This window comes from Pantherophis guttatus, chromosome 18 (assembly GCF_059756535.1).
Source record: "Pantherophis guttatus breed Tessera chromosome 18, ASM5975653v1, whole genome shotgun sequence".
NCBI lineage: Eukaryota > Metazoa > Chordata > Lepidosauria > Squamata > Colubridae > Pantherophis > Pantherophis guttatus.
The window spans coordinates 1,348,753-1,467,500 of NC_142080.1; the positions used below are offsets into that span (position 1 = coordinate 1,348,753).

Consider the following 118,748-nt stretch of genomic DNA (forward strand, 5'->3'; position numbering starts at 1 on the left):
GCCTAATATATTTTGTTAAAATAATCTGCTACCTATTCATTGACCACAAGATGGTGCACGAAGATCATCAGATGTTGTTTCTCTAACTAAAGCCATGTAACTGTTCTGAGTTTATAGGTAAAGGTAAAGGTTCGCCTCGCACATATGTACTAGTTATTCCCGACTCTAGGGGGCGGTGTTCATCTCTGTTTCAAAGCCATAGAGCCAGCGCTGTCCGAAAACGTCTCCGTGGTCATGTAGCCGCCATGATTCAACGTCAAAGGCACACGGAATGCTGTTCCCTTCCCACCAAAGGTGGTCCCTATTTTTCTTCTTGCATTTTTTACCTGCTTTCGAACTGTTAGGTTGGCAGAAGCTGGGACAAGGAATGGGAGCTCTCTCCGTTACGCGGCACTAGGGATTCGAACCACTGAACTGCCGACCTTTTGAACGTCAAGCTCAGCATCTTAGCCACTGAGCCACTGATGATTAAAGGCCTAGAGACTAAAACATATGAAGAACGGCTGCAGGATCTGGGTTTGGCCAGTCTAGAGAAAAGAAGGGGAACATGATAGTAGTGTTCCAGTATTTCGGGGGCTACCACAAAGAAGACGGGGGTCAATCTATTCTCCAAAGCATCTGAAGGAAGACAAGAAGCAACGGATGGAAACTAATCAATGAGAGAAGCAATCTGGAATTAAGGAGAAACTTCCTGATTGTGAGAACAATTAACCAGTAGGACAGAAGTTGTCTTCAGAAGTTATGGGTGCTCCATCACTGGAGGATTTTAAGAAGAGACCGGACAGTCACTTGTCTGAAATGGTCTAGGGCCGTGATGGTGAACATATAGCACGTATGCCACAGGTGACACGCAGCGCCCTCTCTGTGGGCACACAAGCCGTCACCCCAATTCAGCTCCACTGTGCATGCACATGCACCTCCCGCCAGCCAGCTGGTCGTTGGGTCTCTGCCGCACATGCCCGGGGAGTGGGGCATGTGTGGGAGGCTGCGTGCGCATCCGTGGGGTGTGTGCTGGGGGTTGCATGCAGAGGAGTGGGGTGCATATGCAGTGGCTGTGCGTGCATTGCATTTTGGGGTTTGGGGAGCATTTTGGGCACTCGGTCTGGAAAAGGTTTGCCATCTTGGGTCTAGGGTCTCCTGCTTGAGCAGACTAGAAGACCTCCAAGGCCCCTTCCAGCTCTATTCTGATTCAAACCAAAGCGGATTCTACTTCAGCATTGCCGAGAGTAAACCAACTCTGATCTATTTGATTTCATTTTAATTGTACAAAACCAACAGGGTTAGGCCAAAATGTAGACTGGATTAAACTGAATCCAAATGAAGGACAGTGGATGGAGTGATATCTAATATCTCCTGGAGTGGGATTTGGGGGTTCACCAAACTGCATGGAATCTTAGCTAGAGGTTCTCCCAAACACTGCCGAACCCCCAGCAGCCCAGCCCTGGTATTAGCCTCCAGCCCCCTAATCATCTTGGTTGCTCTTCTCTGCATTTTTTCTAGAGTTTTTTTTATAGTGTGGTGACCAAAACTGGATGCAGTACTCTTACATGTAGTCTTACTAAAGTTTGGATGGACAACCAAAGAAGTCCATGAGTAGATACATTCCCCCCGCAAATCCAGAACTCCCAGCTGAAGTATTTTCAGTCTCAAGGGTCCAAGACTTCAGCCTGAAGTCCTCTAAGCCCAAGTATAGACCTTAACAATTTATTCTCATGAGTAGGACATGACTCTTGAGTCAACCAACTCAGGAAGAGTCCTACTTCATAGGTGGAGACCATCAGACAACGGTTAGATGGTTTTTCTCGATCTTGACCTTGTAGTCTATGATTGAAAGGCCAACCCAATCTTGAAAAGGGTCAGTTTGGGTGATTGCTACTTCTTTTCAAGCACAAAATCATTGTGTCGTAAAAAGGAAGCGTGCCACATGTGCTTGCAAATATTCTTTTATTGTATTACAGAAAGAAGCAGAAGTTTAGAAAGAACAATTTAGATTGGTTAAAATACACAAGGAATCCATTTGATGCTTAGCGATGCATTTTTGACCCTTTACAGTTGATTGTCTACATCACACTTTTAGGTTGGGACACGGTTGAGCTGGACCGTTCATTCTACAGTACAATATGGTGGACATCTTAAGGCAGTGTGGCTCAACTTGGACCACTTGAAGATGAGTGGACTTCAACTCCCAGAACTTTTCAGCCATTCATGTGGCTGGGGATTTGTGGAAGTTGAAGTCCACCCATCTTAAAGTAGCCAAAATGGAGAAACACAGACCTAAGAAGATCTGGAACATCTATAGTATGAACAGAAACTCAACCATTTCATGAACAATTTTGTTATACAATTCTGATATTCATTGGATCATGGACCTAAGAAGATCTGGAACATCTATAGTATGAACAGAAACTCAACCATTTCATGAACAATTTTGTTATACAATTCTGATATTCATTGGATCATGGGGACATTCACTCAATGCAAAGCTGGATCCTTTATTGCGTTATGGAACGATTGGTGATAAGTATTATTGATTTGGTATAAAAGATAGCTGGAGATGGAGGCTATATCCAATAAACCACCCATCCTGAACTTCACATGGTCCTTCTTGTGATACCAAGGCTAGGTGGGCCTATCGGGAGACAGAGACGAGAGAGAGAACATGGCTACGAAGTTCTCAGGATTCTTCTCAAAGATTCCTTGCATGTAGACATGTTTGAAGCAAGGATCCTGGTTGTTCATAAAGAAGCAAAGCAAGATCTAAACTACTTGAGATCCACCAATCTTAATGCAGCTCACACATGGCATTTACTGCAACTGGCTGTAGGCTGTGCTTCTCCACTCACATTTTGTAAGATGTAGTTGGTGAGCAAACCCAGGAAAGTTTTCTCCAAAGCTGCCACAAGTCCTGGGTGACTTGGATTGATCTTGGTGGATCATCTGTGTTTCCATGGTTTTGTGGAGAATTTCTTGGCTTTCTAGGAAGTGTTTACTGCTTTGTAGACCAGGGAGGAGGGAACTGTAATGGCCTCTGTTTCAGCTGGAACTGGGCAGGTTGGAATGGGCGTCTGGGAGAAGAACCTTGGGAAAATTGGACAATTGTGATCTCTCCAGGCTCACCACGTGGGTATCTCTCAGCTACTTGAGGCCTGGTCAATTCTTGAGACACAGCTCTCTGCTCTGATGGACCATGTTGGCATTGTCCTAATGTTGTGGGATTCCTTTCCTTTTCTTGATGAGGTCGGTAGACTGGCATTTGAGGTTCTTGACGTCTACTTATGACCTGCCCTGGAGCTTCAACTTCTTGGTCCTGTTGGACAACTGAATGCTGCTCAACTCCTTGAGATTGACGTCTGTGTTGGTCATTCTGATGCTGTCCGAGTGTGACAGAACGGGATTCTTGGTCAGAAATCTGGACCACCTGGGGATTCCTGAGGTGGCCAGATGCTGATCTTCTTTCTTCAACCTCCACTTGCTGGTTCCTTCCTCCAGAAGGCCTTTGATGAGTTTCTCGCAATGGTTCACGGGGGACTTCCCCAGCTGAGATTTGTTCCATCTCTACAGCTGATTGTTGACTTCTTTCCTGCACTGATATTTGGGAGGTCACATCCTTCTGACGTGTGCTGCTCTGCTCTTCCATCAGACGTTGTTGGGATGATTGCTGGGGAACACTCTGAAGAACATCTTGACTTGCTTCTTCATCTGGGCTGAGGGGTTCCTGAAGACAGCGACGCCTGGGGGGAAGAGCACTTGGATGCCCCTGGGCATCCCCCTGCTCGGTTCTCATTTCTGCTGAAGAAGTTTGGCAGGTAAGATTTCCCCTTATCATGTCCTCAATTGTTCTCTGAACTGATTGCACCCTGGGTGTTTGTGTTCTTGGGCGAGTAGAAGCCGCTTCCTGTTGGGACTGCTCCTTATTGTCATAACTGGTCTCTACTCTGGTCCTCTCCCTCTTCTGTTCCTGAGTCAGTTCCTCTGCGTCTAACATTTTCTTAGGGGGCACAAGTTTTTGGCAAGGACGAGGAGACACTTGTGAGGTTTGGGTCTCTTGCTGCTGTGTGCTGATGTTATCTCTCTGGGATGGTCCATCTCTGGACACTTGTCGAGATGGGATGTCTCGCTGTTGTGTACTGGAGATATCTCTCTGGGATGGTCCATCTCTGGACACTTGTCGAGATGGGATGTCTCGCTGTTGTGTACTGGAGATATCTCTCTGGAATGGTCCATCTCTGGACACTTGTTGAGGTGGGATGTCCTGCTGTTGAGTGCTGGTGACATCTCGCTTGGATGGTCCATCTCTGGACACTTGTTGAGGTGGGATGTCCTGCTGCTGTGTACTGGAGGTATCTCTCTGGAATGGTCCATCTCTGGACACTTGTTGAGGTGGGATGTCCTGCTGCTGAGTGCTGGTGACATCTTGCTTGGATGGTCCATCTCTGGACACTTGTTGAGGTGGGATGTCCCGCTGCTGAGTGCTGGTGACATCTCGCTTGGATGGTCCATCTCTGGACACTTGTTGAGGTGGGATGTCCCACTGCTGTGTACTGGAGGTATCTCTCTGGAATAGTCCATCTCTGGACACTTGTTGAGGTGGGATGTCCTGCTGCTGAGTGCTGGTGACATCTCGCTTGGATGGTCCATCTCTGGACACTTGTTGAGGTGGGATGTCCCGCTGCTGTGTACTGGAGGTATCTCTCTGGAATGGTCCATCTCTGGACACTTGTTGAGGTGGGATGTCCTGCTGCTGAGTGCTGGTGACATCTCGCTTGGATGGTCCATCTCTGGACACTTGTTGAGGTGGGATGTCCCGCTGCTGTGTACTGGAGGTACCTCTTTGGGATGGTCCATCTCTGGATACTTGTTGAGGTTGGAAGTCCTGCTGTTGTGTGCTGGAGGTATCTCTTTGGGATGGTCCATCTCTGGACACTTGTTGAGGTGGGATGTCCCGCTGTTGTATACTGGAGATATCTCTCTGGGATGGTCCATCTCTGGACATTTGTTGAAGTGGGATGTCCCGCTGCTGTGTACTGGAGGTATCTCTTTGGGATGGTCCATCTCTGGACGCTTGTTGAGGTGGGATCTCCCATTGCTGAGTGCTGGTGATATCTCGCTTGGATGGTCCACCTTTGGACACTTGTTGTGGTGGGATGTCCCGCTGCTGAGCGCTGGGGTTACCTCGCTGGGATGGCCCACCTGTTGGACCCTGGCATTCTTGGACTTTTTTATAACAGGCTTTTACCACCTTGAAGACCAGGACTGTAAATTCTTCAAAGCCCACTTTGCCGTCACAGTCAGTGTCTAACAGATGTAGCACTGTCTCAATTGTCTTGGAATCGTATGGATCCTGCAAAGAAGAAATCCCAAAAAGATTATAAGAAGATCCATTTGTTTCATCTCAGCTCCTCTCAATTATGCCCTGATACCCAGGAATGGCTTCGCTCGTGTGCTCTATTCTGATGGACATCTAATGGGGTTATCTTTGCAGGGTTTTTTTGAGCCCCTCTCATAATCCCATAAATAAATGAGGAAACAAGTTGAAGAATAAAACCAATTTATAAAAAAGATCCAAAAATATTTCTAGGGAATAAACTGCGGATCTGTTGCTCTTCCTGCATTCAACTACTAAGTTCTTAGGAGGACATAACTAGTAACTGGTGCAAACCCTTAGAAAGTTTCTTAAAAAATAATTGTGTAGGTTTAAGATAATAGGTAGAGAGACCGATTCATAGATTCTGTGCATCTGGCTGGGAGCACTAAAAGTTGAAGGATCATTTAGGATGCAAATTTCCTCTTTGATTGGGTTGACTTGCCGCCCCAGAACATAACATGGTGGTTTGGTTTAGAACTCAGTTGTGGTTCTCCAACATATTTGGAGGCACTGAATGCCAACAAACCACAATCACGTCTAATCATAATCCGCAGCCCAGATTTTGTCCCTTCCTACTTTACGCTTCCAATTCTCTACCATTTCTTCTACTAGACAATCCATCTTGGTCTCCTCCTTCCTTTTGGCCCAAGTTCTCAGCACTCACCACAATGACGTCAGCAAACTCTGTTTGGATCAGCTGTTTCAGCTCTCCTTTGCTCAAGGTACTACAGTCCCCATCATCCTTGGCATACTTCTCAAAAATGCAGATGATGCTGCGAATGTTGCGCAGAAGGTGAGACATCTCTTCACACATTTTAAGGGTCCTGCAATGAAAGAGCAGAGAAAGGACAATGTTGACTTGTGATGGCCATTTTCCATCTTGGTAGTCAAGACTGATTGACGGTCTACCAGGCAGGATTTATTACCACTCCCTAGGCTCCAGCTGCATCTAAGCATTCAAAGCTGGTGCTTTTTCAAGAAGTTTTCCTCCCTAGAACAAAGATCCTAGTCCTCATGGACCTCAAGAAACCCCAAGATTGAACTTGGAACAGAGGAAGCTGCAGTCAGTGTCTGCCTACCTTCTTCTGAAGCAATGTGAAGTTTGTCTCAGCCCTGGTCCTTCCACTACATTCCTTCCTTGCTCAGATTTGTGAACAACTTCTATGAGTCCCTCATCCCACCCCATTTCCCCAGGTTCTATATCCAAGGAGCATCAATACATTTTCTCAGCCTCTTCCTCCAGATCTCCTCCTCTTTCATTCCCTCCTCCTTCTCTTCCTTCTCCATTCCCTTCTCCATCTCTTTCTTCATCCCCTTCTCTTTTTCCTCCATCATCATCTTCTTCATCATCTCCTTCAACTCCTTTTCTTCATCCCCCTTTCCTTCTTCATCTCCTTTCCTCCTTTATCCCTTTCTCCATTTCTTTCTCCTTCAACCTCTTCTCCGCCATCCTCCCTTCTCTTTTACCTCTTATCCTCTTCTTCATCTCCTTCAACTTCCTTTTCTTCATCCCCCTTTCCTTCTTCTCCATCTCCTTTCCTTTCCTTTCCTCCTTCATCCCCTTCTCCTTCCTTTCCTCCACCATCCTCTTCTTCATCATCTCCTTCAACCTCCTTTTCTTCATCCCCCTTTCCTCCTTCATCTCCTCCTCCTCCTCCTCCCTACAATACTCAGGGCTTCCATTGCTCCAAAAGGCCCACGATTTCACCTCTTCTCCTTCCATCCATCCCTTGACCCATCTCGACCTCCCGCTCCACTCACCTGTTCGCCGAGTTCCAGCCTTGCAGAAAAATCACACGGTTCGGTTGGAGAGCCAGCTGGCAACCTATAGCTTTTTATACCAAGCCCTCTTAATCATGGCTCGGTGACGGGAACCTCCCCCCTTCCACATTGCCCCTCTGATTCAGCCCCCAGCTATGCCCAACGTGGCTCCTTCACTCACCAAGCCCGGCTTGTCCAAACCCCCAACCTCAACCTCTCACTCGGCCTTCCACACCCCACCCCACCCGCCCAGGGTGAAAAAAAGATTTCCGACACTTCTGTCATTTTTAACGGGGCATCACACCTCACCCAGCCTGTTGCGCAAGGGCGAGACGGATATAACCAGCATTTTTTTTAAACAAAAAAAGTTTACGTTTCAAAGTTGTCATATTTGATGTTTTTCTTTCCCCGTGGCTGCTAAAAAAACCCATTAAGGAAGGGGAAAAAAAAACACACACACAACATTTTACACACCCTTCCACACCTTCTTTTGTTTTCACTGGACCCGCACGTGATTTTTCTAAGATCGTTCGTCACCCTGTAATGCCTGCATGTGGCCAAATTGTCCAACACCTTCTCTTTCTTTGCAGAAATAGTGCTCTAAGGTAGACTGCGTCCGGACCAGGAGGTTCTATTCTTCTTTCTCCGACCTCAGAAAACGAGAAGCCAGACTGGCCCAGGTGCCAAATACATTCCAAAGATATCTAGGGCTAATATCACTTTGTGATATTTTATTTTTTTTTGTTTTTTAATATAGATATTTCTAGTCCAAACATTAAGAATCAGAGATGGAATACAGATGGTCCTCGACTTAGAACAGTTTGTTTAGTAACCGTTCAAAGGTACAATGGCTCTGATTTAGGACCGTTTTTCATACTTTTCACACACGCCCACTGCAGCCTTCCCACGGTCACATGACCAAAATTTCAGATGCTTGGCCATTGGCTCATATTTATGATGATCGTAGTTCCCGGGCTCGCCTGATCTCCTTTTGCCTGATCTTCTGGCAATGGGGAAACCACATTCACTTAACAACCAGGTTGCTAACTTAACAACTGCAGTGGCCGACTTAACAACTGTGGCAAGAAAGGTCGTAAAATTCGGAAAAATTCACTTAACAACTTGTCTCGTTAAGCAACAGAAATTTTGGGGCTCAATTGTGATCATAAGTTGAGGACTACCTATAGAGTGGAGAAGCAAGCCACCTGTATCTCTAAGACAACATAACAGAAGAACAAGAGTTGGAAGGGACCTCGGAGGTCTAGTCCAACCCCTTGCTCAAGCAGAAGACCCTATACCATTTCAGACAAGTGGCTCTTCTTAAAATCCTCCAATGATAGAGCAACCACAGCCTCTGGTGGCAAGGTGCTCCACTGATTTTAATCCACTGATTTTTTTTTAAAAAAAGCATCTTTTTCCCCCCTCTTGTTTCTCACTTCATATTTTTAGGATTGCGCGATGTTAAAAAGAGCCAGTTTCCTCGAAAGCGGGTGAGAGTCACATTGCTTCTGTTGTTGTTTACATTGGCTTTTGCTAGGGGAACACAAGGACACCGGAGTTGGGAATTTGACCTTGGGCGACGCAATGAATCGGAGGAGAAAAATGCATTGCCTTCCTGGCAGAGCAGAGATAGGAAGAAGATTTCCTGTGTCAAAATGAATGATGCAGCCAAGTTCTGCCCCACCCCTCCCCCAAGGAAAGATCTCCAAACTCCACTTAACAAGGAAACAAGTGACGTGATAATCTCAGGTGTCAACTGGGCAGGTCAAAACGTTGCCGGGTTAATCCACCTGTCAAGTTTCGAGGTCGTCTCAAATAAATTGCATTTCAAACAAAGTCTTTGAAGGAAAACTCCTATTTATTAAGCACGACATTTTAGACCTGACTCCATCGAAGCCAACACTGACTTCCAGACCCAAAACCCTCCCTTTCCGTTCCCCACTCCCCTTCACTCATTGGCCATCTTCCAAGTCATTCTACCCCTAATCTACTGCTCCAGCTCAAAGGAATTTCCCCCCTCCCATCCCATCTCCTAGGGGATATTATCTCCAGGGAAAATAAGTAGGTGAAAAGTCAAACGTCCCTTTCCAGACGCCTCCGCTTCTCCTTCTTATGTCAGCACTAGAGTAAATGCAGCTTGAAGTGCTGACACCACAAGCATAACTACTCTGAGTAATCATAGCTCTTGGGTTTTTTTTAATTTATCTAAACCTTCCTAATTTCAACCAAGTTGAGAAACATGAGGACTAGAGCCTTTGCTTTGCTTTATCAGAGGGAAGTAGATCTTTATACCTCCTTCCTAATTGCAACCAAGTCTTCTCTCTTGAGAATCATGAGGGCTAGCGTCTTGGTTTTGCTTCATCCATTTTGTTCCCTCGATCAGAAGAAAGGGGTGTACTCTAAATACCTTCTTCTCAATTTCAACAGGTTTTCCTCTCCTGAGAAGCACAAGGACTAGAAACTTGCTTTGTTTCACCAATTTTGTTTAATCAAACAGGGGAAAGCGGGCGTTTCTGGGCATTGTTCCTGGCACAGATGAAAAAGAAGCTTCTATGCTTGGAAAATATTATAAAATATTTCTGGCATAAGCCTTCGCACCTCTCCAGAAGGCCCACATCAATTCTATCAGCAGCTGGTCACTCAAATGGGGACCAACCAGTTGGGTGAGTTTGTTGTTCTCCTGAAGGATTTTCCCACAATGCATCGGGCCGTCCATCCCTCGGAGCTAAACACCTGGAGAAGCAGCTGGACAGATTTTGCCAGATGGGCCTGAGAAATCACTAAGAAAAGAGGACACATTTTTAAAAAACATCTGCTCCATGATCCATTTCACCCCCTCCTTTAATTCCCAAGCCTCCTGTCTCATGTTATTATTATATATTTTTTGGGGGGGGGGGGGTTCTGCCAATCCAAATCCACGGCCTGCCTCATCCTTGGAAAACCTGTAATTCTGAAAGATAATTCTCCTTTGGGGATTCATTTGAATGGCCTCAGATGACAAGAGCAGAGAAGAGTAGAAGAATGTAGCGTATTGGGATTAGACAATCCCAAACATGGAAACGATCTTGGCAGTAAATAATGTATTTGGTATCCTCGGCAAGGAACAGATATTTCTCCACTGTGGACTGTGATTTCATTTCCATAAAAACAATATGTTAGGAAAGAAGGAAGGAAGGAAGGAAGGAAGGAAGGAAGGAAGGAAGGAAGGAAGGAAGGAAACTGGAAGGGAAGGAGGGAAGTAAGGAAGGGAGGAAGGAAGAAAGGAAAGATCAAGGAGGAAACTTCACATTTGCAGGTTTTCAAATCACACAATGAGAAAAGTGTGATTTTCATAATGGAGAAAGTCCAACAGAGGGAGCTCATTACACAAAGTCCTAGCATATAAAGGAGAACATTTGCTTTAATTCATATTAATTTGTTCTGGGATGGGAGATACCAAAGCACAACCTATAATCTTCTCTCTCAAACAGGCCACAATGCCGCATTTTGGAATTATTATTATTTTTTTTTGCAAGGAAGGCCTTCCAAACTCCAAATAACTACCCCATCCGAGCACTTAAGTTTCTCCGAAGTTCAAAAACTCCAGGAAATTCTTTTGGATCTAGAAACCAGGTTTTTAATTAGATTTGGGACAAGCCCAGTCACGCTTGTAGAAATCAGCTCACTCTTTTGATGGCTTGGAAGATGTTGAAGTTTTTTTAAAAAGATAATTTACATAGATTTTACGATCACTTGCCAATGCCAAAAAAATAAATAAATAAAAGACAATAAAAGACAAAAAATAAAACGCGAAACAGTCGAAACATTAAAAAAGAAAAAAGCGCATTAAAAAAAGACACACAGAAACACATATTAATCCCCTAGTATAATCTTGATCAATACATTACCATGATATTAGTGATATTCATTTTTTTAAAAAACAAACAAACAAATTACAATTAATATTTTAAAAAGGGGAAGGAACGGAAAACCCATTTTCACAAAACATCATTTTATCCAACTCATCTCCAGATTTCCTAAATGTAGACAATAAATCTGGTTGTGGAGAAGTGTTTGGATTGCACCGGGTGGAAAATATTTGAATTACGCCACTGATATTTTAAGATAGACTGTACCACGCCAGGGAAGTTTTGTTTGCTGGCTACAAGCCACATGTCGCAAATCATTCGCAGAAATATTCCATTCCTGGCCATCCGGGCGAAGGGCCAAATTTAAGTAGTTATAAAGTCATTGGACAAGCATCTCCTAATGGATGGAGAATCGGGGAGGGGCTGATTAAAAGTTCAATTAGTCAATTAACACCCGCACCCAACGGATTTAATCTGGCGGTCACAGGAAGTGACACTATTCAGGAACACGAATAAAAAGGCGGATGGCAGCTTTGGGCCCCTCAATCCGTCCCTTGGTGACTTTTCTCGACATCTCTGTCTCTTCTCGCAAACTTTAGGTGAGTCCTTTTGTCGTATTATCCGCAGCACGGTAAAACTTGGATCTTTCCTGTCCTCTCTCTTCCCTTCCTTCTGCAAGGGTGGTGACATCTTACCCTTGCAAATCTTTTTTTGCAGCTTCTGAGTTTGGCTTGGTCAGCAACAAACATGGTTGCAGGAACTGGGCCCAGCTAGTCTAGTGAAGAGAAGGACCAGGGGAGACAGGATAGCAGTCTTCCAATATTTAAGGGGCTGCCCCAGAGGAGGGGGTCAAACTATTTTCCAAAGCAGAAGAAAGAAAGAAAGAAAGAAAGAAAGAAAGAAAGAAAGAAAGAAAGAAAGAAAGAAAGAAAGAAAGATGTCTGAGTGAACCATGGATGGACAGAAGACATGGCTAGTCTACTGAAGAGAAGGATCAGGGAAGGACCATGATAGCATCTTCCAATATTTGAAGATATTGCCACAGAGAGGAGGGGGTTAAGCTATTGTCCAAGGCACCTGAAGGCCAGACAAGGAAACTGAACAAGGAGAGATTCAACCTAGAAATAAGGAGAAATTTTCTGACAATGAGAACAATCAACCCATAGAACAGAAGTTGCCTTCAGAAGTTGTGGGAGCTTCATCACTGGAAGCTTTCAAGAGGAGACTAGACTGCCATCTGTCAGAAATGGTGTAGGGACTCCTGCTTGGGCGGGGAGTTGGACTAGATGACCTACAAGGTTCCTTCCAACTCTGTTAATCTGCATCTGTAACTTGAGTTTGGAAGAAGGTAGGGAGGATGGTCCTCTTAAGACGAAGACTACCTATAGACTGGAGAAGCAAGCTTGCTGTATCTCTAAGACAGCATCACAGAATAACAGAGTTGGAAGGGATCTTGGAGGCCTTCTAGTCCAACCTTCTGCTCAAGCAGGAGTCTCTATACCATTCTGGACAAATGGTTGTCCAGTCTCTTCTTAAAAAAAAACTCCAGTGATGGAGCACCCACAACTTCTGAAAGCAACATGGTCCTCTGATTGATTGATTGATTGATCTCACTGTCAAGAAATCTCTCCTTAGTTCTAGGTGGCTTCTCTTCCTTGATTAGTTGCCATCCATTATTTCTTCTTCTGCCTTCTGATGTTTTAGAGAATAGGTTGATTCTCTCTCTCTTTCTGCGAGAGGGATCTTGGAGTCCTAGTGGACAACCATTTAAATAGGAGCCAGCCGTGTGCAGCAGCTGCCAAAAAAGCCAACACAGTTCTAGGCTGCATCAACAGTGGGAGAGAATCAAGATCACATGAAGTGTTAATACCACTTTATAATGCCTTGGTAAGGCCACACTTGGAATCCTGTCTCCAATTTTGGTTGCCATGATGTAAAAAAGATGTGGAGACTCTAGAAAGAATGTAGAGAAGAGCAATACAGATGATTAAGGGACTGGAGGCTAAAACATATGAAAAACAGTTCAGGAACTGGGTATGTCTAATTTAATGAAAAGAAGGACTAGAGGAGACATGATAGCAGTCTTCCAATATCTCAGGGGCTGCCCCAAAGAAGAGGGAGTCAACTTATTCTCCAAAGCCCCTGAAGGCAGGACAAGAAGGATGGAAACTAATCAAGGAGAGAAGCAACTTAGAACTAAGGAGAAATTTCCAGACAGTTAGAACAATTAATCAGTGGAACAACTTGCCTCCAGAAGTTGTGAAGGCTCCAACACTGGAAGTTTTTAAGAAGATGTTGGATAACCATTTGTCTGCAGTGGTGTAGGGCTTCCTAACTAAGCAAGGGGCTGGACTAGAAGACCTCCAAGGTCCCTTCCAACTCTGTTATTTTGTTCTATTTTATTTTCCTGAATATGCCCCTGGATTTCTGCAAAAAAAGTCCAAAGTAGATTTAGGGATTTTTTTTTTGCTCTTGTGAAACAAGGAAACAGCTGAGGCACGGGGAGTCGTAACAGTGAGGACTCAACACAAGACACTCGTGTTCAATATGTTTCTTAATTTCCCCCTTCTCTTTGCAGGCTTCTTCACCCTTTGGAGAACCATGAATCAGCAAAAACAAGGTTGTAAGGTCCCTCCCTGCCCAGGACCTTGCGGTCCCCCCAAATGTCCCCCCAAGTCTTGTTGCTCACATTCCTACAAGGGGTTGCCCCAAAAGGGGCCCTGCTGCCCTCCGTCCAAAAATGTGCAGTGTCCTCCACAGAAGGCCCAACACCCTCCTAAACAGTGTTGATGGTTGCCATGCCCCACGGATAAAGGGGAAGGGGCTGAGAAAGAACTTCAACCCACCCTCCTCCGGTGCTGCTTCCAAGCCTTCCCACCCAGCGTTCTCCATCGTGTCCTCAGGAGGTCTCAACTGACGTCTTCTGGAAATGGTCCTGGCGATTGTTAGATCTTCTCAAGAACATCCAAATTTTGTTTGATTTCCCACGGAGCAACTCTGTCACTCTCGAAGACATAACAGCAAAGTTTTAATAAAAATACTCGCTCCTCCACCGAACAAGTTGAGTGTTGGGTTTTGGTTTTTCTGTTGGACGAGACACCTCTGGAGAATATCTGGGGATCAGGGTGGGATCTGAGTTCAAATGCAGTCAAGGATGCCACAAATCTGGGCAGGCTGATATTGTCAAAGATGGGCAGGCTGGGGACCCCCTAATACTTTGATAGACCTCTCAAGTCTTTGGCTGACACTTATTAAGGGAAGATCTTTTTGATGATTCTTCTACAGCACGAGATGTTGAAATGATCAAATGTTGGGGCCCTTCAGAAAATTAGTTTTCCCACTGGGATTCATTTTGTCTGTCTGTCTGTTTGTCTGTCTTGATCTCTCTCTTTTATCCATCCATCCATCCATTATTTCTCACTCTTTTGCTGTCTCTCTGTCTCTCTCTCTCCATCTATCTATCTATCCATCCATCCATTTATCCATTTCTCTCTCTCTTGCTCTTTTGCTCTCTCTCTCTCTCTCCATCCATTCATCCATCAATCCAGAGACAAACAGACAGACAAGCTAAGACCAGATTGGGAAGGCAGCCCTGGAACTGAGCAAGAATAGGGAAGGATAAAAAAGGATAGGGAAGAAGGGAAGGGAGGGAGGAAGGAAGGAAAGAAGGAAAGGGAGGAAGAATAGGGAAGGAAGGATAGGAAAGGATAGGGAAAGAAAAAGAAGGAAAGAAGGAGAGGGAGGGAGGAAGGGAGGGAGGGAGGGAGAAGAAGGAAGGAAAAAAATTACAAGATAAAACTGGGTGAATATACAAGGATTCAAAGCCAGCATTGGGAATTAAAACTTCCAAACTTTTGGCCCAGTTGGATAAACCAGTAAAGTCCGTTTTCTCCTGCATCTCAATTTCTCAACTCCTCAATTCCTCCCCAGCCTGTTGTGAAATATCCGGAGATATTTCCGAAGCATTGCTTAAAAAAACCCAGACAAAAACGCCCCCCCCCTCCCCAAGGGACATTCTAAGCTGAACGGAATAGCGATCTTTACAAGTCTTGGCGAATCCAAAACTTTCTTGCGATTTGATCCGCGGATCAATTCATTGCGTCTTCTGCTTGAGCACAGTCTGTTGTGGTCTGCCAGCAGCTTTGGAGCTAGCAGTGGAGTCGGACAGCGATGAGGCTGAGGAAGAACATGGGCCAGTCCTGGAGGCTGGGGAAGGCCCAGACGAGGGCTCTGCGTTAGAGGCAGAGATGGGGCCAGGGCCATCGGGGAGTGATGCGCGGACTTCGGAGCCTCCAGAGGCTGACAATAGAGAGGCAGAGGAACAGGAGGAGCCTGTTCCTAGTGCACGTATGAGAAGAGGTGCCAGAAGGCAACAGCAGTTAAAGCAAAAGGGACGACTCGGAAGAAAGGCCAGGAGATGGTTGCCCCCCTCCCCCAATAAGGCTTAAAAGAGCAGCAACGGCTCTTGGGCTCTTTGCCAGAAAACAACCGTTGAGAGATTTGCTTCGTGTTTGGATGTTTTTCTTTCTTGTCAGCGTCTTCTGTTCCTGACCTGTTGCCAAGAAAAGCCTTTGGCAGTTTGCCTAATTATCCCAAGGTCAGAGATAAACTGAATAATGGTGTTTTGAGGACTTTGCTTTCATTTAATCAGAAATACTGACAATGAGTTAATTCTCAGCAGTTTTAATAAAATCTGTTCGTTTTTTGGAACTGTTTTGCATTTAATATTAACCACATGGGCCTGGGCCACAACACAGCCGAACAAGAAATCACTTCCAAAGATATATGCAGGAATAACCCAGCATTTTATTGCAACGTCATAGAGACAGAGAAAAATATCCAGCAAAGAGAATTTTCTGCTTGAACGAGAAGGACAAACACAACCAAATGATATCTGCATGGGGAGACCAAACCAGAGATGGTGTTTCTGGGCTTTGATGCTTTTTTTTTTTTTAATAATTTACCTGGCTGCAACAGGTGATAGAGATAATGTCCAGTTGCTGGTAAGAAGATGCTTGAAGGAAAACAGGTGTTGGAAATGGTTTACCCTGAAATTTCTCGCTTAAATGAAGGCGAAAACAGAAATGAGAAGGACGAGATGAAAGCTCCAGGTTGCTCCAGGGTATCCTGGTCTTTAGGACGGGAGGACCTCCCTAAACAAACCCTGAATGCAGGCAGAGAGAATTTTGTTTTTTTCATAAACTTGTTTATGAAAATTCAGGTGAGCAGCCACACCATCCAGGTATTTGCGGATTGTTTCGAAAGCAGGGATTGGGGATGGGTCTTCTCCAAATCACTTGGAATATTTGGCATGCCCCCACCCCCATCCCAAAACTAGACACTGATACAACTAAAACTTTGAAACCCCTTCCCCCCAGTGGGAAAGGACACCCAGAAACAAGGATGGATATTGCAAGATTTTTCTTCTTTTGGGCAAACCAATTTCCTTTTTGGCACTATACCAGAAGTCCTAAACCGGAGTGACTTCAAATCAGCCTGGGCCCAAACAAAGTTAAGTATAGGTAGTCCTCGACGTGTGACCACAACGGAGCCCCAAATTTCTGTTGTTAAGTGAGACATTTGTTGAGTGAATTTTGTCTCCGTTTTTCGCCCCAAATTTTTAAGTGAATCGCTGTATTGTTAAATTAGTGGCACAGTCGTTAAGCGAATCCGGCCTCCCCCGTGGACTTTGCTCATCAGAAGGTCGCAAAAGGGGATCATGTGACCTCGGGATGCTGTGACTGTCATAAATACGAGTCAGTTGTTGAGCGTCTGAATTTTAATCACGTGGCCACGGAGGTGCCGCAATAGTCATAAAGTGTGAAAAACGGTCACTTTTTTCCCCAGTGCCGTTTGACTGTTCACTAAGTGAATGGTTGTAAATCGAGGATTACCTGTAATTCGGCATGACCAGAAAGGGGAAAAAAAATGTGATGCATGGGTGCAATTTTGCATTCCAGTTCCACAAAGTTAATAAGAACTGAGACGGTCTTTCATCTAATCCTTTTCAGTACAATAGTCCTCGACTTACAACAGTTCATTTAGTGACCATTCAAAGTTACAACGGCACTGAAAAAAGTGACTTAGGACTGATTTACACACTTATGACCATTGGAGCATCCTCATGGTCACAACTCAGATGCTTGGCACCTGATTCGTATTTATGACGGTCGCAGCATCTCCGGGGGTCACATGATTTTCCCCTTTGCGACCTTTCCGACGAGCAAAGTCCAGGGGGAAAGCAGATTCGCTTAACGACTGTACCACGAACTAAACAACTGAAGCGACTCCCTTAACCACGGCGGCCAGAAAAGTCACAAAACGGACGGCAAAACCCACTTAACAAATGTTTTCCTTAGCGACATAAATTGTGGTCTAACTCGAGAACTACCCGAACAGGTTTTGCGCAAAGATACACATTTAAATCCAGCTTTAAATACCCCTGGGAACCCCCCCCCCCCGTGAACGAGCCTGTCAATTTCAGAGGGCCGCAAAGGAGGAATTGACTCCTGTGGTCAGGAAGCAGGGTGAGGTTTCCTGTCAAATAAATAACAGGGACAAAGTCCCAGGGACAAAAGAACCAGACAGGAGTTTTCAAAAGTGTCCACGCCCCGTTGGTCCGTCCCTGCCTTTCATTAACACCAATTAAAGAGAATATTTATTTTTTTCCCCCACAATCAAAGGCCTTTGTTAGACGAGAATTACTCATCCCAGAATCTGGCAAAACACCCCGTCTTCTTTTACATGAAGTGAGGTTTGTAAGATGCCAGAAAAAGCGTACCGCCCTCCAGTTCCGGAGAACCAACACCGGGCTTCACCGAAACGGACCCGGATGGTTCTAAGCACACGGTGGAGCCTGGAAACACATAAAACAGCCCCCCATCGCCTTGTGGGCCTGAACAGTTGTCTGAACAGCTGGATCCACCTGTGGGAGGAGATGGTGGGGCGCAGGCCTCTGCCGTCCCCGAGGAGCAAGGTTGGGGTTTCTCTGCGCAGGGGGAACAAGGATGCAACGTCGTGGACCCACACGGGACGGAAGGAGTTTCTGCACATGTTTCGGTGTGCAGGGATAGGCAAGGCACCGCACAGGGGACAAAGGTGGCCGTGGGGCACGGCACAACCCCAAAGGAAGGGGCCGTGCACGGCTGCTTGGCTTGGTACGAGAGGCTGTCGGGTGCGCTGCAGGCTTGCAAAGGGGGACAATCACAAGTTTGGATACACTGCGCCATGTCGGTGAAGTTGCACGAATCCTGGGCGTCCACCGAACACTGGGCGATGTCGGTGGGTGGAGGAAGGCAAGGCTCTTTGCATTGGTAAGCCATGCTGTAGGTCTAGAAAGGAAAAAAAGAAAACAACCACATAATGCAATTGTTTGCATCGGTAAAGTGGGAGCAATTTTGTGAAACAAGGCTTCTCTTCCAGGGCAGACGGAAGGAGCCCAGCTGCATCAATGGGGCAGAATAACAGAATCACAGAGTTGGAAGGGGCCTCAGAGGTCTTCTAGTCCAACCCCCTGCGCAGAATACAGAATATCAGAGTTCGAAGGGACCTCGGAGGTCTTCCAGTCCAACCCTCTGCTCAGGCAGGAAACCTTATCCCATTTCAGACAAATGGCTGTCCAGTTTCTTCCTAAAAACCTCCAGTGATGGAGAAGGAAGGAAGGAAAGGAAGGAAGGAAAGAAGGAAAGAAGGAAAGGGAAGGAAGGAAGGAAGGAAGGAAGGAAGGAAGGAAACTATGAAGAAAGAGAAGAAAGCCAAGGAAGGATGAAGGAAAGCAAGAAAGGCAGAGGAAGGAAGGAAGGAAGAAAAAGAAAGAAGGGAGAAAGAAAAGACAAGCAGAAGAAAGGAAGAAGGAGGGAAGAAAGAAAAGGAAGAAAGGAGGAAAGAAAAAGCAGAGAAAGGAAGGCAGGGAGGCAGAAAAAAGAAAAGCAATGAAGGAAGAAAGAAGGAAAAAAAGCAGAGAAAGGAAGGAAAGAGAAAAGAAAGAAAGGCAGAAAAAAAGAAAAGCAATGAAGGAAGAAAGAAAGAAGGAAAGAAGGAGAGAAGAAAAAAAGAAAGAAGGAAAAAAAAAGCAGAGAAGGGAAGAAAGACAGGACAAAAGGAAGAAAAGAAGAGCAAAGAAAAGCAAGCAAGGGGACGAAGGGACCGAGGAAGAGGACGAGAAAAAAGGCAGGCAGGCAGGCAGGTACCCCACCCCACTCCTCTAAACCACCTCACTGTCTCTGTCTGATCTGTCTCTGTAAAGACTAACCCAGGCATGGAGGGCATCCAACTCTACCCAGAAATCCACAAGAGTGTTATCTTCCCACAACCCAGCAGCGAAAGGGACCAAAAATGACCCAGAATCGTGCTTAAAATGCAAAAAGAGCAAAGAAAGAAAAATACAATATATAACCCCCCCCCCCCGCCCCACCAAGAGGTGAGTCCAACTTCCCAAGTCGAGACGAGACTTACTCAACTCTTGCAACTGCCTGGAGAGACGCAGGAGCCACAAAAGGCTTTGTCGAGAGGTGTGGTGAGAGCCAAAAGCTCTCTTTTATACACAGATAGCAATTTTTTCCGCCGATCCATCCTCTTTGCCCCACCCACGCCTTTCATTCATGAATTAGACCAGCTATTAAAACCATGCATAATAATACAGGACTTGGAAGGACTTAGCATCGGATGTTATTCCCCGTGCAAATCCTTTCAATCAATCCCCAGCTGTCACTCAAAAGTAGTAGAGGCGGTCCTTTCAGAAAAAGCTTATTTTTGACACTCGTATGGGACACGTCCCGGAGGCCAGGAGGATGGGTGGCAACGCCCATCGGATCTTCCCCGGATTGATGGACCCGAATGGCTTAAGCTGACGCTTTGTCCCAACCTCAACTCTTGATTTTTGGAATCCATCCAAAAGACACAGCATCAGAGGAAAGATGGACAAGGAGGGCAGAGGAAAAAATAACTTCAACCCACATTCCCAGTTTAATCCCATTCTCTAAATCGGCTTTCTAGTGCGAGCAAAGAAAGATGTACGAGAATCTCTTTTGAATTTCTCTCGGTGGGGTTTTCAACACGCATCGTTTCCTTCCAACATGGGGGAAAGATTTTCCAGCTGCTGTTGAGAAAAAAAGATATCTTGATCCTGGGTTGGAAAAGAAAACCCACGGAATGTAGATTTCCACCCATATTTTATCCTTGATTCAGGATTATAAAGCTACGAGCTGATTTCTTACTTCCTAAGGGCGCCAGTAGGAAAAACCTGCTTGGTTTTCTCATACCTCCTAAAATCTCTGCAGGAGATGCTCGCTGTCTTTTAAAGCATATCCCCCTACCCATAATTCCCCCCCCTTCCAGATGGAATTTCACCTCTTGGTTGAGAAACGGACTCTGCAGAAGTCCTTTGGTAGCATTCGCTGCTACCGAAAATTACTTTCCAACATCACACAAAGAGCAACTTTAAACTCTTTTCGAAGAGTTGAAAAGTTTTCTCAAAAACCGTCGGCTTCATATAGATAAGTACGGTGTTTCCCCGAAAATACGACTTACCCTGAAAGCTTGATTTCTACCAGGGGTGGGTTCAACTTACCTTTACTACCGCTTTGCTCACACATGAGCATGCACTTCTGCACATGTGCAGTACACCCATGATGATGTCATGGCGGGTGGGCGGAGCCTCCCACTGGTTTTACTACTGGTTCTATAGAACCGGACTGAACTGGGAGCAACCCACTGCCGATTTCTACACGTACGCCCAATATAAGCAATACCCCCAATATAAGCCCTAATTAAAAGTGTACTCCAGGGTGCACTGCATGGGTAAAAATTAAGCTAGGGTGAGGATGAGGGTGGATGGAGCTGCCCTACTACTGGAGCTGCCCTACTACTTACCTTCAGTTGCAGCCAGGCCTCGCACACTCCGACACCTGCCTTACTGGCCCATTTCTTCTGCAGCTGGCAAGGCTTTCCTGAAGGGCTCTGTAGCCGATAACAGAGCTCTGGATCGATTCAGTTATCGATCTGCAGAGGCCTTCAGGAAAGCCAGGCCGGCCACAAAAAAAGTTACTGAAGGCTTCTGATAGCGAAAAGGAGGCCAGGGTTGATGCGCGCAAGTGAGATGAGTCAGTGGACGACATCCTCCCCCCAAAATAAGACCTGGTGCCTTTTTTGGTGGCAAATATATATATAAGACAGGGTCTTATTTTCGGGAAAACATGGGTATTATGAAGCCAAATGTCTACAGCAGCGTTTCTCAACCTTGGTAGCTTGAAGATGGTTGGACTTCAACTCCCAGAATCCCCCAGCCAGCAGTGCTGGCTGGGGGATTCTGGGAGTTGAAGTCCAACCATCTTCAAGCTTCCAAGGTTGAGAAACACTGGTCCAGAGACAGAGGAATTCGCTTCAAAAATGATCTACGACCGTGCGAAAATTGGATCTGGCTAGGATGTCGATACAAATCTTCCCTGTTCCGAAACAGTCTACCAGACTGTTGCTAGAGGAAAGAAACTGGCAAGAAGGGAATTTCCCCCAAGGAGCTACATCTGTGAAATCTTTCTTCCTTCTTAACGATCCACCCAGGAAGAAGTTTTAAATATTCATCGGTTGTCTTTCTCGCAAGGAAACGTGGTTGACCTGATGACTGAACTCAGTCATTTTCTGAATTTACATAATGCACGGATTTCAAATGAACTTAGTTTGCATAATAGGCATGTTAAGCAGGCTGGTCTTTCACAAACTTGATTTATTTATATATCAAATTTAGCAACCTCCTGTCTCAACCACAGACCGATTAAATTAAACATGTTGTATAAAAGCCTTCCTTCCTTCCTTCCTTCCTTCCTTCCTTCCTTCCTTCCTTCCTTCCTTCCTTCCTTCCTTCATTTCTTTCCTTTCCTCCCTCCTATATTCCTTCCTTCGTCCCTCCCTCCTTCCCTCCTTCCCTCCTATCCTATCCTATCCTATCCTATCCTATCCTATCCTATCCTATCCTATCCTATCCTATCTTATCCCTCCTCCCTCCCTCCTCCCCTTTCCCTCTAATCCTTCCTTCCTATCCTTCATCCCTCCCTCCCTTCTCCCCTTCCCCCTAATCCTTCCTCCCTCCATCCCTCCCATCTTCCCTTCTAATCCTTCCTTCCTTTCTCCCTCCCTCCCTCCCATCTTCCCTCCCCTCAAAATAAATCTATCATCTATATCTTCCATCTATCTATCTATCTATCTATCTATCTATCTATCTATCTATCTATCTTTGTGTCTGGTTGTCTGTCATCTGTGTTTTCCTTCTATCTAGCTATTATCTATCTGTCTGTCTGACTTGATGTCTCTTCTGTCCATCCATCCATCCATCCATCCATCCATCCATCCATCCATCCATCCATCCACCCATCCCTTCATTTCCTTTTGGACACAGAGATACGTGCCAGTCCCTTGAAGAATTTCAGAACACACCAGAGAGATTCTTTCATTTGCTTTTATTTGCTCTGGATGAGCAGGGAAGTGATAGGAAGAGGAGAGAAGTCTGTCCGTCCACTAGCAATTAAAAAAAGGACCCCTCCCCCACAATGAAAGGGGATCCTTCAGAAGACCCGGATGCAGAAATCGCAATCCCAGGATACGGCAGAAGTGGCGAGCAGAGAAACTGTAAATGTGTACGGAAAAAAAATTTCTCTTGTATGGGGCTCAAAAGAAGAAACTCGGACAAAAATTCACCGAAGAAGGAATTCAACGTGTGTCAACGTGGTTGGCTTTGAAGTTGGGGTGCGTCTGTGCATGTTCAGCATTTCTTCACGTTGCACTGGTTCACGCTTACCGACTGGCACCCCTTCATGCAGGCCGTGTCGTCGCAATTTTTCACACACTTCACGCCCTCGCAGGGATCCACGCAAACCACGGTTCCGGGAGCGGCGCATTTTGTGGCGCACTTGGTGGGCCCCCTGGGGGCAACGCAGACATTGCCGCAGGGGTCCTGGCAGACCACCGCGGCAGGGGCCAGCGGCACCGCGACAGGGGACATGCACACAGGGGAAGCGCAGATGGGGGCACAGGGACCTTGGCTCTGGATGGTGGCCACGGATCCACGGCAGGTCACGCACTGGCAACCCTGGGGTTCTGGGATGCAAACATTGCTGTTTTGGCCCTGGTTCTGGCTCACGGTGATGGTGGCACAGGGAGGGTAGCTTTGGGCCTGCACCGGACTCACTACCACGGATCCGCAACAATCATGGCAGATTTTGGCACACTGGCCCGAACTTTGGCCTTGGGTCACGCAGATGGCACCGGTGGGAGAGGCGCAGACTTCGATGCTCTGTCCCTGCGTTGGGGAGACGCAGACGGTGGTGCCAGGGCCCACGCAAACCGTGGCGCCTTTCAGGCAGGGGGGAGGGAGGCAAGGTTGTTTGCACTGGTAAGACATCGGGGAAGGAAGTCGGCTTGTTCTGCAAAAAGGAAAACCAGACATTTCAGAATAGTTTGTTTGGGAAAGAGGTTAGTTTATTCAACAATCCAGCAATCTCTCTGGTGCAACCTTGTGAGATAACAACAAAAGCACAGGACTTGAACCACAGTTCTTCAAGAGACTCTCCAGATGTTTCTTTGTCTACCCTAAGTTTCTATTGTTGGAGAATCAGTGAGGGAGGATGGAGCCCAGTCAAAAGTTATTCAGAACAGAATAACAGCTTTGGAAGGGACCTTGGAGGCCTTCTAGTCCAACCCCGCTGCTCAACCCTATACTATTTCGGACAAATGGCCAATCTCTTCTTAAAAACCTCTGGTGGCAAGCTGTTCCACCGACTAATTATTCTCACTATCAGGAAGTTTCTCCTTAATTCCAGGTTGCTTCTCTCCTTGGTTAGTTTCCACCCATTGTTTCTTCTCCTGCCTTCTGGTGCTTTGGAAAATAAGCTGATCCCTTCTTTTTTGGGGCCGCCCCCCAAATATTAGAACCCTGCTATCATGTCACTCCCAGTCTTTCTTTTCCATTAAACTAGACACACCTAATTCAATTAACAGCCTCATCCTAGACAGATTTTTTTTCCCTCCAGAAATAAGCTGCACTGAATTCCATTAAACTTGCTCCTGGAAAAATAGAGATATTATACCACTACAGCTTATAGCACGATCATAAATTGATTGTAACAGTCTGTGAGAATGGCCTTGGGAGACCGGAAGGAGACTGGACAACCGGTGTGTAAAAGGTATCTCAGCCCATAGAAGAGGGAGAGCATGGAATATGTCTTGGAAGGGACCCTCCCAGGTGTGGGCTTCAGCAGCCCACCCTCTGGACCCTCCCTAATTTACCTGAGAGTAAAAGGAAAGGATCGGAGCAACCCTTTCCCTCTTGCAAAATTCTATTCATGGAACTCTACAATATAAAAAATAAATTTAGTTCTTCTGGTTGCTGCTTCTTCTCTGAAGCAACTTACAAGACCAAATTTGATTGACTCAGGGATAATCCTATTGGATCAAAGAGGCCTCCCATCGCCAGAGAAGAGCTGAATTCGCAAAACGCATTTTATCCCCGGATTAATGAATTATTTCCAGCCGCTGGGAGAGGCTTTTTGCAATCCGCTAACATTCCCGGAAGAAAACCGAAACGAAGATTAAAACGAGGGAAGCAAAACCGGTTCACTGGGCCTGATTAAATCTCTGCTATGAATATTGTATGATAAATATATTTTGGGGAAACTCCTTATGGGAGCACGGCTGATGTTCCTACCATCCGTTCTGAAAATGCGTTCCATTTTAGTGAGTTTTTGGCTGAAGGGTTTTGGTGGGAAGTTTCAACGATACTTTTCTTAATTGCCTTCTTTGTATTTATACACAAAGATTGGCTAGGAAACAGCCAGGAAAAGCTTCCAGAACTATCTAATCCAATGATAGGAACACACATCATCTAAAAAAAAGCAACAAAATTATCATCATTTTTGACACCTTTCTACAAGGGAGACCAAATTCATCCTTCCTTTTCTAGTCTTCAAGGAGAACCATGTTGGAGGTATCTCCGCCATCAGATGTTTTCCTTGTTGCTTGTTTTATGCCAACTCTTTACTTCAAATCATGCACAAAAGGTGGCCACCTCACATTCAAAGGAGCCACTTAGGTTTCCATCGAGGTGAGTGTGAAGATTTCTTCACAATCAGATTGCCTCACTCTACTTTTCTACCCATCTTTGATGGGACACAGTGGCTCAGTGGCTAAGATGCTGAGCTTGTCAATCGAAAGGTCGGCAGTTCAGTGGTTTGAATCCCCAGTGCCGCGTAACGGGGTGAGCTCCTGTGACTTGTCCCAGCTTCTGCCAACCTAGCAGTTCGAAAGCACGTAAAAAAAAAATGCAAGTAGAAAAACAGGGAACCCCTTTGGTGGGAAGGGAACAGCGTTCTGTGCGCCTTTGGCATTGAGTCATGCCGGCCACATGACCACAGAGACATCTTCGGACAGCGCTGGCTCTTCGGCTTTGAAACAGAGATGAGTACTGCCCCTCTAGAGTCAGGAACAACTAGCACATATGTGTGAGGGGAAGCTTTATCTTTACTTTTCTACACCCTGGTTATCCTCTCTCCATCTTTCTTCAATCTTTACTTCCCTCCCCTCTGGGAATGTCTGCTCCAACTAAATTCACCTCCCTTGCGTGTCTTCACTCTGTTTCAGTCCTTTCTTTGCTCCCTGTAATTCTCCATCACCATTCATTTAAGAGATTGCTTTCTCCGGCATCTTGAAAGGTTGGGTTGATCCTTCATTCTTTTGTTTCTAAGCACCATAAACTGCCCTGAAGACATTGGTGGAGATTGCTACCTTGACTCTTCCCAACCATGTTCTGCCCCCCACTTGATGGCCAAATCCAAGGAATGTTGCCACAGAAAGGTTCTTGGTTGCTAAAGATGTCTCCAGATCCTTCTGAGATGGACATCTTCTTCAGAGATGGAGAACAAGAAGGAGACACTTACCACAGTGGTTGGCGAGCGGCAGGAGTTTCCAGGAATCTGATGTTCTCTTGAAGGACACCTTCTGATCTGGTCTCTTATATATGGCTTGGAGCAGACTGGCCTCCAGAAAGTTGCCCCAGGCAAGAGAGAAACCTATGGTTAGGAGAACCCCAATGAATTCCACCTAGTGCTCTTCAAATTGCTGACTGACCAGCCTCATTAATTTTGGGTGAGCGGAAGTCCTAATGAGACGGTTCATACATGTGGAGTGGGACACATGGAGGCCTGATCTTCTAAGATGAGGTGGAAGTGGTTCAGGCACGTGGAAGCAACGAAGGGCCTAGGCTAGCTAAGAAACACCCAGAACAAGTTACGTTTTTGAAGAGCCTCATCTATGGGCTCCTGTTGCTCTTATCCTCAACCAGAAAGACCAAGATCTTCTGTTGGAAATGTTGGTGACTCCCATTGCTGGGAAGTTTTGAAACTTTTGGGGGCTTGATTGGGAATGGTGGTCAGTTAGAAGATAACTGTGGGGCCCAATCCATCTTACAACTTGATTCTGGAAGGAAACCCAGCCTACCAGCACCATAAATCAGTTCCTTGCTGATATCTTATGTATACAGAGTCAAATAAGTTGACTGCGGACATTAGGAAATGCACATATATGCATGAGACTGCCAGCATCTCATTGCTCAAATTGAGCCAACGCGGATGTGTGTTATAAATGATTAAAATTTAGCACACCACCTGCAAAGGGACTCACATTTCCACAAGGGCCATTGGTCACTTAGGAATGTTACCACGGGGGAAAACTTGCCGGTGGAGCTTTGATCCTCTCATCCTGGTTTTGTTACTTGTAGTTTTATTCTTTGTAAAAGAAGGCAGGAAAGGGAGCAGATCAGATGGGAAAACATAATCACAGGATCTAACTGCACGTTAATTGGAAAGCTATCTTTCCAATAAAGTAGAATTTCCACTAGAAAAAATTGAAAGGATCACGTACCTCGGTTCGAATTTACACGAAAGCTGGGACATGACCAGGGAAATAAAGACAAGGATAGAGAAAGTTTGAACAGCATTCTTCAAATGAAAAAGGTCTTCTGGAGTCACGACATAAGATTGAAAATCAGGCTTGTCAGATCTTTTCTATCCTGCTCTACGGAGTGGAGAGTTGGTCTCTGACAGAAAGCCATTTGAAGAGACTGGAAGCGATTGAAATGTGGATTTACAGACAACTGTTACATATAAGTTGGGTTGACAAAATCAGAAATGAGGAGGGGATAAGCCACCTGGGAAAGCCAAGGGAAATCATCAAAGCCATTAAAAAGTGAAAGTCGGACATGTGATGCGACACCCGGAAAAATACGGCATCCTTCACTTCATCCTCCAGGAAAAGATTGAAGGCAAATGAGGTCCAGACAGAAGAAGAACATCAGGGCTTCAAAATCTAAGGGATCGGTTTGGACAGAACTCAGTAGCACTTTTTCGTGCGGCTGTTGATAAAAATAGGATCGCCAATGTCCGATGATGGAAGAAGGAAGAAGGAAGAAGACGAGGAAGAGGAAGAGGAAGAAGAAGAAGAAGAAGAAGAAGAAGAAGAAGAAGAAGAAGAAGAAGAAGAAGAAGAAGAAGAAGAAGAAGAAGAAGAAGAAGAAGAAGAAGAAGAAGAAGAAGAAGAAGAAGAAGAAGAAGAAGAAGAAAGGCAGGTCTGAAAGTACAAATCTCCCATTGCCTCTTTTATAGTCTGAGAAGTTACAGGAGATCCTTTCTTTCTTCCCTGTCCTTTATATAGCTGTGGGCTATGTTGTCTCTTATCTGATTGTTCCCCAGGCAGCATCTCTTACATCCATCTCTCAAGGTTTTCTCCACATACCATTATCGAAGAGAAGGTTACCAAACCTTTCACTCAGAGACTGACAGGACTTGCTGGATCCAGTTTCAGACCCGGCTGTAGAGCCAGTCCCAATTTTCTTTTGCTGCAGTGGTGAAGTTTTGTGCAAAACAACAGGATTCGATTGTGTTGAAAATTGTATAACACATTTGGCAGAGGGAGCATTTACTCGATTCCCTAAAAGGAATTCTGTGCAATTAAAAATTGGGGTTTATTTCAATGACAAGAAGGCTGGGATCAATTAGTATTTCACAGAATAACAGAGTTGGAAGGGACCTTGTAGATCATTTAGTCCAACCCTCCCAATTATATTTAACTGACTATAATCATCTTCTGGGCCTTAAGATAACCACCTTCCCACAAAGTTGCTTTAAAATCATCATCATCATCATCATCATCATCATCATCATCATCACAACAACAACAACAACAACAACAATAATAATAATTTATAATTAAATAATTATTATATATAAAAGTACAATTTATTGATATCATGGTACCAGGAGATTCCAGAGTTGAAGAAAAAGAACTGGAAAAAAAAATCACAAAATATCGCAACCTGGCCATCGAAACTACATGGCTATGGATGAAATATGTGAGAGTGATACCCACTGTCGTCGGGGCATTTGGTACCATGTCCAAGAATTTTATAAGATGCATCAACAAATTGCAGCTTCCTGCAATAACACCAGCGGAACTGCAAAAAACTGTGCTACTTGGAACATTGTACATCTTAAGAAGGTACTTGGTTGATACTTAGGACGCTGGCACCAACCCCTATCAACCATTAGCACCAGTCAATGGTATTTGTGATGCATTTTTGAATGTTCAGTTGACTGAGTTTCATGTTTAATGAATAATAATAATAATACCCAAAGGGCTACCCCGCTATTTAGAAATTCTAAATTTGCCGGACTTCAACATTTTGACTCTACAAAAAAACCACCTTACTCGGAACAGCTTACATCCTCCGACGATACCTTAACAGTTCCTACGTCCTTGGTTAGGACTCGAGCTGCTGAGCTATTAACCAGCCCCAAAGGCTGTGAATCTCACTAAAGATTAACCAATAATAATAATAATAATAGTTCAAAGGACTTATGGATGGATAGAATACGCTCAATTCATGCATCTTTCTCTTTGACTAAACCTAATTGAAAGAACATCTAATTGAAAGAATAGCCTGTCAAGTGTGTTCTTAGATCTAGAAAAATAACAATTATAATAATTTTACAAAGTTGAGTGTTGGTTTTGTATTGGGTAACAATGTCATCTGTTTCATGTTCTCTTTTGATCAGATTCCGACTTTTGCCTATAGCAGAAGTCAAACACAACGAAAAAACAACAACAACAAAAAACCAGGAGAGGAAGAAAAAAAAACCAGTCTGTAATTAAATAGCATTTTTTTTTTTTTACAGTTCAATGCTTTACCTCAGAAAACCATTAAAACGCTGTTCCCGAGGGCATGCATTTACTTATTCACCCCGGAACAATAAACCAGATATTTAACACAGATATACGTGTCATGGCAATTTAAATGCTGGGTAAATTTTCTGAGTCTGCAAACAGCGTTTTGGATTTTGATTGCTTGGCATAAAAACCTAGGCGAGACCTGCTTGAAAAGAAAAGAAGAGAAGAGAAGAGAGAAGAGAAAAGAAACAGGTTTGGCTGAAGTTTAAATCGCATCGAATTAAATCTGCATGCAGATCTCTTTAAAAGCAAAGTCAAGGAAATGCATGACTGTCTCAGTGCTAAATCACTCCCTTAGCTGTCACCTTAAAAATTGCAAATTTGACAGCAATGTTTGACAGCAGAGTTTGGCGCCACTCCCAAATTTTGGAAGAGCTGCATTTTGTGGCCACAGATCTGAAATAGCAGGTCACATTTTAATAGTTTTGGGTAGCGGAGGGAGCTTGAAACATAAGTGCGCAGGAGAGGAACTACTTAGAGTTTAAGCTTAGGCCCTTTCAAATACAGAGGAGGGATTTGCCATTAAGTATTGAGTTTGATGTTAGAGCCACATACAGTTGGTCCTTGTCTTACAACGGTTTGTTTAGTGACTGTTCAAAGTTTCAACGGCGCTGAAAAAGATGACTTATGGCCATTTTTCACGCTTACGGAAGGTTGCAGCGTCTCTGTGATTCCATGATCAAAATTCATCTGCTTGGCAAGTGACTCATATTTATGACGGTTTCATGGCCCTGGGGTCGCGTGATCTCCTTTTGTGACTTTCTGACAAGCAAAGTCAAGGGGAAAGCCAGGTCCACTTAGTGGTGGACTGTAGTGATTCACTCAACAATGGCGACAAGACAAATATCTCACTTAGCAAACAGAAATTTTGGGCTCCATTGTGGCTGTAATTCGAGGACTACTTGTATAAACCTTTCTGAGAGTTGTTGAGGCCGCTTGGAGGTTTATCTGTGGCCTCCGAGCGGCCTCAATGACTCTCAGAAAGAACGCTAATGAACAGATGACTGCTAAGCAATATAAGCCCATCCATCTGCCACCATTCAGTCAGAACGGAAGAAGCTTCTTGGATGAGAAGTGAAACATCTTCAAGGAAAAACTATGTTGTCTTTTGAAAAAAAAAAGCACATTTGGGACAAAATTAATCCAATAAATTGCACAATCAACTAAGAATCCTCATCCAGATGAAACATTGAAATAATTAATTGATTTGGAGATTAACGTTTTGATTTTGATGTTCTAACTTGGACATTAAGAGCTTCCTTCTATATTTGTGATCTAAGGTAGCCATTATTAGGACTAGTCAAACCATCAATCAAATTGTTTCTTACAGCCATAAAACCAGATACGGTAAACTATTTAATAATAGAACTGTCACAGTCATCTGCATATATAAAACAGTCATCTATGTATATGCAATAGTCATCTAGGTATGTAAAACAGAAAAACAATTAATGTAAGATTTAAAGATAATGAGCTGTATAATAAAATAATATTGTATGAAAATATTATAAAAGTGATGAATAAATAGATGGAGAGCTTAATAAAACAGAAGAAATTTGCTTGGAGTTGGTTAAACAATCACCCTCACAACTTCGTTTTCTGGCTTTAGCTATGAATTTTAGGGTTTGCTAATTTCCCCCCCCCTTTTAATAAATGACCAAGGCCTGCTTCTAACTTGAGAGCATGTGATGAAGTACATCAGAAAAATAAAGGAGGTGTCCGATGATCAAACGGAATAAAGCAAATTCACTGAGTCATTCTTTTCGGGAAATAAAAATTAAGAGAATTAAGTGGCGTGACCCATCAATTCACGAGTCTCCTACAATGGAATTCGCTCTGTCATCCAATGGGTGGATCAACAGCAAAGTTCTCAAGAACGTATGTCATTCTTCTGTCCTTCAAAACACTTAATGGATTCAGAAAACCTATTAGGTTTCCCCATTGGAATTGCAAATGGCAGCAAGCATCGTTGCCCCAAGAAATCAACTTTGAAGAGCCTTTGATGACTTTGCCCCAAGTGAGAAAGCTAGGATGGTTGTTGCATGATTGTGTCAGGTGCCACAACATTAGGGTGATGTTGCATTCTTCGCACAATGACGCCTAATGTAGATATATCAGAAGCAACGCCTTCATATCTTTCTTGGCTGAGGACAAATTTCCAAGATTTCATGTTCGAGGCAGAGAGGGGGGCCAGGATCATATGCCAGTTATGAGCTGCCTTCGGAGTCAGACATCAGTGGGGCAGAAGAACAGCTGGAGCCTGTTCCCAATGTGCGCGTGCATAGAGTTTTTAGATGAAGGGAACAGCTAAGGAACAAGGGTTGACTCAGGAGTAAAGCCACAGGTGGACAATGAACGGCCCCTCCCAGAGGGAATAAAAGAGGAGCGAAAGGGGAGTGGAGTTTGCAGGAGACCATTTAGTTCATTCCTGCATTCTTGCCAAGTCTTGCGGCATCTGAAAGATATCGGCCTGGCCCCTCTCCAAGCCTGATAAAGGTTGGTAATTGTGAACTATCTTGAAAGACTGTGGGAGAGGAAAGACTTTCCTGGAGAGGAAGTCACTGTAAATTAAATAAAAGGGGTTTATTGGGAGAGGACTTGGCTTCGTGCTGCTGGGGGGAAGCCTAGGTCAGAACAGATATTTCCTACAACATTCCATCAGGTCTTCTCCTCATTGGCCTAAACATTCCCTGCTCCTTCCAACGTCCCACATTAGATTTCCCTTTCCACAACTTCCTGATCATCTCCAATGTTTTCCTGTGAAATCATTTCTCTAAGATCCAGCCTTCCTTCCTTCCTTCCTTTGAGTTCAAGTTGACCAAACACAACACACAGTAAGTTTTTTTGTTTTTTTTTACAGCCTTTTATTTGCTTCAGGAAATATTTTAGGCAAAGCTCAGATAAGAAGGAGACAATTATGTTTCAAGAAGAATAATATGATCCCATGTGGCACAGTGCAGTGGAGAACGAGGACTCACTTCTGATAATGTCCTGGGGCTCAGGACACAACTTATGCACTCGCAGCTGACATTGTTCCAAAAATGAGCAGAGGGGGCACGACAATGTCATCACATCCATGTCATCATTCTGACAAAGTCACTCACACAACGGGCTGCGATTCGGACGTCGTTATGGCTTCTTAGGGACACTGTGGCCAAAGTGAATGAAAGCGAACAGAGCTTAACCCTTCCCTCCTTCCTTAAAATGGACCCCGATCGGTTGTCAGGACAATATGGGGGGGGGTTAAGATAATTGGTGGGCATGTGACCAAGGAAAGGGGTCCTTGAAATGAGAAGCGAAAAGAGAAGAAAAAACGCAGAGCAAAGAGAAAGAATATTCTGTGTTGAGTCGGGATGGTTCGTTCCTGAGCTCGTCTTACGAACAGTTACAGGCCCTGCAACACACGCACGACGAGGTGGGAGCGCTTGCGGCTTGCACAAGATGTAGAGTTACAGGCACGCACGAGGTGGGCGCAGGGGCCGGGGCAGGGACAGCACAGATAGTCAACGTTTGGGCAGGGGCAGTCTTAGTGGCCTGCACGGGGATCCCGCAGCAAGAGACAGACTGGCATTGCGATTGAGCTGCAGCCTGCGCCGGGACGCAGATGGTAAAAGTTTGCGGAGGTGGCGAGGCAGATTTGCTCTGCAAGGGGAACCCGCAGCAAGTAATCGATTGACTTTGAGCTGGGGCTGAGGCCGGGACAGCACAGATCGACACCGTTTGAGGAGGGGGAGAGCTGGTGGACTGTACAGGGATCCCACAGCAAGTAACAGACTGAGATGGGGCCTGGGCCGGGACAGCGCAGATCGACACTGTTTGAGGAGGGGGAGAGCTGGTGGACTGTACGGGGATCCCACAGCAAGTAACAGACTGAGTCAGAGCAGGGGCCGGGGCTGGGATGGCACAAACGGTCACCGTTTGAGGAGGAGGAGAGGGAGGTGCGGTCGACACAGGTATCCCGCAACAACAGGCACAGGTGGACTGGGGTGCTGAGCTGCTCGCCGATTTGGTCTGCGAGCTTGATTTTGTGCCAATCTTCAGGCATGCTGGGAGCTCAGGAGGGAGTTTGCACTGGTGAGTCATCCTCAAATTTCAGGGAGACGACGGCTGCCTGAAAAAAAGACAGAGGTGGGAGTTTATTCAGCTTTTTTCTTTTGTTAGTGACACTCTTTTTTTTTTTCAGTTGTCCCAAATCATCAGCACTGTTTTGTCCTAATTCTATCAGGTCTGGAGGAGGAATCAAACCAGGGGACACCATGAAGCCATAAAGTCAGCCGATTGTACCCCAACCATCTGGGTCCTCATTTCACCAAGCTTGGAAGGATGGAAGGCTGAGTCAAACTTGAGCTGGTCAAAATTGAACTGCTGGTAGTAGGAATACAGAGTTAATCTGCAATGAGGGAGGGATGGTGGTACTCATATACCAGTACTTTCCAGCCCTCTCTAAGCAATTTACAGAGTCAGCCTATTGTCCCCCAACCATCTGGGTCCTCATTTTACCGACCTTGGAAGGATGGAAGGCTGAGTCAACCTTGAGTCGATCAAAATCAAACTTTTGGCAATAGGAATGCAGAGTTAGCCTGCAATACTGCATTCTAACCACTGCGCCACCATGGCTCTTAGTGAGAACTCATTGCCCGCTGCCCACCTTCTCACCATAACCAAATCCATGAGTCTGGACCATTAAGAAGAAGACTTGGAAGAGAGCCCAGAGTCCAACAAATCAACCCTGCAACAGCCCAGAGGGCTCATCCTTACAGCTGACCAACATGTAGGCAACTGACCAAGGAGAATTAGTTTGTTCCTCCATCCATTGTCCCACCCTCTCTTCTTCTTTCCTTTTATCACAGAGGGAATCAATGGTAGTAGAGCAATCTTGAGGCACAGGAGAAAGATAAGGGAAGCTGGAGTCCAGACCAGAACTGTAACCAATTGTTGCTGTAAGTTGAAGACTACCTTGGTTGTAGAGCAGGAAGTCAGGTGCCCAAACCAGAACACCTTCAGATAACTTGTCCTAGAGTAACTTCCAAATTAACAGGAACGAGGGCCAAAGCAATTTATCCCGACTTTCATCTCGCAAGCTATAGTTAAGGACCTCGAATGAACTGCTCCAGGGGAATCATAATTCCAAGAAAAGCTAATATAGATCTCCAGATTCATTTAGAGGAAACATCTACCATTCTTCTGTGCCTCTCTGGAAACTCTCGTTCCTCCCCTGCTCATCTCCTCCATCCACCAGGTTAAAAATTTCCACCAAAAATGTTCACATCTGTCTCTCCCAAAACATCCCAAACCAAGCTTCTGTTGGTCAGATTGGAAGAGGAAGGTCCCAGAAGGGTTGAAACCCAACTGCAGGAAGGTGATATCCCCAAATCTTCTTCATTATCAAGGCAACACTGTAGGTCCATCCCCAAAACGATTATCCATTGACATCCTTCCATGGTCTTGTGATGATGGTAGAGGTAGAAGATGCAGGAAAGTACAGATTTCCCCAGTAGATCCCAACACACTTACCTGGATCGGTATTGATAGAAGCGAGTTGTCAATGAACCAAGCTTAGAATGGCCATCTAGGAGGATCTAATCCTTTTTATATGGTTCTTAAGAACATGGGGATCCGGAAATTAGGAGCCCAGGGCAACAAAGAAGGAATTCAATTTTGGGTGACCCTTCAATTACTCCAAATGTGGAATGTGTCTAATTGGAAAGCAGAAGACCACAGGGCACTATACCAATGCTGATTACTCATGGTATCTTCCAGAGAACATCCGTATCTTCAAAAGCTGGTGGCCATCAACTCAGTTCTTCATCCGGCGCCTCCATTTTGGTCTTTTCATTCTTCTCGGAGTGCAGGAAAGAGATCTGCCTGGATAACGTATCTTCCCCAGGGGTGGGCTTCAAAATTTTTAGCAAGGGGTTCCCTGCCGAGTTGCTGGGTGGGCGTGGCCATGGTGGGCGTGGCCTAGTTGGCCTCCTGCACCATGGTAGGGGGTGTTTTTGCCCTCCTCAAACTCCAGAGGCTTTGATATGGGCCTTTGCAAAACCTTTTAATGAAGGAAGCAACAAAACAAAATTTTGTTTTCCCTCAGGGAAGCTTAACTAATCAACTTGACTTTGATTAAAACTCAACCCGATGCCTTCTTCCCGCTGGCCCCTCGCAGGAGAGGTGTCAAACTCTTTAGCAATTTTCCCTTCTCCAGCGTGACACCTGTCATTAACCAAAATGAACACATGGCTGAGAAAAAAAATCCCTAAATGGCAGCTTGGCCCCCTAGCGTTGCCCTCTGTAGCTGGTGATTTGGAGCTGATACAGAGATTTACGGCGTGCCAAACATTCCCTAAATATCATTCCTCGCAACAAACCAGGAATGGTGACCTTAGATATCCACCAGCAGATGGAACCAGATTGGATGAGTCAAGCGGAGAAGAAAATTGAACTTCGTCGTTCACCCCATATCACACCAGCTGATCGCTAAATCATAAGATTAGCGTCATAGTTACTTCGCTATGTGTGCTTAAATACCTCTTTCTGGGCAATGTTTTTCTCTCCAAACACACATTTTTTTAATGTGCCAACGATGACCTTGGCTCTCCTGCGAACTGTCGTCTAAATTCTTTTCTGTTGGCGTTTGCAGATAATTCGTTTGTCGGTTCTGGAAGATTCTTTCAAGTGAATTGAAACATTAATGGGCAAAATCCAAGAGTTTGGAGATTAGCAGGTTTTAAGATGAGCAAGCAGAAGACAAAGATGCTAAAAAAAATTAGTAATATGGACATAGAAGATCCAACAGAACTGATGAATAAAAGAGGTTTTATGGTTGAGAAAAATAGTAAACCATCTGGACGTCACTATGATCAAAATAAGAGTGATGTCAGGACTTCAACCTGCATTTACTCTAGTGCTGACATAAGAAGGAGAAGAAGGGGCAACTGGCAAGAGGACGCTTGACATTTCACCTACTTATTTTCCTTGAAGATAATATCCCCTAGGAGATGAGAGAGAGGGGGACATTCCTGGGAACTTAAGTAGTAGATATGGGGAGAGTGATTTGGAAGAAGGCCAATGAGATGCAGAGATTTGGGGAACGGAAAGGGAGGGTGTGGGGGCAGGAAGTCAGAGTTGGCTATGCCATGATCAGGGCCAGATTGTCATGCTTAATAAACAAAATTAAAAAATATAGGTTAAGATGAGATAAAATATAACTATTGTTGCTGGGGAGAATGTCTGAGATAAAATTTATGTTTTATTTATTTCTTTCTGAGATAAAATTAAAGACTTGCCTAATAAGGTGTTTTTGTTTCAGAGAATATCTGTTTCAACAACCAAGGCACCATTTCAGCAATGGCAGGAGGATATATCTAAATTCGTGTGACATGGGGAAAAAAAACCCACAAGTTAAATTATAAGGTGTAACAGGTTGCAAACAAAAGAAAGGATGGGGTCGACCTGATTTGAAATGGTATTTTGCACCTTGTGGTTTTGTTTGGATGAAAGAGTGAGTGTTGCTGAGAAATAAAAGACCTCTAGAGTTGGAAGGACATGCTTTGAGGTTTGGGTGGCATGGACTTTTGTGGTACATTAAAGTCCATATTGCTGTGGATTTTAAAAATCATGATGGTACAGGCACCATATGGAGAATATGGCATGGCTACCAACCCCAGTTGTGTCTCCAAACCCCAGTTGTGGCTGTAAGCACAAGAAGCATTTTATAGACGAGAAATAATATGGCTAATTTATTGCAAGATACTAGAATTTTGTCAAGGAGAACGTAAGATGAAATCAAGAGAAGATTTTGGTGGCCTGGGAATATAACTGTCAATGGTTCTCTTATTTATAATTATTTATAAATACTAGAAAGATGTAAAGGAGACAGAAGAACTTATGAAAATTATAAGAAGGGGTATGAAAAAGAATGGTGTTCACACGATGAATATATCATTCCTATAATGTATAAACTTTTATGAATTTATACACAACAGGTCATCAGAAGAAGAAAATGACTGCATGTTGTAAAAATAGAGATAAATTTTCAGTTATAACTGCTCCTTTTTGTATCTTTTTTCTTTCTTTTCTTTTTTTGTTTTTACTTTCCCCCCTTTCTTGCAATTTTTGGTTTTTCTAGGATTTCTTTCTTTTTCTTTAATCTTCTCTTTTAAAAAATACACCAATTTTTTTTAAAAAAAAGACTTTTGGCAAATGTATTGATGTTATTTTAAGCTGTTTTTTTTTTAATGCTGCTGCATCTATTTGGCATTGTTTCCATATCAGTTAGGCACCGATATACGTACATACATACATACATAAATACATACATGTAATCCAATAATATATATATATATATTGGTGCACCTGTTACCTAATTATGTGTACATTAATTTTGGCTAATCTGCCTGTTTGGCAAATGATTTCTTTTGTTCTGCAGCTTTTCTGTATATGTTCTATGTGCCTAAGATACCCTTTTCATTCGTGTGTCTTTAAAATACACTTTTATTCTGGGTGTTTTTTTTTTTTTTTTTTTTTTTTTTTGTGGTTGGGAGCAGCAATTCGTCTCATAAAATTCTTTCTTTAAAAATGTGGATTTGGAGGCATTTAGTCTCCTGGTCCTTTTCTACAAGAGATGCTGGGGAATTATTATTTTATTTATGCAAAGAATGCTCAGCTCGGCCCTCCATACCTCCAGCACCCATCGCTCAAAGGGCTGAGAAAGCCGACCACATTTTTTTTCACCGCAACCTCTGGAAGATTGTTGTCACCTTGATAACTGTAGAATTGCAGAGAGCTTGTGTGATTGCAGTGTGTTTCTTCCAGAGCTGCCACCTCCTTTGTGGTTTGCTAATGATTGCCCCATAGGCTGTTAATTTCCTCTGTTGCTTGTGGTTGCAATTTTCACACCCGACTTGCAAATAATGCGAATCAGGAAAGGTGATGAAACAGCACATTGTCACCCTCCTGTTGTCTTGAAAAATAAGTTCTGGGGTGTGGAAGAGGGGAGGAGAGAGAAAAGGAAGGTCAACATGGACAGGGCTGAAGTGGAAAGTTGGTGGACAGGTGGCTTTGAGCTGATGGGACGAAGAAGCCCATGAACTGTAGATGTTCCTCTGGTTCTGGAGATATAAAACCCCATTGTTGGAGTCCTGTTGGAGAAGGGCAGTATACAAATTAAATAAATAAATAATAATAATAATTGTAGTCCAGCATGCCCTGAAAGTATCAATCAGGCTTTGCGGCAGCCCTTTACGTGATGAAAAGAAGTAATATTTTGAGGAAATATAAAGGAATCAGAAATATCTGCTCATTTCTCCCCATAGCAGGACCCAAGTTCTAGAATGGTAGGCTTGGGCCCATCCCACATACAAACACACAAAGTATTCACTTAGTCATGGACAGCTTTTATTAAACACAGAAGTGCTTTCAAAAGGAAGATCGAGAAGAAAGGAGAACATGACACCAAAGCCACCAGACCCAGGACATACAAGACTTCCCACAAAAGACTCAGAATTCTCTGCTATAGACATCTAGCCTACCTCATAAAGCTACACTTCTCAGGATTCTTCACTACTGATGTATCCTGGGAGTTGAAGTCCCTTTTCCACCAAGAGACTGGAGATACCATGAGGTGGAGTGAAGAATTGGGAAAAGGGCCTTATCGGTTCTAAACGGGATTTGTGTCTTCAGAATTCGGCTGACGAACTACATTGGGAGGACTCTTACTTCTTAGCGAAAGTTTTATTTAGTGGAGGGGCAAGTTTGCGATTCGGGAAGGGTGCCTATATTTGGACAGGAAACTCCACATCTCCCTGCCCACTTCAGTATAACTTGGGGCACAGTAAAAGCAGGAGCTTTACAACAGGAGTTTGGGGTGCATGTGGTAAGGTTGGGCCAGGAAGGGGTGAGTGGGGCTGAAATCGCACTCTTAGTGCCACAAGGAACTGGGCAAGAACATTGGGGCAGCGAAGAAATTGCATTCACACATTTTGTGGCACAGGCGCATGGGGTGGTGGCACCCTTTGTGGCATATGGGATTGTAGTCACGCCCTTAGTGGCGCATGAGACTGGGCTGATGCAGTTTGGGGCCGGTAAAATTTCCACGCCACATGGGTGGAAGTTGGCACACTTGGTGCCACATGGGGATGTGAGGGTGGCACCTTTTGCAGCATATGGAATTACGGTGGCACCCTTAGCAGCACAAGAGGTTGGGCTGACATAGTTTGGAGCTGGTAAAATTTCCACATCACATGGGTGGATGCTGGCACCCTTGGTGCCACATAGGGATGTGAGGGTGGTGCCTTTTGCATCATATTGAATTTCAGCGGCACCCTTAGTGGCACATGAGATTGGGCTGGCACAATTTGAGGCCGGTAAAAGTTCCAGGACACATGGGGTGCCGTTGGCATATTTGGCAGCATACGGGGATGTCATGGTGCATGGGAGAGGGCTGGCACATTTTGAGGCCAGGGGAGATTCTGTCTTGCAACAGCTCGCACACTTCGTGGCACATGGACACCGGCTCACACCCTTCACAGCACATGGGATCATCCTGGCACAGTTTGGGGCCAGCGGAAGTTGCATGCCACAAGGAAGCAAATTGATAGGCTGGGTACTGCAGGGGACTATGAACAGAGACCCACAAGGGTTATTACACAGGGGAAAGCTTGTCAGGCATGGGGGTGCGATGCAGTCAGGCTGGCACTGGACAGCCCACGGTGAGGGTTCCCCAGGGCCGGGGAGCGGAGACGAAAAACCAGAAAGGCTGGGGAGCTCTTTTGCGAAAATATTCCTTTCTTTCCAGGTTGCAGATTCCTTTCGATTCCAGGGATTGAAGTCTGTGCCCCCAGGTGTGCAGGACATCAATGCGATGGGAGTCCCCAAGGCCTTGGGGAGAGGAGAAGAGAGACCCTCGCATGCCAGAGGGCCACCGGGGACAGACCAGGATGCCGGAGGTTTCAAACCAGCCATCCTGAAGACTTTGTAAACGGGAGGAGTTCTCGAACCGAGACAGGGAGAGCCCCCCGAGCAGGACGGCATGGAGGGTGAAAGGCAAGAATCAGTGGGGCTGGTGACGATGTCTGGGGTTAACCAGCCCAGCTTTTTATGGAAGAACATCCTCTTCCCGATTGCAGTTCAGCCTGTGGGGAGGAAAATAGCAGCACTTTCAGAAAAGGTTCAGGTAAGGTGTCTTCAAGGCTACACCTGTGTACAGGTAGTCCTTGATTTATAACAGTTCACTTAGTGACCATTTCAAACACACAACATTGAAAAAAGTGACACGTACGACCGTCGCCTGTGGTCACCCGATCCAAATTCAGACCCTTGGCAACGGATTCATATTTGTGACAGTTGCAGTATTCCGGGATCGTGTGTTTATTTTATTCTGAAACCTCCTGACAAGCCAAGTCCACGGGGAAGCCAGGTTCACTTAACAACTGTGTGACTAGCTTAACGATTGCAGCAATTCGCCGAACGACGATGGCAAGGAAGGTAGTAAAACGGGGCAAAATTCACTTAACATCTGTCAAGAATACTCATAAATCAAGGAACGCCTGCATCTCGGGGGTGAAATGCTACCAGTTTGGACCGGTTCACCCGAACCGGTGGTAAAAAATGCTACCAGTTCAGGCGAACTGGTATTTCTGACAATCAGCTGTTCCGCACAATTTATATTTGCTAGCGAATCTAAATCGTGCTGCACAGCTGTTCCCCCCTCGCTTTCCTACTTACCTTTGCAGACTCAGAAAAGGAGTCTCCTTTTTCAGCGCTGCATGGCAGTGCCTGCAGTGCACATACGTGTGAGGTGCGCGTTTGACGTGCACCCCGCACGCACATGCGAAGCAAACCAGTAACAGACTTCAGAGCATTTCATCCCTGCTGCATCTCTGCAGCTAAATCAAAGATGGCATGCTTCAAGAATACGGTGAGAAAAATCAGAATTCACCTTGTTCCCCCTTAGGAAGGAAGAAAAGTCGGAAGTTTGGCTCAGACAGATAATACAGGAACTAAATTTCATTAGTCTGATCATTTCACCCCTGTCACCTGCTTTGTCCCTCAGGCTTCTTATGTTTCTCATTTCCACTCCAACCCCCAAAGCCTATTTAAATCTCCACCCATGGCGCTAATCCATTTAATTGTGGGGTTTTTTGTTTTTAAATGCGGATAAGAAAAGTAGGACAGGAGGTGATCTTTGTCACAGAAAAGGGGCTGGTTTAAGAGAGCTGAGCATGGCTTTAAAAGTAAAGTCGCTTTCCAAGATCTTAGACGTTTCCGTCTGCGTTTTCACTGTCCCCCACGCCCCACAAGCTGCTGCAAGGAGAAATGGCAAGCAATGGGGACCTATCCTTGCAATCTTTTCTCTTTGGTATGTCCCCTCTTTTTTTTTTGGAGGGGGTTTTCTTTAAACCCATAGGGGCATCTTCCTTCTATCAAAATATCCTAATATGTTCAGAAGAGCCCTCCAACCCAACACCCCACTCATGTTGGAAACAGCTAGGGAAAAAACAGAATACGAGAGAGAGAGAGAGAGAGAGAGAGAGAGAGAGAAAGAGAGAGAGAGAGAGAAAGAGAGAGAGAGAGAGAGAAAGAGAGACAGAAACAGAGACAGAGAGAAAGAGAGACAGAAACAGAGACAGAGAGAAAGAGAGACAGACAGAAAGAGAGAAAGAAAGAGAGAGAGAGAGAGAGAGAGACCCCTGCCACAATTTGCCACTTTGCAATAATGAAGTCAGCTCAAAAGTGCCTCCTTCCAATGCCCCCTTCCCAAACAACCTTTTTAAAAGTTGGAAAAGGAAACTTGAGGGTGATTTTGACGCCAAAGCCCAACAGAGGATTGCAGATAGAGAAGAACCGAGAAAAAGCTGTCGACCACTGAGAAAACCACCTCCTGATCTTGTGGCTTGTGTTCTCCCTGCTCCAGCCAGAGATTAGAATAACATTTTCCTCTTCCCTCCATATCCATCTTTCCTTTCGTGCTATGTCTTTTAGACACCCAAGCTCCTAGATGGAGCCTGTCCCTGCTCGAGCGGTAAATTTCCAGCAGCTCTTAGTCTCTTTTCACCTGGGAAGAAGCAGTGAAATAAATCAAGCCCGTGCCAGCTAGGAAGGACCCCAAACTCTGCTCCTGAGCTCTCCCAAAGCAGGTGGATGAAAGAATTTGAAGAACGCCCAGCCGAAGTCACCAGAAAAATTCCGGTGGATGGAATTCCACCACCAACGACATTATGTTGAAACCCTGGATGAAGTTTAGAAACCCCCTTCTGAAACCTTGATAGAAGCCAACGAGAAAGTGGAAGAAGAAGTCCAGAATTGTGATACTTACTACGTTGAATGTTCCTTCTGGAGACCAAAGGCAGAAGCTGAAGGCTTTTTCAAGTAAGCTTCTTTTATGGGTTCTTCTTAGCTTCTAGGAAGACAGCACCGTAGGGTGAAAAAGTCAATATACATGGTTACCTGGTCGACTCCTCTAATTTCCACCTTCACCTTGATATTTCAGATGGAAAGCTTCTAATTTGATAGGGTGTGGGCTGTCTCTGGGTTAGTGAGGGTTGCCTTGTGATGAGAAGTCATGTATCTTATGTTCTCTGCTTCCACCTGACCAATTGTGGAAATGACACTTGGAAGGCATCACACTGATTTTAATGAAATGCCAATTTAGCTGGCCTATTGCCTGATGCAAAGGTATTTAACTTTTGGAGGAGTCCATCAAATTCAACTAAAATACCACCCTGTTGGGGGAAAAAAAATCAATCTTGTTAGAAGTCCTAGAAATGAAATTAATTTCTGGCAGGAAAACCACACAATTGTACAAAATTACAGCCGTTAGTTTTTTCCCAAGAACATTTGGCATCATATAAACCCATTTTTTTTAATTTCCAGTTTTTTATTAGGGTCATAAATTTGTAAGCCAACAGAAAAAGTTCAGGGTGGGGCTTGGAGAACTTGCTAAGAATTGGGGATGAGTTCCTGAGACGTGTGATGAATAATAAGGAAGGAAGCAGAGGGATTTTGCTACTTTGCAACAGCAGATGGAGCTCAAATGCTCCGTATGAAACAAAGTTAAAAAAACAGGACAATAAATCCAGAGAAAAATGGACAGCAATGTGATTTTAATAGCATTAAAAATCGCAGTATCAGGCTTCTTTGCAGTGATGAGGACCTATAAAATGCAGACCCACAGAAAACCAACAGTCTCATTTGTGTGTGTGTGTCAATTGTTGCATATATATATATATGGAATCACAAGGGAAATTCTGATTAATTCTGATGCGTGCTTTTCAGACCCTTAGAAGAGTCTGTTAAAAGGAAGGAATACAAAGTGGGTTTATTTGACCAAAGTTAAAATAGATATCTTATTATTAAAATAGATATCTTATTATTACGCTTAAAGGACTTTTGCTGATCAATGAGCTTTAAGAATTGGTTTATAAATAAGAGATGGACTATCGGTAGAAGAGATCCTTTGTTATATTTTAAGAGAAGGTGATAAATTACTAAAATCCATTAAAATGTAATGAAAGAGGAAGTCATTTCTTTATGTATTTCTTTCTTTTACTATATTCTTCTTTCTTTCTTCTTTTTATGCATTTCCCCTTTTTCCCCACACTTTCTATTTTTTTAATAGTTTGTATTAATCTATTCAGTTTTAACGTTTAATAAAATTATTTTTTTTTTTAAAAAAGGCGATTTACACCTGTCCTTGATGCTCACAGGTCTAGCCAACATCCTGTTAGCGCTGGCATCTCATAATAATAAAGGAAAAGCTCAAATGTTTCCACCTTATTTTTATTGTTTTTTTTTAAAGATGGTTTCAAGGGACTGGAAAGCTGAAGAGATAATCACCAGTTCGTGATACATACCAGACGAGGTGAGATCTTTTTCTTATTGTTTAAACATTGTTTAAAGCTTAAGTCAACTTGCCCCTCTGGCTTAATCATTCCTGGATATTTTTTGACCTCGAATGAGATCACCTTTTATTTCTACCATATTTAGGGTGGGAAAATGCCTCCTTCTCAGAGTCACCGGCACTTCCTATCTTGATACAGTAGTGTATTTCCATTAAAGATAATGAAGCCAGAGTAATTTTAAAGATTATTGCTTAGAATCGTGTCGAATATTTAATGTTAGGTTTTGGGTATCCTTGGGCTGTTTCATTTCCGGAACCCAGCTTATGAGAACGGTATAAAAAGTGTTTCTATCTCTCCAGGTCGCTCAGAAACTTGACTCTTTGTCTGTTGAATCCTTCTTGTGATCCTAGGTGAGTATTCTCCAATTCGTTGATGGTGAGAGGTTGGGCGTGGTTGAGTTTTGAGTGGCCTTCTGGAGTTTGGGAGGGATTCGGTTTGGATGAAGACCCGTTCCTTGGTCTTCCTTGGTTCTGAGGATGTCCAACCTTAGGTGGGTGGTGGGATATGAGAGATGGTCCTCCACTGTTTGGATGAAGACCCGTTCCTTGGTCTTCCTTGGTTCTGAGGATGTCCAACCTTAGGTGGGTGGTGGGATATGAGAGATGGTCTTCCACTGTTTGGATGAAGACCCGTTCCTTGGTCTTCCTTGGTTCTGAGGATGTCCAACCTTAGGTGGATGGTGGGATATGAGAGATGGTCTTCCACTGTTTGGATGAAGACCCGTTCCTTGGTCTTCCTTGGTTCTGAGGATGTCCAACCTTAGGTGGATGGTGGGATATGAGAGATGGTCTTCCACTGTTTGGATGAAGACCCGTTCCTTGGTCTTCCTTGGTTCTGAGGATGTCCAACATTAGGTGGGTGGTGGGACATGGGAGATGGTCCTCCACTGTTGAATCCTTCTCATGATCCTGGGTGGGTATCTCCAAACCATTGATGGTGAGAGATGGGTCATGGTTGAGTTTGGAGTGGCTTTCTGGAGTTTGGGAGGGATTATGTTTGGATGAAGACCCATTGAAATGGTCTTCCTTGGTTCTGAGGACCATCTAGAGAACATCCAACATTAGGTGGATAGGGGGGGGGGAATGACAAGGTCAATGGTCCTCCTTAGGATCCTTGATAATTTCAGAGAAACGTTTTGGAGGTGGTGATATCCTGAGCTTTTGTTTGTCTGATTGTGAAGCTTTTTAACAAAAAAGGAAATCAAGATTTGCATTCAATCCTTTAAATCTTTAGAAGTTGAATTGACTCCTAAGGAGCTGCAAATATTATTCCCTGGGGAAGAGAAAGTGGATAGTTGGATGCTTTCTCCCAAAGGACAGTCACAAAGTCCATGGAGAAGTTAACTATTTATTATTGATTTATCATTTCTAAGGTGTCAAATTCAAATTGTACTCCCCCAGGATAAAGTGATGATCAAACCCACTTCCCCTGGAGCACCAGTTTATTTTATTCCCTTTTCTGTCCCCTAAAATTCCTGAACAATTTCAGTCTCCCTCCAAACCTTGTTATTTTAAAGTTAAGAAGAGCTGTGAGACTATTATGCACCCCACATTTTGCTAAACATGAACCCCGTCCTTCTACATTTAGTCCTCCATGAGATCTAGAATAGTGAAGATGGAAGATCTTACAGAAATGGCCAAAGAGTCTTGTCAGATTCGGGCAGCAGCAATATATATATATATATATATATATATATATATATATATATATATATATATATATATATATATATATATATATATATATATATATATATATATATATATATATATATATATATATATATATATATATATATATATATATATATATATATATATATATATATATATATATATATATATTAATAAAAGATGGAAATGAGAGGAAAAGATGCTGCAGAGAGTAAAGAAAAAAACTTTACTACTCAGACACAAATTGTTCAAAGCTTTTCAAGCTTTCCTGGAGTGAATTTGAAAACCAGGGGGAAAATGATATTTAATAGCAATAGCACTTAGACATATACATCACTTTACAGTGCTTTCCAGCCTTCTCTAAGCGGTTTACAGAGTCAGCCTCTTGCCCCCAACAATCTGGGCCCTCATTTTACCGACCTCGGAAGGATGGAAGGCTGAGTCAACTTTGAGCCTGGTGAGATTCGAACGGCCAAATTGCAGGCAGCCGGCAGTCAGCAGAAGCAGCCTGCAGTACTGCATTCTAACCACCGCGCCACCACAGCTCTTAAGGGAGTTAGGTAAAGGTTTCTAAAGGAAATGAGATATGACAAAGTCCGACCACATGCTTTACGTTGCTCCTTCTTAAAGCAGTGAACATTAATCATCCTCACATTTCTTTTTCCTGCCCTCCATCTTGCAGGTCAACTAATGTCGTACCAGTGCAAACAGCCGTGTTCGTGCCCTGCCGTTTGTGTAAAATCCGCTCCTGCTCAGACGCCATGCAGCCCACCCAGCTCCTGCATTTGTGTATCTGAGCCCGTGAAAGTGGTCAAGAGCTCCTCCTCCTGCCAAAAATCATGCACCGATACCAAGGCCCCGGCGGCTAAGTGCACCTCGCCGTGTAGCAGTTGCTGCCCGGTTGTCTGCGTCAGCTCGTGCGAGTCAAAACCCACCTGTTCTTGCCAAACGTCTGCCTGCGTCGTGCCCACCCAGAGCTGCGATTGTACAAAGCCGTGTCAAGCCACAAAGAGCGACGATCCTTGCCAGTCCTCTGCAACGCCGTGTCAAGCCAGCATCTGTGTGGTGCCGTGCCAGACCTGTGCTCCTGCCCCCGAACCGTGCCAGACCCAAACTTACACCTGTATCCCTATCCAACTTAGCCAGTGCTGCTGTGGTCGGATTGTGCTGATGCCGGTGTCCACCTGCGCTGCTCCCTGTGCCCCATCTGCATCCCCTGCTCCGTGCTGCACTTGTACATGCTGTTGCAAACCATGCTGCAACTGAAGTGCTGTGCGTGGCGTCCGTTGTGCAATCTGGCTTTGAACTCCTAAAGCCAATTGCTTTCTTTCTCCTGGTCATGCGTGGTGTCTTTTCTTTCAGCTACGTTCTTGCACTTAATTTTTTCCTCCTACCTACATTAACACATCGTATTCTATATATTTTCTCTTTGGGGGATGAAACTCAGGTTGTTGGACTCTCCAGAATAACCGCATAAATCTGCTCTTGTGGAGTCAAGGGCAAAAAAGAAACACGATCTGTTAACACGTTCCATTTCTGCGCAACGCAGAACAACGTACAGAATGCAGAACAACCTGCTGAACACAGAACAACACGCAGAATGCAGAACAACCCGCCGAACACAGAACAACATGCAGAATGCAGATGGTAGAATCCAGAACAACATGCAGAATGCAGAATAACCTACTGAACACAGAACAACATGCAGAATCCAGAACAACATGCAGAATGCAGATGGCAGAATACAGAACAACATGCAGAATGCAGAACAACCTACTGAACACAGAACATGCAGAACGCAGAACAACTTGCAGAGTGTAGAACAACATGCAGAATGTAGAACAACATCCAGAACGCAGAACAACATGCAGAATGCAGAACAACATGCAGAATGCAGATGGCAGAATACAGAACAACATGCAGAATGTAGAACAACATGCAGAACGCAGAACAACATGCAGAACACAGAAGAAACAAACAACACAGGAAAAGTACGTAATGAAGATTCAATGCTGGGAATTGAGATTCAAAACGTGACACTTCTGCTTCAGATTTTTCAAGTTTTTGAAACGTATGAGGGATTAACTTTGGCAAACTGCCATTTCGTTCTGTCTTCTAGTACAGGTAGTCCTTGAGTTACGACCGTAATGGAGTCTGCCCATCACAGTTGTAACTCACAACAGTCCTAGTTTTTATAATTTTATGACCTTTCCCCCCCCCAGTGGTCATTAAGTGAACACTGAGGAACCTTCTCTCCCCTTCTCTCCTCTGCTGGCTTTGTGTGTGAAGTTGTATCGAATAAACTTTGCTTTGTTTTCCTTCCCTCTTCGATGTATGTTTAAATCATTCACAATGACTTTCCTCTCCTACCTTTCCACCTGTGGCCTCCGTGGCCCTACATCGTTCCTCAAAACAACCCTGCGAGGGAGGCTTGGAGGGGGGGGGAGAAACAGTGTCCATATTCCACAATCAAGTAAGAATCTGAGCTGAATTATTTCAAGTCCCACCCTATCACGTAACTCTTACATGATCAACTTTTGGGGTTCAGATTCATCCAGCCCAACCTTCTCTCCCCCCCACCCCCAATCCTGCTACTCTATGGAGTTCAACATTGTACAGGAAATTTGATCCATTTCCCTAGGCACAGGGTTCAAATATCTGCAATTTTTGGAAAAAGGACCCTGCGTAGATTGCAAACTTGCAAGACACAAATTATTTCTTTCTCTTTCTGCTCCTTCCTTCCTTCCTTCCTTCCTTCCTTCCTTCCTTCCTTCCTTCCTTCCTTCCTTCCTTCCTTCCTTCCTCTCCCTCCCTCCCCCTCCCTCTTCCTTCCTTCCTCCCTCCCCCTCCCTCCCTCCCTCCCACTCCTCCTTCCTTCCTTCCTTCCTTCCTTCCTTCCTTCCTTCCTTCCTTCCTCCCTCCCTCCCTCCCTTCATTCCTTCCTCCCTCCCTCCCTCCCCTTCTTCCTCTTTCTTTCTTTCTTTCTTTCTTTCTTTCTTTCTTTCTTTCTTTCTTTCTTTCTTTCTTTCTTTCTTTCTTTCTTTCTCTCTCTCTCTCTCTCTCTCTCTCCCCCCCCACTTTTTCTTTCTTTTTCCCTCTCTCCCTCTCTCTTTCTGCAGCTACTTCCTTGCCTACAGCTGCAGTCTACATCCCAGGTTAAACCTTGCTTAATGTTGGCCTCAGTTTCTGTAGCAAACTAACTAGCATTTTCCGCCTTGTTCTAGGTTATTATTTGGCGCTGCACTGCCACCTAGTGGCCCATCCGCCAACTCGCCAGTCCCTTTTGCATGAAACTGGTTACAGAAAAAAAACCTGGATTTTGCACACTAGCATGATTTGTTCCTGTGTCAGGAACAGAGGTGGTATTCAGCCGCTTCGGACCGGTTTGTGTGAACTGGTAGTGCCGAACTGCGGGTGGGGTGGGCCTGGCCCCGCCCACCCACCCCGGTGCGATCGCATCCTATATTGCTGTGTTTTTGATGCCACATGTATATGCGGACGGCGTGCATGACTGAATTGCCATGTTGTTTGATGTCGCACGCATGTACAGATCAGAGGTGGGTTTCAGCAGGTTCTGACCAGTTCTGGAGAACCGGTAGCGGAAACTTTGAGTAGTTCGGAGAACTGGTACTGAAATTCTTACTGGCCCCACCCCCATCTATTCTCTGCCTCCGGAGTCCCAGCTGATCAGGAGGAAATGGGGATTTTGCAGTAACCTTCCCCTGGAGTGGGGTGGGAATGGAGATTTTACAGTATCCTTCCCCTGCCACGCCCACCAAGCCACACCCACAGAATCATCAGGAAATCAACCAGAAAATCAGAACACAACTCAAAAGAAAGAAAGAAAGAAAGAAAGAAAGAAAGAAAGAAAGGAAGGAAGGAAGGAAGGAAGGAAGGAAGAAAGAAAGAAAGAAAGAAAGAAAGAAAGAAAGAAAGAAAGAAAGGAAGGAAGGAAGGAAGGAAGGAAGGAAGGAAAGAAGGAAGGAAGGAAGGAAGGAAGGAAGGAAGGAAGGAAGGAAGGGGGCGATGTCCAGATTGGATGTTCAAATTAATTTAATTATATTTTCCTTCTAGAGATTCTCTCTTTTTCTCTCTCACACACACCCAGACAGATACATACAGAATATAGCTGACCCTGTGCAATCAAGTCACTCAAGACAGGAAACAGTTAGTGAGATGCACAACCGTTTCAGCAAACCTATCTGTCTTTGGTTTGCAAATCGGGAGACAACATCTGATCTGGTCTTATTTTCAAAACTAAATGCCTCATCTGGGTAGGTCATCAGAATGAGATTCCCTTTGCAAAGCTAGATTTTAATGAACCAGAGCAATCCTGTGGGAGGTCCCACGGTTGATAGAAGGCTAATTGCATTTTTATTTAGCCTGAGATAGCATTCTGTGGAGATATGATTTTTAATTTATTTATTATGATTTATTTATTAAGGATCCTGGCAAATAGATGGGGAAGAAATGGAGGGAGTGTCAGATTTTATTTTCCTGGGCTCCAAGATCACCGGAGATGGGGACTGAAGTCATGAAATTAAAAGATGCTTGCTCCTGGGGAGGAAAGCTATGGCAAATCTAGATAGCTAACTAAAAAGCAGAGACATCACCCTGCCAACAAAAGTGCCTATAGTCAAGGCGATGGTCTTCCCAGTTGCAATGGATGGCTGTGAAAGTTGGACCTTAAGGAAGGCAGAGTGCCAAAGAATGGAGGCCTTTGAACTCTGGTGCTGGAGAAGACTCCTGCGAGTCCCTCAGACTGCAAGGCCATCCAACTGGTCAGTCTTAGAGGAGATCAACCCTGACTGCTCCTTAGAAGGCCAGATCCTGAAGAGGAAACTCAAATACTTTGGCCACCTAATGAGAAGGAAGGACTCCCTGGGGAAGAGCCGAATGCTGGGAACGATGGAGGGCAAAAGAAGAAGAAGGGGATGGCAGAGAATGAGGTGGCTAGATAGAGTCACTGAAGCAGTAGGCATGATCTTAAATGGACTCCAGAAGATGGTAGGCCTGGAGGATCGTTGTCCATGCGGTCGCAATGGGTTGGACATGACTTCGCAACTAACAACAACAAAATTTATTAAGGAAATCATTTCATGCTTTCTCCCCCCTTCTTTGAGACAGGATAGGTACAAGGGCAAAAAAGTAATTACGGTTGGAGGAGCAATGGACCATCTTTGTCATTTTTAAGAGGAGGGGGCTTCACGTCTGGTGTCCATCCAAAATAAGAGTCATGGACATCTGAGATGTCCATCAAAAATTGAGTCATGCATATTGAGGTGTCCATCAAAAATAGAGTCATGTGGGGATATAAGGAGTCCATCAAAAATAGAGTCATGGACATTAAGGTGTCCATCAAAAATAGAGTTCTGGACATCTGAGGCAGGACCTGGCAGAAAAGAACCACTTTCTTCTGACTGTCCAGATGTTCTGATTGTGGTCCCAAGCATAGACACTTTTTCAGGGACCAGATGTCACTCTTGACTGGTTTTTTGGGGGAAGAGAAGTTGAATGGCAGAGAGTCTAGTCCTTGGGTGTCCAAGATGGAAGGGACTTCCACATTTGGCCAACCAGAAGTGGAAAAGATTTCATGTCCAGCCATCCAGATGTTCCATGCAATGCCATTCCTCTTAGCTAGGCCAAATTAAAAACCAATCTGCTTTGGCAACCTAATTTACTCCTCCAATTTGTGTGTAAAAAATCTGACTTCAAGGGAAGTAGAAGGAACAGGGACAGGGTCCATATTCATGGACCAGGAAGGGTGGAGAAACACGGAGACCAAATTGGAATATATTATGTAAAGAAGGAGATCAAACAAGTTATGGAGCTGACTCAATACAATGATTCTTCTAGCTTCTTTCTTATCTACTTCCTTTGGTATTTATTTCCTACAAATCAAGTTTTCTGGTCCTCTATAAAAGTCATAAGCTTCTAGTCATCCTCAATCAATCAGATATCGCTTTGCAGACCCGGTGAGTGCAGGTGAACCTGGTAAGTTCTCTTCTTGTCTAGGCTGCATCTTTGAATGGGGATGGTCTCTGGTTTGGTACCCATTTATCTTCAGCTAATGATGAGAAAGTATATCCAGATATCTCAGAGATCTTCTGCTGGTCAGGGGCACCTAACCTTTTTCAACGAGAATAGTTTGAGAATCCCAGCTAGACGTATTATGGTTTCAACCTCTTTAGAAGGTTCAGAAGACCGAAGAACCAAGACTAACCTAGATCCTTTTGCTAAGATCAGATTGTATTTTCCCTTCATTCTTCTTTCTTGAACCTCTCTGTCTTCAACTGTCTTCCTATGTCATGATTCAATGGACTACATCAAACTTGGCAGCTTTAAGGCTTGTGGACTTCAATTCTGGGAGTTGAAGTCCACAAGTCTTAAAGCTGCCAAGTTTGAAGATCTCTGGACTACATAAACAGGGTGATTCAATAATCAGGTTAAGCGTCCTCATTTTCTGTGTTCCTCAACCAACAGGTTAGAGTCAGTTCTTTGCGCTGAGTTGATTCTGGTTGAAGACCAGAAGAAAAGAAATGGAGGGAAGGGGAAGCTACTTCCCCTTCCTTACCTTACCTAAGGTAACCAGTACCTTAGAGCTACTGGTTGTACACCCCCAGTTTAGAGAGTGAATTTTATCTGCTATGAGTTTTCATTCCTCAAGTATCTCCATCTTTGACCTATCAACCTCCTCGTATTTATATTTGAAGTCCTCCAGGTCGATCTTCAAGCTGAGATGAGGTGAGTTACAGAGACCTTTAAAAACCAGCCACTAAAAATGTGTTCCTCTCTGTTAAACCCTAGAAAGATGTCTTCTAAGGACCAACAGCAGAAAAAGCAATGTGGCGTCTTCTCAACACCCCAAGAACCTCAGAAATCATGTCTTCCCAAAAACAGTTGTCTTGTTAAGCCTCCAGAAACGCATAGTTCTTGCTGTCTGTCTCCCCAGCCTTGTTCTTCCCCTCAGAATCCTGGGTGTCTTTCTTGCCATCCTTGCCCTCAAAAACCCAAATCGTACCAGCAATAAGAAGCTGATCACGTTATGGAAACATCTACATGGATCATCGGTGGTCGGAGGAACAAAGCCCTGGATGTACCCCAGCGCCTGCATCTCCCACACTTCCATCTCATCTCTTGGCTTCCATCTGTCTCATCTCTTCTGCAATCTTAACCAGAAGGAACTGGGGAGGGGGGCTTCCAGAATTGAAAAGATCTGCCATTTCTCCTCCTCAAGCTGTTTTTCTTTCTTCTGTCAATTCATTTTGTTAGTCCTTAATTGTCTAGGCTGAAGTATCAGTGGCTACTTCTTAATTTATTTTACTGCAATAAACGTTTGCAATATCCATCCTTGGACCTTCTGTGATTTTCCTGAAAAGCTCTTTGTAAGGTGTGGTGGGTCAATTATAGGGCAGGAGATATCAATAAGGAACACCTCTCTCACTTGGGGGTTTGCTGTTCTCACCCTGGTCAAGGAGAACCTTTGAAGGTCAAGAGTAATTCAATAGGAACTGAAAAGATAACCTGAAAGGGGGCATTAGTTGGGTGAAGAACATCTTCGTGAAGCAAAAGGGGTGACGGTGGAAAGCATCATAGCTTGTTTACCTCCTGGGAAAGGAGGTGTTTGCAACTATTTGGTCCATTAAAGAAGTCCTTTGAGGAATGGATGTCCCCCTTAAGAGTCTCCAACAGTCTGAAAGAGGTTCTCCAGCCTAGAGAACCTACATCTTGCAAGGTTGATCTAGAACTCCCAATTCATTATGGACTTTATCTCCTCCCAACCATTCAAAACCTAGTCCATTTCTTCTTATTCACAGAAGATGGTGGGCTTGTTTGATCTGAGAATCAGATCTGGTTAATGTGTTATTGAAAACTCCAGGTTCTAGATTAGACCAGGAAATGGAGTACTGTCCAACAAACTTCCCGAAAGCACCCATGAAGCCATCAAGTCTCATAGGAAACTTCCCCTTACATACTTATTAATTAAACTGGGCTTCTGTTGGTTAATGACCACAATACAGTTATTTGGTCTGATTTGAGTGAAACTGGGTAGCATCCCATGGAAGCGCCCAGAGACTCCAAGCTCAACTCAATTTAAATATCAGTGAAAAATAACTCAACAGCTGGCATTTCAGAAGCCTTCCAAGGTGTCATGGAAAGCAGACAAACCTATGAAGGGTTTTTCATAAGTGGTGAGAGAGCTGACCTAATTCTCGGAGGGCAGAACGTCATCCTAGCAACCGAAGATTGAAGGAACTCAACATTTTATGCTCTGGTTGTAAATGAATGTCATCTAAACACTTCTGGAAGGAAATAGAACCAATCCAGGTCTTTGTTGGGCCTTTTGATCTCTTGAGAAGAGGGTTGAGGAACATAATGAACTGAAGACATTGGACAAGAAGGTTTATGCAGAGAAAAGCAGATTTATTGATGACAAAGGACACCTTTGAAGAGCAGATAGTTGGTTTTTCAGATATATTTAGCAGGGGTAACGTGCAAAAAGAGGCCATGAGAGTCACAAATTCAGTCCCAGCATTCAGAAGACATGAGAAATCAAACTCCCTCCTAGAATAGGAATGGAACGCTGTTACCTTCCTACCAAAGGTGGTCCCTATTTTTCTACTTGCTTTCGAACTGCTAGGTTGGCAGAAGCTGGGACAAGTCACGGGAGCTCACCCCGTTACGCGGCACTAGGGATTCGAACCGCTGAACTGTCGACCTTTCAATCGACAAGCTCAGTGTCTTAGCTACTGAGCCACTGCGTACAATGAGTTAAAAAAATAGGTTTTAAAATAAATGTGATTCCCCCACTCCCAAATAGTCTCTTCTCATTCGTTGGGCATGGATGCTTCAAACAAGCAATTTCTTGGTTTCTCAGTCCTCTGTCATCTTTGGAGTCCTTTGAGTTCTTTCTTGGATGAGATGATCCCGAATCACGTTCTTTCTTCTCTTCCTCTTCTTCTCCCTTCAACTCCTTCTCCTTCTCCTCTTTTCTCAAACCATGCCTGAACATACCCAGTCCTTCAATCGGCAGAAACCTAATGCAGCTCCACCTTATGGGGACTCTTGGTGGCCCTGAGGTGGCACAGCGACCTCATGGTCGGCCTTGAAAGAAAAAAAAAACAAAAAAAACAAAAATGCAAGCAGAAATAGAACTTGGGGGGTGGAAAATCCAGAAGGTACCCAGGAACCGAGGTCAAGACATTCAACCGAGGAAAGAGTTTGGCAGGACAAATCTGAGGCAAAGGCGTTGCTACGGTAGAAGAGGAGTGACTTCTTCTCTAGTAGATCTCAAGGAAGTCACATGGGTATTGTGGCAGGCATTTGGGGTAGCATGGGCGCCCCCAGTAGGGAGGACAGTAAGGGTAATAGGGTTTCTGGGGGCCACAGGGTTTGGGGTAGAGCCATTGAGGTGGGTAGCGTTGGCATGGGTAGGAGGGGTAACATGGTCTGGGCCATTGGGGCAGAGGATACAAAGGATAGCAGGGAGTTGGACACTGAGGTCTAGGAGGTGGACAAGGAGGTAGACAGGGATATTTGGGGCGGCAGTAGCGTGGTCTGTATTTATAAGGAGGATATGGCCTGGGGCAATAGACACCCCCTTTGGTATGCATTGAGAGATCTTCAATAGCATCAAAGAAGGAAGGCTCAGCCTCTTCAAAGAACTCCGGGAACAGGTATTCGGAATTCATCTTGCAGATCCTAAGAGGGGAAAAGAAAGAGAGAGATGAAGCTAAAAAGGATCCACCCTTTGTTTTGCAGAGATCACGAAGAGCCAACCTTTGGAGAAAGGAATTAACAAGCCAGAACCAACCTGATCGTGGGGAGCAATTTCATTCTTGGTCAACATTCTCACCAATTGGAATCGGATCGAGATCAGCTCTTGGGGTGATCTCCTTGAAGGAAATAGAGCCATGGAACTGAATGGCAAATTAGGATCAAGTGGATTGATTCCTTGAACCCAGTGGCTCATTCAAGTCAATCCCAATGATTGTTCCAACTGAATCACAAATTGTTTTCAGGTTTGGGCTAATAATTCACCAGTTCCTGATAACAAGGACAATGTGTGGGTCAGTGAGAAGAACACCCAACTTGGCTTGAGAAGTTGAGATGCCCACAGATTTTGAAGACCTTTCCATCAGGCCAAATGCCAGCATATTCCAGTGCTTTTCCTAACATTTGGTCTAGACGAAGAAGGTTGGAGGACTCAATCTTTCTACACTCTTTTTGTGCAACTCTCTTTTTTTCCAGTTTGACCCAATTTGGATTTTGTGAGATACAGAGAACCCACAATGTCCATTTTGGTAGTCAAAATTGGAGGCCACAGCCTTATCCACCAATATGGAAGAGCCTTCTAACTATGGTTCAATATTGTTGTTCAAAATATGGTTCACCAACCACTAGACAACACAACAAATTGCTACTTTTCCTCAAAGGTAGACAAATGAAACAAACTGAACCTACAGATTTACTACAAGATGTTGGTTTTTCCCATGCCCACATGTTTACTGGGCCTCGGAGAGGGAAATAGACAGGAGACATCAAAAGGTGATGTTGCTTCTAGAAGGAGAAAGAGCAGGCTCAAATTTGGCCCCTCAAAAACTCCTCTTTTCACAGTTCCTTCACAAAACTTGAAAACCTGAACTATTACAAATTTAGATGTTAAGAACAAGACTTACCTCCAGTTGATTCTTGGGTAGATGCTCACAAACATCAAAACATGGGAAGTTATTTGGTTAACCACCAAACTAACATACAAAGCTTCTTTCCACTTAATGATCTATGATTGTCACCATCCAAATTAATGATCTAAATCTCCTTGAACAGGGCTGTTCAAAGCCCTGGTCAAGAGCTTTGGCTCAAGATGACCATCCTGTCTGAAGATCTCTTGAGAAGATCTTCAACTTCTCACACAACCATCGCTGCCCATTGAGCATAGCCACAAAATCCCTGTTTTAGAACATCTCCACATCCGCAAAATATGGACATGGAGAACTAGACTGATCCCCAGATAAAAAAGTGGTATTACCTTCTAATCTTCTCAAGATGAAGGAGAGAAACGTCTGATGCTTTGAAACTCCAAACACAAGGAGTCCACTTATATACTCTTCTTCCAAGCCTCGTGGTGATACCACACAATGCGGAAAAAGCTCCAGTCCCACAGATTTTCCTGCAACTGTTCTCCTCAAGTTATCATTAAAATTTTTTGTTTAAATGCTGCTGGCAACAAGCAAATTAAAAGAAACTCGTTCCTCTGATTCTGGAGGAGTCAAAAAAAAAAAGAGAGAGAGAGAGAGAAAAAAACAACATTTATCTCCTGATCTATTAATTTGTTACTATGTTTATTCAGTATCAGGAGGGAAAATGCGGTTCAGAAGATGCCACAAAGGAATGAGAGCTTCTGCCCACATGGTGAGATAGTGGCATCCCTTCCCCAATTTTTAAATGTTTGGATTCCAAGAAGACCCGAGATAGTTGTCAACTCTTCCCAAAGTTTGGGCTCTGTTCATTTTGGAAAGCCACAACATTTCCCGACATTCTACAATTTTGTTCTAAATGTGTCCTATGCCTTCATCAAGGAGTCGGCAATCCGTGGCTCTGGAGCCACATGTGGCTCTTTCATCCCTCTGCTGTGGCTCCCTATTGCCAGTCAGCTCCACAATTGATAGGGTTTTCGGTTAGGACATGTAGAGGAAAAAGGATGCCATGCTAGGAAGAGACTCTATGGTGGGGGAACCGGACTTCCGGTCGGCTCCAGAATTGAACGGGGGTTTCCGGTTAGGACTTTTGCGGCTCTTCGAGTGTTTAAGGTTGCCGACCCCTGAATCAGACCATTTTCTTAGGAGGAAAAAAAAAAGACTTTATTAAATTAGGAAGAAATGCCCGTTTCATCATTAGAGTCCTAAGAATCTGACCAAAAATATTTAGTTTATTTATTTAGGAGGAAAGGAACGTAAGTTCGCGTCAAGCCCAATGCCTTGAAGCTCATTGCTATGAGCAAGATCCATTAAGATGGAAATTCATACACATTTTTTGGGCTCTTGATTGTTTAAGTGGTTAAGTAGCACAAGGGATGGGTGCTGCATTGTAGGGTGACATATTAATTAAGTGTCATTGATGACCCATGAAATTCTCATGAAAACTCTGACAAAGAGGACTGGAATCTTGTGCTTCTCCATTTAATATTTATTATTGAATACATTTGTGGCTTCACCGTCAGGTGTCCTGAGACATACAATTACGGGTGCTTCCTGCCTCAGCTAGTTTTGGAAAATCCGACTCACAACACGGAAGTTCACAACTGTAGATTCGATCCGATTACAAATAATGGGCTGAAGGAAAGATACTAAGACAACAGATCCTTTCTGAGAATACTAGAATCCTGGAGGCAAAATAAATATTTGTTTCTCGCATTAAAACTTTCTTCGAACTCGTTCTGGTTCAGTGTAATTTTTCCCCCCCCTTCTGTTGTTTTTCTCCTTTACATCGGTCGGACAAAATAATCCATCGCACAGATTTTTCCCAGTTCTGTGTTTTCGATAGTTATCCTTTCCCTCCGAGGATTCCCCCGAATGGCGTTAACATTATAAAGAGGTGTTTCCTTTTTGTAATTTTATCGCATGTCATATCTACTTTATATCTACTTTTTCAGATTGATGAATGAAAGGTTTATGCATTTGTATGGCAGCGTTTTCTGGCCTAGGTAGGAACCTAATAATAAAATTTTCATTTGATTTGACTAAGGGGTTCACCAAAACTGTAAAACTGTTGTGTTGTTTGGCAAAAGCTAGGAAATATCGCGGTGTGTTTGTAATTAAAGGACAAGGCAACGTTTATGAGAAGATAGTATCTAATCAGCTTGAAGTGTTCCTTGGTGACCCCTGTTCCTGCTTGAACAGGGGGTTGGACTAGAAGACCTCCAAGGTCCCTTCCAACTCTGTGGTTCTGTTATTCCCTTTATAGTCCTACTTTTTTCAGAAAACAGCAGAAGGAATCATGAGATGATACCTAAAAGGGGGAAGAGGGAACTGATAAAAAATCAGCAAAGTGATCAAATTGAGGGCAGAATTTTTGATATATATAACAAAGACTTTTCTCAATTAAGTAGGCTTCCATGAAACTGTGGGAAATAGGAAGATGGGTTTGAAGGTCCCGTGAGCCAAAATTCTTGTGAATGGTTACTTCATTTTGGGATTTTCCTGGAAGCAGTGACCACCAATGGTGCTATGGACCACCTCGGCAGTGTCTGTCCATTTTGACCCCAGAAGCCGAGAAGAACAACCTGGAGGTCATTATGGGACACTGAATCTGAGACGAGACGGAATTGCTCAAATCTGCCTTATCAAAAAGGGGTGAAAGTGAATTCCTTCCTGTGGAGACCTGTCCAAACCATCTCAAGATAAATACAAGGCACCAAAAAGCTAATTATTTGCATTTCAAGTCAACTGAACACCTGTGTCAACCACCCACACTTAGTATACACCCCAACCTTTGAGGTTTGCAAAAAGATCTCTTTTCAAGGGGTGGATTAAAGAAGATTACATCCTTCAACCGCAACCCAGGTGTGAAATGGATTCTGCTGTGAATGAGCACTTGTTCAGAAGAACCCCAAAACTTTCAGACAACCGTTTGTCCAAAATGGAATAGGGTTTCCTTCTGAGTTGGACTAGAAGACTTCCGAGATCCCTTCCAACTCTGTTACCCTGTTCTCTTCTACTTTTGGAAAATCGACAACGTTTTTTCAGCCACAAAACGTGCCGAAGCGGTGTGTGTGAATTTAAGAAGGAAAGAAAAACAAAAAAGGATCAAGAGCTCCAAACCCAGATAAAGATCTCACATCTCTTTTTCAAACAATGTGTTTCTTGCAGAATAATTCCAGAACAAAAGGATCGGAGATAACGCCGTGTTCTTAATTCCCGATTTCCTGTAAGCCTCAAACAAGCTTCTTAAAATCTCTTTTATCATCTAATTCTTCCCCGCCCTTTTCTTAGTTCTGCTAAGCTGTCAAATGTCCTCTTCTTAACGAACAGTTTAGTGGTTTGACTTCTGTTTAATTCTGTTCCTGTCACCAACCGAGCCTCGCCCAGCTCTCAAACTCTTTGGGTCATGCAGAAGACAAGTTTTGGGGGGTCATTAGGAACATGGGAATATCCTGCATAATTGGACAATTTGCAACGCTTAAAAAGGCAGTGTTGCAATTGTTTTGCCTCTCTCTCTCTTTTTTTTTAATTTTTTAAAAAATAATGCTGAGTGAAAGATATTTTAGCCAGAGGAAAACTATGGAGATAAAAGTTAAGGGAAGGAAAAAAAAGATAAAAGAAAAAGTAAGGAAAACAACTAACAAATAAAAAAAAAAAGACAATTAAAGAAGTGACAAAGAACTTCCTTGCAGCAGTTACAAATTAAATTAAATTAAATTAAATTAAATCCTCTTCTTGTGGGTACTTCAGTATTTCTCCTCTGCGGTACATACAATAATCTTGCTGACATTTCAAGATTTTTTTTCCTCAGATGTCAAAAAACGGGAAATGGGGATCTCCCAGCTTAACCAAATGTTTCGTTTAATTTAGCGTTTAATTTAATTTGGTTAGATTTAGTGTTTCATTTAAATTCAATTTAGTTTATTGTTTGGTTTAATTTAGTTTAGTTTAACTTCATGTTTAGCTTAGTTTAATCTAGCTTAGCTCAATATAGTTTAGTTTAATCCGGTTTAGTTTAATTTAGTTTAGTTTAATTCAATTTAGCTCACAGTACTGTATTTTTCAGACTATAAGACCAGTGGTGGGATGCAACTAATTTAACAACCGATTCTCTGCCCTAATGATTTCTTCCAACAACCAGTTCACCAAACTGCTCAGAAAGTTAACAACTGGTTTTCCCGAAGTGATGCGAACCGGCTGAATCCCACCACTGTATAAGACGCTCCGGACTATAAGACGCAGCTAGTTTTTGGGGAGGAAAACAAGAAAAAAAAAATCTGCCTCTGCCTCCCAGCAATTTGCCTCCTTGCAGCAAACAGCCTGGTCAGCTTCAGCATAGTCTGATTTAGCATGAGCAGCTGATGTCAGGGTTCCAAGGGATGTCCAAACTTGAGCCAAGCTTCAAAAGAAATCCAGAAATCCATTTATTAGGAGCTTCATGTTGGCACGTTCCCAAGTGAAGCAAGCTCTGATCTTACATAATTTCTGCCCTAATCATGACCCTGTTTCCCCCCCCTGCCCCCCCAGGGTGTGTCATCAATCACATTCGCCAAAGGAGCAATTTCATGGGTTGTAGAGACCACTCCCTTCTGGCCGCTGTGGGTAACCCTGGGATACAGCCTTGAGAGAGATAAGTCTGGAATGTACATCTGCCTTTGGCTGCCGTGCCGTTTCGTTGGTTTCCCATCCCCCTGTCAGTGCTGGGACGCTGACACCCCCCTTGCTTATGGCAACTCGAGAGCAGGTCAGGGATGCTTTGCGAGTTGACAGCTGATTGGCTGTTGGATCTGCCTCCTGGAATAACTCCGATCAGCTGTTCCAGGCTGTGGCTGCTACCACCTATTGCCGCCTCCGCATGTCCCCTTTTTGGCCTCCATGTGTCCTGTTTTTGGCCTCTGTGTGCCCCGTTTTTGGCTTCCGTGTGTCCTGTTTTCTGCCTGTTCCAGGCAGCGGTGATAGGCGGTGGAGGCGATTCCCGGCACCTGGAACAGCTGATCGGAGGTATTCCGGGAGGCCAATCTAACCGTCGATCAGCTAAATCAGGCTGTGCTGAACCTGACCAAGCTGTTTGCTGCAAGAAGGCAAATTGCTGGGAGGCAGAGGCTGAAGGGTGGGGGCCGGCAGGCAGGTGTGGCTACGGCAACATTCACTCTATAAGATGCACAGACATTTCCACCTACTTTTTTTGGTGGGCGGGGAGTGCATTTTATAGTCCAAACAATACAGTACTTTAGTTTAATCCAGTATAGTTTAATTTAGCTTAATCTAGTTTACTTTCATTTAATGTTTACTTCAATTTAGTTTAGTTTAATTTAGTGTTTAGTTCAGTTTAGCAGTGGATCTGTGATCCTTTCTGAAACGTTGATTCGAATCTCACTGCAACATGACACCCCCCCCCAAAAAATTAATGCACCGAGAGCTCTAGGAGCACCAAATTTTAATTTGATTTCAATTCAGTTCCATTCTAACCCTGCTGTCTTGCTGGGATGCATTCCCTCCCAAAAGGAATAGTAAGAACTAGCACTGATGAGGTTACCTAGTTGGGTCATGAGACGTCTGCAAGAAAACAAGCAAGCTCAGAGAGCACCAAGGGCCCCTCATGTCAACCCTGAGCTACAAATATTCTCCTTTATTAGAAAACCAATTGGTGGATACTTCTGGAAAAGGAATTGATTTATCCCAGTGATGGCTAACCTTTTTGCCATTGCATGCCAGGAGTGGGGGGGGGGGTTTGTGAGCATGCGTGCCCACACCCATAATTCTATACACCCCACCCCTGCGCATGTGTGTGCGACCCTCCCCGCTACCCCCTGCTCCTGACATATGATGGCATGGTGGGCCCAGTAGGCCCATTTTTCTCTCTCCCCAGGCTCCAGAGCCTTTCTAGGAGCTTGGGGAGGGCAAAAACAGCCTTCCTCACCACCCCCAGAGGCCCTCCGGTGGTCGGAAATGGCACGTCTGCCGACTTCCAGTCCCACCGGAAGTTGGCAAACGGGCCGTTTCCGGCTTCCAGAGGGCCTCCGGGGGTGGGTAGGGAAGGCCATTTTCTCCCTCCCCAAGCTCCTAGAAAGGCTCTGGAGCCTGGGGAGAGAGAAAAACGGGCCTTCCCCACCACGCCCCAGGGCCCTCCGGAGGCAGGAAACAGCCTGTTTCTCTACATCCAGTGGGCCAAGAAGGCCCAAAAATCAGCTGGCCGGTGCGCACATAGACGCTGAGCTTGCGTGCCCACCGATATGGCTACGTGTGCCACCTGTGGCACGCGCGCCATAAGTTCGCCATCACGGATCTATCCATTGGGATCAGAATCATCGCAATTTTTGACTGTACAAGCCTGACATTCTTCTTCTCTCTTTTTTTCTCTAGGACATTTCTTCAACACAATAACACAATAATAAGAGTTGGAAGGGAACCCTGGAGGTCTTCTAGTCCAACCCTCTGCGCAAGCAGGAGACCCCGTGCCATTTCAGACAACTGGCTGTCCAGTTTCTGCTGGAAAGCCTCCAGCAATGGAGCCCCCACAACCTCTGGAGACAATCCGTTCTACTGATTAATTGTTCTCATTGTCAGGAAATTTCTCCTTAGTTCTAGGTTGCTTCTCTCCTTGATTCGTTTCCCGTTGCTTTTTGTCTTGCCTTCAGGTGCTTTGGCAAATAAGTTGACTTCCTCTTTTTTGTGGCAGCCCTTCAAATATTCTCATCTTGAATTGACCGGAAATATCTTTCAGTTGTCTTCAAAAATGCGTTTTCCCCTTTCCTCGGGCAATTGGCAAATTAGCTGCCTTTGTAAATTGAGACGGATCAGGTTCCTTTGCGAATCACAGTTTTCAACAGCCTGATAGGGAGAGCGAAGATCAAGTCTTGTAACGTTCCAAGGATTGACTTCAAAGCAAGCTCAGCTGACCAAGAACCCTCAAGACAGGGAGATCTCCATTCAATTAAAAAAAAAATTGGAATATTGGAATAATTATTTCCAACTAGCAATTTAAACATTATGTGGGAGTAACATCCTGAAGTCATCTAGGAAAAAAACAAAAAAAACCACCAACCCAAGTTCTTAACACTTAAGGTGCTTCCTTTTCTGGAACTCATTTTCTACCAACTGGTATAAAAAGAGGTTCTTGGTTGTGAATGGTGTTTCTTCTCAACTTGGGGATTGGCACTCATTTAGGTAAGTTCCCCCCAAAATGGGTTGATTTTGGTCATCGCTGAATGAAATTATGGGTTCTGGGGACCTGTTGGGATGGTCCTGCATCTTCTTTTAATCCATCTTTAGGATGGACAATTGCTTTTGAGAAGATTGCTAATGGCGACCTGCAATAGCTTGCTACCAAGGAAATTCTCCAGTAGGTTTTATGGGGTAAATGTATCCTTATTGAATGATGTGTCTGGAGGTTACCTTGCTGGTTCTGAAGCGGATTTAAATGGAAATCCCACCAGTCAGAAGATGAAAGAGAAAAAGGACAAGATAGAAGAACTAGATACAAAGTCCCAGATCAATACTTTCAGGAGAACAGGTCCATACAATCCTGAGGTCTCTATTTTGAGAAGAGTTGAAATGAATCCTGGGGTAACAAGCAGATTTGTTCTTATCATAGCAGAGCTGAAGTTCTGGAGGTGAAACTTCTGGCGGGTTCAGATCTTTAGATAATATTTCTCATCAACTTGATGTCCTTTTAAGCTACCTTCTTGAGTGTCTGAGATCCTTTGAGGATGTGCCAACTAGGAATGACGTTTCTTCTATTTATTTTCACAGATTGGTCTTTTTTTTTTAAAAAAGAAAAGGACAATGTCTTATCCATACCAGCAGTGCAAGCAACCTTGCCTCCCTCCTCCCGTCTGCGGAAAGGGATGCGCTTCACAATGCAAAGTATGTGTGCCGGCTTGCCCTTGTCCCTGTCCCTGCGACGTGCCCGTTTGTTCACCCCCAAGCGTGAAAGTTGTCGGCGAGGCCTGCGTCCCCGTTTGCCCTCCCAAATGTGCTCCGTGTGCTCCAAAGTGTGCAGGACCAGCTGTTGACATCTGTGTCAAACCGCAGAGTGCTTGCCCATGTGATTGCAAGTGCCCTGATCCTTGCTGTAAATAAGGCTGTTGGGAAAAAAAAAATCCCAAATCCACCATGACGGAAAAACCACCATCCCACAATAGTTCAGTCTTGACCTCCTCCTTCGCCTTTTTCTGACCTCTTCGTGCACTCGGTTTTGGGGAACGTTGCTTCAAAGTTTCCAGATGTTCGAGCATCTCCCAATTCTTCGAAGTCTCCAGATGTTTGAGCATCCCTCAATTCTTCAGTCTCCAGATGTTCGAGCATCCCTCAGTTCTTCGCAGTTTCCAGATGTTCGAGCTTCTCTCAGTTCTTCAATGTTTCCAGATGTCCAAGCATCTCTCAATTCTTTGAAGTTTCCAGATGAGCATCCCTCAATTCTTCAATGTTTCCAGATGTTTGAGCAGCTCCCAAGTCTTCAGTTTCCAGATGTTCACACATCTCTCAACTCTTCAACATTTCCAGATGGCCGAGCATCCCTCAACTCTTTGAAGTTTCCAGATGTTTGAGCAGTTCCCAATTCTTCAGTTTCCAGATGGTCAAACATCTCTCAATTCTTTGAAGTTTCCAGATGTTCGAACTTCTCTCATTCCAATGGCTGTCTCCTTTCCTTAAGTTGTGTAAGTTGCTGGGATTTGCTGTTGCGATAGGCAGGGACGCCTCTGCCGAAGGAACCGAAAGCTATGTACAAAAATGAGTCTTCAAAGAGCAAAATGCAGATCTTGGGCTTATAATAAATAAAGACTTTATCTTGTGGCATTATGTGACCTCTGAAGAGTTGTGTTATTTTGTGATGTATTCTGTTTTTTGCACTCGTGTTGTGTCTTTCTGGGTTGAAAGGATTAGCTGAAGATGTCACCATTGCCCAAGGGACACCCAGTTGGGGGTTCCTTTCATGACCCTGGCAGAAGCTGGAGCGAAGGATGGGAGCTCAACCATGTCCCACAGCAGTTCTCGGGTACTCGAACACGGGCTCGCTAACCTCCTGCCCAGTGTCCCTACCACTTGAGTCCCGGTGCTCTAGTGTTGGAATTCAATTTTTTTTACTACCAGTTCTGTGGGCGTGGCTTGGTGGGCGTGGTGTGGCTTGGTGGGCGTGGCTTGATGAGTGTGGCAGGGGAAGGATACTGCAAAATCTCCATTCCCACCCCACTCTGGGGCCAGCCAGAGGTAGTATTTACTGGTTCTCTGAACTACTCAAAATTTCCGCTACCAGTTCGCCAGAACCTGCTGAATAGCACCCCTGCCGTGCTCCCTACATTAACTGATTTCTAATTATCCTTCTAGGATCTTAATCAGCAACACAATGAGTTGCCTTTGACAATTTGGGCTTCTTAAGGGGTCAGGTCTGCGCCCTGAAATTGAAGAACGAATCAGAAGATCATGCCCCCGCACCCATCCAACCCACTCCTATTTGATTTGATAATTCAGACCCATCATTTGGTGTGATTCGGATGTTGAAATCAAAAAAGGGGTTAGTTTAATCAGGATTTCTCAACTGGTTTAGAAAAAGAAAAAAAAAATCGCCTCTGGATATGAGATTCACATCGTTGACCAGAATCGATCGGTCAGTTGAATGGGGAAAATGGATCTGATGTGAAGATAGGATCAAATCCAACAAAATCTGTTAGCAAATTCCTTCTCGGGCACAATTTACTATTCACTTTTTTTCATAGCACTTTTTAATCCCCTGAGACTTCATAAAATGAATCATGAAATAAGTCCTCAACGTAGGACCCCAAGGAAGTTATTAAGGAAGTCATGCCTTATTCACACCAGAGTTCCAGAAAGTTGCCCATTCAAACTCAACCCGGGACCGACCCTGCTTAGCTTCTGAATCCACAAAAGGAGCAAGCTGCCACCTGCTGAAGCATTGTGGGAAGAAATGCAATTATTAAAGATCTTTTTCAGCCTTGAGAAAAAGAGTAAAAACCGCCCACCTTAATTCTGCTGGGTTTTAAAGACTCTGATTACCCATTATTATTATTATTATTTTTTAGAAAAATCATATATTATTCCCAGAGAGAGCAGCCATTCACCTGAAGGAAACGGGGCGTTTGCCAAAATCACGTTGACAGATTTTCTTTTTCTTTTTTCTAATGATGGTGGAAAAACAACAACAAACCAGGTTGTCAGGATCCACCTTCATGGCGAGATTTGTCCAAACACGTTTTAACTTTTTTAGAAGAGGGTCAAAAGTTTGCTACCGTCTGGAATGTCGGAGAGGGAAAAAACCCCCATATTTCCCTCTTGAAGGACTGCTATTATTTCCTTTCATGGAAAGTCCTTTCTTTATCGGCCTATTTTCAAGAAATCCTAGAGTTTCTTAGGGTCGGGAGGACCTCGAAAGTTTTCTAGTCCATCTTCCAAATTATTTTATTGTGAGCAGATTTGAAAGTTATTTTGATTGGGGTAACAACTCCAGAGACTGAAGGAAAATGAACCTGAGGTATTTTAATTCCAGGTAGTCCTCGATGTACGACCACAATGGAGCCCAAAACTGGTGTTGCTAAGTGAGAAACCTGTGAACTGAGTTTTGCCCCGTTTTACGACGTTCCTTGTCGCCTTTGTTCGCGGAATCGCTGCGGTTCTTAAATTAGTCGCATGGTTGTTGAGTGAATCTGACTTCCCCATTGTCAGAAGGTCGCAAAAGAGGATCGCGACCAATAGTGGGTTTCGAAATTTATTACTATCGGTTCTGTGGGCGTGGCTTGGCTTGGTGGGCATGGCAGGGGAAGGATACTGCAAAATCTCCATTCCCACCCCACTCCAGGGGAAGGATACTGCAAAATCCCCATTCCCACCCCACTCCAGGGGAAGGATACTGCAAAATCCCCATTTCCTCCCGATCAGCTGGGACTCGGGAGACAGAGAATAGATGGGGGGTGGGGCCAGTCAGAATTTTTACTACCAGTTCTCTGAACGACTCAAAATCTCCGCTACCGGTTCCCCAGAACTGGTCAGAACCTGCCGAAACCCACCTCTGATCGCAACGCTGAGGCAGTCATAAATGTGAATCAGTTGTCAAGTGTACGAATATAAATCGCGTCACCACGGAGATGCTGCGATGGTCGTAAGAGTGAAAAACGGTCATAAGTCACTTTTTTCCAGTTCCGTTGTAACTTCGGACAATCACTAAATGAATTGTTGTTAAGTCAAGGATTATTTGTACAAATAAATAAATAAATAAATGGAACCTCTACATACCGGGGCAGTGTACCTTAGAGCCAGAGGTTCAACCCAGCTGGGAGGAAAAACGATCTCGAAGAATGACATTCCGATAGGTTATAAATTTAAGCTATTCATAATTATGAGTTCAGGAAGGTTCCTTTCCTTTTTTGTGGGAGCAGCGTTTTCATTTCCGTACCCACCCAAGCTTCTTTCCTCCCTTCACTCCACCAGACAGGCCACAACAAGCTCCGTCAAAGAGGGAAAACCAGAATTATGCTTTGTCAGACCTGCCACCGCTTAAACCTCTGAACACAAATCATCCTGGGTTCCATGTGCTGAGACAGCCATAGTTCGTCAAATGTATGGCGGCATTGCAAAGCCAGAACTGAGAATCACGACCCCCAAATCCCTAAATTAAACCTTTCCCTCCCTTAACTGCCTCCTATTCCTGACCACCCATGACCGGTTGGGTTCAAGCAAGATGTTTTCAGAACGGTCACTTGAATCGTAGGTTGGTAAGCAACTGCCTTCTTCTCCCAGCTGGGTGACCTTGAGGCAGCATCTCGGGGAGATGCAGCCGTTACTTTCGCTTTCCCCCAAGCATCCATCCTTCCCAGTGTTCACGGTAGATTGTCACCGCATGGTAGCGAAGCACAAGCAAGTGTAAGATGGCAGTTGATAGTGCTTGTTGTATGTTTGTCAGCTCTCCCCAACCCTCCCTGCCTCCAACCAACCAAGTCAACACGAGAGACTCCAGGGTGCTTGGAAAAAGATTTATTGACAAGTGGCCTTGTTGGGATCATGTAGAGAAGCAAACAGGTTGCACTGAGTGACAGAGAAGGTAGAGGACAAATCCGGACTCTCGGAGCAGGCTGGAGAATGTGATCCGAGGCCGGCTGGAAAGCTTGGCGTAGAATCAGATGAACCGGAAGAGTAGAGAGGTGAGCGAAGGTCAAGGATGGCAGAGAGAAGTCCCTTTTAGCAGCTTGGTTCCTCTGGAGCGATGAGTGGGCTAAGCACCCTTAGCATGGGCTGTATTCTTGGTGGTCAGGTTGGCAGTGCCCGTTGTGCTCTGTGCCCTCAGCAGATCTTTAGTACTTGCCCTTGGAGCCCCCGCACTGGTCCCCACTTGATCCCTTGCCCTGGCAGACATTGGAGCTTCCGCACTGGTCCACGTGGCATCCCTTGACCTGGCCTCCACTTGATCCCTTGCCCTGGCAGACGTTGGAGCTTCCACACTGGTCCACGTGGCATCCCTTGACCTGACCTCCACTTGATCCCTTGCCCTGGCAGACATTGGAGCTTCCGCACTGGTCCACGTGGCATCCCTTGACCTGGCCTCCACTTGATCCCTTGCCCTGGCAGACATTGGAGCTTCCGCACTGGTCCACGTGGCATCCCTTGACCTGACCTCCACTTGATCCCTTGCCCTGGCAGACATTGGAGCTTCCGCACTGGTCCACGTGGCATCCCTTGACCTGGCCTCCACTTGATCCCTTGCCCTGGCTCACTGATGAGCAGCTGCAGTGGTCCCCAGAGGATCCCTTGCACTGGCCTCCAATTGATCCCTTGCACTGGTTTCCACCAGATCCCTGGCACTGGCTGATGCCAGATTCCTGGCACTGGCCCATACCAGATGCCTGGCTTTGGCTGAACCCTGAGGATTGAATCTGGGTCACCCCTGATCCCTGCATCTGGCTCACACCATGTCCCTGCATCTGGCTCACACCGGATGACTGGACCTGGGTCACCCCTGAGCCGTGGCATTGGGATGGTGCCGAATCCTGGCACTGGCTCACACCTGAGCCTCCGCACCCGGCTGATCCTTGGCTCTGTTGCATAGCTGGTACTTGGCTCTGGCCGCCTTTGCATTGGTTGGTGGTCTGGCCCATTGGGGGGAATCCCTGAGGCTGCTTGGTCTGCTGCATTGTAGATTTGTTTTTTGGGTGATCTGGAAGAAAAGAAAAGCCCATGAAAACCTCTTCCTCAATCATCAAAACCGGCCCTGGAATCCTCCAGGAGAATAAAACGAACGATGTCCATTTGAAGGATCACTTCATCTTCAGGAGAAGGGATGTTTCCCCTCAACCTCCATGCTTTTCCTCTCCTTTTTTCCCTCCTTACCACCTCCCTTCCTCCAAAATTCAAAGGAAAGCTATGTTTGCTTCCATATCTTGGTCCACCAGAGTCAAAAAAAAAAAAAGACTTTAGACCAGAGGTCTTCAAACTTTTCCTGGGAGTTGAAGTCCACAAGTCTTAAAGCTGCCAAGTTTGAAGACCTCTGCTCTAGACCCTTCCTTCTATGCCAGTCCTCAGCTGCTCCTTCCTTCTATGCCAAACCCAAGGAAGATCCACCACTTTGCCCACTGCTCAAGAGACAACCAGCCCAAAGTCAACTTACCCAACACAAAATGTGAACTTTGTCCCGGCAGACAGGAGAGGAACGCTTGTTGGATCTGGAGCCGCATCTGGTCTTTTTATACCCGTAGAGGTCCTTCCACTTCTAACCTACCCAGGAAGTCAACGTGAGCGACTGAAGACTCATCCAGCTTCAACACCCCTCTTGTCATCACGAGATCTTCCTCAAATGGATTCTTTGTGATTTTTAGCTCTTTTTCTCCAGTAATTAAACACCCTGTTTTGAAAACACGTCCGATTTAATGAGGGCGTGCAACTTTCCTTCAGAGAGTAACGAGTTTGAGTGATCAAGTCAAATGTGGTGGCCACCAACATTGAGGTCTTCTCGCTCAACTACTCCTCTCTGGCCTTCTCACATATCATCAATTCAGGACCACTTTTTCCAGTCGTGGTCTCCTGAGATGGTCAAAATCTGTTCAGAGTGAATGCTGGGTGATTTTCGAAGTTCACATGTTGGTCAAAAGCTACCTACTTCAATATCCTACTGCAAGACTGTCCTTCCAGGACAGGATATTTTTTGGGGGTGGGGGCTAAAGGGTGATCTGAAAATGCTTTGGAAAAACATCAAAAATGTTTGGGAGAAAAAGAAGAAGAAGTAGATAGATGAGCTGGAGGAAGAAGACAAAGTGGGAAATAATAATGACATTACTTGGATAATTGCTAAGTTTATGATCGGAGTTGATACATCTAAAGAACATCACCATTTTATTTGCTCTTCATCCTAGGTTATTCCTTGAAGAATAAAATAACAACCATCACCACAACGGGTAAAGGTTCCCCTCGCACATACGTGCTAGTCGTTCCCGACTCTAGGGGGCGGTGCTCATCTCCATTTCAAAGCCAAAGAACCAGCCCTGTCCGAACACGTCTCCGGGGTCTTGTGCCTGGCATGACTCAATGCCGAAGGCGCACGGAATGCTGTTCCCTTCCCACCAAAGGTGGTCCCTATTTTTCTACTTGCATTTTTTTTTACATGCTTTCGAACTGCTAGGTTGTCCCAGAAGCTGGGACAAGTCATGGGAGCTCACCCCGTTACGCGGCACTAGGGATTCGAACCGCTGAACTGTCGACCTTTCGACCGACCAGCTCAACATCTTAGCCATTGAGCCACCGCGTCCCCACAACAAAGGGCACCTTAAATAGCAGATTGGTGGTAGGGGAACATTTCATAACCCAACAAAGATTCTTGTCTCTTTTCCAAGTTGGCTTTAATTTGGGCCACTTTTCCTCCAGTTGAGGTCAACTTAATTAATTTAGGTAACTAAGCCCTCTAAGAATTTGCACTTAGATTTGGGGGGTAGGGACGTATCCAGGATGCCAAATTTGCTGGACCTTCTCCTTCTGGCCTTCATTTCCCCCCATGATGCCAGCTGAAGTTGATGGCCATCAGCCAAGATTGGCTTTTCCAAACCACGTGAGATCGGAAGACAAACTTAGGAATGCTTCATTAGCCATCTATCAAAACCTAATTAAGAGACACACGTTGTTCTCCACGAGGGCGAATGCTTCTTCTGTTCTTTGATTTTCTTTTTTAGGAAAAAAAAAAAGGGAAATTTAGGAGCTGAAAGCCCCATGATGCCACCAGGGTGGCTTCTCGTTCTGTCAATCTTCGCCAAAGACACAGACCTTGTCATCTGTGTCTCCTGATGAATTATGGCATGAGGAGCTATATAAGCTCTTTCCTTTGGACACCTGACAAAACTTTCAGCCTTCCTTTAGCATCACCGTCTGTCAACAAGTCGTGGGTAAGTTGGTTCTATTTGTTTTGGGACATCTCTCTCTCTCTCTCTGCCCAATTCTTCATCAAGGGTCAACAATTTCCGTAGTCAGTTGGTTCAGGTAATGATCTAGCAAGGGTTGTCCGCAACTACATCCGTTGGAAAGCAAGGTGCAAACTCAACTTAGATACCTGTTCCTCAAGATCTACTTGCGGCGATTATATTTTCAAGGTTGAGTGATGCCTAACGTTGAATTAATGGGATTTTGATGGTCCTTTAGCTGGATGTTAATTATGGAAAACATCAAGACTATTTTATCTAGGATGGGATAGATAGACCTCAGGCAGACTTTTCTTCACCTTCTGTGGAGAAGAAATGCTCAGCTGAAGTTCCTTCAGGCTGATGTCTTCTTCTGCACAGTAGATGGCACTTGATTGACCATGTTCCTCAGTCAAAGAGCTGTTTGCTCAGCTCTCTTTCTCAACTCACGGCTCAAGATGAGAAGCTGAGATTTCACATGTAGTCATTTAGGTTCCTACTTAACGAACGGCCCTTCCCAAAAATCTCTCTTGTTAACTCAGTTTGGTTATTTTAGATCTCATTAGCGGAGAAGTGGGTGTGATTTCAAAAGGTGGACAGCTAGTCCAGCCCTCTCCACATGATTCTCTTTGATCTCCACTTTGGAGTCCTCCTTTTGAAGATTGAGAAAGAAATGAGTCAAGGTGTATGTAACCTGAGAGAGGGAGGTTAAAATATAATTGTACTTGTAACTGCTTTGAAGAAAATGGGAAGCCACTTCTTGGTATATTTTTTCTACTTTTCTTTTGTCTTTTTCTTCATCTTCTTACTTTCCCCGCCCAATTTTAGCTTTTTCCTGTTATTGGTCCCTTTCTCTTTCTTCTTTTTAGTTCTATTTAGTTTGTGTTGGTTCTTATTATTGTAGTTAAAACACTCAACAGTCTCTCTCTCTCTCCCTTTTCCTCTCCCCCTCTCCCCCTTTCTGTCTCCCCCCTCTGTCTCTCCCTCTCTCCCTCTCCTTCTCCCCTCTCTCCTTTCCTTTCTCTCCCTTTCTCTCCCTTTCCCCCTCTCCTCCTTTTCCTCTCCCCCCTCCCCCTCTCTGTCTCTCCCTCTCTCCCTTTTCCCCTCTCTCTCCTTCTCTCTCTCTCCCCTCTCTCACTTTTCCTTTCTCTCCCTTTCCCTCCCTTTCCCCCCTCTCCCTTTCCCTCTCTCCCCCTTTCCCTCTCCCCTCTCCCTCTCCCCTCTCTGTCTCTCCCTCTTTCTCTCTCCCTTTTCCTCTCCCTCTCCTTCTCTCCCTCTCTCCATTTTCCTTTCTCCCCCTTTCTTTCTCCCCCTTCCCCCCCTCTGTTCTCTCCCTGTCTCCCTCTCCTCCATCTCCTTGTTTTGAAGATTGCATGAACTTATCCAGGATCTTTAAGAACCAAGGTTTAATTAAGCTGAAAATTTGCCTGTGATTTGCTGAGTGAAAGCTAGGGTGACCAGGTTGACAAATGTACCAGGACTGTGATCTGGGACCTCCCCACCCCCAATCAAATTTATTGCCCCAAATCTGGAGGACAAGATGTTTTGGTTGTAACTCTAGCACAGAACAAGGTTCTCTCTCTTCCCCCAAGAATCCCAAGACAAGTCATGGAGAGATTTGTGTCCTTCTATGTGTCTCCAAGAAATGCATCTTTGCTCTGTATCTTTTCAGCTGTCCCCGAGCTGAAGATGTCTCAACAGCAGTGCAAGCAGACCCCATGTGTCCCACCGGTACTTTGCCAGTGTACTTCAAGTTGCTCAAAGCCCTTTGAGCCACCAACCTGTTATGTATCGTCTGGACCTCAGTGCCCAGGATCGACTGGACCTCAGTGCCCAGGATCGACTGGACCTCAGTGCCCAGGATCTACTGAATATCAGTGCCCAGGATCTACTGAATATCAGTGCCCAGGATCGACTGGACCTCAGTGCCCAGGATCGACTGGACCTCAGTGCCCAGGGTCTACTGAATATCAGTGCCCAGGATCTACTGGATCTCAGTGCCCAGGATCGACTGGAAGTTCATGCCAGAATCCCACCTGCCCATCTGGAAACGAGGGGTGTTTCTGCCGCCTCTCCCAGCAGCAGTGCTAAACTCCCTTAGGAAGCGTCTCTCGCCTAGAGATGGAAGCCCACCAATAAATGTTTGTCTGTAAGCATATCCCCACTCGTGTCCTCATTCTTCTCAGGGACCTTCTCGGTGCTCATGCCTCGTCCGTACATTTCATTCTGCTGTGCGGTTGCTTTCTTGCCTAGCTTGGTTTTCTCGCATCGAAACGGATCTTGGAGCCACCAACATCTCACTGGGCTCCTCAGAATGTCAGAGGACAAGCTTGCCTCCATTGTGTATTTAAAGTGGTGTGAATTTAAGACCACTGTTTCATGACTTTAATCCTACCTGTAGTGTTGTCCCAGTCAAATCTTTACTATTGATAAGAGTTTTAAGGAATGGGATGAACTATACCCAACCCAACCCAACCCAATCCAATCCAATCCATTCCAACTCAACCCAACCCAACCCAACCCAACTCAACCCAACCCAACCCAACCCAACCCAACCCAATCCAAATGTTGACTGTTTCCCCCCTCTAAATCTAAATATTTTGTACATTTCAAACTCTACGTTTTTTCAGATACAGATAATGCTCAACATACGACCATAATCGAGCCCAAAATTTCTGTTCTTAAGCGAGACATTTGTTAAGTGAATTTTGTCCCATTTTACAACCTTTCTTGCCACAGTCCTTAAGTGAACCACTGCCATTGTTAAGTTAATCATCCAGTTGTTAAGTGACTTTGCTGGTCAAAAGGTCACATGTCCACTTGACCCTGTGGACCTTCCGACCATCATAAATATGACTCAGTTGCCAAGCATCTGAATTTTGATCATGGGACTACGGTGCAGCGGTCATAAGTGTGAAAAAATGGTCATAAGTCACTTTTTTCAGTGCTGTTGTAACTTGAAACAGTCACTAAATTAATGGTTGTAAGTCAAGGATTACCTGTTGAAGGAAGAAGTCAAGGATTCTTCCTAGCGAATGACACATTTTTCTCACTAGTCTAACATTTATATCCCAACGTTTCATGGAGCAACCCAATAAATCAGGGTATAAATATGAGCCCCAATAGGAATTTCACCCTTTAACTGAGCAAGAGAAATCAGAGTGAAACTTTTTCCATCAAGATAATCTAGTGTTGTTGTCGTTAGTTGCGAAGTTGTGTCTGCCCCATCGCGACCCCATGGACAACGTTCCTCCAGGCCTTCCTGTCCTCTACCATCCTCTGGAGTCCATTGAAGCTCACGCCGACTGCTTCCATGACTCCATCCAGCCTCCTCGTTCTCTGCCGTCCCCTTCTTCTTCTTTTGCCCTCCATCATTCCCAGCATTTGGCTCTTCTCCAGGGAGTCCTTCCTTCTCATTAGGCGGCCAAAATCTTTGAGTTTCCTCTTCAGGATCTGGCCTTCTAGAGAGCAATCAGGGTTGATCTCCTTTAGGACCGACTGGTTTGATTGCCTGGCAGTCCAAGGGACTCGCAGAAGTCTTCTCCAGCACCAGAGTTCAAAGGCCTCCATTCTTTGGTGCTCAGCCTTTCTTATGATCCACAGACCAGACATTGCAACTGGGAACAATCTAGTAGGTTATGAAATCCCAGAAACCTCTCTCTCTCTCTCTCTCCCTCTCTCTCTCTCTCTCTCTCTCTCCCTCCCTCCCTCTCTCTCATCTCCCTCTCTCTCATCTCTCTCCCTCCCTCCCTCTCTCTCATCTCCCTCTCTCTCATCTCTCTCCCTCCCTCCCTCTCTCTCATCTGTCTCCCTCCCTCCCTCTCATCTCTCAACCTCCCTCCCTCTCTCATCTCCCTCTCTCCCTCCCTCTCTCCCTCCCTCTCCCTCTCTCATCTCCCTCTCTCTCATCTCCCCCCTCTCTCGTGTATGTGTGTGTTCCCTCTTGAACCATTTCCAAAAATAGGGGAGGTTGTGTTTTTTTTTTTTTTTGTTTGGCTGATGTTGTTCTTTGGGTGCTTTTTACCATATTTAAATCATTTCAGGTTCCCAGATATATCCTACTATTAAACCCTTTCCCACTCAGCTTCCTTAATGTTCTTCCTTCTTCCACAAACCTTCTCCTTTTTTTTTTTTCCCTGCCCAAATTCAGCCTACAGAGATAGGTCTCTTTTAAAAAAACAACAACACACACACAACAACTTCCTGATGTGAATTTTGCAAGACTGGCTGAATCCTGGCTCAGCCAAGAATTCAAGAATATTTTTATTCCGATAAGAACTAGAGGCTGGAGGAAGAACCAGGAAGAAGGAAAGTGAATAGACACGTTGGGGCAGTAAATCTGCTTTTCTTACAACCTAGCGTAAATCAGTAGACAAAGAGTAGGCTAATTGTGTACTGTCAGCCTTCCCATGTTGTGTCTGCATCAGCATACTCATCAGCATACACAACACCTCTTCTCTTTCTTATCAATGTTGCAATTTGTTTTGGGGTTTTTTTTGCATATCATTGTTAATCGACCTCTTATCAGTACAGTAGTTTTTCATTGATAAGTTACAATTGCTTCCCTACATTTGGTTTAAGTTTAAGTTTATTTATTTGTCAAGCATATATAGGTAAAAAGTATAAACATAATTTGAATACATGAAAAGAGTAAGTAAAAAGGAATATTAGGACAGAGACGGAAGGCACGCTGGTGCGCTTATACACGCCCCTTACAGACCTCTTAGGAACGGGGTGAGGTCAACAATAGACAGTTTAAGGTTAAAGTTTTGGGGGTTTGGGGAAGAAACTACAGAATCAGGTGGTGCATTCCAGGCACTGACCAAAAATCACCAAAAGATTGCATGGAGTAGGTAGACTTGAGTAGACCAGTTGCTTCCTAGAAGGCCTTCTCTATTGTTGATCTACGTTCTGATCATCTAGCCTCTTGTCGCGGAGATTTCAAATCCCAGAATTCTCCCCCGAGGGCCATGCTGGCTGGGGAATTCATGGGATTTGAAGTGGGCACATCTGGAAGTTCTCCAGATCTATGTCCTGATCTCCTGGTCCTGCTTGTACCATGTGGTTGGCATCCTTTGGAGTGTGTTGGGATGGTCTCCTCCTTGTCACGGTTCACACTTTTGAAGGCCCACTAATTGTACTTCTGCTGATGGTTCTGAAGTCCTGGTCTCAAGATGATCATCTAACAGTGATGGATGTTCTCCAGGAAACTTTATGTGAAATGTATAGGTCTTCTTCTCTAGCAGTGGGGTGCGATTAGAAAACTGAGAAGATAAAGTGGCCACCGCCAAACCTCTGTCTCTGCTACTGGCTTGAGGTCATCTCAGGTGTGAAATGAACCAGTAGCGATGACGGCCGGTGGTTCATGCACAGAGCATAAGCACATGCAGTGCGTGCACTTCCAAAGCGGTTGGGAAGGTAAGTAGATTTTACCCCTGGGTCATCTCCTCACTTAGTCAAAAATAGAAGCCAAAGTGCTTCCCAATTCTAAATCTATTCTATTCGACCTACAGATTGTGGACTTTGACTATATGGGAAGTCCGAGCTGATTTTTCAAATGACCCAGTTTTCATCTTAGCACCAGCTCAGATCTGGCAGATCTCAAATTCTTACACGTTGCTTTGCGTAATTCTTGGCATGAACACTCTCTCTGAAATTTGGGAGGTGTGTTACCTGTGTTTGACATCTTGTTGAGGTCAACCTCAGTTGGCCTAGTTTGGGAATTGAACTGGAAGACGTTAACTTATCTACATCTGTCCAACCCACTCTCTGCTTTACCCCTCATTCCTTAAGACACTCCACTTGCTTTGTATAATTAATATTTTTTTTTGTTAAATTAAAGTCAATATTGAATTTCCAGGAACCAAAATCGATGCAGTGTTGTTGTTTTTTTTAAAAACCCAAATTAGATGTAGAACTTTCAAAACAAAAGTCAACGGATTCATTGTTTTTCCTTTATTCGTTCAATTTATTTACAAGTTGGTTAAAGATAAATTCAGAAGTATGAAGACTCAGCATCTTTATGGCAACATGTTGACTCCATGGAGAGGAGACACGCTTGCAACCCAATCATGATACAGGTGTCATCTGGCAAAATCAGCTTCCTGCCATCCAGTTCACAATTTAAAAATAATAAAAATTAAACCTGTATTTACTGTACTAAAACCATGATTTTCTGAAGGTTAATTATTTTGGGGGTGTTCACTCTGATTGAGAAACCCTGAAAAGTTTCAGCCTTTCCCCAATATTCCATGGGCATCTGAGAGGTTGAGCTTCTCCTGACCTTCTCCCTGAAGATTAAAGAACTTCCCAGTGTCTTCTGAGGGGTCTTGCCATTCCAGAAGACACCTTTTGAAAAACATTTTGCAGGATCTAAAGGTACGTTGGACTTTCCAAACCAAGGTGAAGAATTTATGGCCCTTGGGATATGGTTTGTAGTCCAATTTATACCCATCCTAGCCAATAAGACCATTGGTCCAATGATAGTCTATCAACCTCTGGAGAACCACCAACCCACAATTTCTTCTCTACAGAGAGCAGATCTTCCATTTTGGTTGACTTAGGAATTTGTCCTATCTAAAGTGTGGGGCAAATAGCTGACTAGACTAGGTCTCTCCTGATAGCGAAGGGGAGGAGCTTAAATAACAAGGTGGACCTTCTCTCTCACTTCTCAAAGTCCAACTTTGGAGGGTCTAAGCTAGCTTTGCGTTTCACCGACACCCAACTCTGCAGTGTTCTTTGAGAATGGCTGGTGTGGAAAATCAACCGAGTCCCCCATCACACCTCCTTCGGGGATATATAAATGGTACAAAGAATAAGAAGTAATTACAAATTTTACAGATGAGCGAGACTATGACTGTTAAGGTAGAATAAACGCAACAGTATGGTTAACATAAAGAGAAAACACCCCCAAAAAGGAGAACATTCGAGATTATATTGCGCCTCTATTGAAAAATCCACTCTGGTTGGAAATTGAAACATGATCACATTTATAGACATGATGAGACTTCTGGGTGAGACTTCTGCAACGTTAGAAGAATTTCTTAAAGCATTTCAAAGGGATACAAAGATGAGGTATGTTTGATGTGGTAAGATGTAGACTCAGAGAGATGGATTCTTCACTGACTCGCTCATTTATTCTGGGGTGGCCATGAACATGGCTGCTTCTTCTGCTGCTGTTGGTCACAGGGAGGTGGCTGTTTGCACGGAGGCTCCTGAGGAGGACACGGTTTGGGTTCTGGGCACGGAGTTGGGATGACCACGACTGGTGGCTGCTTGCATGGAGGTTCTTGTGGAGGACATGGTTTGGGTTCTGGGCACGGAGTTGGGATGACCACGACTGGTGGCTCCTTGCATGGAGGTTCTTGTGGAGGACATGGTTTGGGTTCTGGACATGGAGTTGGAGGCTGCTTGCACTGAGTCTTCTGTTGACAATCTGGAGTTGGCTCCTTTGGAGGACACGGTTCTGGTTCTTTAGGAGAACATGGAGTTGGTGCTGGTGGCTCTTTGCATGGAGGTTTTTGTGGAGGGATAACCACGATTGGTGGCTCCTTGCATGGAGGCTCTTGTGGTGGTTTGGGCTCTGGGCATGGAGTTGGGATAACGGGTGGCTCCTTGCATTGAGATTTCTGTTGACAACACTGTTCCTCCTGTGGAGGACATGGGGTTGGAGCTGGAGGTTCCTTGCATGGAGGCTCCTTTGGAGGACATGGCTTAGGTTCTGGACATGGAGTCGGGATGACCACCACTGGTGGCTCCTTGCACGGAGGCTCCTTTGGAGGACATGGCTTAGGCTCTGGACACGGGATGATCACCACTGGTGGTTCCTTGCATGGTGGCTCCTGTGGAGGACACGGCTTAGGTTCTGGCACATGTGGAGTTGGCACGTCCACAACTGGGGGTTGCTTGCATTGCTGCTCCGGTGGGCACGGCGCTGTCTTGCAGACTTCAGGGGGCAAAGTCGGAGCTTGCTTGCGTTGATGCTGGTGCTGGGAAGATGCCATTTTCACTGCAAAAAACCTGCAAATCAGAGAAAAAGGGTTCGCATTGGATGTTCTCACCTTTTCACAGACACGAAACATTTGCAAGGAAAGGAACGATCAAACAAACCACTTAGCATTAATAGCTCCACAACCCGGTGAAGGAACCCCAAGGATCGTCTCCAGAAGTTGTGGATGCTCCAACATTGGAAGTTTTTAAGAAGAGATTGGACAACCATTGGTCTGGATTGGTATAGGGACCCCTGCCTGAGCAGGAGAGTTTGGACTAGAACAGGGGTCTCCAACCTTGGCAACTTTAAGACTTGTGGACTTCAGCTCCCAGAATTCCTCAGACAGGTGGCTGAGGAATTCTGGGAGTTGAAGCAGGGGTGAAATCCTCCCGGTTCAGACCGGATCGGGCAATCCGGTTTTAACCAGGAAGTAATGTATTCTTTATCTTCTGCGCATGTGTAGTGCATGCACTTCTGAACCGGTAAGGAAGGTAAGTAGATTTCACCCCTGAGTTGAACTCCACAAGTCTTAAAGTTGCCAAGGTTGGAGACCCCTGGGTAGAAGACTTCCAAGCTCCCTTCCAACTCTGTTATTTTGATTATCATCACATTATCATCCCCATTTGTATCTCATCATCCAAAAATGGATGGATGAAATCTAAAAGCTTTCTACCGAACAACGCAAAAATGCGGAACGAATTGTCTTCCTACAATAAACACCCCCTTAAATGAATTACCCTTACTGCGCAGTTACCCACGAAACGTTACAATCGTAGGAACAGTAGCTACACGCTGTAGTAGCACGATGAGTAGTAACCCCAGTAGCGAGGCGAGGAGGAGCTTTGTACGGGCAGTAATAGCAGCACCGGAGCTGAAAGAGATGATCCAAGCAACCCGAGAAATGTAGGCGATCAGGATGGAATTAGGACTCCGTCGAGAAGTGCTAAGAGCCTTACCTGACAGGTCTCCAAGATAATGCTGGAAGGAATTAAGTTGTTCCCCAATGTTAAACACTTTTATATTGTCCCCAAGCCCAGCCCTTCTGATAGGGTGTGTAAATCAGGGTGACTCTAACTTTTCACAAGGCTGAATTAATCACTCTCTTCAGGAAGGCAACTCCCTTCTTGAACATTGCTTCTTGAGACGGTTTGATGCAATATCTGCCAATCCTCTTCATGATTGACCCATATGGTAGAGGGAAGTTCTTAGATCCTTCACCCTCAGAACTGGCAGGGCTATGCTTAGAAAAAGAAAAGTGAGGAAGGGGATAAGGTGACCCGTGATGGACCGACGGGCCACCTTCTTTGCGCGAAGGTAATCGGAAGTTTTTATTTGACTCGGAAGTGTCATCTCAAAAGGGATGGTGTCCTCCATGCATCTACAGCTTTTGAGATCTTCTTCTTCTTTGGCTCTTGGGTGGTCATTGAACAAAGTCAGTGGGAAATGAGAAAGTCATTGTTGAGTGAGGGAAGACTCTCTTTAAATTAAATATACATCTTCTACTTAGATACAAGGTCATGTGAGAAGTCTAAATCTCCAGATTTGTGTCCACGTTCAGTTGCTTTGGATCAGAGGGTGGGGTTGGGCTAAATGACCTCCAAGGTCCCATCCAAATCTGTTACTGTTACATCCACAGAAGGCCTTACATGAGTCTAAAAGCTTGAAATAACCATCGTTGCTTTCTGGATTAATTAATTAATTGAGGAAAAGACAATCGATCAAGTTCTTAATCGAAGGTCGGGTTTTTTTCCCCCTGCCATGGAAAGACTTCTATGTTGCAATCATGGGTACTTTTTTTTTAAAAAAGGGAAAAATTTGAGAAACGTAAGACATTATTAGAATATCAGGCATCATGAATCTCCTCTATCTTATATCCGTTTGAATGTTATACATTATCCATCTTTTTCATGGTTAGCATCTGAAGTGTCTAGAATTCTGGGTGGGAATGGACTGTGAAGAGAGTTTTTTTTTATCCATGGAGAAAGATTGTAAAATCAGTTCAATTTTATAGTTGAAACCTGACCTTATGATTGGATTGAATCTCATTCAATTCAGAGATTGAACCCAATGTCTTCTGAATTGAATCTCAGAATTATCTTAGATCTTCCCACAAACTCCTTCTGGCTAAAACACACAAAGAACGGTTATAGGAATTGGATATATTCAATTTAAGGAAAAGAAGGACTAAGGATGACATGATAGCAGTCTTCCAATATTTAAGGGGTTGCCACAAAGAAGGGGGGGTGTCCACCTATTCTCCAAAGCACCAGAAGGCAGGTGAAGAAACAATGGATGGAAACTAACCAAGGAGAGAAGCAACCTGAAATTCAGGAGAAATTTCCTGACAGCGAGAATGATTAATCAGTGGAAATTGTGGGTGCCACCTGAAATTGTGAGGGCTCCAACTCTGGAAGCTTTTAAGAAGAGACTGGACAACCAGTCTCTTCTTAAAAGGCGAACCTATGACACGCATGCCACAGGTGGCATGTGTAGCCATATCGATGGGCATGTGAGTTCAACTCCGGTCATAGGCCAGCTGATTTTCAGGCCTTCTGGGCCCACCAGAAGTAGGGAAACGCCATTTTCGGCCTCCGGAGGGCCTCCGGAGAGGTGGGGAAGGCTGTTTTCACCCTCCCCAGACTCCTAGAAAGACTCTGGAGGCTGGGGAGAGCAAAAAACGGGCCTACCGTGCCATCGCGTGCCAGGAGCAGGGGCAGCGGGGGAGTGGGGTCATGCGCGCATGCGTGGGGGCACGGCACATAGAATTATGGGTAATTGGGCACACACATGTGTGATCCCCCCCTGTCCCTGGCACGTGATGGCAAAAAGGTTAGCCATCACTGGTGTAGGATCTCCTGCTTAAGCAGGGGGTTGGACTAGAAGACCTCCAATGTCCCTTCCGGCTTTGTTATTCTATTATTCTGGTTCCTCTACAGGAATTTTGCCATTCGACTACAGATGTTTTATACCCGCTGAAATGTCTTAATTTTTATTGCAAAACTTCCTGCCCGTTCCTAATCTTTGGGTGCTTTTTTCAAAAGAGGTACAGCTCAATTTGTCAAAGCACGCCGGGCTGCCAAAAAATGAGCCAACCTTGACAGTTGGCAACCGACATTGAAATATTGCTGAGAAAGGGTGTGAGAGATTGTCCCATCCATTCGCCCCGTCTTGCAAACATTTCAAAATGGATTTATGCTGAATCAGCAAATCGGATTTCCCCCCCCCCCCCCCCGGGCAAAAATCCCCAAATCAGCATTGCTTCCTTAACAGGGTAACTCCTGAGATAGCTGGTTTTATTAATTAACTTCAGCAAACATCTCGGGAATTTTTTCATCTTCATGCTAATGTTCGACGTTGGAATGTCTTGCAATCTTATTTATCTTGGCCTTGGCAGCTGCAGGACGATTGTCTGAGGTGAACCACCAGAAGAAGTTCCAGGCGATTTCTACCAAGTTGGTTTCTACCAACATTCCTGCAAAATACGGAGACTCCAGATTCCTTAAAGGAGAAACTATGGCTTAGATTTTTCTCTTGTTTCTCCATCAGTTATTTCTGATTATGCCAGAAGGAACATTTTAACCTTATGGTGAAGCAAATGTGGAAGGAGTTGTCCACTCTTAGTACCTTCAGATATTTTTTCAAGGGAAAATAGCGACATTAAGCTAGGAGAAGGACATCTTAAAAATGATAATGGACTTTGGTGATTTTTTTTTTGAAAAAGTTTTTTTTTATTTCCCCCTCTCATAAACATATCTTAAATGTACAGCTTCTTATCTAACAAGAGAGGAAGGAGAGAGAAGGAAAGAAGAAAGGGAAAAGGAGAGGAAGAAAGAGAGGGGAAACAAGAGTAGGAGAGACAGTTAGAAGAGAGGAAGAAGGGAAGTGTGGGGGGAAAGGAAGGGGGAAGGAGAGGAGGAGAAGGAGAGGAGGAAAGAAGAAAGCAGAAGAGTAGATGGAAGAAGGGAGAGAAAGGAAAGAGAGGAGAGGGAGAAGAAGGATTATTGTAAAACAAGGGAGATGAAATGGTAGAAGAGCAACCCCGAATACACTTAAATTGTTTAGGATGAAGATTGTATTAGTATGAAAGTTAAAAGAAAAAGGACTTCATGTTGTGCACTGATTGGAACAAAGCCGGTTTGAATAAATCCAACTCAAATCTTAAAAGTTTCTCTCCTGTTCCTCTCCCAATTGTCTCTTTTATTGACACAAAGATGCTTTTCCTTTGGTGGTCTACTGCCTTCAGAAGACCTCTTAATTCTGCAGGGTTTCAATGTCACATATATATATATCTATGTGTTGTTGTTAGTTGCGAAGTCATGTATGACCCATTGTGACCCCATGGACAACGTTCCTCCAGGCCTTCCTGTCGTCTACCATCCTCTGGAGTCCATTGAAGCTCACGCCGACTGCTTTGATAACTCCATCCAACCATCTCGTTCTCTGTCATCCCCTTCTTCTTTTGCCCTCCATCGTTCCCAGCATTCGGCTCTTCTCCGGGGAGTCCTTCCTTCTCATTAGGTGGCCAAAGAATTTGACTTTCATCTTCAGGATCTGGCCTTCTAAAGAGCAGTCAGGGTTGATCTCTCCCAGGACTGACCGGTTGGATCGCCTTGCAATCCAAGGGACTCACAGGAGCCTTCTCCAGCACCGCTCCAGCACCGTTCAAAGGCCTCAATTCTTTGGTGCTCAGCCTTCCTTACCATCCAACTTTCACAGCCATCCATTGCAACTGGGAAAACCATCTCCTTGACTAGACGTACTTTGGATGGCAGGGTGATGTCTCTGCTTTTTAGTATGCTGTCTAGATTTGCCATGTCTTTCCTCCCCAGGAGCAAGCGTCTTTCAATTTCTTGGCTGCAGTCCCCAATCTGCGGCGATCTTGGAGCCCAGGAAAATAAAATCTGTCACTCCCTCCATTTCTTCTCCATCTATTTGCCAGGAATTGAGAGGGCCAGATGCCACGATCTTAGTTTTCTTAATGTTGAGTTTCAAGCACAACTTTTGCACTCTCCTCCTTCATCCGCATCAAGAGCCATATATATATATAATCTATGGAGTTATGCTAAGAAGGTTGGCCAAGGAGTTTTGGATAGCTTCAGATTGACCAAAAAAGCCACCATTAAAAAAGAAGTCCTAATGATCATCCATATTGACCACCCACCATCTAACGATCTACCCTACAACCAGCCCCAAGGATCCCATGTGAGATACCACCAAAAAGATGGAAGAGGACACACAAAAGATTGCATTCCGTGTTCTGCTTAATCGTCTTCACTGCCACCGTTTAGTCTAATCTATGCACGGGGCTGTTCTGAGGAGACATGCAACAGATATTATCTGGCGAAGGAAAAATAAATATCTGTCTGTAAAACCACCATGTCAGCTCATATTGATTTATGGAATCTGCCCAAGACACGTTCAATAAACGGGGTGAGGTATGTCCCATTATCATGAAGTCAGGGGCCCAACCCAGGAAAAAAATCTTGCAACCACTCAGCTGGGGCATTACTCATTCCCATCCTGAGCTAATTTTCAATTACAAAACCTGCAGCTAACACCTGCAGGGGAAAATTTAAAAAAAAAAGAGAGACTCAGAAATGTCTCTTGGACAATGAGCTGTCAGGGGTGATTCAGAAATGTAGCAAGACCAGACAAGCCACTGCAAGAAGGAATGTGGCTTCCATCATCTCCCAAAGATGTTTTTTTTTTCCAAAAAGGCAACTGGCATTCGTTTTTCCTCGAAGACATTTTGGCTTCTCATCCAAGGAGCTTCTTCAGTTCTGACCGAAACTGAACGAAGCTTCTTGGATGAGAAGTCAAACGTCTTCAAGGAAAAACGAAGCCCAATTGTCTTTTTGGAAAAAAGCATCTTTGGAACATCCACGACTTGGATGACTGAGAATCTCCGTAGACCAGTGGTGAAATGTAAAATTTGTTACTACCGGTTCTGTGGGTGTGGCCAACTTTTTTTAAAAAAACTTTTAAAAGCATTTTTTCTACAACCTCTTTGGCCAAAGAAGTTGGAGAAAAAAATGCTTTTAAAAGCCTCTGACGATCCCAGCTGAGTTGCCTGATCAGCAGAGAGGTTGTAAAAAAAATGCTTTTAAAAGCCTCTGACGATCAGGCAACTCAGCTGATTATTTCCCTCTCTGGTTCTTTCTGACACGTATCTGTCTTTTCTCTTAACGAAGGGAAAGATTTCCACAAGATTGAAGCCCGTCTGATGATTTTTAGCAACTTCCAATTGAGGTTCTCGGTAAAGGGAGGCCTGATGTGATGTGAAGGATGGCTTAGGACCAGGGAGAACTACGGCGAGATGTCTACTCCATCATGAAGCTGTGTGTAGGACTAGCAACTCATTATATCATTGTCTTAACTTATCTCATGGCATGTCCAGGCCTCCAACAGATGCCCTAATTAAATCACGAGTCTCAAGCCAAGCTTCAAAAGAAATCCAGTTATTTATTAGGAGCTTCATATTGGCACGTTTCCAAGTGAAGCCAGCTCTGACCCTACATAATTTACGCTCCAATTATGACCCTGTTTCCCCCCTCATCCCAGGACGTGTCATCAATCACATTCAACGGAGCAATTTTGTGGAGGTCACTCCCCTTCAGCTGCTGTAGGAAACCTGGGATACAGCCTTGAGAGAGATAAGCATGGAATATGCATCTGACTTTGGCTGCTGTGCAATTTTGCCAATTCCCCATCCCCCACTGGCCTATGGCAACTCGAGAGCAGGCCAGAGATGCTTTGCGAGTTGACACTAGGAATAGAATTAGCTAGTGTTGAAGAACTTTATCTATCATCTAGATATCCTGATCTTCACCTTCAGGATCCATGATAGAATGCCCTTCTAGACCCCTTCATGAGTAAACCTCTCTGTTATTCCATCAGTACCTTGAGACGGTCACCCCAAAACTTGTGATAACTTGGGAAAAGAAAAAAAGATGGGGCATGACTTTGTCTTCTGATAAAGAGAACTGGCCTGTGAGCTAATCTTTGGGCCTTTTTACTCATCCAACTTGTAAAATACAGTCACCTCAGCTTCCTAAATGGTGAAAATGTTTCCCTAATAGAAACCGCCTTCAAAAAGATGTCAGGAACCCTGCAACTAATATATATTTTTAATTAATGAACATAACATTTTAATTTTCACTTCTCACTTTCCCTAGTCATTTTGGCATCCTGGACAGAAGCGATGCCCTTTAATCAGACTTACATAAGGCTTACTCCCAAGGAGGTGAACCCTGATGTTTCCACATCACGTTTAATGTTCTCAACCATCCTATAGGATTGCAGTTGGGTTGCGTCACAGAAGGCGAGCCACTTATGTGATCTGACCTTCTGGCAACCACAGAACCAGATCCTGACTTGATCCTCCTTTGAGGTGGTTGAATTGAGCTGCTTTTGAAGTTGCTGTGAATGTGGGCACCTCAAAATCATAGCATCCCGAGAAATGACATTCTTAATTTGAGAATCCTTAGCAAGGGCTGTTGGTCCTCTGAAGTTGACCCAACTGAGAAGATACAAATGAGGGCTCTTAGATTTCCATTTTGTTCTTCCTTGGTGACTTGTAGGTTGTCTATCTCTGACATGAAGGAAAGCAACAGATACCGATTAACAGAGTTGGAAGGGATCTTGTAGGTCATCTAGTCCAACCCCCCACCCAAATCAGGAGACCCTACACCATTTCTGACAAATGGCAGTCCAATCTCTTCTTGAAAGTCTCAAGCAATGACGCTCCCACAACTTCCGAATTGAATGGAATGAAAAGAACTGATTGTGGCATTCGCTAACAACTCCAGAAATCAAGATGAAATCCTAGAGAGCCCCCACCCACCCCCAAATCTCAAAAGAAGGCACCACTAGGCATTCTGTCATGGTGACTGTTTTGTGGTTCATCTTTTGTAGGATGTAATGATGGAGGTGAGTACAAACAGATTGGTATTGGAGATCCCCACCCCACCCAAAAGCTTTCCAAAGTTATGTTAATCCAGATTGTCCTGTTTTAGAATCTCTTTCTCTTCTTCTCTGACTCTTCTGATTCTTCTAATCAGGAGGTAATTAAAGAGGAGTCAGAATATAGTCAGAAGGACAGCTGCAACCCCAACAGAGGTTCGCCCCCAGTTTTGTTCTGGTGGCTGACTGGGAGAGTGGCGGAAATGAAATCCTTGATAATCAGGTTGACTCAGTCTGATTGATTAGTTCTTGAACTGAAGCAACCAAGAAGAAATTGTCATTGATTCTTAAAGAGACAGCATGACTGATAACGTAACCAACATTGGGTGTCCATAATGAGAAGGAAAGATAGCTCACTCTGGGAAGCAGTTCCTCACACTTTTTAGAAAGTTTGGTTTTTCAGCAAATCACATATGGTTTTTGAGATGTGGTTTTTTTTTTAATTCTCTAGGGTTAAAAAGTAAAGGTTCCCCTCGCACATATGTGCTAGTTGTTCCCGACTCTAGGGGGCGGTGCTCATCTCCATTTCAAAGCTGAGGAGCCAGTGCTGTCCAAAGACGTCTCCATGGTCATATGGCTGGCAAGACTCAATGCTGAAGGCGCATGGAACGCTCTTACCTTCCCACCAAAGGTGGTTCCTATTTTTCTACTTGCATTTTTTACCTGCTTTCGAACTACTAGGTTGGCAGAAGCTGGGGCAAGTAATGGGAGCTCACTCCGTTACTCGGCACTAGGGATTCGAACCGCTGAACTGCCGACCTTTCGAACGACAAGCTCAGGGTCTTAGCCACTGAGCCACCGTGTCCCATCTCTAGGCTTAACCTTCTTTTAATCCTCTCTTCCATGGTCCAGAGACCCTAAGCTCACAGGGACCTTAGTGTAACTCCAAACCACTCTTAGGTTGGCTGTTGGAAGCTAAAATGATCCTTCTCACGTGCCAACAATGGGGTTACGTTTATGGCATTTGTCCAACCTCCTAACCCTTCCCTAACCCAGTTTAGCATGCCAGGTCAAGATAAACGGTGGTAGACAGTGCCCAAATATTATCCTATTCAATGAGTTGGGTGGGGAGGAGGAAAATGAAAGGGAGATGAGGAATTCTTTGCATCATCTTGTAATTAAAAGATGAGATAAGGAGTCACAAGATGGAGTAATGAACATCAGATGAACTGAACATGGGAAGAACAATGACCTAATCTGGGCAGGAGGAGAAACCAGCTGACTAGAGGAACCTCTACATGAAGACCTTCTGAATCCTAGCTGGTGAGAGGAATCTCAGGATTTTTGGCTGGAGATCTGAGCTTTGTGGTTGAAAGGGGAGCCTGGGAGAAATTTCACCAGCTTCCCAACGAATCGTGGTTTTATCAGTCGAATGTCTGTTTGGGTGTCCCAAAAGTGCTTTTTCAAAAGACAACTGGACTTCAGTTTTCCTTAAAGACATTTCGCTTCTCATCCAGGAAGCTTCTTCAGTTCTGACTGAAGAACTGAACTGTTCATCCAGAAGTTTCTTGGATGTCTATGGAGATTCTCAGTCATCCAGGTCCTGGTTGTCCCAAAGGTCCTTTTCCTAGAGGCAACTGGACTTCCTTGGTTTTTCTTTGAAGGCCGTTCCCCACCATCCAGTCAGAGCTGAAGAAGCTTCTTGGATGAGAAGCAAAACATCTTCAAGGAAAAACAAAGACCAGTTGCATTTTGCACCTTTGGGACAACTACAACCTGATTGACTGAGAAACTCCATAGACGTATATTTGGGTGCCCACCTTACTGTTAAGGAGATCTTTTTGACCTGTGGTTGGCTGGTGCCTTCAGCACCGACCTCAACTCTGTCATCTGAGAAGGAACCGTCCCAGTTCCCTGGAATGCATTTCCTTATATACATCAGAACCTGCGTAACCAGCTTTACAAGGGAGAGGACTCAGCCTGGATGGCTAATGATGGGTTATTGTCCTCTCCTTCTCCACCCTTTCTCACCTTGTCTTCATTTGTTCCTAATGTGTTCAAGGAACAGCCCTGCATTCCATCTCCCAGGGATCATTTTTCAAAAGCTCAGCTGCCAATTCCTTTCAAAGAAGGAACCACATACACCCAAACACACACACAAAAAAAGAAAAGAAAAATGAATTGACTTCAGTCGTGGGGAAGTGACACAAAGCTTGTTTGTCTCCTTCTCCAGAGCTGTGATATCCCCCCAGCATGCTAAACAATGGTGGTTTGTTGATTAGAGTAGCCTAGTTCTGCCATGAGAGCTGAAAGTGTTGGCACCTGGATGGGTAGAAGCAGACGGGATGGAAGTGGGTGGGTTTCCGATACTGGCACCCCAGACCCATATTTCAGTTCTCAAAGACAACCCCCTGTGCGTTGAAAAAGCAGAATTCCAGAATTAGGCCCGGGAAAAGACTAAGCTAAGATCAAAGAGCAGGTCATAACTCTCCTGTTGGAAGATCCAGACTTTAAAGATTGACAGGTCCCACCACAGTCAGAGAATTAGTGGAGACGTTTGGAGGAGTTTGCCATGTGCAACTTAACGGGCTGATACTTTGATGGGGACCTTCTGTTGAGGCTTGAAGTTGGAAAGAAAGAAGGAGGGAAGGAAGGAAGGAAGGAAGGAAGGAAGGAAGGAAGGAAGGAAGGAAGGAAGGAAGGAAAGACTAGAGGGAGGGAGGAAGAAAGGACTAGAGGGAGGGAGGGAGGAAGAAAGGACTAGAGGGAGGGAGGATAGGAAGGAAGGAATAAAGAGAGGGAGGGATGGAAGGAAGGAATAAGAGAGTCATGGAGGGAGGGAAGGAAGGAATAGAGAGAGGGAGGAAGAAAGGACTAGAGAAAGAGAGGGAAGGAAGGAATAGAGAGAGGGAGGGAGGACGGGAAGGAAGGAATAAAGACAGAGGGAGGGAAGGAAGGAATAGAGAGAGGGAGGGAAGGAAGGAATAAAGAGAGTCAGGAAGGAAGGAAAGAAGGAAGGAAGGAAGGAAGGAAGGAAGGAAGGAAGGAAGGAAGGAAGGAAGGAAGGAAGGAAGGAATCATGAAAATTGAAGGGACAGGGCCCAACTTTTCTTACCTCTCTCTTTTGAGTAAATCTAGCTAGTATAATAATTCAATTTATCCTTAATGTACCATTGTATCAGTCCATTCATCTATTCATCCATCCATGCATCTTTCTATCTATCCTTATTCATCCGTCCATCCATGTCTGTCCATCCATCTACCCATCTGCCTGTTTTTCCATCCATCCATCCATCCATCCATGCGTCAAAAGATTCACAAGGAATTTATCTTCCGTTTCCACCTTGAGGCGAGCCTCTTATTTTTAGACTCTTCAGCTCCACCTTATTTCAAGACACTTTGGAAGCTGCCGAGAATTTGAAAAATGTCTTCGGTTGTTTTTAACAAGAGTCTGACATTATTATTATTATTTTTGGAAAGGGCAGAAGAGGGAAATGTTCAAAGGGGCACAGCGAAGTGGTTTCAACCCCTGGAATGTCCCAAATGAGCAATTTGAGTGAGCTGGCCAAGTTGCAAAGATTGCTAAGAAAGGAGAGGACTCTTGGCATGTGGGAACAGCCCCCCCCCCACAATCCTGTATTTTAAAAAGGGGGGGGCATTCACTCCCTCCTCCAGAAGCGTTTGAGCAACTTTGCGGAGAACACGACCCACATCGCGGCGACATTATCCGTAAGTAACTCGGACTAATTTTACGATGGGTCGGGTGAATTCCATCTGAGGAGCCCTGATTTTTTAAGTTAAAAAAATTAATTTAAAATTTAAAAAGTTTTTTTTTTCATATTACAAAATTCCTTTCTTTCTTTTTTTTTTTGGGTTTCCAGGATGACAACACCTGATGGGTTTGGACTGGGTTTAAAAACCCAAACAGGGACCAACCTCCTAGAGGAACAGGATGGGAGACCACGAAGAGATCTCTCAGATATGGGTTAGAGTTAAAAATCAGGAAAACAAATAAATAAATAAACCCTAGGCTTAGCTTAGCTAAGGTAAAGATAAAAGTTCCCCTCGCACATCCGCGCTAGTCGTTCCTGACTCTAGGGGGCAGTGCTCATCTCCGTTTCAAAGCCGAGGAGCCAGTGCTGTCCGAAGACGTCTCCGTGGTCATGTGGCCGGCATGACTCAATGCCAAAGGCGCACGGAAAACGCTGTTATTACCTTCCCACCAAAGGTGGTCCCTATTTTTGTACTTGCATTTTTTACCTGCTTTCGAACTGCTAGGTTGGCAGAAGCTGGGACAAGTCACGGGAGCTCACCCCGTGGCGCGGCACTCGGGATTCGAACCGCTGAACTGCTGACCCTTTCAATTGACAAGCTCAGCGTCATAACCACTGAGCCACCGCATCCCTTCATGCTTAACTATCTACCCCCAAGTTTAGTTAATGCCCGTTGAGTAACTTAGCTCTCTCTTCTCTCAATTATTTGATTCTTCTCCCCTCTTTTTCCCTTCCCTTCCCTCCCAACTCTACGGAGGTTTCCCCCCAGTCTCTGTAGCAGGAAAAGCATCCAGTCACAGAGGGTGGAAAAGGAAATTTTTTCCAGGAGAATTAAAGTCCCTTCACGTGACCCATAAGGAGGAAGCCAAAAAACCCCAATGATTCATTTCCTTGCTTCCGCTCACCCTCCCGGCAGCCTTGTTTAGAGGGAAAGAGAGAGAGAAATAAACCAACAAGTAACACGGGCTGTTTACAAAGCCTAGGATGTCACGTGTAGCCAAGTTTCAGCACCTGAGAGGTGACATCACCAGCCTGATTCAGCCAGGAAAAGGTGGATGGAAAAGCAGGCGGGGGAGACGGAGAAAGAGGGAAGAAAATCTAAGAGGAAGAGGAAGGATGTGTGTTATCTGTTTCTTACACAAACACACACGCACACTTATTCACACGTAGGCACAGGCAAATATATACATGTTTGGGAATTTTGTAAAAAGTCTGCTGATATGTGTGTACCAATGAGTTTTTCCTTCCTTCCTTCCTTCCTTCCTTCCTTCCTTCCTTCCTTCCTTCCTTCCTTCCTTCCTTCCTTCTTTCTCTCCCTCCCTCTCTCCCTCCTTTCTTTCTTTCTCTCCTGCCCCCTACAAATTTTCAATGTGATTAAAAGTGAATTTTCTTTCTTTCTTTTTTTCTTTCTTTCCTTCCTTCTTCCTTTTCCTCTCTTCCTCCCTCCCTCCTTTCCTTCTTTCTCTCCTGCCCCCTACAAATTTTCAATGTGATTAAAAGTGAATTTTCTTTCTTTCTTTCCTTCCTTCCTTCCTTCTCTCCCCCCCTCCTTTCTTTCTCTCCTGCCCCCTACAAATTTTCAATGTGATTAAAAGTGAATTTTCCTTCCTTCCTTCCTTCCTTCCTTCCTTCCTGCCTGCCTGCCTGCCTGCCTGCCTGCCTTCCTTCCTTCCTTCCTTCCTTCCTTCCTTCCTTCCTTCCTTCTTTCTTTCTTTCTTTCTTTCTTTCTTTCTTTCTTTCTTTCTTTCTTTCTTTCTTTCTTTCCCTCCCTCCCTCCCTCCCTCCTTCCTTCCCTCCCTCCTTTCCTTCCTTTTCTCCTTCCTCCTACAAATTTTCAATGTGATTAAAAGTGAATTTTCCTCCCTCCCTCCCTCTCTCCTTCCCTCCCTTCCTTCCTTCCCCCTACAAATTTTCAAAGTGATTAAAATGTAATTTCCTTCCTCCCTCCCTCTCTCCTTCCCTCCCTTCCTTCCTTCCCCCTACAAATTTTCAATGTGATTAAAAGTGAATTTTCCTCCCTCCCTCCCTCTCTCCTTCCCTCCCTTCCTTCCTTCCCCCTACAAATTTTCAAAGTGATTAAAATGTAATTTCCTTCCTCCCTCCCTCTCTCCTTCCCTCCCTTCCTTCCTTCCCCCTACAAATTTTCAATGTGATTAAAAGTGAATTTTCCTCCCTCCCTCCCTCTCTCCTTCCCTCCCTTCCTTCCTTCCCCCTACAAATTTTCAAAGTGATTAAAATGTAATTTCCTTCCTCCCTCCGATCCATCTAGCCATTCATCCATCCTTACTTCCCTCTATCCTCCTTCCTTTTCTGCTCCCTCCAAATTCGCGCTGCAATTAAATCTGTTTTTTTTCCTCTCTCTTTGCTTTCCTGTTGAAATGATTTTTTAAACTTAGTATATATTCCTCTATCTTCAGACGATTCTTCCTGAACGAACTGAGAACTCGAAAAATGTCAACAGAACAGCAGCAACAAAAACTAACTTCTGTCCTTCCCTCTGGACCGAGCAAATTGACCGCAGAATTGGTTCCAGAGGTAGCATCTCAGAAAGGACGTGATCAAGAATCTCTGCCCTCCGCTGAACAGGGGAACGTGGTCCAAGAAGATCTAAAAGAGAGCCACCAAAGGAAAGAGTAGCCCTCTGAGTGTTCAGCCATTGAGAGACCAGTTTCAGAAGGCACATCTGGAACCAAGCATGGTTCCTTGACCACAAAAGAGAAGGAACATCTATTCTCAATGGACCAATATTGCAGAGAACCTCCAACTTTACCTCAAGTCCTGAACAAGGAGACCTTCAAGTCAGGCCAGCCTCCATTTCCAGTTAGAGAAGCTGAAGGACACCCAACCACCCAACCGTCTGCTTGTGGAGAACAGAAGCAACAGCAGAAGAAGCGAGCCAACCAGTGGCTCCCCAAGTAATCCCTGATAGACGAGATCAATCAGATCTGCTATACCCTATCTCCATCTCAAAGCCATTGTCCTTCTTTTGGGTGGTTTCCCACCTTGTTTCGTTGACCAACCTTCTTTCTATTTTGTTCTATTTTGACAACCAACGTTTCTTTTCCTTGACCAATATCAAGGTCTCCAGGATGAGTCTCTCCCCAGAGTTGCTCTGAAACCGTCACAACTGGTTTGATGTTGTTGAGAAGCGCAGCACAACTCTTGGGTTGGTTAAAAGATTGAGCGTAGTTGGGATTCCTTCTCTATGACAATGGTCAGTCTAGATGGTCCTTGATTGCCCTCTGCTGACGTGACAAGGAACTTCTGAAGCTCACGGTTTAAACACAGTTCAACTGCTCCATGCTAACCAATGATGGCTTCCCAATTATGTTGGATTATCATCACTGGAAGCTTTCAAGAAGAGACTGGGCTGCCATCTGTCAGAAATGGTGTAGGATTTCCTGCTTGGATGAGGGGGTTAGAATCTGTCCTAGGATTCTCCAAGTTTTCTTGCACCCTAATCCAGAAGACCATAGCTTAATTTTGGGGATTCGTTTTTTGGACACGAGAGAATTTTTGGTTCAGTACTGATGGCCTTGATTAAAAACATAGATTAGGATTCTCACATGCGCTTCACAATTTTATGCACAGGAAATAATTTTGGAAACAACTCCATAAACATTTTAAAACCCAATTTAAAATCGTTTATCCCGTCAGACCGGCTTGCTGGAATAATAGGGTCTTCAGAGAACGACGGAAGGCGCGGAGGTCGGGGATCCTTCGTACGTCCGGGGGCAATTCATTCTATAGAGCAGGAGCCCCCACAGAGAAGGCTCTCCCCCTGGGGGTCGCCAGTCGACATTGTTTGGCCGATGGCACCCTGAGGAGGCCCTCTCTGTGGGAGCGTGTCGGTCGGTGGGAGGAAAACGGTGGCAGAATGTAGTCCTGTAAGTGCAGAGTGTGCACAGAGACTCGAGGAGGGCAAAAAATGGGCCTACCAGAAGTTTGGGAAATGGGACCCTTTCTGGCCTCCAGAGGGCCTCCGGAGCCTGGGGAGGCCATTTTTGCCCTCCAGGAGGCTCGAGGAAAGCCTCTGGAGCCTGGGGAGGGCAAAAACGCCCCCCCAGTGCAGGAGGCCGACTAGGCCACACCCTCCATGGCCACGCCACTCAGCAACTGGGCAGAGAACCCCTTGCTCAGTATGCCAACTTCTTTTCTGGGCGTCTACCGTGCAAGGATCACAAAATGATCCCGGAACACCAGATCTTTTTTTTTTTTTTTTTTTGCTGTGTCAGCACATGCCAATCTGGCTGTCCGTGACAGACAGCTGTGATGCAATCTTCTCATCCAATTAAGCTGGCGCGATTAGAGAATTTATTCAGCCATGGAATCCTAAACAGCGCAAAGTAATTTACACTCCGAGTCTGCATGTCTCTTGTAAATTCATCTCAGATGGTTCTGTGGCTCTTTTCGAAACTTAAGGTGACCTGTTGTGTTGCTTCATTTTCAACAACTCGCTTGGCTCGGTTTCATCATCGCCAACGTTTCTGTTATTCTTTTATTACTGCTACTATGTCAGGCTCCCTCGTTTCATGTTTTTTTTAAAAAAAATTGTGAAATTGTGAGAACATCTTGGTTGCGTGCGATACTCTGCGTTCTCCTCTTTTCTTTTAGCAGGGTTCCTATGTTTGCGTTGCGAGTCAGAACACACGGTAGACACCAACATGGAGCCGCTGGGATGGGTTTCCTGCTTCATTTGACTGTACAAAACTCCGTTGGGTTTCTAATGAGCACGACTAATGAATTGTACAAGACTGATTTGCATCTTCTTAAAGCGTCACATGCATCGTTTCAGCTGAGTTTAAATGTAGTCCTTTTTTTTTTCTTTTGCTGATCGCTCATAATGGTATGTGAGAACGGCTTTGGGAGACGGACGGGAGGGAAAGATGCTGACCAGGAATAGCCAGATAAGAGACAGCATAGCCCTCAGCTGCATAATGGGTGGAGAGGGAAAAAAAAGCTCGGAAGGGACCCTCCCTAACTTCTCAGGTTATAAAAAGAGAAAGTTGGGAGATTTGTGCTTTCAGACACCTTGTGCAAGGTTCTGTTAAGGTAGCCTTAACGATAAAGCAGAATTAGCTTCTCCGGTTGAGTTTCCTGCCTGTTCTGTCTGAGAAGGCTGACCTCATTCTTGCAATCTTGCAACGCATAATCTCTTTCCCTTGTTTCTCAAGGCCATTTTCCCATCTACTTTTAATCTCTTGAGAGTAGCCAAATTATTATTATTATTATTATTATTATTATTATTATTATTATTATTATTATTATTATTATTATTATTAATGGCTGGTCGCGCAGTCAGCCAGATGTTCAGGCTGGATTTGGCCTTTTTTGTCCTCCTCTGGAGTCATTCCCAAGGACCTGGGGTTAGGCAGATGTGGTTGTTTCATAGTGTTAAAGGTCTCTCTTTGTAGGATGTAAGCTGCTTTGTAAAGCTGCCTTTTCCAATTGACCGAGGAGGATTTTGTCAATGCTATCCAGGTCAATGTATTATTGTTATGGTTGGTTCCACAATCAACCAGATGTTCAGATTGGATTTGGGCTTTTTGTCCTCCTCTGGAGTCATTCCCAAGGACCTGCAGTTAGGCAGATGTGGTTGTTTCATCGTGTTAAAGGTTCTGGTCATAGGATGTAAGCTGCTTTGTAAAGCTGCCTTTTCCAATTGACCGAGGAGGATTTTGTCAATGCTATCCAGGTCAATGTATTATTGTTATGGTTGGTTCCACAATCAACCAGATGTTCAGATTGGATTTGGGCTTTTTGTCCTCCTCTGGAGTCATTCCCAAGGACCTGCAGTTAGGCAGATGTGGTTGTTTCATCGTGTTAAAGGTTCTGGTCATAGGATGTAAGCTGCTTTGTAAAGCTGCCTTTTCCAATTGACCGAGGAGGATTTTGTCAATGCTATCCAGGTCAATGTATTATTGTTATGGTTGGTTCCACAATCAACCAGATGTTCAGATTGGATTTGGGCTTTTTGTCCTCCTCTGGAGTCATTCCCAAGGACCTGCAGTTAGGCAGATGTGGTTGTTTCATCGTGTTAAAGGTTCTGGTCATAGGATGTAAGCTGCTTTGTAAAGCTGCCTTTTCCAATTGACCGAAGAGGATTTTGTCAATGCTATCCATGCACATTCTAATATTTTCTTAATTAGCTCTCCCTTTGTAGGAATTTTTCCTGCTTTCCAATTTTGTGCAAATACCATTCTTGCTACCGTTGTTACACGTACAATCAAATATATATATTTTCTTTACTAAATTTCTTTGGTAAGATACCCAACAGGAACAGCTCTGGTTTATTGTTGCTGTATCATTTTTCTCTAGCCCTATTTGAATTTTTGCCCTATAATTTCTTGCTTCTGGACATGTCCACCACAAGCTGGCTCTCCTGTATTGCCAGGTGGAGGAATGAGAAACAAGTCAACAGCTCAGACTTAATTGCCAATTCAGCAGTCCCCGAATGTTTATCCTCTTTTCCACCCAGCCAGCGAAATTGACGAGACTTTCTTCAAAGCAAAGGGCTTGGCCCAGGCTAGCTTCTAAATTACCCCCTCGAAGCTTTAATTCGGGGTTAGATGATCCCAATTATGCTCACCGCAATCTTGTGACTTTTCTTCCAATCCTCTTTTATTAAAAAGGGAGGCGGAGGAGGACGAGGAGAAGGAAGTGACATTGAGGGTTAGCAAACCACCCTTTCATTCTCCCGAAATTGACACTTATTTGGGCGTAAGCTTCTGAATCCTAGGCTTGGAATGAAATAATTTCTACTGAGAAAATGCTGGAGGGTTTTTCTTTTGCTACCCCAAACCCCAGCAAGCTACAAGGATCCCTCTGAGGTTGGGTAGGAAAACAACAACACAACATCTGTGATGGGCCCTCTTTGCAAAGACACTATGTGTGTGCAAGGGGGGACGTGGTGCCTCAGTGGCTAAGATGTGGAGCTTGTCGATCGAAAGGTCAGCAGTTCGGCGGTTCGAATCCCAAGTGCCGCGTAATGGGGGTGAGCTCCCGTGACTTGTCCCAGCTTCTGCCAACCTAGCCGTTCGAAAGCAGGTAAAAAATACAAGTAGAAAAATAGGGACAACCTTTGGTGGGAAGGGAACAACGTTCTGTGCGCCTTTGGCATTGAGTCATGCCAGCCACATGACCACGGAGACGTCTCAACAGTGCTGGCTTTTTGGCTTTGAAACGGAGATGAGCACCGCCCCCTAGAGTCGGGAACGACTAGCACATATTTACATCTTTACCTTTACCTTATGTGTGTGTAGGGCCGTCTTAACAGCATTATGGACCCTGGTCAAAGCAGTGTACTGGGGCCCTTACCACAACTACTCACAGGAATAAAAATGTAAATGTTCGATAAAATTAAACATATAAATTTGCGTGTTAGTCTTAATAAAAAAAAATGCAGTGAAATGTAATAAATACGTTGCTGTATTTATGTGATACAAGGTGCGTTGAAGGGTTAGTATGGGGCCCCCTATGCTCGTGGGGCCCAAGGGCAAGTGCCCATCAGGCCTGTGCATTAAGACAGCCCTGCTGCATGCATGCAAAGGATGAACAAGGAGTTGTGTATTGGTTTCTGCTGGCGTATCGTGAAATATTGATCTTGTTGGCATGCCGATTGTTTGCATGGCTCAGTTTTTGGCATGCCGTGGCCCACGGACAGGGGCTTGGGAACCCCTGCATGAAGCCAACATAAAGCTGCCTTCTCAGTTTTGTAAAAAGAGCCCAGCCTTTGTCCGGCGTTGTTTCCTTTGTGTCTTCGTATCGTTCTTCTGTTTTATAACAAAGGAGGGAGGCGAGCGAAAGAAGGAGGTGTATTGTAGCCATCGCAGCTAATTAGCAGTTGGGGTTGCAGAGACAAGCGAAATTCCATTCCGGATGGAAAGATTTCCCGAGGCTTCCCCAAAAATTTAATTAAAAAGTAACGATAGGATCACAAACACCATGTTTGTGTACCTGAGACTACGTGCACGCGGTAGTTACAACAGGTGTGGGCCTCCCTCTTTTCTTTCCTGAACTGAAAATCATTTTCTGGGCTGAGAAATTTGGAAACCAAATATTACGTCTTCTGCTTCCTGTTTCTGCTCGGTTCGCCTTTGGGGCTCATCCAGTGTTCGACTTTTGGCCTAATTTTCACGGGCATCCTTCCCAAATGAGAAGAGAAAAAAAATGCATTTGCAAATAAATTTTCTTGTCTTGCTGTCTTCTTTCGTCACTGAGATTTTCTCCGTAGCCTCGGGGCATGGTGAGAATGGTACCGTGTTTTCCCCAAAAATAAGGCAGGGTCTTATTTTCTGTTGACCACCCAAATAAGGGCTTGGCCTTATTATTGGGGGGGGTCTTATTATTTTGGGGGTGCAGGAGGCAGTGAGCGTCGGACTGGATGTCCCGTCGCTGCTGTCGCCTCTCCTCCCTGTTCTTCATGCCGGCCGAGCGGCCCAACACGTCCCACCCCACCCCAATGGCAACAGCTGCTTCCCTTCCCTGCCATCTCTTTATCGAGAGGGGTGGCAGGTGGGGCGGGGGAGAAGCGAGATGTGGCTCCCCTTGCTGTCTCTTCTTCATGAAGGGCTCCTGCCCCTCGCTTAGCCACCCGCCCCCTTTAGGGATGCAATTGGGGGGGGGGCAAGTGGGGCAGGTGAGAAGCAGGATGCACGTCTTACCTTTCCAGCTCTGTCGCTTTCCTCACCGTTGTGTCTAGGGAAACACGCTGTAAAAGAAAACCTTCTCGCGAGTTCAACCAAACTTCTCGAACTTGCGATAAGGTTTTCTTTTACCGTGTGTTTCCCTGGACACAACGGTGAGGAAAGCGACGGAGCTGGAAAGGTAAGACCTGAGTCCCACTTCTCGCTCGCCTGCCCCACCTGCCACCCCCAAATTGCATCCCTAAATGGGGCGGGTGGCTAAGCAAGGGGCAGGAGCCCTGCCATGCCCGGTGAGGGGGGGGGAAGAAGAGATGGCAAGGGGAGCCACACATCACTCTAGGCCTCTTGCTTCTTCCCTGCCCCGTCTGCCACCCCTCTCGATAAAGAGACGGCAGGGAAGGGAAGCCGCCAAGCTGCTGTTGCTATTGGGGTGGGGTGGGACATGTTGGGCCACTCAGCCGGCGCAAAGAACAGGGAGGGGAGGGCATGTCCCCCCCTTCCTCCCCTCCAGCTTCACCTCCTCAACTCATTTTGGTTGCACGGCAAGCAACCAGAGGAAATGGCGGGACCAGCTGTGCATGCGTGTAAGTAGTTGGTGGAGGGGGGCTTATTTTATGGGGGTGGCTTATATTATCGCATGCACTGAAAAGCCCGATTGGCATTTTCTTATTATCCGGACATGTCTTATTTTCAGGGAAACACGGTACTCTGTTCATGCTCAGAGGCCAGGCCATCTCAGATTGTTTGTCCTGGGGACCCAAAGTTGCTTCTTCCAACTCAAATCTTTGTGCAGGGCGATCCTTAGCCCAGTTTGCAGGCGGGACAGGAGCTTCGCGTTTGGGATAAACTAGGAAAATGAAATCATAATCGTCAACAATCACAGACAAGGTTAAATCCAGCAAAAAGAGGCGGTGTTGCCTTTTCCTGCAGCCTTGCAAATGCATTAATTACCGAGCGGAAATTCTTTGGGTAAAAAAAAAAAAAGAGATCCTTTTTCCAGCACGCCTTTGCCTTAACGTCGGTTGTAGCCAAAACAGTGTTTAATGCATTCCTGCTTTTTCCAAACCGGTTTGGAGGGGGAAAAAAAAATAAAAACAAGCAAATACCCCAAGAATACTGAGCAAGTCAGCTGACAAATCCACATATTTATTTGGGAGTTGAAAAAAGGGTGTGTGGCTGCCATAATTTTTGTTTTGCTTTTTTTTCTCTTTCTTTCAGAGAAAGGAGAAACTTCCGGTGGTTTTAAGTGTCCAACGAATCCAATTTTTTCCCCCTCCACATGCCCCCCCCTCAACTGCTAATTTTTGTCACTGCTAGAAATGGCAGGATTGACATAATTTGGGAAAGAGAGAAGGAAGGAAATTCAAAAGTCAAATATTTGCAGTTTGGCCAGAATAAAGTCAGAAATAAAAGATACGTTTTCTTGAGCATCTAAGGCGTTTTTAAGACTGTCTTTCCGTTTGGGCTTTGAATTTTAAAAAGGGAAGGGAAGGAAGGGAAGAAGGGAGGGACGGAGGGAGGAAGTTGAAAGGAAGGGAAGGGAGGGAAGAGAAGAGAATGGAAGGAAGGAGGAGAGGATGAAGGAAGGAAGGAAAGTGAGAGGAAGGGAAGGAGAGGGAACAAAGGAAGGTAGATGAAGTGAAGATGAACTGAAAGGAAGGAGGAAAGGAGAAAAGGAAGGGAAGGAAAGAAGGAAAGAAGGAAGGAAAGTGAGAAGAAGGGGAGGGAATGAAGGAAAGTAGATGAAGGGAAGATGAAGTGAAAGGAAGGAGTGAGGAAAGGAGAAAAGAAGGAAGGAAGGAAGGAAGGAAAGTGAGAGGAAGGGAAGGAGAGGGAACGAAGGAAGGTAGATGAAGGGAAGATGAACTGAAAGGAAGGAATGAGGAAAGGAGAAAAGAAGGAAGGAAGGAAAGTGAGAGGAAGGGAAGGAGAGGGAATGAAGGAAGGTAGATGAAGGGAAGAGGAACTGAAAGGAAGGAATGAGGAAAGGAAGAGAAGGAAGGAAGAAGGAAAGGTGAAGGGAAGGCAATTTCCTATTTGTTGTTTTAGGGTATGTTGTGAAGAAGAAACAGGAATTTAGGGACACCATCATTTGGTGACACAACTTTCCACTTAAAACAAATCACCCCTGAGTTTTCTCATTAAAAGTTAGTGCATCTCAAATCACCACCACCGTGTGTCCCATTTCCATTTCCTCTACCGCCTGCGAGCCATCTTACCAAATTACCCCAGCCAAAGAAGACCTGAATCTTCAGGGCATTTCTCTTCCACCCCCATCCCCCACCCCAGTTAGATTATCCTTTGGGATTAGTGGGGGGGGGGAGGGGGGAAATTTGGCCCCTGAAGAGCCAACATCCGGCTCCTACTTCATTGAGACAAATTCCTCCTTGCAGTTTTGGCAGAGCACCGTGCAAAAAAAAAAAAATGAACGAGGATTTAACCCAACGCAGCCAATCGACATGCCCAAAAGGTGGCAGGGCGGAGTAGTTTGCTCCGAAGATCAGAGCAAATTTCGGGGTGTCAGGATTGGCAAGTTGGTGGGGAGGTCCCTCCCAGCAGGGATGCTTCACATCCCTGGAGGGAAAATGTTTAAACTACTTAAAAATGCTCGTTGAGCTCTTCAACAAAGAGATCTTCTCTATCCATCCGGCATCGGTGAACCGGGTAAGTCAATTGTTCCCCACAGGATCTGTGCGGCCAACCTCGGCTGGGAGCAGAAAGCTTGAGAAGCTAGTTTTCTACACCCGGGGAAATCCTAGAAGCTTTTTATTATTATTTTTAATTTTGCAGGGGGCAGAAGGGAGCGGGTGACCGGGAAAAAAAATCTTGGGCGGTGGGTTGGATTAGATGACCTACGAGGTTCCTTCCACCTCTTCTGTTATTCTGTTATTCAAACAAACGAAAACAGAGGATGCAAATGTTTGGAATGAATTCGTACCGCGTTTCCCCGAAAATAAGACCCTGTCTTATATTTTTTTGAACCCTGAAATAAGCGCTTGGCCTTATTGCCATGCGCTCAAAACCCCGATTGGGCTTATTATCAGGGGATGTCTTATTTGGGGGGAAACAGGATAGGGTTGATTTGTTTGAGGAGGCGGTCGATGGTGGAGGCACGTTTCATTTTTTTTTTTAAAAAAATTAAAAATAAATTGGGATAATGATGGAGCTGAAAAATTGGAACTGAGCCAAAACTTATTTATTTTATTTTTTAAAAAAATTTTCCTCTGGGCGTCTGGGCTTGCAAAATTGTATTTTTGCCTTCATCCAAGAAACAATCAGATGAAAAGAGAGAGAGAGAGAGAGGCGCTGCCAAAAAGTCATATACAATTAGTAACATTTTGAAGAGACATTGTGTGCAGTCTCTTCCTCTGCCTTATGGAGATAGGCCTCACTTAACGACTGCCATGGGGACCAAAAAAGCAGTTGCTAAGTGAAACTGCAACTGCGCTAATATTCTAGTTTTCCTTATCCTTGGCTTTACAGATCTGGGAAGGTTCTCAACGCGAGGATTGCCCCCAAAGTTACTTTTTTATAACTGCCAGCAGTCACTAAACAAGGGAGTCACTAAATGAGGACTAGCTGTAATTTTGGCAGCTCTGAGATTCTCAAGAATACTCTTTCTATGATCCGGTGAGAATAAGTCAGGACAGCATGGCAACGGTTACCTGTGGCCAACCAAGGCCAGAAACAATGAGATGTGTAGTCCATCAATGTTGATTGATTGATGGATGGATGGATGGATTAGCAAGACTTTGAAGCCACATCTGTTGCCAGATGCAAACATCTGGAAATCCAGAAGTCCCAATAAATTTTTTTTTAAAAGCAAAGAATCCAGATTCCTATCCCAGATTTGATCTCACAAGAGGGATCCATGGCTTCGATTCAAATTTTCTCCATCTTTCCTTTTTTGTCTTTGTTCTTGTTAACCTGTGGAACCCGTCTCGGGGAATATATGATCAAAAGGCTGGTTTTGGCACAGCCATATATTTAAGCTGGGTGCGCACAGCCACAAGAAATGAGGTTGAGCAGGAGTTGGGGAGTTTTTGAGTCAGTAAGTACCCTGGGGGAAAGCTGACCATAATACAATGGTGTTTTTTTTCCTACATTAAAGGTGACTTCCTTTGAAAGGGTACGGATTTTGCTCCTGCTCTGGAACACATGGATCATGGAATTCGGGGTAACCCCTTGCAGTTTTCTCGCCGGTAAGTTGGGGGGACAGGGAAAAAAAGGGGAAGAGAGCTATATTGGAAAGGGAGACCTCTGAATTTTCTTCCAACTTGGCCTGTTGATCGTTAACAATAATTAATTCTTTCATTCATTCATTCACTCATTCATTTCAATTCATTCATTCATTCATTCATTCATTCATCTTTGCTCTTCCTCCACATTTTTAGGGATGGATTTTTAAGATTTGTAACCTGCTTTTCAGGTGACACAACGGACTGGACAAAGGGAAGACATAGGAAAGAATTAATATCCTAATCACAAGTATTATTTAAAAATATGGCTGGAATACTACAAAAGCTACAAACCATTTTTTTAAAACAACAACAACAGGATACTTAAGTAGAGTTTAAGTATTAAGTAGGGTGAGGCATTATCTAACCTTAATCCTAACCCTTTGTCCAGTCCGTTATGTCACCTGCAAAGCATGTTGCAAATCTTTAAAATCCATCCTTAAAAATGTGCAGAACAAAGATGAATGAATGCATGGATGAATGAATGAATGAATGAATGAATGAATGAATGAATGAATGAATGAATCAATCAATGAATGAATCAATGAATGAATGAATGAATGGTTATTGCTGATATATTGAATGACTCAATGAAACCAAGGGGCTGAATGTGAATGAATGAATCAAAGCAAGAAAGAATGGATGAATGAAAGAATGGATGAATGGTTATTGCTGATGTATTGAATGGATCAATGAAACCAGGAGGTTGAAAGTGAATGAATGAATGCATGGATGAATGAAAGAAAGAAAGAAAGAAAGAGAGAGAGAGAAAGAAAGAAAGAAAGAAAGAAAGAAAGAAAGGTTATTGCTAATGTATTGAATGACTCAATGAAATCAAAGGGCTGAAAGTGAATGAATGAATGAATGAAAGAAAGAATTAATGAATGAAAGAATAAATGAATGGATGAATGGTTATTGCTGATGTATTGAATGGATCAATGAAACCAAGGGGCTGAAAATGAATGAATGAAAGAAATAATGAATGAAAGAAAGAATAAATGAATGGATGAATAGTTATTGCTGATGTATTGAATGGATCAATGAAACCAAGGGGCTGAAAGTGAATGAATGAATGAAAGGATGAACGGGTGGATGGATAGATGGATGAATGAATGAAAGAAGGAATGAAAGAATGAAAGAAGGAAAGAAAGAATGAATAGTTATTGCTGATGCATTGAATGAATCAATGAAGCCAGGGGGGCTGAAAGTCTAGGCATAAGCAGTTCCTCTTTTCTTCCTATAGGTATCGCTATGCCCGAGAAAAGATGCCCTATTATGCCTATCATTGTAAGCCGATAGGTCCCCCGTTGCCAATGTTCGTTAAAAAAAGACTTCCGAGATATGGATCCCAATATATCCCACTCTACGGGACAAAGTTGATTTCCTCCAGAAACATCCCACTCTACAGACGTGGGATATGGGTGACGCCGTACTTGCCGGCTCGCGTAGCTGGGTATCAACCCCGGACCATCCCTGCGGAGTTCGACGTGTGCCCAAGCAAGTTCTCCAAACCGAGAACAACCAGAAATCCGGTGAGGCCATATGTAGAGGACTTTCAACACCAAATTCAGAGTACAGCCGGATACGACGGCACGACAAAAGGCCCACACGGCCCCATCCACAAAGGTTCGTTGCCTTGTATGATTCCTGAGCGTGTCCCTCGGATGACCAAAGGTCCAGTGCTCTATTCCTCCAGAGATCTTCACCCGGGCTTAACCCAGGTCCCACGGGTCTCCAGACGACCGACCTTCTACGCATCTGAGGATCCTTTGCTTTGCTCGAGTAAGGAAGAACTATCTCAGAGGACCAAAAGACCCACACAGTATCCCTCAAAGCTCACTCAAGGAAACCGAGTCAGAGATTCAGCTCCCCCCATGATCAATGACCCGCCGCAACCTGAGGCCAAGCTCTCCTCCCAACCAAAGGCCGTCAAAGGTTCACGGGTCATCGCCACGAAGGTTCCACGGGCCAACTTCCTGACGCTTTCGCATTCGTTCATCAAGAGAGGGGCCCGTTCTTTCCTCACGAAAACCTCCCAAGCTCATTTCTTCAAGGGCTCGCGGGCTTCCCTGGTCAAACCTTCTCGGACCTCCTTGGTCAAGGGATCTCAGCCCAGCCTTGCCCACACGGCCATCTTCCCAGCCCCCAAAAACCTGTCCAAAACGGTGAAAATTTCAAACACCGGGAAGAAATATTGCTCGGCGATTAACTGGCCGTTTTGAACGCCAGAGGTGTAGCTCAACCCGTATTTTTTATAAAAAAAAGAGCAGAGAGGATTTTCTCTCTGCAAAGAAACATTTGACATTCCCCAAAAATCTCAATATACAAAACTGGAAGGCAGTCCTCTTTTGATATGTGCACTTCCCAGAATTTTGTGACACCGTTTGTTCATTGCACAGAGTGTTATATTGGGTGTGCAAACCTCCGGTGTACGTGAGCGGGGAAAAAACAAGAGAATCTCTCCAAACCAACGTCGGTGACAGAAAACTGCCAATTAAATGAACTCGCCTTTCCATGCTGTTTGCATGCAAATCCCCGCTGAGGTTTATTTTGCGAGTCAAATTCCATTCCTACGTATTTTCAATTTATACATTTATTCAGCAGAGGCCGTTAGGGTTTACCTGCGATTCCTGTGCGAGTGTGTAGAAAAATGTAAGATTGAGGGAATTGAAAGTAGCCCAATTCCAACAGAGTTGGAATAGTTTCAAAGCTTTTCGTTGAATACAGGAGCAATTGTCTAAAACTTATGAAGGAAAAGAAAAATCGGAAAAGGAGAGAAGATATCTAATTCGTTCTTGTTTCTTCTTCCCTTCCCTTCCCTTCCCTTCCTTTCCTTTCCTTCCCCCTTTCTTTCTTTTTCTTTCTTTCTTTCTTTCTTTCTTTCTTTCTTTCTTTCTTTCTTTCTTTCTTTCTTTCTTTCTTTCTTTCTTTCCTTCTTCTTCTTCTTCTTCTTCTTCTTCTTCTTCTTCTTCTTCTTCTTCTTCTTCTTCTTCTTCTTCTTCTTCTTCTTCTTCTTCTTCTTCTTCTTCTTCTTCTTCTTCTTCTTCTTCTTCTCCTCCTCCTCCTCCTCCTCCTCCTCCTCCTTCTCTTTAAACATATCTTTATTTCCCCATCTAAGTCCATACCTCTAAATAGGGCAATGATTTATGATTTTTTTTTTACAAATAAAAACATTTGAGAAAAACATTTGAAGCTATAAATCTTGTGTTGTTTGTCCTGTTCAGCATAAACATATAATTTATACACCCTATTTTCCCCCTATTTCAACAACCACAACAACTAGTAATTCTGGACAGATATCTATAATCTATTCATGATATTTCCTTAACAAAGGGGGAAAAAAAACCCAGGTAGAAATTCCAAATTTGAATTAAACTTGTGGTTACTACTATTGAAAATGGACTTTTATTTTGTCCTGTTGATCTATGAACCATCTGATCTAAGGAGTTTGTTAACTGGATCAGGAGAATAGATACTGTTGTGGCCCACAGCAGACTCGGGCAATGAGGAGGTTGGAGAGGAACTTGGGCCAGTTCTGGAATCTGGGGAAGGTACTGATGGATGCTCTGCATCGGACACAGAGATGGAGGTGGGGCCATCCGACATTTTCCAGCCACTGGAGAGGCAGCTGCCTTAGGAGGCTGAGATGAGCGAGGAGGAGGAAGAACAGCTGGGGCCGGTTCCAGATGCATGTATGCGCAGAGCAGTTAGGAGAGGTGAGCGACGGAGGACAAGGAGTCGACTTGGGAAGCAAAGCAAACGTGGACACTGAATGGCCCCTCCCTGGCTGGGGAATAAATAGAAGGAAAGGGGAGTGGCTGTCGTAGGAGACAACCATTCGTATTTCTAGAAAGTTTGCTCCTTGTGTGTTTCATGTGACAAAGATTGCCTTGCCAGAACTGAGGTTTGTCTATTGCTCTGTTCTGCCCCAGCTTCGGATTCCCAGAGAATGTGACATACACCAAGCTTCGCAAACACTGTTTAATTCCAAACAAACCCCTTTCAAGAATGCAGGCTTCCCGCGCAAAGGGTCCTTATCAAAGTTATTAAGAACAAAGTCCGACAAACGAGCCCAGAAAACCAGATATGAGAAGTCGTTCGCTCTCCAAGATGCTCTGTAGTAATGAGACGTTGTTTCTAGCAAGAAAGCACTAGTTGCGTGCGACTTAAATAGGCTAAGGGAGTGGCCAATTATCCTCAAGCCCTACTCTCAAAGAGACCTCCTCCTCCTGAGTAGCCACTCCTGCCTTTTGGCAGCCCTGCGTGCCTGAGCATTGAGGAGAGGCTCCTCCACTTTGCTCTCTCCACTGGAAGGAGCCTCTGGAGGTTCTGAAGGCCCTGGCTGAGTCTCTGCCTCTGGCATCACATCCTCTTCGGCCTCCTCGCTGTCCGACGTGAGCGCTGGCTGTGCAGGCTGCTGGCGCGACACCACATCAGCCTCCTCATCGTCGGGATCAGCCACGATCCGCGCAGGCCGCTGGTGGGCCACAACATCCTCTGATTTATTTGCAGCCTTCCGGCTAGGAATTCATCACTTTGCATTTATCTTAATGAGCTGATAAGGACTATTGCTTCAATTAACTCCTTGCAGGACTCTTGCCTGGACTTTCTGTTGGTGAAGGCAGTTAATTTCCAAGGTGTAAATAAGGAGGGTTTTTACTTTGTGGGGAGTCTTCAAAGGCCGAATCAGATCAGATACATTTAGTTAGCAACCACCAAAGGAACCAGATTATCCAGCAAAACTGAGTACAATTTATAAATAAACGTAAATGAACCTCTCCATAACCACCACTGGGTGGTGCTATTTTGGCATTAAGCTTTTTTGGATCGTTAAAATCAGCCACCTGGTGGCTGTTAGGAAGACATGCAGGTTTATACTTCTGTTTTTAAATTAGGTTTAGGGCACTGGTTAAACAGGTTCAGGATTGACAAATAGGGCAATGAGCGATAGTCCGCATTGTGCCGCTTTGCATAGATTTTGGTTGCTTAAGCAGTGCCATCTAGTGGCTTATTCAGTGAAACACTGCTTAACCTTCATTTTTGAAGATGCAATAGCTGAGATTGGCCACAGGAGGGCCCCTCTGTTTTTTTTTTTTTTTAATATTTTAGTATAGAATAATAGTAAAGGGTTCAAAACGTAACCCTGGAAAAGAAAGGATGGGACCCCTATACACCGCATCTGTTATTCTTGACCCACACGGGACAATAAAAATAAAGTTAATCTTAAAAAAAAGAAAAATCTTTGGTTAAGCAGTGCCACCGTGTGGCCGTAACAAACACTGCAGGGAAATGGAATTCTATTCCAACGGTTGAATCAATTGTTGAATTTAATTTAGTTTGTATGGATAGCATGGTGGATGGCCCCATCGGGAACCCCATCAATCTCCTATGCCATCATAGCCACAGGAATCATAACATTTGTGGCGATACCACCATGGAAGGAAGACATCATAGTTGGGCACCTGGGTGGAAAAAAGGCCTTCCTTCCTTCCTTCCTTCCTTTCTATCTTCTCTCCCTTCCTCCCACCCACCCACCCACCTATCATCCATCCATCCCTAAGATCCGCTTATCTTCCTCCTTCCTTCCTTCCTTCCTTCCTTCCTTCCTTCCTTCCTTCCTTCCTTCCTTCCTTCCTTCTTTTCTTTCTTTCTTTCCTTCCTTCCTTCTTTCTTTCTTTCCTTCTTCCTTCCTTCCTCCCCTCCCCCTCCTTCCCTCCCTCCTCCCTCCCTTCCTCTCTCCCTCCCTCCCTCCCATCCATCCATCCATCCATCCATGCCTAAGATCAACTTATCTTCCTTCCTTCCTTCCTTCCTTCCTTCCTTCCTTCCTTCCTTCCTTCCTTCCTTCCTTCCTTCCTTCCTTCCTTCCTTCCTTCCTTCCTCTCTCCTTCCCTCCCATCCATGCATCCATTCATCCATCCACAAACTTTCTCCTGCTGCCGTCTTGTGGCCACTTGCAAAGTTGCAGGGCCCTTGAAAGCTCATTTTATAAAAAATTCTTTTGAAGACAAGAACATCATGTACATTTTAGTCTTCAGCCACCTGTTTTCCCATTGATCCATCTGTATTTAATATGTTTTCAGCTGACTTTTTCATTCTTTCTCCCACTTGTTCTCCTTCAGTTTCAAGTTTCAATGAAGGCTTATAACCTTTCAGCAATTCCACATTCCTAATTTGCCCCCAATTCTATTCCACACACATTGTTTCAAAACCTTCATCTTTCTGCCTTCTGTAAATTTTTCTCCCCACGGAAGATAAGTAAACCAGGAGTAACTACTACTGTATACCCAGTGGTGAAATCCAAATTGTTTTACTACTGGTTCTGTGGGCGTGGCTTGGTGGGCATGGCAGGGAAAGGATACTGCAAAATCCCCATTCCCACCCCACTCTGGGGCCAGCCAGAGGTGGTATTTGCCAGTTCTCCGGACTACTCAAAATTCCCACTACCGGTTCTCCAGAACCTGTCAGAACCTGCTGGATTTCACCCCTGTGTATACCCCTGTCGCCTGCTCTTCTCTTGATTTTATTGGACAATATTCTACTTTCTCACGATACATTAGCCGTTTTCTCTTGGCCTTGTCTACAAATCGGTTCTCTTGCTGATACGGCAATATTTTTTCTTGCAAAAACAAAGCTTTGGCATCCGCCAATCAGTTAAAAAAACAAAACCTACGTTCGTTTTTTTTTTTCTCCAGCCGACTCACCGGTTTTTTTAGGCAGGGAGAGATAAAAGTTTTAGCAGAGATGAATATTCATAGAAAAAAAAAAGAAAACCCCTATTTTAGCGTCTCACTCTCTCTCTCTCTGTGTGTTTTTCTGCTGAGGGGGAAGATGCTTCCTTTGATGATTGAGATCTAATGAGAATCAAAGCTTTAAAGGTTGGGGTGTAATTCAGGGTTTAATTAGCACATATGGAAGGAGTTCTGGCGATTTCCAGACAAGAAAAGAATGCCGTTTTCGGTGTGGAAACTATTTGCCATTAATTCTTTGTGAATGAGTTTTTAATTCGTCATAATTTACCATCATTGGCAATTAGTGGCAGAGCAGGTGGCTGCGTCGAGATAAATCTATTTTACAGACGGGCTCCATATGTGTGTGTGTGTGATTTTCTCAAAGAGCCCTGGAGCATCGGGGCCAAATTTCACAGTCTTTAATCGTGGTTTTGCTCGAGGGTTGGTTCACACATCGGGCTAAAGATGTGGCTTTGGTGAACCATGGTTTGGGGGCCGTGCTACTGTCTTTGGGGTTGACGCCACAATTATCTTGTAAAACGCAGCTTGCTAGGCACGCGGGCTGGTTGTGTAGGAAAAGACACAAGCCACCGACATGCAGTTTTAAAAGAAAAAAATAGCATTAAAAATCATATCTAAATGTCGTCTCCACCATGTTACTCCATCCTCACAGTTTTCTTTAACAGCTAAGGTGATTTGTCTCTCCTGATGGAAATCGTTGCTTGTTCTCCAACTCTAATTCTAAATTTATTTCTCTTCTGATGGAAATCGTAGCTTGTTCTCTAACTCTAATTCTAAATTTATTTCTCTCTCCTGATGCAAATCGTTGCTTGTTCTCTAACTCTAATTCCGAATTTATTTCTCTCTCCTGATGCAAATCGTTGCTTGTTCTCTAACTCTAATTCTGAACTTATTTCTCTCTCCTGATGGAAATCGTAGCTTGTTCTCTAACTCTAATTCTGAACTTATTTCTCTCTCCTGATGGAAATTGTAGCTTGTTCTCTAACTCTAATTCTAAATTTATTTCTCTCTCCTGATGCAAATCGTTGCTTGTTCTCTAACTCTAATTCTAAATTTATTTCTCTCTTCTGATGCAAATCATTGCTTGTTCTCTAACTCTAATTCTAAATTTATTTCTCTCTCCTGATGGAAATCGTAGCTTGTTCTCTAATTCCTTCTTATTTGTATGATTTCCATTTAGGCTGTTCAGTCTACTCAGGCAAGTGGCTCTCGAGATGTCACAGGGCTACCAGTCCCACAGAAGGGTGTGACATAGGAACCGGTGAAGACATTCAAAATCTAGGTTGTGGTTAGATCAGCCGGAATTCTGTCTCAGCAATTCCCAAATCTTAATGACAAGACACGTAAGGAGGACAGGAAACGGCATCTGTGATGCTGAATACATTTTATTAGGAATTATCATCTAGGAAACCAACAACCCACGTTACAAAGAGACAGACGATCAAGGGAAGGCATTCAATGGAACGTGCTTCATAGACAGAATTCTCTAAAACAATGCGGAGTTGAGAAACTAGATAGATCCTTGACCTATTAAAGAGGGAGTAAGGGAACGAACAGGGAAAGCAAGGGGGAAAAAAAAGAACAAGGAAATGAACAATAGAACTCCATGGGTCATAGATATTGACCTTTTCACTTCTTATGAGCATTGCCAGGCCATCAACAAGGGTTGACACCAAGTCCTCTCTCTTAGAACTTGGCCGTAATCTTCATCTTGATTTAGCAGGGATACCGGTAGATGTTGCATCGACCCCTTAGGGGACCAATGCTTTGGAAGCCACCCATGATATCTCCCCTGGGACAACCTCCAACTGAACCTGACCCATAGCCATAACCTGACCCATAGCCATAACCTGACCCATAACCCGAGGATCCATAAGAGCAGGGCGAGGAACTACTGAGTATCACTGGGGGCATGATTGCAGAGACGACGGGTTCAGGAATCGTCAACACACACGTAGGCGGCTGGATCACTATCTCCGATGGTGGGAGCTGGCTGGTTCTTGAGAAGTTGGCTCCAGAAGTCAAACCAAGCATGCCTGATGGCCCTCCACCGATGGCTCCTCCAAAGCCACTGTAACCATAGCCACCACAACCAGAGACGCGGTTGGGCCCAGTTCTGCAGGACCCAAGTCCAACGTTTGAGAAGGCACCTGGCATGGTGTAGGATGGGTTGAAACAAGCCATGTTGAAGTGACGGCGGTTGGCTGGGAAGAAAAGCATGGAAACCAGAGATGAAAAGAAGCAGAAAACATGAAACTCAGCTAACTACTTCGCTTTCTGATCTAAGCTCCATACTTACACAGTCAATACAATTTCAGAGGAACTTCTTGGTTAGAGAAATACGCAAGGTCCATCTTTGATGGCTTCTGGAGATACCACCAAAGCTTTGAGGATGTTTTTATTCTAGCCTGAGACAGCATAGGGTCTGAGCTTATCCCCATCCTAGGACTAGTTCTAGATATCGGATATTAGCAAGCTAATATGCAGAAGGACTGGGTATGTCTAGATTAATGAAAAGAAGGACTAGGGGAGACATGATAGCAGTCTTCCAATATCTCAGGGGCTGCCCCAAAGAAGAGGGAGTCAAGCTATTCTCCAAAGCACCTGAGGGCAGGACAAGAAGCAATGGGTGGAAACTCATCAAGGAGAGAAGCAACTTAGAACTAAGGAGAAATTTCCTGACAGCGAGAACAATTAACCAGTGGAACAACTTGCCTCCAGAAGTTGTGAATGTTCCAACAATGGACGTTTTAAAGAAGATGTTGGATAACCATTTGTCCAAAGTGGTGTAGAGTTTCCAGCCTAAGCAAGGGGTTGGACTAGAAGGTCCCTTCCAACTCTGTTTATTCTATTCTTTTCTAAGAGGAAGCTCTCGATGGGATGTCATCTTCACCGCTTCTTGTCCTCTTTGCTTCCAAAAGTCAGATTCTCTATGACTTCTGTAAACTAGAGCTGAGATTAAACTTTTCATACGGAAGAATCATTCTGAGATACGTTCCCCCCCCCTTGGTCTTATCTTCTCCTTTCCCCAGGAGAGGACAAGACAATAGGAAGCCCTACAAAATGTTCTTTAAAATATAAAGATATAAAGATATATATAAATCAATGTGTGAACAGTGTGGCAGCTGGGTGTCATACAAAATTGTATTAGAATGTATGACACCCATACATAATTTTATGTATGCCACACTGGGTGTCATACATAAAATTGATCATAATGATTACATTCAGTCCACGTATGTATTTCTAATAATAATACACATTTATATTAAGCTATAGTCCATCATTATTCAATTATTCCATATTATATCTTGTTACTACTTTTATTATTATCAAGGGTATACACTAATATTCCCCCTTCTCTTATTTTTATCACTTATTCTTTTTTTTTTAATTTGATTTATATGCCGCCCTTCTCCGGAAACTCATTCTAGCTTTTAATCATGTCACACTTTATTTAAAAATCAAACAAACTTTTTCTGTTTATCCTATCTAACTTCTAGTCAAGTTACCTACCTAAAAAGAGAAAAGAAAAGAAAAGAAAAGAAAAGAAAGAAAGAAAGAAAGAAAGAAAGAAAGGGAGGAGCGGAAAAGCAAATCATAACAACAACAGCAGCAACAACAAAGGATCATCCATCCATCTTCTCTTGCCTGCTTCGAAATTTTAATCGCTATGCTTTAAAAGCTTTAAAAGAAAGAGAGAGAAAAGCAAAAGCAAATCAGAACAATAAAAAAAATGAAAAATCATCTATCCATCGTCGCTTGCCCGCTTCAATACTTTGATTGCTATGCTTCCACAAAGTGTTCTACAGATCTTCTCCACTACGTTTTGCTGCAAGCTGCTGTTTCTCTCACCACGGCACCCTCAAATCTATGACCAGACCAGTACATTTAGGGGGATTATTAAAATAATGGACACACCCTCCCTCTTAGCAGCTGCCCCCATCCTCTTCAAAACGTATGTGAGAAAAGAAGGCAGCTCTCTTTAGGACTTTCCCCAGGAACCTGGTGGACAATATCTCCTTTAGAAGATCCAAGGTGGAGATTTCATCTTCTCCATCTCTGTCCACCGTCGTCCAATAGAATAGAATAAAGCTGGAAGGGACCTTGGAGGTCTTCTAGTCCAGCCCCCTTGCTCAAACAGGAGACTCTATACCATTTCAGATAAAGGACTGTCTAGTGTCTCTTCTTAAAAAACTTCCAGTGATGCAGATCAAACTTTGCAGAAATGAGAACTTCCCTTTGAGAAGTTTGCTTGTTTGGGGCAAAGTTTGATCTGGATCAAAGTAAACATCTGGATTGAGATTGTTCCTGGCATTGAAATGAAAACTGGGTTGGGCATCTCATATCTCGAAAAGAAAAGAAAAGAAAAGAAAAGAAAAGAAAAGAAAAGAAAAGAAAAGAAAAGAAAAGAAAAGAAAAGAAAAAGATAGAATTAACGAAAGAAGATAGTCTTACCTGAATCTGAAGATAAGGAGAAGAAGCACCTGAGAAAGCTCGAATTTGACATTCTTTTTATATCCAAATTTGGGCCCTGAGCTGGGATTAAGACACCATATTTTTCTAAGTACTTAATTAATAGTGGCTCCATAGTATTGTATGGAGTTCTAATCCAATTGGCTTTATTTTCTCATCATCGTCAGCAATTTTAGAAATGACATCTTCAACATTATCCCCTTCTTGTTTTAAAAAATGGCCTTGCTTTTTAATTTGGGTGCCGCCCACAATTAACTTGTGTCCTATTTAAAAATTCATTTAAAAAAAAAATACCCCAAAACGTAGTATTCATTGCTCATTTAATTCAAGTGACAAGAAGCATCCCTAGCTGAATAGGTTTCATAAGAAACTGAGATACATTCATAAGGCAGAAAGAATTAAAATCCTTGTTTTTCTCCAGATGTTTCAGTATTGTCCAATTCTCAAATTGGGTATACTTATTTTTTCCCCCAAACCTACTTGCTTAAGTTCCCAGAGAGAGTTGGAAGGGATCTAGTTGAAATTTGAATTATCCCATCTAGCTGAGCCAGAAGAAAATATCAGATAGATCTTTGGATGAAGGTTGAGCTCCTATCAATGTGTCAACGCTACCATACTTTCCCAGCTAAACGTCAGAAAAAGCAGCCTTCCTGAGAAGGGTGTGTTGATTGGCTTCTACTCAACTTCAGAAGATCTATCTCATCTTCCTTATCTTACAATTCAGGAATTCTTGATTGTTGAAGAAGCTCTGTAGATCATGTCATACAACTGGGTGTAAATTACCGGAGAACTGATACACTAAAGCATTTTCTGAGGAGCAGGGTGGAGAAGCTTGGTGGTTGAGGTCCTTCTGATCAGAGACTTTCAAATTCAAAGGTCAAGCATGGATAGAGATGATTCACGTCAGCATCACGGAGGAGTCTCATTGTCCATGCCTCAATGCTGAGTTACTTCCTCAGCCTGTGATTAAGGGGGATGCAATGAAGGATGTTAGATAAGAGGGCTTAAACTCCGAAACATACAATGGACATGATAAGCGGAAGGAAACAGAAGGACATGGACATGCTAAGCACATGGAAAGGCCAGTGAGAACCTCTGGAGGGTTGGATGAGACTCTATGGACCAACAAGGCATATGCAACAAGATTAACATTCCTTTGGTGTTGCTTCATTGCTTCTTCTCATTAAAAAAATTACCCATCCCATTATTTTTCTTTCCAAGGTCACCCACCATCTCTTCCTAGAAGTGGTTTGCTTCTTGTCTATCTCCAGAATACCCGCAAAACTCGGGAAAACATTGCTAATTGCTATTGCTAATAATAGCAGTGGCCCTTAGACTTGTATACCGCTTCACGGTGCTTTTACAGCCCTCTCTAAGCGGTTTACAGAGTCAGCATAATATTGCCCCCCAACAATCTGGGTCCTCATTTTACCCACCTCGGAAGGATGGAAGGCTGAGTCAACCTTGGTAAATAAATATCTTTTTGCCCTGTTTCAAGGACAAGTTACATCCAATATTCAGAAATGACCTATCACGAGGTGGATTAATAGAATAGAATAGAATAGAATAACAGGGTTGGAAGGGACCTTGGAGGTCATCTAGTCCAACCCCACCCCAAGCAGGAGACCCTACACCACTTCTGACAAATGGCCATCCAGTCTCTTCTTGAAAGCCTCCAGGGATGAAGCTCCCACAACTTCCGAAGGCAACTTCTGTTCCATCGGTTGATTGTTCTCACTCTCAGAAAATTTCTAGGTTGAATCTCTCCTTGATTAGTTTCCACCCATTATTCTTCTTCCAGTCTCTTCTTGAAAGCCTCCAGTGATGGAGCACCCACAACTTCTGGAGGCAAGCTGTTCCACTGGTTAATTGTTCTCACTGCCAGGAAACGTCTCCTTAGTTCCAGTTAAGATATGAGTTGAAAGACTAAAAGATTAGAGTTCAGAATCTAGACCAGTGGAGTCTCCAATCTTGATTACTTTAAGACGGGTGGACTTCAACTCCCAGAATTCCTCAATCAGCCATGCTGGCTGGGGAATTCTGGGAGATGACGCCCGCAAGTTTCCAAGTTTTGAAACCCCTGGTTTAGAGATTTGAAAGGGACCAGGTAAGACTATGGCTCAGTGGCTAAGACGCTGAGCTTGTCGATTGAAAGGTCGGCAGCTCAGCGGTTCGAATCCCTAGTGCTGCATAATGGGGTGAGTTCCCATGACTTGGCTTCTGCCAACCTAGCAGTTCGAAAGCAGGTAAAAAATGCAAGTAGAAAAATAGGGATCACCTTTGGTGGGAAGGTAACAGCGTTCCGTGCGCCTTTGGCGTTGAGTCATGCCGGCCACATGACCACGGAGACGTCTTCGGACGGCGCTGGCTCTTCGGCTTTGAAACGGAGAGGAGCACCACCCCCTAGAGTCGGGAACGACTAGCACATATGTGCGAGGGGAACTTTTACCTTTAGCCAAGACTATATTAAAAGGAAATTTAGGAAGAATGAAAATCTCGTTGTATTTGCAAGGAATGTAGGAGACCGGAGCTATTTTAAAAGAAAAAAAATATTATTTCCAAGAAGGAGTCCACATTGCAATAAGAAAAACCAAGTTTTTAAGGACACAGACCAGGGCAATTTAAAAAAACAAAACAAAAAAAACTAATGTCTTCTGCTGACTGATAACTCTCTTGATGATTTCATCCGGCTGATGCTTGATTCATTTCCGAGCATCGGCTGGCAGGAATGCCGGAAGAAAAGTGGCGGCTGTGATTTGAGACCTCTTTGACCCAAACGATCTAAACACTTTGCAAAACCTCTAATTAGTGGGGTGCCTCTTTTTCGACTTCTGTTTTTTTTCCTTTTTTTCCCTTCCTTCCTCCCCCTTCTTTCATGCACAGAAAATGGGGACGGATCTCAAGGAGAGAATCCTTAAGACCTTGCAGCCAAAGGAAGATCAGCAATTTATTTTTTTTAAATGAACGGGGACAAACATCATCTGTAAAACATCTGCATGGTTATCACGCCATTCTGACCGATGATTAATTGCGGTGGACACCCTGAAACAATTGGTTTAAAGTGTTTGCGTGAAGCGCGTG

General features: G+C 44.4%; 2 protein-coding genes and 3 long non-coding RNA genes across 8 annotated transcripts; 3 read left to right on the forward strand and 2 right to left on the reverse strand.

Moving 5' to 3' along the window:
• The first annotated feature begins 40,025 nt into the window (after positions 1-40,025).
• Positions 40,026-48,128, forward strand: LOC117676285 (uncharacterized). Its single transcript, XR_004594393.3, has 5 exons — positions 40,026-40,405; positions 42,214-42,600; positions 44,030-44,092; positions 44,432-44,482; positions 46,488-48,128. It is a non-coding gene; the product is annotated as an uncharacterized LOC117676285 (long non-coding RNA).
• A 6,080-nt stretch (positions 48,129-54,208) lies between these two features.
• LOC117676272 (uncharacterized) lies at positions 54,209-56,960 on the reverse strand. The gene is made up of 2 exons (XR_004594389.3): positions 56,835-56,960; positions 54,209-55,507 (listed from the first exon to the last, which is right to left on the reverse strand). It is a non-coding gene; the product is annotated as an uncharacterized LOC117676272 (long non-coding RNA).
• Positions 56,961-71,727: 14,767 nt separating this feature from the next.
• On the forward strand, positions 71,728-74,051 carry LOC148111489 (uncharacterized). Its single transcript, XR_015730367.1, has 2 exons — positions 71,728-71,879; positions 73,564-74,051. It is a non-coding gene; the product is annotated as an uncharacterized LOC148111489 (long non-coding RNA).
• Positions 74,052-77,831: 3,780 nt separating this feature from the next.
• LOC117676284 (uncharacterized) lies at positions 77,832-80,947 on the reverse strand. The gene is made up of 2 exons (XM_034435662.3): positions 80,838-80,947; positions 77,832-79,910 (listed from the first exon to the last, which is right to left on the reverse strand). Exon 2 carries the CDS (start codon positions 79,892-79,894, stop codon positions 79,022-79,024), a length of 873 nt encoding a protein of 290 aa, XP_034291553.1. The 5' UTR covers positions 79,895-79,910; positions 80,838-80,947; the 3' UTR covers positions 77,832-79,021.
• Positions 80,948-91,325: 10,378 nt separating this feature from the next.
• Positions 91,326-107,625, forward strand: LOC117676271 (uncharacterized). Of its 4 annotated transcripts, none has more exons than XM_087881132.1 (4): positions 91,326-91,512; positions 91,665-91,768; positions 104,313-104,403; positions 105,683-107,625. In XM_087881132.1, exons 3-4 carry the CDS (start codon positions 104,360-104,362, stop codon positions 106,659-106,661), a joined length of 1,023 nt encoding a protein of 340 aa, XP_087737258.1. In that variant the 5' UTR covers positions 91,326-91,512; positions 91,665-91,768; positions 104,313-104,359; the 3' UTR covers positions 106,662-107,625. The 4 variants fall into 4 exon arrangements, with proteins under 4 accessions (XP_087737258.1, XP_034291542.2, XP_087737257.1 ...); XM_034435651.3 differs by lacking the exon at positions 91,665-91,768 and adding an exon at positions 93,974-95,278; XM_087881131.1 differs by lacking the exons at positions 91,326-91,512; positions 91,665-91,768 and adding exons at positions 91,854-92,011; positions 93,974-95,278.
• The last annotated feature ends 11,123 nt before the right edge of the window (positions 107,626-118,748 follow it).

Coding starts and splice junctions, on each gene's coding strand:
- LOC117676284 (XM_034435662.3), bottom strand. CDS start 79,894: ATGGCATCTTCCCAGCACCAGCATCAACGCAAGCAAGCTCCGACTTTG.
- LOC117676271 (XM_087881132.1), top strand. CDS start 104,360: ATGGATCATGGAATTCGGGGTAACCCCTTGCAGTTTTCTCGCCG. Junction 104,404..105,682: donor CCCTTGCAGTTTTCTCGCCG/GTAAGTTGGGGG, acceptor TTCTTCCTATAG/GTATCGCTATGCCCGAGAAA.